Genomic DNA, 135487 nt, shown 5'->3' on the forward strand with positions numbered 1-135487 from the left:
AATCAACATTGATTTGAGGGAGAGAGACGGGGGAGGGAGGGAGATAAAGAGAGAGAGAAGGAGGGAGAGAGAGGGGGGGGAGGGAGGGAGGGAGATAAAGAGAGAGAGAAGGAGGGAGAGGGAGAGAGAGAGAGGGAGGGAGGGAGAGAGAGAGAGAGAAGGAGGGAGAGAGAGAGAGAGAGAGGGAGGGAGGGAGGCAGAGACAGAGGAGGAGGGGGAGAGAGAGAGAGAGGGAGGGAGGGAGGAAGAGAGAGAGAGGGAGGGAGGGAGGGAGGGAGAGAGAGAGAGAAGGAGGGAGAGAGAGAGAGGGAGGGAGGGAGGGAGAGAGAGAGAGAAGGAGGGAGAGAGAGAGAGAGGGAGGGAGGGAGGGAGGGAGAGAGAGAGACCATGAATTGAGTTACACAGCCTCTCCATGAATTTTTTGATCATCATGCCATTCTGAGAAAAAGAAATCTTCGTTCTTTTCTAGGCTGATGGATTGTTTTACATCTCTCTGCTGCAACTCCTTAATCATTTTGGTTACTACGGTATATTCTTCCCCTTTTCCAGTATTCGAGATACCATGACCAGACCTACCTGCTGAATTCAAAGCATAGTTACACCATTTTATTAAATAAGGACATTGTGATTCACCGAATGCCAATGGGAAGATGTTATATATGTTATGAATAAATTAATCAATGAGAAGAGAATGTCCTTTGCTTCCTGCCCAGTTAAAGATAAGCATAAAATTCATGCTACAGGGATCAAAGTATAATTTTGTTAACTCTAGCAATCAATCAGAATTGCACATGCTAGCAATTATCATTATTAACAAAAATATGAACTGCCCAGATTCAGATTGAGGAAAAGGGAGTTGCCAGAAGGGGGAAAGAAAGAGAGAAAGAGAGAGAATATTAAATTTTAACCATTCTTTCAATATAGACTTTAGAAAATCAACAAAGTCACCAACCTTCACTATTTCTCTTGGTTTCATTGCAAATGGCTGCTCTATATTTTTTCCTTTTATGTTTGGTATCAATCTTCAATCAAAAGACCTCAGTTTCTGCTTCCCAGAGGTATGTATTTATCTTTTAGTGAGAAAGATAGGAAATATTTCCAGAAAATAAGGACATATGCCCAAATAAATGGATGGAGAGATCAGAACTTTATTGTATATTGCCAAATTATTGTGGGGAGAAGAGTCATAATGAGAAGCTTGTAGCATAGATAAATTATAATGCCAATATATGAAACACAGTGAGACTAAACTCAAGACAGAGCAGAACTGTCTATTAACAAGTCAGTTTAGAATGTTTTTAAAAATTGCCACCTAAAATGAGGAAACAACACCTTTCTGATTGAAACAGAATATATTTTTAATTAAAAAACAATACTATATCCTGTCCCAAAGGTGCTTTTTTCAAGAGGCAACTGAACTTTCTTGTTTTTCTTTGAAGACATTTTGCTTCTCATCCAGCAAGCTTCTTCAGCTCTGACTGGATGGTGGATAATGGAAGGAAAGGTCTTCAAAGAAAAACAAGAAAGTCCAATCGCCTCTTAAAAAAGCATCTTTGGGACAACCATGACCTGGATGACTGAGAATCTCCATAGACAATACTAAATCCTCTTCTTTTTCTTCTCTCAAGCAATTAGGTTTCTGCTAACTTTTTATATAATTAACATGAGGGTAGTAATCCAAGTATTCAGTGATTTCTAACATTCAGGTCCCAAATCGTTGATAAATCGTTATATGGGACTTTCCCAAAGAAAATAAACTTTAATAAGTTAATAATAAACTTTATATCATAATAGGATATATTCTCTTCAATAGATTAAAAAATAAACAGGCAATTAGGTTTCTGCTAACTTTTTATATAATTAACATGAGGGTAGTAATCCAAGTATTCAGTGATTTCTAACATTCAGGTCCCAAATCGTTGATAAATCGTTATATGGGACTTTCCCAAAGAAAATAAACTTTAATAAGTTAATAATAAACTTTATATCATAATAGGATATATTCTCTTCAATAGATTAAAAAATAAACAGGCATCAAACTAAAATCCTCAAACTCATTTTATATGTGGATTTAAGAGTTATTACATGCACAATTTTTCCTTGGATGTTAAATCTTGTTTTTCCTCAAAACCATTGCTAATGGATTCTGTATGAGTGAATGCATTTTCTCTGTCTAACCCCTGCATTTTGTATGTTTATTCAGCGATGCGGCCTTAATCTTATCACTTAGGTCCTCTTCCTGTCCAAGTTTAGCTGATCCAGAAATCTCCCAAGAACAGACTGCATGACTGTTTTCTGAAAGATCATGTGAATCACATAATAGTGAGAAATGAGATATCAACAGTTTTAGAATCAGCTCATTGTTTTTAAACCAGGATAATCAATTCATCAGTGCAGTCTCCAATTTCTCCAGAAGTCGTCATTCCTTTTTTTCGTATGAATCTATACCAAGAAGTATACCAAATGATTTCTGAAAGTTGGAATATGACCAGGAAGGGATATTACTCGGCTCTGAGGTTCAGTGGCAAAATTTGTTCCATCAGCGGAACAATTTCAGTTATAGAAGTTTCCATTGTCTTTACAAAGTTATCCAACAGCCTCATATGAAATTCAAGCCAAATATCTAGCCAACCTGATGCCATATTGAGGACTTAGATTTTTGAGTCCACATACATTAGGATAATAAAATCAATAAAAATATTTTAAAATTAAATTTAACATAACATACTGAATCTCTACATTTTTGTAGATGTTAAATTGACTATATAGATGTTATAGGTTTTGGGATGCATGTCATCTCAACTCCAAGTAATCTGGGATGCAACTGATTAAATATCTTTCAATCTATTTATGATCAAGCACTTTGCCCAATTTTGGGATGAAAACAGTCTTGAACACCCTAGTGATGATATAAGTGAGAGCATGGAAAATGGGGGTTTCCATTTGGTTCTTCTGACTTCTTGGTGGCCTTCAGTACTTCCAACCATAATCAGAAGAGATAGTTCTCATTCTCTTCCTTCTCATTGGAAGAACCAGATATCCACAAGAGTTGCCATGAACTTGGAGCAAAAGAGGAGAGGTTATGAACCACAGTTCATGCCAACTTCTGCTTTATACTTCAGCTGAAGCCTAGAAGGACTTGCCAGACAGCCTCATTCAGCACTAGTCAAAACCTTGTCCCAGATTAACTGGTTTCACCACCCACCCTACTTCTGTTGGCAGAAAATGGTCTTCAGACAGCAAGCAGAGATTTGTTATAACAAGCCCAAAGCTAAAGCAACACCCAGCAATTCGGTTTCTTGACCTGAAACTCAAGCCTATTAGCTAGAGTTAACAAACAAGCTGATTTCCTTGGCAAGTTATCTTACAAATAAAAAATAAAAATAGAAGTGTTCATAACTATGTGGCTCCAGGCAGTAGAGTTGGGGATTAGGTACTTCCAGGAAAAGAAGCCAGAGACCACTCCTTTAACAAACAGGGTTTCGGTAACGAAGTTTCATATGGTTTCTGATTTCATACAAGTCATGGTTTTTAGCTAGTACTGACTCTTAATTTCACAACAAAGTAATTTATAAGTGGTAGGGATTTTTCATTTCAAATGAAAATGGCCATAGGAAATAAAACAGATCTAATGACCTATTTTGCAGGGCGGTATATTTAGCGGTATCCTCAAGATTATGTGGTTCCTTCAGACATTTCATTTGACTGTAGTGAGTTTCCAGTTTGATAGGCTTCTATATCTGTGTAGGGTCGCTGACATTAAGGACCCTTGAAAAAGGCACGCAGAGGCTTAAATCATTGCATGCAACCATACTGTGAGAAATCTACAATATTTTCCATGCAGGCTCCATTCCAGCTGATCAGTAGGACTGTCCCAGTCAACGTGGGCTATTCCAACACCTGTTACTGTGTTTCCCCGAAAGTAAGACCTACCCCAAAAATAAGCGTTAGCTTGATGTTTGGGATTAGGCCTATTATAAGCCCTACCCCAAAAATAAACCCTAGTTTTGGGGCGAGGCACACACCTAAAAATCAAGCTAGAGCGGAGGTGGGGGAGAATGGAGCTGCCCTACACACCTTGCACCCACTTACCTTGCAGCCAGGCCTCTCCTTCTGGCCCACTTCTTCTGTGGCGTCCCCAGGCCTGCATTTTGAGTCAGGCCTTTCCGGAAGACCTCTGCAACCGAAAACTGAGCTATGGTTTGAATCCGTTGCTCAGTTCTCAGCTGCAGAGGCCTTCTGGAAAGGCCTGACTGTCTGCAAAATACAGGCCCAAGTTCCATTTTGAGCTACAGAATAGTAGGCCAGATGGGCAGGGCTGTCAGTGCCGGAGGTGAGTGGAAAAGACACCCCCCAAAAAATAAGACCTGGTGCCTCTTTTGGAGGTTAAAAAAAAAGACCCGGTCTCATTTTCAGGGAAACACAGTAGATGGGCCAAAGCTCCTGGAATGGCTCCTTGGAACATTATTGGGAGTCTATGTACATTCATGGCTGCTCAGTCATTCAGAGAGGGGAAATTCATAATTTCTGTTCATGGTTTTTGCAGCTCAGATCTTTGCACTCTCATTCCTTCTTTTTCAGTGATCAGGTTTTGTGGGCTTTTCCAAAATCTGACAAAGAAGCAGACATTCTACGGAATCTGACCACTGCTTTTGAGGTAATAGCTTTTTGGCAAGCCATGAATATAGAACAGAAAGGCTGGGTTCTCACTTTGCATTGAACTAATGGGGTGAATTTACTTTTGGCTTAGTGTGATGTGAAATGAACCATGTTGGTTAATAAACAATTTAGCACAAATCCAGTTGGGGTTGATTAATAATCAACAGCTTAGGTTGATAGATAAACTTAGTCTGAATACACTATTCATTTAGGACCATTTAAAGTAGTACAAGTAGTCCTTGACTTACAACAGTTCATTTAGTGACTGTTCAAATTTACAAGGGACTGGAAAAAAAATGACTTATGACCATTTTACACACTTTTCACCCGTTGCAGCATTCATATGGTCACATGGTCAAAAATTCAGACACTTGGCAATTAACTTATGTTTATGACAGTTGCAGTGTCCCAGGGTTATGTTGTCACCTTTTGTGGCCCTCTGACAAGAAAATTGTGGTTGTAAGTAGAGGACTATCCGTATTTAGAATGGAGCTTAAGAAACAAAAATGGACAAGAAGGAAAGGAAAAAAGATGAAATGTAGGAGTGAAAGTAGAAAAAATGCAGAAAAGAAAGTTTATATAGGTTCCCTATAAATATATTGGGGGATAAATTAATCTCTCATTAAAATGCATAGTAAGTAGACTTAAAGTGGATGCAGAAATTGCTTGGAACAAAACAAAGAGTTATACTGTACATCCACTGGAATAGGCAGCTATATTAAATCTAAATTATCATCACATGGAAATACGTGGAGTTACACTAATGGCCTATAAGAGAAAATATGTTTGATATTTTGAGACAATATGTTTGCGAAAATTGATACAGAAGAGGGTGAAGAAAAGCATATAGAAAAGTAATTCCTGCAAAAAAGATTAAAAGATACGATGTGTACCGAGAAAAGAAGAGATTATGCAGAATATCCTGAAGGATCACAAGGAACAGACATTTTGTTTCTGAAATGGGCAAATGAGGCCAAAATAAGGAGCCTGCAGCAGAATGAATGAAATTAAAAATAAAATTTAAAAATGGGATGAAATTGAAACAGGGAATGCCAGAGAGTATTTTAGAGCTTTCTAAGGGAATGATAGAGATATATTGAAGAGTAGAATTGAAATGAACGCTACAATTGTTAGTGTCCAAGAAAATACTACTACTAAAATAATCGATGAGAAAGTTAAAAAGCAAGAAGACTATAGATATAGAGAGAGAAGCTGGAGGAATGATAATAGAATAGAATAGAATAGAATAGAATAGAATAGAATAGAATAGAATAGAATAGAATAGAATAGAATAGAATAGAATAGAATAGAATAGAATAGAATAGAATAGGAGAGGAGAGGAGAGGAGAGGAGAGGAGAGGGAGTTGGTTTGCTTATGGTTAAAAGGTGAAACTGGCTGTGCAACCTGCTTTACCTGTGTCAGATTTTCTCTACAGCAGTGAGTAGCCTCCTTTCTACAGTAAGTTGACACTTGCTGACACTTAAATAACTTTCTGGAAGCTATTTGCCTTTTAAAAAGTCCAGTTGCCTCATGAAAAAAAGCATCTTTGGGATAGCTTTATGGAAGGTACCACCAAGTCATACATGCTCAGAAGATAGAAGGGCACAGGAAAGAAACCCTGTATATGTATGTACCTCAGCCCTAGGAGTTAATCCTTTTTTTCCCTTGGTTCATTGTTTTGAACCAATGAATGCTAAGATTTGTTTCCCAGCCTCTAAGACTGGCACCTCTTCCATCTTAGCACAAGGGTTCTGCCTATCCTTATTTGTCACATTGCCATCTTCAGCCCTTACCAAAAGTATATGTGAAGATTGCATCTCTGTCTGGCAACTGGAAGAATGCTTTTATTGTTCCCCTGCACAAAGCTTAAGGTAGCAAAAGTATATGCAAAAACTGGGGGGAGTGTGTGTGTGGGAGTGGGAATTAATGAGTTAGGTGTGCCCAAGAAGCTCTTTTGCAGACGTTTGGTTGACAGATGGCAAGAGATGACAGCAAAATTCAGGAAAAGCCCTGCAGGTTTATGCCAGCGAGTCACTGAAAAGTGTTTGAATGTGAGAAAGATAAAATACATTTATTGATAGAAAAAAGTGTGTAATAAAATGAATAAGCTATAATTGTGGAAGATTTTGCATAAGTGTGGAGCTAAAATCTATTCCTAGACTGAGGTAGAACTGAAGCAAAAACATATTATTAGGTTAGCAATTTTGAGCAGGGACTAAGATAAAGATATGTGATGTCCCTTTAGTTAATGTATTTATAGGGATAGGCAAATGCGGAATAGTTATTGTTAAATAGTGGGTTCTTTGGCACAGGAATGAAGACACAAAGCTGAGTACAAGGTAACTCATAGTTTATTTCGTGCAGAAACTGTACTGGGGAAAAGGCTGCAACCAGCCGCAATATATAGTCTAGCCCCTAGGTGGCAGCCAATAGGCTTGAATCAACCAGTGCCGCCTGGAGATAGCCAATTGCAGCACAGGAGACTTGTAGTCTGGGTTGCTGGAGAGCAGTTAGCTGCTCCAGAAACCCACATGGTATTCCTTAAGAGCCCAGTACATAACAGTTATGATGATGGCAAGGGGAAAATCATTATTGCTTCTTCCAATTTATATTAAATAGATGGTATCACGCAATGAGAATTAGTGTGTAAATTGAAGTAGCAAAACCAAGGTAGATATGATGGGAAATTACCAGTTTTCTGCCATATTACTTTTAAGTTTAGTTCCAGAAACAGCAGAAAGGAAGCCCCCAACTACGTCTCTCAAAATATTTTGCATGAAAAGAGCATAACATAAAGGCTGCAAGATGAAACAGATTGCCATGAGAAAGTATAACAAGTAATTACCCCATTCTACATGTCACTCTCTTTCTTTTCAAAATAGATTGTGCTTTGGCAACCTGTTTCCCCTGAGAACATTGTAAAGAATAAGGAGGTACATTTTTACGTCAATGTTTCCGATGTAGATGACGTGAAAGCGGAGCTTAACCGATCTGCCATTTTATTCAGGTATGATACTTTCTGTCCTGCTCTCCATGCCTGCGAGTAGGATACTATCAAGCCATTTTTTTTTGTATGTTCGTGTCATCAAAGCTAAGGAACCTTTCTGCTCTTTCTTTTCAGAATTTCTCTGGAAGATGTTCAGAAAATTATTGACCTACAAGCTGTCAATGACAGTGTTACACCCCGCGCTTCTATTTCATTCTATGAACAATATCATTCTCTGAAAGTGGTAAGACTTGATGTATTTCATTTCTTTATTCCCAAAACTGTGGTGGATTCTCAAGGAGTTTCGAACCAAGGATTTCATAATGAAATAGTCATAAGGTCATTTAGGTCAACCAACCAACATCTTCACCAGATGCCATGAGCCAATAATTGCTCCATGCAGTTGACCAAACTGAATTGAAAGAAGACAGAGTAGCTATTTCTCAAGAGGCCGTCTGGCTGGCTGGAACTTAGTCCTGCAACTTGGGAGTTCTCCTGGATTCATGGAGGGAGAGTAAGACTAGGGGGACCTTTGGCCGCATTTGGTTGGTTTACCAGTTGGGGTCCTACTGGAGTGGGAAGTCCTGGCCATACAACTCTCACACCTTCATCACCGCTACCCTGGACTACTTTTTCAAAAGATTTAGTTTCAAGACTACTGTACTTGGACGCTGCAATTGGTATAAAATGCAGCTAAGAGGAAACTCTGACCCCCACCACCCAGCCTAAAATTGTAATGGCATCTTCCTTTGAGGTTTTTGGGAAGACTGTTGAGGTTTTTTTTTCCATAAGGCCTTTAAGGTAAATACATGGTGGTTTGCTAGAGAAAGATCCTATTATTTTCATTTTGTTCTTTATTTTTTATGCCGGATAGGCAAGTCAAATGTTATGCTTATTTTCATACACTAAGGATATCATGTAAAAGCTAAGACCTAACATATGTAGCAATCTTATGTATGCACCTTCAGAGTTTAGTCACGCAGTGTGAACTTTGCTTCTTAATAAATGTACATGAGCTTATAGTCTGAAAAACAAATACAAATGCACCAAGCATTATTAAAACATAAACATGATTTCCATTATGAGGAATAATATTTGGACTGGTTATTTCCATTTTCATTAGAATTTACTTAAGGAAAAAAAATCCCTAGGTGGTACCCATAAACCCTCATTTGCTGCCATCATTTTGTGACTGTCCTGAGTTTTGGAACCTATATCTTGTACCACTAATATAATGCTTTTAATCATCTCAAGAACCTTTTAACAACAATAAAAATGGTGTTTAAATAAGCAACAATATATCCATGTTTTATCTTTTTCAAATCATTACGTTAAACCTATAAAGTAAACTTGCTAGGTATTGTTGTAGCTATATTGCAGGAACAGAGTTGGGTCACACCAATTACTTTTTCCTGCCTCTATCATTATTTTTCTCTTTTAATTGTTGGAACACAAATTGCCTAAATGGCTGTTCTGACCTTCAGAAATACTTGTTGTATCCCAGCTTCATGGAACCTGGTATGGTCTGTGCTTTATATACAATCACCCTGGAAAAAATTAGGAAGGACATGAAAAATAGTTGGGATCCTATCTATGTCATCTGGAATTAACTGGTGGAATAATGGTAGGAAGTTGTTGCTTCAGAATTTAAAAATGCCTTGTCTCTGTTGAAAGAGCCATTTTATCTTTTAGATATATACATGGATGGATGAAATAGCTGCAAGATATCCTGCTATCATCCAAAAGATACATATTGGACATTCGTTTGATAAACGTCCGCTTTATGTTTTGAAGGTATGCTTGGCCAAACTTCAAAATTCCTTCAGAAAGTGAAACAGGGAATCAGGTAGAAATGGAATCAAGGCAATTTGAGAACCTCTCTGGAGATGCCAAGTGGGTATGCCCAATTGCAACTGAAATGACTTGATTCATTGAGAAAATGGACTCAAGAGAGCTGGAAACTCCCCTACTATTTTCTTTCACTGGATTTTGATTTTATTTTCAGGAGAGAAACCATTTTAATTTTTTGCTGGTTGCATTGATATCAAAACTTGAAAGTAACATGTTATTTTGAAAACTATTTTACAAGTAGTGTTGATTTAGGATAATAAGTATAATCAAGTAGCCATGCATGCTCTTGGGAACCTATGCCATTACATTCCCTTTTTATTAGCTTTCAAATAGAAACAGAACTCCCAAAAACGCCATCTGGATTGATTGTGGAATCCATGCAAGAGAATGGATTTCGCCAGCTTGTTGTCTCTGGTTTATAGGACACGTAAGTTGATGGATTTCTTTTTCTTTTTTTTAAGTATCTACTAAGTGACACATACATATCTACCTACCAAGGATACAAAAGAAAAAGGGTGGTGCTTTTCAGAATTCGATAAATAAACATGGGTTCTGGCTCCCAAGGAACTTGGGAGTCTTTTATTTATTTTAAAGAGAAGGTAGAAGGCTGAGACAAAAATAAAGGAAGATTCTGTAAATGAATTTAAACTTGCAACAAAATAGAATTAATTCAACTGGCCGTGCTTCTTATTTGGACGTGTTACCATGTAAGGCTGACATCAACCTTGAATATTTGAAAGTACACTTTTCCCCTGTCGCTTTACAGTCCAAGAAACTAGGGTCTCTTCTGAGATGGTTGACATGTTCCCATTCCTGTGGTGGGCTAAGTTGCCTCTTATCTGACCATATCTCTGGTTGCAGGTCTTCCTCATCTTCAGAGGTCATTCCCACATACCATCAAAAGAAAACAAAAAAGTCAGTAGGTCAACAATGAAGGTGTTCATGTGACACCCTGATGCATAAACTAGCCAACCATTTAAGCCTAGTGTGTGACAAGACATCAGGTCATGCACTTTATCATAGTATGCATATTCAGATAATGGATTAATTCCAGGCATTATGTTTTTTGCATAAATCAGTTTAAAAGGATAAAGTAGGGAACAGATTAAAAGCATACAAAACCAGTTCAGTCTATATTCTCTGGTAGAATTCCTCATTCTTCTTGGGATCCTACAGGATATAAGGTAAACCGTTAACCCAAGCAGTGAGAAGCAATGGCAATAACTACTAAGCAACTAGATCTCCTCATCTTTAAACTTCGCCCTTGGAGTGTGACTCTGAGGCACAGTGGGAAATTTTTATGGCAAGTAAATAATTCAGAGCCTTATAAAAGGCCTTTTTAAAAGGCAAGCTTTCTCCTTCTTCAGGGGAGGTGTGGTGGCTGATTGGTTGAGAGGCTGGGCTCGTTGGCTGGAAAGCTGGCAGCCCAGCCACATGACAGGAGGAGCTCCTATCCTGCCAACATAGCAGTTTGAAAGCATGCAACTGAAAGTAGAAAACTAGCTACTACTTACTTCGGTGGGAAGGTTGACAGCACTCCATGACATCATGCTGGCCACCTGACCATGAAAAGGTCTTCAGACAACGTTGGCGCAATGGCCTTGAAACAGAGATGAACACTGCCTCCTACAGCCAACTAGCGGGGTAAAATATGACAACTAGCGGAGTAAAATCCGCAGAGACTCCACCTTCTTCAGTTTGTGGCACTCTCCTTCTGTTAAATCCCTTATCATCCATTGACTTAGTATAGTGGGAGTTGTAATCCAACATATCTGACTTCGCACTACGTTGAGAAGAAGTCTGTCCTGAGTTCTGAAAACAGGACAAAAAGTGATAGGATGAAGTTATACTTTCTTCTCACTTATAAATTCTTTCCAGTCCTAGTTATGCTATGTAGGAGCTCTTGGAGGAAAAAGGAGAAGAAAATTCCAACGAGTGGAGTGCAGGAGAAATTTCTCCATAATTATTTAATAACAGGATCAGACACATGCTGTTGGTGAAGCATAATTGTTTACCAGAGGCAGCAAAAGACAACCTAAAAATGAGTGGGTTGCAACCCCTTTACATAGAATTATGCAAATTAGAATGTAGCTATGATCAAATATTAAAAAGGTAAAGATTCCCCCACACATGCGTGCTAGTCGTTTCCAACTCTAGGGGCCGGTGCTCATCTCTGTTTCAAAGCCGAAGAGCCAGCGCTTGTCCGAGGGCGTCTCCGTGGTCATGTGGCCGGCATGACTAGACGCCAAAGGCGCACGGAACGCTGTTACCTTCCCACCGTAGTGGTCCCTATTTTTCTACTTGCATTTTTACCTGCTTTCGAACTGCTAGGTTGGCAGAAGCTGAGACGAGTAACAGGAGCTCACTCTGTTACATGGCACTCAGGATTCGACCCGTCAAACTGCCGACCTTCTGATCGACATGCCTTAATAATTGATTGGACATAGCAATCCATCCAGCAGTTTCCATTAAATCTTATTTTTGCATCCACTTCTAGGTTACACAATTTCTAAACAGGGATGTAACAATGGCAGGTCTCCTACAGAACCTTGATTTCTATGTGATGCCAATAATGAATGTGGATGGTTATGAGTATACATGGACTACTGTAAGTATAAAACTTTTCTAGATATATTATGAAATTTGATCTGGAAAGTCCAAATAATCTACACTGAGATGACTTTTTACAATGCCGCATTATGTTATGCATCATAGCACAGTATTCAAATCGATAAGGTTTGTGCTGCAGGATTGCCTCTTTTCTTTTAAATGTTGCTGGAAGAGGGAATGCAAATTTCCTACTAAATCACATACAAAAAAATTAACTCCTAATTTCAGATTCATTCTTTGACCTTATTTTCCGGGAATTAGATGCTGGTTCTAATAAATAAGTATGCTCACAATATTTATTTATTAAATGTATTTTTATAAGTATACTTACAAAAAAGAATACTTTTTATAAATGTATTCCTTGTCTAAATTTGTGCTTGATGCTGGAACAATTTATTTCCAAATTTGGTGCAGGTTTCAAACTTAGCCATGAGCTTCACTTTTGGCTTTCTTTCACTGGGGCTCCATCTCAACAAAATCCTGCACCTCGTGAAAGCAGGGAAAATCTAGGAATTCATCTTGGCCCACAGATGAATGACAGGAACCTTGCCTGATAGTGTACTGTACATCCAAAGAGAAAGATAAGGCAAGATAATTCTACTTTCCAATAGGTTGCTGATACTCATTTGGATCTGCAAGATGGGTTTAGCAATAGCTGAGTGTTTAGTTTTAAGCTACCTTGATTTATATCTTCACTTCACATTAGATGAACTTGATAACCTATACATTCTGGTTTGGTTCAGAAACCTGGTAAACTCTAATGCGGCTAGTTCTTAGCTTAGCCCATGGTGAACCCTTACCACAGTGGTTGTACACATGGTTACAGTTTTCTCTAACTCTAAACCCTTGTGCCGATGTTTAACACGATGTGTGACTTTAGAATCTCAGTCCCATCTCAGTCCCAGATTGTCGCAGGGAAGAAAAAGGTGAAAAGCAACTCTCCTGAACACATTAGGAAAATATATGGGGTAGATGGACAGAGAGAGGTACGTTGGTCCCAAGTTCTCCTTGGCCTAATTACTGTAATGTGAAACAGGCACGTTCACCGACGTTTAACTTTAACCAGAAAGATGCTTCTGCTCAATAGGCATGGATTTCTTACTACAGTCATCTATTTTTCAAACTTGGGACTGCCAACAGCACTGTCTTGGAGCATTAATGGCCTTAGTACTAGATTCGAGATTTCATGCTCTTACAAATGCTTCCTCTTTTTGTTTGCAATGTGTATTACTTTGGCTCCGGTGCCCGCAATCAAAACAAATACTGTAGCAGTTTTGACTCATTTACGCACACATTTACTTGCTTCTGCGGATCAACCTTAGGATTTGCAATAGCGCACTTTGCCAGCTCAGAAAACACTGCAATATCAACAGGTGGTTCTTTTGGAAGCCTTGTTTCCAAGGTGCAGTTAGTTATGTGCTATGTTTTGGGTTACAAATTATGTATTGGTGATCTTAACATTAAAATACTGACATACTTGGGGACTGGTGTGTGTGTGTGTGTTACCTACAGAATCGAATGTGGAGAAAAAGCCGCTCCCAGCATGGCAACAACAAGTGCATTGGGACAGATATGAATCGCAATTTCGATGCAGGCTGGTGTGGTAAGATGTTTGCAGTGCTTTTTTTTGTAAAAGAAAAAGGTGCCGGAACTCACACATGTCATACAACCCGCCTTGCCTACCCTACAAGGTTCCATCCAAAAAAGGTGCCGGAACTCCGTTCTGAGCGTTCTATGAGAAAAAAAGCCCTGGATGTTTGTATGTACATACACACAGGCACTATGCAGTATGAAATATTTATTGCAGTAATAAAGTATAAACTGATCTACATATACTTGGGGAAAACAAGTCTCATACTCCACTTGATATATAAAATGCTCTCCAAGCCTATCCTATGTTAAACACCACTGAATTCCATTTTATTTTCCTATACATAGGCATAGAATTACTCATATAACATTCCACAAGACTGTGTTGAACTACACATACAATCATCAGTCCATATGGTCAGGGTCAGGGGTACCATCACAACAGTTCTGGTGTACATTTGACTGGAGAAGGCTGAAGTAGATCTCAATAGCTTGGAAAAATGTACAAGAATAAAAAAAATGTGGGTCCATATATTACATCAGAAAAGCTTCTAGATTCACCCAGTGATGAAGGTTTTCCAGTAGCTTCAGTTAGTTGCAAGGTGGAGGAGGCAGATGGTACCCTGTTTTCATCCTCAAGTGAAGCTGTCTTTTTTCTTAAAGTGAAGCTCAGGAGCAAAATGTCACATACAAAACAGCCACAGTATACCAAAGAGACACCAACTACTTCCCTGCACCATTATTTTTGTGAAAATACCCAATACTGAAAATACTGCAGAGGCCATTCATGCCCTTCCATGTTTGTCCTCAAGTTGCAATTTTTAAGGAGTCAGGAAGGAAATTGTTTAAATAATGCAGGGAAGTTAAGAAAAAATTAAATAACAGCCCCAAATATTAATTACAGTTAAAAATTAAAACTTTTAAAAACCCATCATCAATCCAGGTCAGCCTGATGGAAAAGGAACATTTTGAGGTCGCGGCGAAAGGACCGGAGGTCCGGGGCCACCCGAAGCTCAAGGGGGAGTTGGTTCCAAAGGGCTGGCGCTCCCACAGAGAAGGCCCTCCCCCTGGGGGTCACCAGCCGACATTGTCTGGCCGACGGCACCCTGAGGAGGCCCTCTCTGTGTGAGCGCACTGGGCGATGGGAAGTCGTCCCTGGCAGCAGACGGTCCCGCAGATAATACAGGATTAGCAGTAGCAGAGTGAGATTTGAGGACCCCTTTGCACCAACAACCTATAAGAACTTCACTCAGTTTCAGGCTCTAGCATAAATAAATAAATACATCATGTTTTCCATTTATTGCCCCTGGATCCCATAAATTTAAGCTAATTAAAGCTTTTATTTTTTTTTCTTAAATAAAGGAAAAGGTGCATCTAGAGATGACTGTCAAGAGACTTACTGTGGACCTTACCCAGAATCTGAACCAGAAGTAAAAGCCGTGGCCAATTTTCTCAGAAAGCACAAGGATCGTATTAAAGCATACCTAACAATGCACTCTTACTCCCAGATGGTTCTGTTTCCATATTCATATACTAAAAATAAATCTAAAGATCACGATGAGCTGGTAAGAACCCGTCTTTTTCAGTCTTGAGTTGAAGAGGGCCTTTGCAATTATTTTTGGACTGGGATTTTTATTTCCTGAAAGAAAGAATACAAAGGGCACTTCTTCCTTAAAAGAAGTGGCTAACTGCCGAGTCGCTAAGTACCTGCCCATGTCAACAAGAAGTTGTGGCTGGTCATATTGTTATAAAAGCAAGTAGCAATGGCACCTTAGCTAGGTTTTCATGCTTCTTCCTCTTCCACTTCTTTCATTTGAATACAGCAAGCCATTGTTTACAAAACAGAATCATACGGTCTGAAAATACAGCATGCTTTCTATATAAAATACTTTGCTACAGTCAGCTGAAATGGAAAATTGCCATAAGCTACAATCAAGTTTCTAACTTCTTCCCCTGTGTGATTATTCTCACAACAAGCAACTATCTATCCCCATATCCTAACTGAATCATAACACAGCTGCCTTATTTTTTGGCTTTTATGAATTTACCAAGAAAACAGACTTTTGCAGCCGTATCCATGCATCCACTATATTAATCATTTCGAAGGATGCTTCAGGTTTGAGAGGAATATAGAATATTCAGAACAAGTGTATAAAATACACATTCTTGTAAGACACCATTCGTAGCGCATTTGCACTTTTCATATCTAAGTACAGGGGAATTACACTGAAATTTATAGCACAATAGCAGCTAGGCGACATGACACTACATAGTACAGAAGCAAATTTGTATGATGGATGCATGTCAATCAGGTCCAAACAAGAACACATGTGTTGAGTATTTCTCCTGAGACGAATGTTTGTAAGCCAGGCTTTATCCAACATCCACGCCAGGGAATCTACCCCACTAGAATGGATCAAGAACTGAAACCATGGTTGTTGCAAGTTTGTGACTGATTACAACATATAACAGAAATAATATATTAAAACAGATAACTATTTTAATACATTATATTAAACTAGTATAATGGAGAAAGAAGTGAGTACGCTGTTTGTCATGAAGTATTACTTTTTAATTACTACAAATAATGAAAAAGTTAAGGAACTAAAATGCCAAACAATGTTGAAGTCAAAGAGAGTAAGTGATTAAGTAAGTAAACAAATCTTTATTTTTTATAAAGAAAAGTAAATAATCAAATGGCAAACACATCAGACTTAGGACTGCAATTAATTGCTCTCGGCAATGATAGCATCTTTTAAGGATGCAGAACTTTGTTATTAGAGTCTACACACAGAGATTGTCTGGCTTTACTGACAAAAGAATTTTGCTTTTTCCTGTACTCTTCAAGAGTTGTCACTGTGTAATTCTGAAAGCTCACTGCATTTAGAACGGTGTATCTCAAACATCACGTTTGGACTTTAGCTCCCAGAATTCCCCAGCCAGCATTTTTCAGAGGTGAACTCATTTGTGAGAGTTGAAGTCCACACATCTTAAAAGTTTGCAAGTTTGAGATTGGAATGTAATGTTTTCTCCATGGCTGCTGGCATTCAATAAAATAAAGGGCTGCTCCACAAGGACAATGTTCTTCTTTTGCTCTTCTCCTCCTGTAATCTCACAATCTGTTGCAGAGGCTCAGCTTTGGGAAACCCAAAAGTTTGTCTGTCAACAGCATCTGTTCTACTATCAGACCAATATTAACTACTATATTCAAAATTAAATTTATTTCTGCAGTCACATTTTATGCTGGTTTTGATAAATAAAAGACAATGTTGTCTTGCACATTTTAGATTCCCCCCTACCCACCCACCCCAGAAAACAATGTCAGCCATAATGCAAAAAAAGAGATTTCAGACCACGAACCAAAGCAAGCAGACATAACAGAACTTGCGAAAAGGACACAAAAGCAAAGGGCAAAGTTCAAAAGCATGCAATCGTTGGAAATAGGGAGATGAATAAAAAGCCACGGGCACACAATAGCCTAGTTTTTATTTACATCAAGGTAAACCACAGTTTGGATTTTAATCTCAAGCGCGCTAAGTCTAGGACTGACATCTTTTCTGCTTACTCGCCGCTTTAGCTTTTATGTTTTCTATAAAAATGTACAACTTTTAATTTTGTTGTGAAGAATTCAAAATCTCTGGGCCATCGTTGGGAACTTTAATGTAAAAGGCAGCTCACGAACATCCAGAACAAGACCAGTCTTTTTTTGGGACAACTCTCTCTTTTTGCAATCAGACTGAAACATAAACTCTCAATGATGATTGAATTAACCAATTCTCTACTTTTCAGCAACTGGTGGCAAACCAAGTGACTAATGCGATTAGAAACACATACCACAACCGCTACGTGGCAGGCTCCGGTGCACAAACCATCTGTAAGTACAGTAAAAACATGAACTACCTCCTTTTATCAACAGGCCTTTGCTGAGCTTGGGCCATTAATACTTCTGGTTTCCTTCACAGATTTAGCTCCGGGCGGTTCAGATGATTGGGCTTACGACCATGGTATTAAGTATTCTTTTACTTTTGAGCTTCGGGACAGGGGAAGATATGGATTCTTACTTCCTCAGCATCTCATTAAGCCGACCTGCTATGAAGCGATCACCGGAATCAAAACTATAGCTTCACACGTGAATAAAAATATGTAAAACATGTAATTCCATTTTAGCATTATATACCACAGCATTGTACACAAGACCACCCGATACATGTTGGTTACTATTTTAATTTCAAATAAAGCTTATTTTTCATGTTATTTATGATTAATAGTATGGGTGATGAGGCTCTTCAAACCTGATTCTGAAGAATGGCTTTCCAGCTCACGTGAACATAGCTCACGTTCAACTCTGTTAAAGAAGTTGCAGCTTTTCCCCCCATATAAACCTGAAGAAAGATGTGACTGCTTTAAAGGGTCAATTGGGAATCTTAAGGTAGCTGCATTTTTTTTGGGGGGGGGGGGAATTGCTAAGCTGGAAGCCTAAAAAGACTTGTGGCTGCTTTAATGAATAGCAAAATAGTGCTATCTTTGTGCAAGGTTTAAAATTTTCTTTTAGATCATTTCTGAAGTACAACAGTGCTATTAGAAATAATTGATTTCCATGTAAGTACATTCAAAGGCAAACGGCCAAATTTTTAGGCCTTTTTCTAGAAAGGAAGAACGCAGCCTTAACAGTGCACTATGTCAAAATGTCACAGAACCTGCAAGCAGAGGATCAAACATGCATGAAAATGAGGCTTTACAGTGGTACTTATTCCCAACTGAGGAGGAATATAAAATACTTTTTCTTCATAATTTGGCAACCGTGTGGTGCTGAGACACTCTGTCAGTGCTTCAGCCAGCAACATTAAGCAATTTTGACAAGAGCCAATAAACAAAACCATCTTAACATTTTATAATTACGGTATAATGATCTTAATAGCACAAATAGATCACACTTGCAACTGGATCTTTTGTCCATTATAGGCAACGAGAATATTTACATCGTCCATCTTCTTTATGATACAAGCCTCCTATGTTCGTTAAAGAACAGCCTAAATTACACCACCTCTGGGCAAGAGATTATTATAATCTAAGACTGCAGATGGTAGAACAAATCTTAAGAAAAAGACCAAAGGGGGAAAATATTCCCCGAGTTATCCAATGGCACAGAACACGGATAAACTGAAAGAAAAGCACCAATAACGGAGTGGAGTATTTAAGAGAAAGAAAACAAAGGAAAAGGCAGAAATAAAACAAGCAAACAGAATCACCTCATTTTCACTCTGAAGCTCTGGTCACAGTCTGAAGACCATCTGTGGATGGTCTTGGGTGAAGCCAAATTGAAATGCACACTGAAGAAACATCTCACCCAAAACTAAACTTGCCGACCGGTCTATGTCTTTTGGAACGCAAGTGCCTCTTACTGGCTGATCATAGAAAGCATCCTTGGTTGGAGAGGCAATTGTAGTCAGGTAAAAACAAGTGGGCCTTAGAAAAGCTGAGCAACAACAAAGCTAGTGGAGGTGACAGTATTCCAGCTCAGCTATTCAAAATCTTAAAAGACGATGCAGTAAAAGTGCTACACTCAATTTGCCAGCAAATTTGGAAAACACAACAGTGGCCACAGGATTGGAAAAGATCAGTTTACATTCCAATTCCAAAGAAAGGCAGTGCCAAAGAATGTTCAAACTATCGCACCATTGCACTCATTTCTCATGCTAGTAAAGTTATGCTTAAAATCCTACAAGCTAGACTCCAGCAGTATGTGGATCGAGAACTACCAGAAGTACAGGCAGGATTTCGAAGAGGCAGAGGAACTAGAGATCAAATTGCTAACATACGCTGGATCATGGAGAAAGCTAGAGAGTTCCAGAAAAACATCTACTTCTGTTTCATTGACTATGCTAAAGCCTTTGATTGTGTGGATCATAACAAACTGTGGCAAGTCCTCAAAGAGATGGGCATACCAGACCATCTTATTTGTATCTTGAGAAACCTATATGCGGGCCAAGAAGCAACAGTGAGAACTGGACATGGAACCACTGATTGGTTCAAAATTGGGAAAGGAGTCCGGCAAGGCTGTATACTGTCGCCTTGCCTATTTAACTTATATGCAGAGCACATCATGAGAAAGGCAGGGCTAGATGAATCAAAAGTTGGAATTAAGATTGCCGGAAGAAACATCAACAACCTAAGATATGCAGATGATACCACTCTAATGGCAGAAAGTGAAGAGGAACTAAAGAGCCTCTTGTTGCGAGTGCAGAAGGAGAGTGCAAAACTTGGGTTGAAACTAAACATTAAGAAAACCAAGATCATGGCATCCGGCCCTCTCAATTCCTGGCAAATAGATGGGGAAGAAATGGAGGTAGTGACAGATTTTATTTTCCTGGGCTCCAAGATCACTGCAGATGGGGACTGTAGCCAAGAAATTAAGACGCTTGCTCCTTGGGAGGAAAGCCATGGCAAATCTAGACAGCACACTAAAAAGCAGAGACATCACCCTGTCAACAAAAGTGCGTATAGTCAAGGCTATGGTCTTCCCAGTTGCAATGTATGGCAGTGAAAGCTGGACCATATGAAAGGCTGAGCGCCAAAGAATTGAAGCCTTTGAACTATGGTGCTGGAGAAGACTCCTGCGAGTCCCTTGGACTGCAAGGCGATCAAACCGGTCAGTCCTAGAGGAGATCAACCCTGACTGCTCTTTAGAAGGCCAGATCCTGAAGCTAAAACTCAAATACTTTGGCCACCTAATGAGAAGGAAGGACTCACTGGAGAAGAGCCTAATGCTGGGAAAGATTGAGGGCAATAGAAGAAGGGGACGACAGAGAATGAGGTGGCTGGATGGAGTCACTGAAGCAGTAGGCATGAGCTTAAATGGACTCCAGAAGATGGTAGAGGACAGGAAAGCCTGGAGGAACGTTGTCCATAGGGTCGCGATGGGTCGGACACGACTTCGCAACTAACAACAACAAAAAAACAAGCAGCTAAATAACAAAGTCAGCATGTTCAAATAAACAACAACAATATATACAACAATATTAGCATCTGCAGTTTTAGATTATGAAATGGTACACTTCAAGAACCTTTGGTGAGAATGTCTAGATATATTACAAATGGAATCTTTTTTCTAATAAGCACGTTAACCACAAACTAAATGCCAAGAGTCAGTTTCACATCTAGCCCTTCTGGGATCTAATGAAGACCTGACCTGGATCACGAACTGGGAAAAATAAGAAGAATTGGGAAAAATGATACTCTTTCCTGTAGCATCTGAGGAATTCCACTGAGCATGCCTCTGGATTTAACTCATCTTCATAATTAAAAATAATCAACTTTATGTAGATAACATGCATTGCATTTGTCATGATTGTTTTTGGATGGTAGAGATTACCAGCTTACTGATCTTACCGAATAGTAATCTTACAAAGAGAATGTTACGGAAAGGAGAAAAAAGGAATTGGGGAAAAAAATCAGAACTGTTTTCTTTTTAAAAATTTAATAGGTGATAAAACAGATATCCCAAAATGGACATTTTTACATACTTAAATTCGAGTGATTTTTTAAATAAAATCCATGGTTAGAACTCAATGTTGTAAAACATGCAGCAAAACCAGATAAAGTGGTCTTTGTTTTTTTGTACTAAACACTTTTCCTTGTCATTCTCAGAATCCACACAAGTACTCTTTTAGAGTATTTTTGTTCTTGTGGCAACATCACAGTGAAAGGAAATAAGAATGAAAACATCAACATTATCAAACAGTGAAACAACACAACCACAGGGGCCAGGAGACTCTGGCTCAGGACAGGCACATTTCCGGAACATATGGTTGTGAAAGTTTAGTGTCCTCTGTCTTATCTGCTCCAGACCCTTGCTGCACAGTCTTGCGTCTAAACAATCGTAGGCTCAGTCGTAGCAACTCATTGTCCACCACTGGAGGATTTGTGTAGGTTTGTTTTGTGGTGCCCTGTTGGACAGAATATGACTGTATATTAGCAATTAGCTAATAGGCAATATCATACATTAGCATGATAGGTGTATATAATTACTAACATTTTGGGAGCAGCATATATTATTTCCTGTAAAAATGCATACACCATTCAGATTATTGAGGCATAGCACCAAAAGTTCTAGATCAGACATGTCAAACTCGCGACGTCACGTGACGTCGCACAACGTATCGGGACAGTTTTGCTGAGGTGGGTGCAGCTTCCGAATGATGCATCCGGCCCACGGGCTCGGGGTTTGACACCCCTGTTCTAGATGGAAGATGTCTAAAAGAATCATACGCCTTCTGCAGACAGTTAAGCCGAAGAAGAAGACAAAGCGGGAAACTCCAAATATTAAGAATCAGGTATCTTTTCCACAAGATTAAATGTAAATCCATTAAAAAAAACCCTCCAGAAAAAGCTTCGTAGTAATTTTTTTTTACTGAGTACTACTAAACTGGAGATTTACAGCACATCCTCATTTGACCAATGAAAATGTTGAACAATTTAAAGACAGCTATTTTCTCTCAGTCCAAGCTAACTTTTTGGGTTGCTGTTGGGAGAAATAACATTTGGGCTGAGTTCACATATATCACTGAGCTTATTTTTTTATTGTTGTTGTTTAGATTTTTATGCTGCCCATCTCCCCTACAAGGTGATTCTAGGCAGCTTTAACTACACTGGCAGGATTATTATAGTTCAGTATCATGCAGCTAGCAGTCAATATAACAGAACTGCTAATTTTCACCAATAAATATGGCAGGGACGTTTGAGGGCTGCATCATTAGCTTGAGGGGACCACATATTTCCAGTCCGGCTTCACAGTCCTGGGGATTCTGGGAGAACACAGTCGTGCTTTGGTGAGATGGATGGCCATATAAATATGACACATAAAAACAAATAAATAAGTAGATATATACATACATTTTGCAGATTATGCTTGCTAGTATATTTTAAAAAGCTAAATACCATGGATTTCCCAGAAAGACTCTGCGTATTATTTCAGTGGAACAGTGGCAGCTCAACAAAGTGACAATCCCATTTTTTAGAACTTTCATTAACTTCCTGTTGCTTTCACAAAGATGAGGGGGGAAAAAGGCTTTAAAAATAAGTGAGCAAAATATCTCTGCTATGAAACTGGATGACTACATGGACCAGGGGTTCTGCATCAAGGGGTTAACTAAGTGTTAAGGTACGTTCCAGGTACTTGCCTTTTCGTTTTTCACAAGCTGCTTGCGGATTGCAGAATCCCTCCTAAAGCAAAGAGCTTTACAACAAGGACCCAGGTTGCACAGCAGTCCAGCTCTCTCTTCTTTCCGCAGCAGAGCAGCCATATTCAGAGCCCCAAAGTCATGTTCAAAAAGGCTCTCAGCATCTACAAAGAGGCAGTGTAACAACGAGAACTGAAGTCTTCTAAAATGGGGATTCAGATTTCCAATATCAGCAAAGACGTTGTCCATCTTTCAGAAAGTAATGCGAAGTCACTACTTCCTCTCCCAATAGCCAGTTCCCTGAGTCTAGCCCAGGGGTAGGCAACCTCGGCTCTTTTATGACTCGTGGACTTCAACTCCCAGAATTCCTGAGTCAGACTCAGGAATTCTGGGAGTTGAAGTCCACGAGTCATAAAAGAGCTGAGGTTGCCTTCTCCTGGTCTTGCCCAACCTCTACAGCCCCCAGAGCACCTCCCTTCTCCATGGCCAAGAAGAGGAACAGATTACCCGATTTCCTCTGGAGGAAAGGGGGTTTTAATACATGCAGAGCAAAACTGCTTCAACAGAACAACAGAATGCGACATCCCGGTGAACAAGTTACTCTGATTTATAAACGGACCTTGCACAATTAGTAGCGGTCTTTTCAGAGTGACAAAGAACGCTCAAAAACCAAAAAATTAATATGGGCTTTTAAGGTTTTCCAACTTCCCTCCACGATCTGCTGGGAATCAATTACCTTTAGGTTTCTCCAAAGATCTCTGGCAAGTCTCTTTGATCTTTGTGAAGAGCTGAGGGCCAGCCAGCTGTTTGGAAATGCCAACTCTTAACATAACAGCAGCTGGAGTAAATTTTAAAAGAGCAGCTCCAGGTTCTCGGGGCTCTTTTGGTTGCTTGGGCATCAAGCTAGACCAATCTACATCGATGACATCCACCGGATCTGCAAACGCATACAAATAAATAAATAAACAAACAAAGTCTGAAGATTTTTTCATCTATCATTTCAGTCCTTTTCCAAATAAACAGCCAGAAAACGTGAGCGTACAGTAACAAAAGCAAATGAGTAAAAGCCAAGGGGGGGGGGGGACAGAAACTGTAGAGTAAGACAAACGCCAATGTTTACTCTTGAATAACCTTCTCTCTTAAAAGATACCAAAGTACCCATTAGGCTGGCACAGAGATTGTTGCGACTGTTTCCTGGCTGCAAGCAGGGAAGATCAGTTGTAAATCTCACTCTGAGGCAATCGCTATCCTTCTGCTCAAAGAGGAAAAACAAAGCAGGATGAGACCCACTTTGAATTGGCTTAGGACACGTGTAGGCAGTGCTTTTTTTGTAAAAGAAAAAGGTGCCGGAACTCACACACGTCATACAACCCGCCTTGCCTACCCTACAAGGTTCCATCCCAAAAAGGTGCCGGAACTCCGTTCTGAGCGTTCTGTGACAAAAAAAAAGCCCTGCGTGTAGGAAACTTGCTTTCCCCTGTTTTAGGGCACGACTGTTTCTGTTCTTTCACATCTGTTTCCTGGGGCAGATCCAGGAAACAAAGTAGACTCCGACCTGTTTCCAACCATGGCAGAGGCAAAAGGAAAGTAACCTTATGGAAGAAACGAGAGGTGCTCGTTTCTTAGCCCACCAACACTCAGCCTTCTTCAGTTAAGAAAAGACCAGGCCTGTCTCCCGTTTTTAAAAAAATGTTCATCTAAAAATGCAAGATGCGTGGATTCGTGCATCATAGCCTAATCCAGGGGTAGGCAACCTCGGCTCTTTTATGACTCATGGACTTCAACTCCCAGAATTCCTGAGCCAGCATAGCTGGCTCAGGAATTCTGGGACTTGAAGTCCATGAGTCATAAAAGAGCCGAGGTTGCCTACCCCTGGCCTAATCCAAACAAAACTGATCGGAGAATCTGGACAACTGTGCACCACATTTGGCCTGCCTCTTATTTACTTGGCTATGGTACTAATCTTACTTAAACTGTGCCACAGCTTTCCATACTCCCTTTTTTCTCATGACCAGCCGAATTGGAACAGCATAACTTTACCAAACCAAGACTGTTCGTTTTCCTTTCATGCATAGTTTGTGCAGGCTTCAGGCTCTTTAAGTCAAAAAGAGTAATTTTGGAGCAATGGTGTGACTTTCTACTACCTAGGCCACTGATTTAAACGCTTTTGCTGAGCTTACCTGGCATCTTCTCCTCGTCTTGCTGATCGTCTCTTTTTTCAGCATCACCTGCCAAAATCTCATCCAATTCATCGTCACTGATTGGCTCATATTCTCCAGCGCCAGATTCCATTGACTGCATATCATCTATTTTTGTTTCATCGTCTCCACCTATATAAAAAGAAAGAAAGGTTGCGACATGCACTTATTCTGTCAAACTCTACACATCCAACAGGAATGGCGTGACAAATTGAGATTGATGCAAAAGACCTAATTAGCTTTGCCTGTTGTTCGTGTCTGGAGCCAGATCAGAGAAATCGCACTCTATGTTTAATCTTTTCTATTCATTTCCTTTCTACGCAGTATATAATCCCATCAAAACTGCAATTATCTGGAGAAGGGTGGATGGGAGGCAGCTATGTGTATGGCCTGATTCTGTCTCTTTTTTTCTTGTCTCTCTTCCACCATCCTCAGTTTTCACCAAGAGCAAAAATATAATGCGTATTGGGAAAAGTTGTGAAAGTAATCTACTGTAAAAGGTAAAGGTTCCCCCGCACATGCGTGCTAGTCGTTTCCAACTCTAGGGGCCGGTGCTCATCTCTGTTTCAAAGCCGAAGAGCCAGCGCTTGTCCAAGGACGTCTCCGTGGTCATGTGGCCGGCATGACTAGACGCCAAAGGTGCATGGAACGCTGTTACCTTCCCACCGTAGTGGTCCCTATTTTTCTACTTGCATTTTTACGCGCTTTCGAACTGCTAGGTTGGCAGAAGCTGGGACAAGTAACAGGTGCTCACTCTGTTACGCGGCACTCGGGATTCGACCCGCCAAACTGCCGACCTTCTGATCGACAAGCTCAGCGTCCTAACCCACTGAGCCATCCACTGTACAATCTTCTAAAGAAGAACCTGCTTCATTTAGAGTCTACCAGCAACTATGTTGCTCAAAAACTGTATGAGGAAACCTGAAATTCACAATGTTCAAGTAAGATGATTTATTAAACGAAACCATATACCGGTAGGTTTGTTTAAAAACAGAAAAACTGCCAGCATTGTATTTTCAGAATGACTTACCTTCTAGGGTTTCCACTTTCTCTCCTTCGATTCCATCTTCAAATCCTTGCAAAGAACCTAGGTCTTTATCCTGCCGTTCCTTCTCCTGGGAAGAAGAGTCCAGAGAGGTGGCCTCAAAAGCCTGATGATCTTTACTTGGTTTTGTCTCACTGTGTTTGGATATTTCTGCTTGAGTGGAAGTGCTGACACCTCTCTCTCTTTCCAGATTTTCAGAGAGCGGGCGTTCTTTTTCACGGTCCAGGTCTCTTCGTTTTTCTCGTTGTCTCTCTCGTTCCCGAATCCTATCCCGGTCTCTGCTCCTCAACCAATCAGATTTAACTGCATCTCGGTCCCAATCTCTCTGCCTCCCGTCCCGCCTCTCTCTTTCCCGTTCACGATCATGGTCATGTCGGTCTCTGTCTTGCACTCTTTCTCTGCTATCGAAGGACCCAGATCTGGAATGGCCTTGGCGATCCGATTCAGGAGAACTTCGCCTTGAACTGTGACTCCTTGAATCTTGTCGATCTAGAATACGCCATTAATTCCATCAAAACAAGATGATCAGACTTTCGTTTAGAAAAAAATCAAAGCAAGGTTTAGAAAGACAACAAATCCAGACACTACACCAGATTGTATAACCTTGGATTAATAAACCTGCAAACCTGAAAACAAATCCTTTGGCCTTCCCCTGTTTTCCTTGTAACTTCTACCTTGCAAGAAAACTGCCAGGGATGATACCATCGGTAGAAAGAGCTGAAGCCAACAGTATCGATGTCTAGTTTTTCCTGTTTCACCTTCCTCGTGCATCCATTCCACAAATGCTTTCATGTTTCCTCTCTCGTCTGAGTCATACTCATCCCCAAAATAAAATTTAGAAAGTTTCAAGTGATCCCAAGTACAGCTTTTTAAGAGCCCAATGACCCTTGCCAAGGAAGCAAAGCATATTGGAGAAATTAACTTTTCTTTTCTTTTCCAATTCCCTGACTTAAAGTAGATCCATTAAGACTACTAATTAGGTTTTTTTTTGCAAACTCTTACCAGTAGCAAATGAACTTCTAAACAGGCTAATTGTAGGATATGCAGAAGGAAAGGCAGGCCGAAGGTTACCAAGCTCTGCTTGTACGACATTATCCCCGAACAAGTTATTACTAACCCCTTTAAAGCAATTTATCAGGTTAGCCATTGTACACCGGCAACAAAGGCAAATCCCTCCTCACAGTTAGCTCCTCGAATCTCTGTCCTACCCCTGTCCCAAACTGTGGCCCTCCCAAGGACTGAGTCTCAGGAAAGCCCAGGGATACGGCGCAGGAGCAAACAAAAGCAACACAACTGAAATTACCAGAAGAGGTGCTACGGCTGGCAACCCCTCGTTTCAGCTGATCGATTCTCGACTTCCGCTCGCCGGCAATCTCAAGGCATCTCCTGTCTCTGTCGCTGGAACTGCTGTGCAGGATCTTCTTAACTGCAGCCTGGTCATCTCCGCTGCGATGCGCAGAATCATTAGAGGGTGATCGGAGTCTACTTGAAGTACGGCTCCTGTTGCTACAGAGGCTGCTGCTCCGCTTCTGCTCCGCAGGGCGGAGGCGAGAGGTTTCTTCGACCCCACGAGAAACCACCTCCATGGTTTCACCTCGCGTGCGGTGGCCAGTTCTATGGGGCTCCTCAGAAGTCCTTTCTAGAACTGTTTCCCCACGCTCTGGAACGTCTTCGTCGGACCAGTCGCTAAATGTCGTGTCCTCCCTCTTGGGAACCACTTCTGCTACTGCAGATTTCTCGGGCGCCGCTTCTACCACTTCTTCTTTCACAGTTACGGGTGGTGTCCTGGGACCTTTTTTCTTCTTCTGATGGGGGCCACTGTCTTCCTCAGAAGCCTCAGAATCTCCCTTGGATCTCTTGCGTTTCTTTTCACCATTTTTCTTTTTCTGACCTTTCTTGGGAGAAAACACTTGAGTTTTCTCTGCCGGGGGTTCACCGATATAGCGCTCTAACCCACCGTCATCGTCTTTCTTCTTCTTTGCCGTTTTTTTCTGCATTTTAGCTTTCTTCTTGTCCTCGTGCAGGCGATCTACTGCCTCGTGCTCTTCAGGATCCCGTTTACTGACGTTATCTTGGATTCTGCTCCTCGAACTCTCATTTCCCTCTCGCTGCTCTCGCTGCTTGTCCCCAGAGGTAACCCGTTCTTTGTAATCGCTTTCTTCATAATGTCTCAGGCTTTCCTTTCGCTCTGGTTTTCTGTCACTCTCTTTCCACCGGCTCTGCTTCTCTTCCAAAAGGTGTGAAGGACTAAGTGAACGTGATTCTTGAGGACGCACAACCTGACTCAATAGACGCCGTTTTTCATCTACAAAAAAGAAAATGCGTCATGGCACATCATTTTGGAGCAAACCCTTATAATCTAGGAATATTCTTTAACTTACAGCAAACAAGAAAATATTCCGGCTGTACTTTTTTGTTATGAGAAGATTACATTATTATGTACGAATGGAGGCTTGACATGAAAGTTACTTGTAGGAAAATCATCAGCAGGTATACACATTCCTCTTCTCCTAAAAATACATCCCTCCTCTCCAAAGCCCAATGAATTTTTAAAAATCGGTTCTAAAGTCAGACTGTTAAAACACTACTGATTCATAGAAGGCACTTTGGCCGCCTTAACAATGGCAATATCAAAAAATTACTCTATTCCACAATGTAATTAAAAGGGACAGACAAACAATAAAGCAAGAGTGACCTGGATTATTATTATTATTTACATTGGATTGTGAGAAAAGACAAAGAAGAAATGAAATCAAGTTCTACAACATTACATGAATAGACTAAACATTAAGATTGTCAGAGGTAAAAAGAAGGAAGTAAGCCATAGTTGCAGCCATCACAGCATTCCCACAAACATGTCATTGTAATTTGGGCACTCGGCAAACAGCTCACAATTATGATGTGGTCATGTGATCTCCATTTGCGATGTTCACTGCCAACTTTGGAGAAGCAAAGTCAAGGGGGAAGCGTGCAGGAGACCGAAAATGGTGATCATCTGACTTTGGGATGGGGAACACGTAGAATTCACCTAATAATGGCAATGGCAATTGGGACTGCCATTGTTAAGTCAAAGCAGCCATGTGACATTGTGCCTTACAACCATGTTGCTTAGTGATGGAGTTCCTGGTCCCAATTACCATTGGTGAGGACTACTTGTAAATACTTCTATATATAAAGAGTTTAACTGCTCAGTTTAGCTTAATTTCCTCAGATGCAGATGCCACTGATGTCACATGACGGTCTAGGTACCAAAATAAGGGACCAACAAATAAATAAATAAATGGATGGCCAAAATCTTGCCAAATCTCAAGCAAGGACAAAAAGCTTGTAAATTAGGAAAGGCTGCAGTCTCACAAATTTGGAAGGTTGGCAGACACTATCTTAGAACAGAGTGGGTGTTGTGTTCATAGGAACCGTGTGGCCTGACTCCTGCTATTAAGAACACGCTTTCTTTCACTCACTCTGATCCTCTCCACTATTGTAGGCATCGCTATCAGGTGAATGTTCACGGCGGCGTTTAGGAGATTTCCGAGGGCTGGGGCTACTTTCGTTTCTGTGACGCTTTCTGCATTTAGATAAAAAGAAAACGTAAGTCATTAAACTCCAGGTACTCAAGTTCTAAGGAATACCATCCATTTCTACCGTAAATACAAATAGGACTGTTATACGCCAACTTTTAAAATTTAAATTGAATGTCAAAAATCCTCTTTTCAAAAACTTTTACAGGAAGACATATGAACTGTCAATGTTTGGATAATGTTGTCTACAGCTCATTCGTTCCATTTTTACTGTCTCATGCTGCACGCTTATTTTCTTTTTTTTTAAAAAAAAATCCCCAACTCACTTTGATTTTCTCTCTTCACGACTATCTCGCGTGATCCTTTCTTCACGGACATCTTCTCTCTTGTCCCGGCGTTCTTCTCTTCCTCTGTCTTTGTCATCCCACTCTCTCTGTCGTTCCCTTTCTTTATCTCTTTCCCGGCCGCGCTCTCTTTCCCTTTCCCTTTCTCGTTCTCTTTCTCTTTCCCGCTCTCTTTCTCGCTCCCTTTCCCGTTCCCGTTCTCGGTCATGGTCTCTTTCCCGTTCCCGTTCCCTGTCCTTATCTCTTTCTCTCTCGCGTTCTCGCTCACGGACCCGATCACGTTCTGCTTCCCTCTCTCTTTCCCTCTCCCTTTCTCGCTCCCTAGTTCTTTCATCCCTCCTGTCTTCATTCCTCTCTACTCTTCGTTCTTCTAATCTTTCATCACGATCGATATCGTCGTTTCTTCCCTGGTGTCGCATGGGTGAGCTTTGCCTCTGATCTGTAATGATAAACAGGTTTTAATTCCAATTTATAATCATCTAATTCAGTTTCCAATATTCGTGTACACTAATGTTTTGGTGTTAAATCTAGTGACACAGTTTGAAAATAATTAATTCTGAAGATGTTATTTAGGCTGGGTATCCACAACGATAAAAATCTGTAGAGATGGAAAGCTGAGGGGAAAATGACAGCTCCAGTGTAGAGCAAAAAAAAAAAACAACCCCTGCATCTAATATTTCTTTAGGAAATTTGCCCAGTAAACAATACTGTGCTAAATGAGCTGGCTAATTAGTAGTGCCTGTAATTAAAGTTCATGAAGTCAGTGTTGTCTCCTGCAACCAAGATCACTGACAGTGAAAGATCATGGTTCACGAGTAACTGAAACAATTTTAACTTGGTTAATCCAAAGCCTAAATCATGGATTAGTCTGCTATCAAAATACAATGAAAAGATTATTGGTAAAGCTGCCATACCTATTAATGATGGTTGAATCTTTTTTTTATCCTTTCCTAGAACATTACAATATTATTCTCTGACAATCTATCTGACACAATTTTTTAAAATAAATTTAAATTTATTTAAATACAAATAAATCCTCTCTCACTTTGGGCAATTCCCTTTAAATGTCCCGTACTAAGGGTCTCATGGGAAGAAATAAAAGATGCAGTCAAAGAAATTATGAGGCATTATCTGTTTAGATTACTCTTGTTTTATACAGTTTTAAATTAGTAGCAAACTACTATAAGCTACTTGTGAAGACCAATAAAAACCAGGATACAACGTGGCAACTTGTGGCCCTCCAGATGCTATTAAATTCAATGCCTAGTATCCCCAGTATTAGCCCTACATTAATTTATAAGAACAATATTCATCAACAGAAAAGCAGTGACAACCATATACCTTCTTAATGACACATGTGCATTTTGGAGAACCAATTTTAGACAATGAAATATTTGAAATGGAACTTCTTCAGTGCCATCCCAATCTGGCACATTAATTGCAATACAGGTAGTCCTCGAGTTATGACCACAACTGAGCCCAAAATTTATGTTGCTAAGTGAAACATTTGTTAAGTGAGTTTGCCCCATTTTACGACTTTTGCCACACTTGTGAGGTGAATCATTGTATTTGTTAAGTTAGTAAGGTGGAATTCCCCACTGACTTTGCTCGGCAGAAGGTCACAAAAGCCGATCATATGACCCTGGGACACGGCAAACCGTCCTAAGTGTGAACCAGTGGCTAAGCCTCTGAATTCTGAACATGTGACCACGGGGATACTGCAATGGTTGTGTGAGAAAAGGTCATTAAGTCACTTTTTCCAGTGCTGTTCTAACTTTGAACGGTCACTAAATTGACTGTTTTAAGTTGAGGACTATCCGTATCATTTATCCCACAACAGAGCCTTTTGCCATTCTTCCGACAGAGAAGGACAAGGCTTTATTGGCCTTTATCAGCCCCAGTCTGCTTCTTTGCTCACAGTTCTACTCTGTGTTTCGCTACCTTGATCACGCAAGAGTGGCATGTGTGAGCCCTAGCTTTCACAGCTACATTCATCTTTAATGCTATTCTACTATTACGTCCTTTTTTGTTGTTAGCTGCGAAGTCGTGTCCGACCCATCGCGACCCTATGGACAACGTTCCTCCAAGCCTTCCTGTCCTCTACCATCTTCTGGAGTCCATTTAAGCTCACGCCTACTGCTTCAGTGACTCCATCCAGCCACCTCATTCTCTGTCGTCCCCTTCTTCTATTGCCCTCAACCTTTCCCAGCGTTAGGCTCTTCTCCAGTGAGTCCTTCCTTCTCATTAGGTGGCCAAAGTATTTGAGTTTCAACTTCAGGATCTGGCCTTCTAAAGAGCAGTCAGGGTTGATCTCCTCTAGGACTGACCGGTTTGATCGCCTTGCAGTCCAAGGGACTCGCAGGAGTCTTCTCCAGCACCATAGTTCAAAGGCCTCAATTCTTTGGCGCTCAGCCTTTTTTTATGGTCCAACTTTCACTGCCATACATTGCAACTGGGAAGACCATAGCCTTGACTATACGCACTTTTGTTGACAGGGTGATGTCTCTGCTTTTTAGTGTGCTGTCTAGATTTGCCATGGCTTTCCTCCCGAGGAGCAAGCGTCTTTTAGTTTCTTGGCTACAGTCCCCATCTGCAGTGATCTTGGAGCCCAGGAAAATAAAATCTGTCACTACTTCCATTTCTTCCCCATCTCTTCCCCTTCCTTTTAGAAAGACTCAATTAAGTTAATGGTTAAAAAACCAACCAACCCGGAAGAGTACTTACCTCTTTCTCTATTGTCACGCTTATCCCTTTCTCCGTGTCTTCTTTCAAAAGAAGAATCTCTTGCATGTTCACGGCTTTCATAGCGATCCCTTTCAGGGTAACTGCTCCGTGATTCCCAGCTCTCGTGGTAGCTACTACTAGCATTATGGCTATCAACTTGAGAGCCTCTGGTTCCTCGATTGCCTGTTGGAAACAGATACAGGAAAACATGGGAGGAATCCCTGTTGCCAGAATTGGCTGCCACAGAATTATGACGTACGAGAACTGCCCAAATCTAGACAAGGGGAGGGCCTTCTCTGGGCAATTGTTTAATTCTCTTTTAATTTTTGTATTTCTATTTATATATGCCCTGTTCACCGCCCTAAGTCCTTCGGGAGAAGGGCGGTATATAAATTTAATAAAATAAAATAAATAAATAAATAAAATATACACTCAGGCAAGATAAAATGTAATTCCTGATCTAGGATGATACATTTGTGGGATACATTTGCCATAAAAAGGCTAACCGATAAGGAAGTTTTGCTTAAAAGCCCTGTGCTTTTCAATTCATATAAATTTCAAACTGCAGAAATCTAAGCAACTTAAAGAGCTGTGAGCTTGCAACTCTTCAACTGAGCCTGGATCAAACTCTGTGGTGAATTAAAAAGAATTCAGGTTCAGAAAACTAATAGTGAAGGGGGGGGGAGAGGAAATCACAGGCCGAAACAAAAACCAGTACTATGAAAAGGGAAGCCTTGTTTGACCACAACAGAAAAGTTTAAAATCATCTGGCAAACAATCCTTCCCAAGCAAAAGCTAATCTTTAGATTAATTTTCAACAGTTTTGCTTGAGCAAAGAAATCTGCATTCACTCAGTCTCCTAAATTGTCATTTCAAGAGCCAATTCATTTCATATCAGTGAATTAAAGAAGATGACCTCCTCAACAGCAGCGTGTGACTAAAGTTAACTAATCCCCCTTTAAAATAAATAGGGCAATTTTCTTATTAAAAGGAGAAATCCATGTGATAATTACTGCCACCCATTCCAAATCGTTTAATAAGTTTTAAGAAATACATGCAGGATCCAGTTGCATTATGGATAATGGTAACTAAATTTGGTGGTCATAAAAAAAAATTAGCTGTAGATTAGTTTATTTCTACCCTACTGATTAAACAGATACTTGTGTAAACGAATAGTGTAACACTCCGATTATTTCATGTATTATATACCCTTGTCTGTTAACTCAGGACCTCTCCCTCTACTTCTTCCAGATGTTCTGGATTCATTTCTTGTTTCACTTCTTGAGTCCGTCCGAGTTTCAGCACGAGAACTATCTTCTCTGCCGTGGGCTCTTCCATAGCTACGCGATTCCTCCAAATACTGCTCCTCTTTCTTATGTTCCCGACACTCTCTGTCTCTGTAGTCATGTGAATCGCGTGTAGAACGTAGGTCCCTCTGATCCCGACTTTCTTTATTGTCTCTACTGCAATCCCTCGCGTCCCTCGCGTCCCGCGAGTCCCGAGATTCTCTTGGATCTCTGCGTTCTCTGTTATCTCTGGTTTCCCTCCGATCCCGTCCATCCCGGGATTCTCGATCATCTCTGTGGTCTCTGGGGGTGCTTTGCTCTTGGTCATAGTCACGTTCATCCCTATTGTCTCTTTCTCTTCCCCTTTTTCCTCTCATTTCTGGAAGTAAAATAAGTGCACATGTGGACATACGATCAACTTCACAGTATTAAAAAGCATGGGGAAAACATGAAAAGCATTTCAAAGGATTTTTTTGTGGGTAGTTAACACATCTTTATGTTTAATGCTAATTAAGCCTAATTCTTATTCCACCGGCTGCTGGTCTTAAGACCTTTCTATTCGCTAATCCCAGAAGTTCTAAAAAGTCCTACTTCCCCACTTTGAAAGCCTGCAGAATATTTTATTTAATGTCCACATTCAGAATAAAGGTAGAAAAATGGTTCTGAAAAACCCTTTTGAAAGCAGATGCCCCATGGGTCTAGCAGTGCCTTTTCAAACTAACCAATTTTATTAAAAGGCATAAACAAGAGAAGAGTGGGCTCATTGGAAAAGACCCCGATGTTGGGAAAGACTGAAGGCAAAAGGAGAAGGGGACGGCAAAGGATGGGACGGTTAGAGAGGGTCACTGATGCAGTGGGCAGACTTCTGAGGACAGTGGAGGACAGGGGGTCCTGGCGTGCTACGGTCCATGGGATTGTGAAGAGTTGGACAAGACTTAGTGACTGAACAGCTGTAACAATAAACTTTCATAAACCACAATTCAAATCACCAGGTGCATGGAGTAGTTCCACTGATATATGATTCAAACAGGGATGAGGCAGGGGAAAGTAGCTTTTCTGGAGACCCTGAAAATCCTAAAGATCTTGGAAAAGAGAATCTATTTGGAAGGCAAGGAAAGGGTCCACTGCAAATAATAAATCTACAAGAGCCCAGAAAGAGCAGCAGTTGGCACTGTGTACATAACTGCTGAGTTTATTCTGGGTGTTTTCCAGATTCTTCATACAATGCAGGTTAAAAATACAATGCAGGTTAAGAATAGTATACTATGTATCTACTGTACGTAAAACTACAGTATTGTTGAAAGAGCATATTTTGATTTCTTTAAAAAGAAACATTTTAATGATATTCTTTATCTAGCTGTAATAATATAATTACACCAACAGCAGAACGTAGAATTAAGGCTCTCCGGGATCTCTGTTCAGAAACTGTGAATTCAAATTAATGAGGTCTACAAATGTTCATTTGTTCATACTATACCATTCTGACATACTATTTCTTACATATTTTGCACAAGATGTTTTTGAAAAGCTGCTCACAAATTCTCCAACTTATTTAATTCATTTCTATCACTTTAACTGGTTACTGATCAATGGGCACCGTGCCTTCATCACTGATCAGTTGCTTATTGCCAGATCAAAGAATTATAGCTGGGCAATGCCATTACATGCTATTCTTTTCCAGCAAACATCTTTTACAGGTAGTCCTTGAGTTACGAGTGTAATGGAGCCTGCCCATTCCACTTGTAACTCAAAAACTAGGGGGGGGGGAAGTGGGCGGGTTTGGGGTGGGGGGGATTTGGGGATATATTGTAAAATCTTGTTTTTGTAAAACTCTTTAATAAAAAAAACACAAACTCACAGAGTGAATCTCGTACCTCAAATGAGACCACTCCCTTGCTTGTTAAAACGCATGTGGCTCATTAAGTGAACATGAGGTATCTCAGGGTGAGAAAGGTCATGGAGGGCCTAGTGATGAAACACGGACCCAAGGCCTCCCCGGACCCTCCGTGGCCTGATCCAGGCTCCGGAGGCCTTTTCCAGGCGGCGGCTGCCCGGATCCGAGGCCAGGGAACGCTTCTGCGCCCTCCCCCCCGCCCCGATCCAGGCTCCGGAGCCCTTTTCCAGGCCACTGCCGCCCAGATTTGAGGCCGGGGAACGCTTCTGCAGCCCCCCCCCCGTCTGATCGAGTCTGGAAAATGCCTCTGGAGCCCTGATCAGACTGCGGTGTGTGTGTGCGGAAGTGTTCCCCAGCCTTAGATATGGGCAGCAGCAGCCTGCAAAACACCTCTGGAGCCCAGATCGGGCCGCCCGGGGGGTGGGGGGGAGGGCACGGAAGCATCCCCCGGCCTTCAGATCCAGACTGCAGTGGCCTGGAAAAGGCCTCTGGAGCCCCAATCCAGCCTCTGGAAGCACATGGAAGCATCCCCCAGCTTCGGTTCCGTTCTCTGTTGTAGAGAACAGAGGCCTAAAGTACCATGTGATCACGCGAGATCGCCCCACTGATCTCACGTGATCTTGCGTTACTTTAGGCCTCCATTCTCTACGAATGCACCGAAGGCCTGGAGCAGCCGTGAAAGTGAAGGATCTCGATCTTCGCAGGGTGAGTATTGAAGGCCTGGTGCCTAGGGAGACCCGGGCCAGGGGTGGGGAGGGAGGGAAGAACCAGGGTGAACGTTGCTGAGCCACTGTGGTCACTCGTAAAGGCAAACAACTGCCTTGGTGCTGCAATATTGATAACTTCGGGACTTGCTTGTAAGCACTAGGGGGCGCTTATCATGTAACTTTGAACGAGCATTAAGTGAATGCTCCTGACTCAGGGATTACCTGTATTATATACGTTTTAACAATGGCTTCCTACAAAACATGGAACCTGACATGATGTTTTGCAGACATGCAGGGAAAGTCTGAGTTTGATCAATGTCCATTATTCTCAAGATTTGGTGAAGAAACTGACAACGTGATAGTGGCATTCTGTGTTCTGACTAAATGCTGCTGCTTATAATTTTATACCTGCTGATTTCTAGGAAAAGCAGAAACAAACATTCCCCCCCCCCCATTTTTACAGAATAAATCAAGCTTGCCAATCCCTGGATTATGTAAAACTCAATTTAGATAAATTCATATTTAAATAAACGTCTTCAGATCGCGCCCGATCTTCGCTCCTTTCGCCGCGATCTGAAGAAGTTTTTGTTTGTACAAGCCGGCCTGGCCTGATGGGGGATTGGTGGGGTTTTATTCTTGTATTTTTATTGTAGTATTTTGGGGTTTTTTATAAATGTAGTATATTAATTGTTTTAACGGGCAACTAATTTAATCTTCTTTTAATATTTGTAACTTTGTATTTTATTCTTGCCCTGTGAACCGCCCTGAGTCCTTCGGGAGAAGGGCGGTATAGAAATATTAATAAAATTAAAATTTAAAATTAAATTAAATGTATGCTACATTTTTAGTCGAGTATATAACATTTATATTACCAGGGTTTGGTTTCGTTTTTCAAAAGAATTACATTAATTGCACAGGAAGCCCTCTTATTGGCAAGACTGGTTTACGTGAGGCTTTCTAGAAGAGAATGGTTCCATTAAATGGGGACTGTCTTTATGGTTACTCGTACCATCTCTTCTGTCATGGTGACGATCATGTGACTGTGAAATCCGCTCGTGATCATGCCGGCTTCTCTCTCTAACGGGTGAACGGCGCCTGGAAGACGCCTGTTTTTGCTGTGGAGAAGGCGATGCTCGGTGAGGATAAGGAGAGGAAGATCGACCTACAGGTGGGGAAGTTGTTCTTTTGTAAGAGGGGGAAGGAGTCCTTTTGTGACGTGGCGATGGGGAACGTCTTTGAATAGAAGAACCCGACTGAGATGAAGAGGAGTGATGCCTCGACGACACAGGAGAATGATGCTGTGTTGGTGGTGAAGCAGACCTGCAGACACAAAACCGTATACACATCTTGGCGCTACATACATTTTGAGCACTATCACGTGTTACCTTGACAATTCTCTCTTGCTAAAATTGCATTACAGGTCGGTTCCATAAGTACAGCAGACGCTCTGTAGCCAAGCTGGTTCCTATCCCTGTGCACAGTTTTCCTTGCTAGTCATTGGCTTTCATGAATATCTGAACAGTATGTTTGGCTTCGGGTGGTTTAAAAAAAAGAAATATTCAAATCATTTTTAAATATCCATATACTGCATGCCAAAACAACAGATGTTCCCTGGGCAAATTCTGTTAGATTAAAGGTCAATTTTCATCTTCTTACCTATAGCATTTCTCAAAGCTCATGCCTGCAGAACACCCTATATATAGAATTCCTTCTTCTATGACCAGTATGGGATGATTATTTCTCACCTGCCTCAGGCAACCATGAAAGCCTTGCATCCCAACTATGAGAGGGGTTACTATCCAAAACAGGAGGGGGCATCCCTTACTATGGGGAAATCTGCAAAATTTTCTCCAATAAGCACACACATACTCTTGTCTCCCACATAGGAATTAGGCTTTAGAATAAAAATTGAGGAAGAACCAGCTTTTAAAGAAGATCTTAGGACCTGATAAGAGGATGGTTAGCCCTTCTTCCCCAGCACTGATTTCCCTTCAAAAATGTTCTCCCAAAACCCAAGAATTTTAAATACACCCACACCCAAACACACACACTTTCAGGTTAATGAAAGTTGTTCCAAAAGCTCCCTACAGTGGGAAAGATTCTTTATTGGGAGCTGGTGCGTGCAGGTGAAGAATATACCTTCCTTCCCCAGCCGTCACTCCCCAACAAAATCTGTTTCATGTAGCAATGAAACTTTGCAGTAGCTGTCAGTGGTAACAATACAAGGCCCTAGTAAAACCTGAAGTGTAAAAAAAAAATCAGCTGCTGAAATGAAACGTGGTTTGTTTTGTTTTTTAAAGAGGCGAGGGGGGGGATAGGAGAGTATCAAGTCTCAGAATATAAAAAGGGGAAGAGGAAGGAATGAATACTACTTTGGGGACTTTAATGAGTTGTGTGTAGGACAGAAGTTACCCGTGCTTGCTATGATTCAATTGCGCTTGTTTTCAGCCCTTCCTAACGTTCGAAATTTTATGTTTTATTACATAAATATAAAATATGGGGTGTTTTGTTTTTTTTACATTTTACCTTTCAGGTGCAGAGAGCGAGCAATTACACTGCAAAAAAACAAGCAGACCCTACAACAGGGGTGTCAAACTCAATTTCATTGAGGGCTGCATCAGCATTGCGGTTGCCCTCAGGGGGCCGGGTGGGTATGGCCAGGCTGGGCGTGGCCTACTGGGTGGGCGTGGCTAGAGTGCGTGCGGCCTACTGGGTGGGCGTGGCCAGCTCTACATCGTTCGCATCAAGGCTGCCTATGGGGGCCCGGGCAGGAGTGGGGACAGATCTGAGGGTCTCTGGCAGAAAGAGGGTCTCTGGGCCAGGGCCAAGGCAGTGGGGGCCATTCCCTCACTGTTTCCAGGATGGCTTCACGGGCCACATGAAACCACTTCGCGGGCCGCATCCGGCCCCCGGGCCTTGTGTTTGACATTTCTGCCCTACAACCATGTGGGACAAACAAGAGAACGAGAGGCAGATATTTTTTTTCATCATTTTACAAAGAGAACCAAAGCCAGATGGTGACCTTGGGCTAACCACTCTCAGCCCAGCCCGTCTCACAGGGCTTTTGTTATGGGAAAAATAAAAGAGGAGAAAGGAGTACTGTGTAAGTCTTGCTACCTTGAGTTATTTATAAAAAAGGTAATAAAGGTGGGATAACAATGTAATAATAAAATTTAGCTTTCACACTGGAGCAACGTCTCGTGAATAAACGAAGTCTAAAACACATACACATAAAATAACAACACGTGAACACTTTTTTTTTTTTAAATCCTACCTGCGGGGGGATGAAAATGAATGCTTATGGCTGCTGGACTTAGCTGGAGCCCAAGACGTCTGCCTCCTCCTTGTGGCGGGAGAATACTCTCGTGAAGAAGAATTGCTACCAGAATGGTCTTCCGGACTAGGTGAACGTCTCTGTCTGTGGGAACTTTCAGAGGGATCCCTGAGGAATATTCATACAGCCAACATATAGGGCACTGTCATTAAGAGCAGCATGGATACTGTAATTTATACACCCTAGGCAGCATGTCTCCACTTAATGGCCTGATGGGGGATGGGGGGGTTATTGTTATTTTAATATTTGTATTTACTGTTTTTAGTGGGCATATATTTAATCCTTTTTAACTTTTGTATCTCTGTATTTTTATGCTTGCCCTGTTCACCGCCCTGAGTCCTCCGGGAGAAGGGCGGTATATAAATAAAATTATTATTATTATTATTATTATTATTATTATTATTATTATTATTATTATTATTATTATTATTATTATTATCATCATCATCATTATCATTATTATATTATATTATTATTATTATTATTATTATTATTATTATTATTATTATTATTATTATTATTATTGGAGAAACATGCTCCTTGCTAAAAAAAACACCCATACTATAACTGCCCATTTGGCGTAACTTATTCTCCAAAGTACCAGAAGGGAGGACAAGAAATAAAGGGTGGAAGCTTGTTAAAAAGAGATCCAACTTAGATATATATATATTTTTTCTGATAGTGAAAGCAATTAATCAATAAAATAGCTTGCATCTTGCAGTTGTTGATGCGCCATCACTGGAGGTTTTCAAAAATAGACCGGACAACCACTGAACCAAGATGTGGGGCATTGTCTTACCTGAACGCCTTTTCTCAGCGGGACGATGGAGAATATAAGGTTCCCTGCTTTGAGCAGGGGATTGGATATAAGACCCCTGAGGTCCCTTCCAGCCCTATGATTCTATGTTCTATGATTAAGGTGGTGGCCTAGAAACCAGGAGAGGGTAAGTTGCAGCCTCACTTGAGTATGAAAACTGCTGGGTGAGAGTCACTCTCTCTCTCTCAACTCAACCCACATTATAGGATTGTTGTTGTGGGGAAAAGAGGAGGAGGAGGAAGGAATATTGGTATGTTGGTTGTATTAAGTTACTTGTAAATAATTCATTTCATTTCATTTCATTTCATTTCATTTCTTATATTTGTATACCGCCCTTCTCCCGAAGGACTCAGGGCGGTGAACAGGGCACATAAAAAATACAGAATACAAAAATTAAAAAAAGAATTAAATAAGAGCCCGAGCTAAAAACAGTAGAATAATAAAAATCCCCAATAAAAACCCCAGCACATCCCCCATCAGGCCAGGCCGGCTTGCTCAAATAGGTAGGTCTTCAGACCGCGTCGGAAGGAGCGAAGGTCAGGTGCCATCCGGAGCTCAACCGGCAGGTGGGATAAAAAAAATCTAAAAAAAATTTGTCAGGGCCCTAAAGATGGAAATAACTGATTGCTATCTATTCCCACAAATAAAAAAAAAGACAAGCCACCCAGGGCTTGGTGCCAGCAAGACATTTGCATGTCAGGAGGAGTCACGCTCAACTCTCTTTAAGCACCAAATCATCAAAGGGATATTTCCACTGAGGAAGTGATTTCCTTTCCCATTTTCTCACACACAAAGCCCATTTGTCTTACATTTGTTTTGGAAGATGGAGGGATTCTTTGAAGCACATTTTGGGAATGCATGAGGAATGAGAGAGAGAGAAAGAGGATCACAAAATTGGGTTGAGCAAGACCATTGCTGCTTGTTGAATATTACGTTTTGCTCTAGCCTAGGGGATAGGTAACCTTGGCTCTTTTATGACTCGTGGACTTCAACTCCCAGAATTCCTGAGCCAGCCGTGCTGAGGGGAAAGGGAGAGATTTCCAAGCTGAGCCATGGTGGCTCAGGAATTCTGGGAGTTGAAGTCCACGAGTCATAAAAGAGCCAAGGTTGCCTACCCTTGCACTAGCCCTTTAGGACTAACCTGAAGATGTCTGAACAAAATGATAATACCAAAAAAACATAAACAAACTGTATTTACCTTTGCTTCTCTTTTTTTTCTTTATTATGTCTTTCAAAATCACGTCCTCTTTCTTTTATCTCCTTTGGCTTTTCTTCTACCCTCTCTTTAGCTTTATATTTTTCCTTATGTTTTTTCCCTTGGGTAGAGTCTTCTTGCACTGGAGGTGGTGGGCTAGGCGTGCGAGGACCTCTCTTTTTACTGTGGCTATTTTTTGAATTTCTAAAAGCCAATACACAAACCAGTATTTTAACAAGTTAAATCAGATTGTATTATAACAATACCTGAGTGCCCGTGCAGCATTTTCTAACACCTAAAGTAGAAAAGTGATCTAACTGCTGAGCACACAAAAATTACATTAAACGTCCACCAGAGGCCTCCCACAGTCATTCAAATGAACAATTGTGGCCCTTGATGGGGTTGCCATGGATAAATCTTCTGCACGTGCCCCTGCCTAAGAACTGGTTACATATGCCTACCTGCCACACAAACTTCCATTTGGCAAAACTGTACACATAAAGAGTGAAATCCAATCACCCAGGGGAAAAGAAATTAACCTTCCCATTTACATCCCAAAGGTGTTTTTCAGGAGGCAACTGGACTTAGTTTTTCTTTGAAGCCGCACTACTCAGGTGACTTTGAGGACACGGGTAAACCCCCAAATGGCTTCAATGACTCTTTAAAAGAATGCAAATGACCAGCTGTCTGCAAGGATTATAAATCTTTCCATTCCCCACCATCCAGTCAGAGCTGAAGAAGTGTTGTGATTCAGGGTCAGCCTGTGGGTTCGGCAGTTGGGTCGGACGACTCAGAGGAGGAGGAGGGGGGTGTTGAAGAGCTTGCTGAGAATAATATTGAGGCTCCACAGAGCCCTCAGCCAGGCCCCTCCCACCTGGTCACGACGGAGACCCAGCTGTGTGAGCCTGACAGCGTGGATGAAGATGACCCACAGCTGGCCCTGTTCAAGGACGCCCGACGCAGGAGGCAGTCAGTCAGGAGTAAACAGAGGAAGGCAATGGGGCACCTCGGAAGGAGGCACAGAGAGGCCACGCCCTGAACTGTATTTAAGGGGAATGTGTGGGAGGGCTGGTTTGCTGAAGGCAACCGCTTGGATTGTTCCTGCTTCTTAGCTCGTGTTTTATGGTTGGTGTCTTGTCTTGCTCTGTTTTATGTGAATAAATTTGGCAGGCTTTATTCCAGCCTCTTGCTGTTTGTAAAGGGGTTGTCCCTGCTTTTGCTGCGGGGCCAGTAGCAGGCTGGTAAAGAACAAGAAGCTTCTTGGATGAGAAGTGAAACGTCTTCAAAGAAAAAGAAGGAAGTCCAGTTGCCTCCTGAAAAAAAGCACCTTTGGGACAACCAGGACCTGGATGACTGAGAAACTCCATAGACATTTCCCGTATGCATCCTCAGAACTCGCTCCAGATTATATTGCCAAAGCAGATCTGAAGGGAACTGCATCGAGGGAAAAGCGGAGGAGAAACCCTTGTCACGTAAGCGGTCTTCACCTAAAAACCAGGTCTAGAATCAATACCAGGCCTTTAGCATTTTACAAGTTTCGTAGATGTCTCCTCACAAAAATCCTACTCCATATAAAACACCTTAGCCTGCCAATCCTGCTGGTCATCTCCACGTTGGGAAGACACCCCCCCCACAGGGCCAGAAGACTGCTTGGCAAACAAAAGCACAAACCCACAACAACAATCATGATAAGCGATAACCATTTTATTACAAAATATGCCAATCTGCCCACCTCTGTTGCTCCAGGAGTGGGGAAGATACCACTGAAACCTTCTTCTCCCTCTTCGTGGCGGTGGAGGAGGATTTAGGGCTTGTCCTTAGTTTTGGAGATTTACTTGATTTTCTTGGTGAAGGCGAGGATGATAATTTTGATCTAACCGCCTCAGGAGAAATCTTAAAAAGGAAACAATTAGTATTTTATAAAATCTATAACGATCTTGCCATAGATAAGAAACAAGTATCAATGAAGTTGTTCCATAGCACATGCCTATATAGCCTCTAAGAACCACTGAAGTACAAAAATTCAGTAAATTTAAAATTGCAAGAAAACAAATTGATATAGGCGTTCATCAGACATTTTAAAATGTAGTCTAAAATATCAATACACGTCCTCAGCTTTCCATTCTGGTAGGTGTCATGTTCAGATTCAGAACTACAGCGAGGGTATGTATATGTGTGTATAGTATCTATATGGCATTAATAACAATTCTTTCACACACACACACGTGTGTGTATATAATTAACAGGAAATATTACCCTGAAGATTTGTTAATTACACTGTTCAATAATGTCCACTCATTTAGTTATTTATGACTATGCAGTGATTCTTTTCAAGATACAAACCTCTTTTTTAATCACTATTTCTTCTCTTCTGTCCATGTTTTCTTCTTCAAGCTTCATTAACTCTCTCTGGATCTTCTGGCGCTTCATTTCCAAAGACAATTCATGGTCATAATCATAATTAACATCTCCGTTATCAGAATCTTAAGTTATGAAAGAGAAGGCAGGAAGGGAAAAGGGAACAAAATTGGTTAGTGAACCCTTTCTTTATACAAATACACTTTAAAAAGTAGCCATAATTCAATATATATCATTTCACATGATTCATTTAAGACTAATTCCAATTATGCAGCGGACATGGTTTTTGAATGTTATTCAGTGATGGCAGTAGTGTAAGCAGATTCGAAAGAGAATATGTGTTTTCTCCATTTAATTCTTGAAGCAATCTGTATTCTCATAGTCTAACCATAAACTGACTTAAATGCAAATCTAAATTTTCTTTCCAAAGGGAAAAGAAATAAAAAATATTTATAACAGGAAGAGAGGAACAGAAACAGGTCCCTTTGCTATTGCTTCTGTACTCCCAAATTGGCTCTTTTAGCCCTAAAGAGGCCATTAGCGTATTAATCAGAATCAGTAACCTCTGCAATTAAATCCCTCAGTCTTGTCCTCTTCTTCATACATGAACGTAGTCCCCTCCCAGGTCCTCCTTTTGCCCTCTTTTCTGCTGCTTTTGCTTTCCTGAATTAAGTAGCAATTGCATACAAGAGTTTGCTCTTCTAGAAATTTGCATACTAAGGACATCTCAAACAAGGCAAGACCAGGAGTGCATTCTACTGGCTTCAAGGGTTGTCATTAAATAAATCTATAAATGAATGGTACCACGCAGAGGTAATCCTCGTTTACCGACTATTTGTTCAGCAAAGTTACAATGGTACCGAAAGAACAACTTTATGATCATTTACAATCATCACCACAGTCCCTCAGTCACATGATTGCTATTACAGTCAGCATGTGTTATCCTGTGCCTGAACTGCGTTCCCTCCCCCCCTCACACACACACACATTGCAGAGCAGATGGACTGTAGAGAAGAGACTGCAAACAAGCAAACGGTTGGCTCTTCTACACACTGAAAACAATGCAACCATGCCAGCAGTCTAGGACTGGGAGCTGTGGGTGCACTATGCAAAAACAGTTTGCACTACTCACTTGAAATCTCTTTTCTCTCCGATCTCTGTGCTCTGTGGCGTGATGGGGAGTGATTTCTGTAGGCTACATAAATTAGCTTATAGTATTATTTTGAAATCCAAAACGGACCACTCTGTGGGATAAAGAAAAGTAGAGAAATGGGAGAGGAAGAGAATAATCTGTTTGCTCTTCCATGCATCAAAAGCAATGCAATCACACTGGCAACTGGGGATAAGAGTCTTCTCCCATTTCTCCACTCTACATGGGTAGGGGAGAGATAAGAAAAATCAAGCGATTTTTCTGTAGGCAATCTATCTTTTGTCTGACCTTTACAAAAGGTCCAGAATGGCAAGTCAAAATACATGTTAATTTGTTTGCAAGGTTTAACGGCGTATTCTATTTACCGTCTCTATTTGTTTCCCAGTCAGGATTGTCTTCTTCACTTTCTGGTGTCCTTTCTTTAGTAATTTTAATATCTTCTTTTCCCCTGTGCCTCCCTCTCGTAGACTCTTTCTACAGAACAGAAAAAAATTAAAAAGTTACTTAGCATTTTTCAAAACAGAACATGAAATCCATTTTAATTTCATCTGTTGGGGGTGTCAGTTCACAGCCGACTTCACAACTCAGTCTCTTAACTTTCAAAAACTGAAATATTAAAATTGATAAAATACCCTGATACATTGAATAATATATATTAAGCAAGCTACTCAGAAGAGAGTATAACTTCAGACCAAAGGCTAAACTTTCATTTAGAATTCCAGAAGATAAGCAGAAGCAAGCCCCTTTGGCTTTAAAGTCCTTGGATATCAATGTGAAACTGAATGCTAATACTGTTTATGCTTTGGACAAAGCTCTCAGCTCATGGGTAATTCCAAAAAAATTTCCTACGCTCATTCCCTTCATGCAAGTTTAAACTCTGGACATTGCAGCTAATCCAAATTCTCTATAATGTGTGGAATAAAAGCTGTAGCAAACAGCATTTAAAAAAGAAATCACAATTTGGAAGCCATTTTTTAAAGAGGCTTTAGGATTGTTCCTTCATGATCTGCTCCCATTAAGGGAAATACAAGACGACAGCAATGGGGCAACCTAGATATGCAAAAGACTTCTTTAAACTCTTAAAATTAGATCCCTCAGAGTAGGGCTGTATTTTACTGAAGGCACACTCTGTTCACAAATCAAAAATTGGAATTATAATTGAATGCTACATTTTGTAAGCCATGAATTTCTATATAATTTAAAATAGAAGTTTTTAGAAGGATAAACCAAGTGGGAAAGTATTCAAAACCCCAAAATTCATGGTTGCATGTTCTTTTAAACTAAGACAGGGTTTAATACATTTCTAAAATAACTTTTGTTCTGGCTGATGTCAACTTTTAGCGACCACATGGACAGATTTTTCTCTAAAATGACCAATCCCCAACCTGGTTCTGCAAGTCTTCCAATGATACCTTTTGATTTACAGGCTTCTAACACTGAAATATATAAAACATGCACAAAATATGTATTTTAAAACAACTACACAATGCTCTTTCCCAATGTTGTTACCTTCTGTTGGTGGTTCTGATAAACTTCCCTACATCTCTACAGTTGCATGAAAAGTAATCCCTGGTCAAATGATATTTTCTACTGAACCTCTAAGTCAGACATGTCAAACCCGCGATGTCACGTGACATCGCGCAACGTATCGGGTCAGTTTAACCATTGCCAGCAATGGGGTGGGTGCGGCTTCCACGTGACGCATCTGGCCTGCGGGCCGGCAGTTTGACAACCCTGCTCTAAGTGAAAAGAAGCTAACAGCTCTACATAATAGCGAAGTTTACTTTGTAAACAATATAGTTCAGCAAATCTGAATGCATATATATGTTATTTATAAATTCAACAATTTAAAAAGAGAGTATGGCAGGTAAAAAGGTTTGGACACCCTTCCAGTTCATACAGTAATATTTTTTTAAAATGTAGTTGTTAGTAAGGCTCCAAAAAGGTAACTGATTCTACAATTAGCCAGGTAAGCCCACTTCCACAGCTGAATAAATACTGAAACTTCTATCCTCTCTGATTGTGATTATTCTTCTGTCTACTTTCAACAACTATGGGAACATCTAAGCAGCTGTCTGAGCATTTGAAAACAAAGATAATTCACTCTTATCAAGTAAAGGAAGGCTGTAACAATATCTAGTAAGTTTAACAATGAGCAACATGTTTAAGAAATGGAAATTTCTTGAAACTGTTGAGATTAGGGTAAGATCTGTAAAAATTCTGCTGGAAAAATGGTCAAATCTTTAAAACAGAACTCACAGATCATTGCTACCGACATGTTGAAAAGCTAAAACCAAAATACTGGAATATTCATCTACAGGTTCATAGTGCAACACTGTTTATACAATGATGAGCCTGAGAAAATTATCAGAAAAAGTACTCTGATCTCATCACAAAAATCATATACTGATGTAAGCCTTGGCAAACCTAAAATGTTTTTGAAATGAAGTGCTTTGGACAGAAAAACTAAAAAATTTAACTGTTTGCCCACAACTTCAAGATATATTTGGAGAAAAAAAGACAAAACATTTGAAAAAACAAACACTTTCTTAATTATTTTGCATAGCGGTGGCTCTATTATGATTTGAGGTTATGCAGGAGCCAGTGCCACAATATACTGTCTATTCTACAGAGAAGGAAGAATGGCATCCTATCAACATAACCTAGAAGCTAATACCTCACAGCTGATGAAGAAACTGAAGCTGAAGATATTTCAGGAAGACAATCAAACATACCTCCCAATCCAACACGGCATACAAGCCACCCAGAGTTGCCCTAATCCATAAGATGGGTGGAATGAATGAATGAATGAATGAATGAATACTGCCTTGCTTAGCAACAGAAAATTCTGGTCCCAATTATGGCCTTAAATTGAGGACTATCTATAAAGCATAAGTGTTCAAAAAGAGGATAAAATTATAAGAAATCATAATTAAACAAGGAACTTTAGTTAATTTTTTACAGTGTGCAGATAATGCTCTCATTGAACACATTATGGAAACTACTATTCTATTACATCTGAAAGGAATTTAAAAAATCTTATTATTCAGTTCTAAACAAAATCCTATGATTCAATCTCTCAATCACTAACACAAGATTAACAAGATACAAAATGTTTAAATTTTCAGTTACTTTGTAAGCAGGGCAGTACAATATGATTATCACTGTTATGTCAGCAATAATCACATTAAATTAACAAGTTAAACAAGTATTTAAATATAAAACAAAGTGTATCTCCTCAAATACAGATTCTTAATGACAATTTCCCCAGATGAATCAACCAAAAATAACAAGACTTCCATACTTTGATTTAATTTAGAACTTTCTCACAAATAATGCAATCTAACATTGGTGATTACTCCAACTTCCTGCAACGATTTAAAGATATAAGCTGTTATTTTATTATTTATTTATTTTTATGCCGCCCATCTCTCTGCCACATGACTCTGAAAAACTATGGAGTCATATATATGTGTGTGAAAAACTCAGGCAAAGACACTTCACTTGAGTAAAACCTATTTGAAAAGACTTAGAAATTGAAGTGACCATAAGCATGAGCCCTACATGGCCAAATTAAAACTATTCAGTCATTCAATAAATTAGGTATTTACAGTGAGATTCTTCTCTTTGTATAACAACTCATAGCAATGTTTCCACAAACTCTTACAGGCAGTCCTCGCTGAACAACCACTTGTTCAGTAACTGTTCAAGCTTGAAACAGCACTAAATGAGTGGTACTTACGGGCAGTCCTTGAAGTGCTGGCCATCACAGCATTCCCATGGTCACATGATCGCAATCTGAGTGCTCCATGCCTGGCTCATAATTACAACATCACAGCAGGTCACGGTCACCATTTGCAACCTTCTTTGCTGGCTTCTGACAAGCAGTCGTTGGGGAAGATGGCCGTGGGGGGGGGTTTACAAGTGATCACCATGTGATGTTCTTGCTTAATGACCATGGTGATTCATTTAACACCAGTGAGAGGGGGTGCTAGAATTGCCATCGTGTTTTACAACATCATGCTTTATGACTGCGGGGCTCAGCGATGGCAATTCCAGTCCCAATTGCTGTGGTTAATCAAGAACTGCCTGTAAAGAAATCCTTTTCAGTCCCAAAGGAAGAGTGGCAGAGAGTACAGGTAGTCCTCAACATATGACTGTAATAAAGCTTGCCCGGTACGTATGTCATATTGGTCATAAAAGGGTCAATTTTATAACTTTTTCTGCAGTGGCTGTTAAGCTTATTGCCATGGTCATTAAACAAAATCAATGGCTTGCTATGGGTCCAGTTTTGTTTAAAAAAACACACAAGTAACTAGTCATTTTCAGTAAAATTGTTGTAAAATGTGGTTACTTGACTGCAGGAAGCTGCAAATCCGTCTGGCCAAGTGCCCAAAGTTTGGTCACATGACCATGGAGGGAGCCCGACCATCGTAAGTTTGAATCCAGGTCATATGTTCTCTGTTTTGAATTGGTTATAACATTGACTGGCCACTAAGGGAACAGTTGTAAGTTCAGGGCTAATTGTATACGAAGAAAGAGGAGAGAGGCTGTCTTGAAAAATGTACATCTAAAGCTTATTTCGGCATCCAGAAATGCAAAAGAGATGATATTACTTAGTTTGGTAATGAAACATCTGCAAGAAAACAACCAAGCTCAGAGAGCACCAAGGACTCTACACTTCCCCAATTTAGCAGCTTTTCAGGTACTGAATAGGAAATTTGGGGAGCCGCTCCCATATAACTGTGGTTCACTTATTACACTTAAGTAATTGGTGCTAAAAATCAACACTGGGCAGGAGCGCATGAAAACCTGACAGTATGCCAAACCAAAGATTGTAAATTTGCAAATCCCTGCTTCATGAGGAACTGCTCTGGGTAGTTTTTGTGAAAAGCAGTACCAAGGGATACAGGAACTCTGGGGGACTGGTGAAAATCACACCATCCATTAGATCAGCAGTGATCCTCTTGATTCCCTCTACAAAACTAAGAAGCTCATCAAGACACAAACCTGGATCCAACCTATTACGCCCAGTTATATTTTACTGGACATACTTTTCTGTTTCTTATACTACTGTAGTAATCCTGGAGATATATGCATCCTACCCTAACAGGAGAAGGCTGCTCTTCTGTATTATGTTTCTGTGATTCACTTTCAATGTCTTGTCGCTTATTCTTCATTCTTTCCCGAAGATCCCCTGTAGGCCTTTCTGGTGACCTGTACAATGAAGACAGAAAACACAGCTGCTTCTATAGGAATGTATTATTTGAGAAAAATAGTTTAGCTATAGCTTTAGGTTCTGTAGTTCAGCTTCATTTCCCAACCTTTCTATTTCTTGTTTATTTAATACAGTTCCTGTCATGTTAAAGCATAGAAATCGCAACTAATCTTGCCCAAGGGGAAGGGAATTTGTCTGATCATTTCAATAAAGCTAAATTATGATTAACAATGGTAGAGAAAATTCAGAGAAACTGCAAAAATGATTGGGCATATTCTCAAAGACTGTAATTCATTTCCCCAAGGAAAAGGAAAAGTTACACAAATAGACATTTGATTATATCCCACAATTGCTATTTAACCAAATCAGACAAAACTGTGAACTGAACAAATATGTAAGTTATCAAATCTTAATGTGAACCCAAATCTCAATCTTTTAAACCTTTTAGTTGAATCATTTTCATTAATTTTCCAATAAATATTAAAGATTTCCCCTTCTAACCAGTGGCCAATACAAAATGCATAAACAAGGGTATTATGAATTAGACCATGATAGACTTTATTAAGATTTAGAGCTGGAGCTAATCAAAGACTAAACTAACTTAATCAATGGGATTTAAAATAATCAAACTAACAAAGCCAGTTAATGTCAATCAACTGTCTCCAACAGCATCCAATTCCTGACCAGGCTTCACTTCTTTTTTGACTATTCTCAAAAATGGTTGAGGGCATGAGAAATATAAATCAATTTATTTAAATAAATAAAAAATAATCTAAACTGTTTACATTTATTATTAAAAAATAATTCCACATCTTTCTTACGTTGGTATAAATGTCACCAAGGTAGTAATAAATTAAAAGTCTATGGAAAAAAACCAATCTGAACATTTAAAAATATTAAGCCAGTCTTTAAAATTAATTTAAACGTAATTAAATAAATTTGTTCTGCCATCTTTTAAAAAGCCTGAAGAATGAGAACTAATTTTAATTCAGGAGAGTTTCCCGCTGCTGAAAATGATACATAAAGTCTTCTCATATGATACATAAAGTCTTCTCAAAGTGGGCCTTCTATGTCTGTTAATAAATTTTAACATCTGGATAAAGTCAAAATAGGATAGGCTCAAATATTTGAGTTAAGCCCAGAAAAATAATTAGCAATTGGTGCCACATTTTTAAATATTGCAGTGATATGGACACCATTAATGGCAAATAATAAATTATAAACAATTTGAAAACTGCAGTAATCGAAACATGAAAGAACAATAACCAAGAGAGGGATAACTATACTGAATGACGAGTACATTCCCCTTCATATTAATACTCTGTGATAAATTCTGGTTTATTTAAACATGGTATTTATTTTATTTTAGCCTGATAAAAATGGGTCTGTCTAGCCTGTCAACTCTTGCATCTTAAAAATCTCAGCTTTGAAGTTCTAGATGTGAAGAAGCTGACCAGATAGGACTGTTGTAACTCTGTGCTTATGTGGAACTGCCTGGGAGAAGAAAGACACAGCAGTTAGTTAATTCAGCAACAACACAGCAAAGGATGGTGAGAGGCAAAACAAACAGTGGAGTAGTGTTGTTAATTCCACTGTTATCTGTCATAGGTAGCAAACATGACACAGATAGCAACTATTACTCTCATTATAGTAACTTTTTCTCATGTGTGACAATATATTTGCTCTACCTGGGGGCTATCCTTGAGGAATATTCGGAAGCTACAACTGGTACAGAAGGCAGCAGCACAGACAGTTCTGGAAGCCCCTTGGGTGGTCCATGTGACCTTGCTCCTATATGAGCGACAAGAGTTTCAGTTTGCTTCTGGATCCAGTTCAAGGTGTTGGTGATCACCTTCAAAGCCCTTTATGGCATGGGTCCAGGATATCTGGGGAACTGCCTTACCCCGATGGAATCTGTCCTTCTCATTCCAACAGGAAGGGCCTACTTCAGATTCCATTGGCTGAAGAATTTCAGCTGGCGGGGTCCAAAAGAAGAGCCTTTTCTGCTGGGGCCCCCACCCTCTGGAATATTTTGTTGAGATGAGGTCTGCCCCCACACTCCTGGCTTCTACAAGAGCCTAAAAACGTGGCTCTGCTGCTTGGCCTGTGGACCCAGCAAGGGCCTGCTATGTTTGGAGTGGCTGACCAAGCAGAGAAGATTATTATTATTATTATTAATTTTATTTGTATACCGCCCTTCTCCCGAAGGACTCAGGGCGGTGAACAGGGCAATACATGTTAAAAAGACAGAATACAAAAATTAAAAAAGTTAAAAAAATTAAAATCCCCACTGCCAGACCACCCATCATCTTGGTTTTTAACTTTTTAAACTTTTTTATTCAATTTTTCCAATTTTGTTGTTAGTACTTTTCATTATATTGTAAGTCACCCAGAATTACTGTATCAGTTAGATGGGTGGCACAGAAATTTAATAAATAAATATATTCAACCACTGGTTCACATCTAACATTGGTTAGAGGGAATCCTGATCTCATTTGACTTCTCCCTAATTTTTGAATTTGCCACATATCAACTTTCTGCGCAACAGACTGTCCCATCTGGGAAAGCAATGCAATTACAAGATGATTTAGGGGCTGCCAAAGACTACATAAGTTATCTACTACAAACTCTTAAGATACTGTCATTCATTTCTAACAATCTGCCTTCAATTGCACACAATACTTTGGTATGAAGAGACAATATGTAAACTCCCTAAAAAGGTACATACAGTATATCAATTAGAACTAAGGCAAAGATTAGAAGTAGGTAGTTTACAAATTTGTTACTTATTTCAACAAGAATTATTTTTTTCAAATATTTGAAATTACAGAATACTTGAATAATACAGAAAGTAGTTTTACGTTTAAGTACCTAATGTTTACAAATAATCAGTCGCACTGAAAATAACTGGCTTGGGGGATGCCTACAGTAACTAGTCACCTAAATAACCTCGAACAATTAGTATCTTTCTTTTTCTACATCTTTAAATCTGAAGAAGACTGTCAAGTTCAAACCTGAGTACTCAATGTCACTTCATTCTACGCTAACTACTGAAAATTCAGTAGATAACCAGTTTCAAACACATACGGATATTGTAGCTATGCAACAAAGACAAACACATGAAATTTGATCCATATCCCAAAATCACAAAGCATCTGCAACTTGCATGTTTTTCCTATAAGGCTTGATTAACTGAGCTTAATTAAACTGTAATAACGATTAACAATATGGGTGTTTCCTACAGGTGAAAAGAGAATGCAACATGCACCATATCTATTTTTCCTGAAAGCAGATATTGGCAATCTAAAGACTTCAAACGTTAAACAAATAACGGTTAGGAACATCTGCCTTAAGAAAAAACCACCACATACAAATGGGTTGCCTATTATGGATAGTGTTCTCCTTCCTCAAGCTAATGAGCAACTGAAACCACGCAATCCTTTCGGGAAGCTGCGCGCTTTTAATACATAGCCTGTTTTCAGCAGTTCTTGAAAGTATTGCACAGCTTTAGAGGTTGGTCGGCTTGACGAAGGGGAACACTGTCCACCATTTTTTTGTTAACAGGCAATTCCTTTGTAAGTATCAGTTCCAACTCACATACAACTTTCAAGTTAAAGACAGAGTTAGGAACATAACTTGCTCTTTACCCCGGGACCGCCTATAGAAATACTTCCAATTTATCACTCAGTGGCACATCCTAGTTTGCTACCATCCTCATTTTGTTCCTGTGTGATATTCAAAATATTTGTTCCTAGTTTTAAAAATGTACCAGAATCCTTTTTTTCCAACAACAAAAAAATATAGTTAGTTTAAGTTCTTTATGGTGAAAAATTTAACACAAAGGAAGCCAATGTGAAATTTACAAATTCTCCTTATTGTTGTAGGAGACAGTATCCCTATCTTACGCTTCAAAGAATATCTATTTTACATTTTAGGATGAATTATTAGAGTAATGCACATAAATATGAAATATAAATGCTTATTATTTTGATATTCAGATTTAGTTCAACCCAAGGTAAGACAAATGTTACACTGGAAGAGGGCAAGTATTTAAATGAAGCAGAAAATCCAAGATGGTTAGAAGTTTAAAATGGATGTAAATATTCACTATGTCCAGATGTTTAAAGAAGATATATCTTTAGAAAATTAAATAATGGTGCTATTTAATGCTATTGTTTTAGATAAGGATTCTCTTTATAATTTAAATGATATGAAATTAAAGTAGTTAAAAATATTAAAATGGATCCCCATCAACTTGCTAATTTTATCTTCTCAATAAGTTAGTAAGCAACCATCTTATCTGTGGGAAAGAGCTGCTAAAGGAGTGAAAATAATTGGAAACATTGAAGTAGGAAAACTAGGCTATTCTAAACACAAAACACTTCTCAAAACAGTTGGGACAGGGGTTTTAAACTTAAAACATTTCAATTTTTTTGCACACAGCTAGTCAAGATTACTCTCCCATCATTATATTCTTTTTCAGAATAATTATTTCCATGTAATAGCCGGAAGAACACAACAATCTTGGTCAAGCTCACTGGGAAAGGAGGCAGAAAAGAAAAAGATTGTAATTTTCCTTGACAGATTCATTCCACTTTTCACAGCCTGTCAAACAGATATACTGGCAGAGTGTGCAGAGCACAATCTCTGCCTCTTTGAAGGAAAAGAGATCTGCTTTTTACCCCAGCATGGGTAGCGTCTCAGGTCCAGCTTTTTCTCACTTTTCCTACCTGTCCTGTTTTCAAAGGCCTATTTATTCCCCAATTGAACTGAGTCTCCATTCCCAACAGGAAAAACAGAAAGACGTTACCTAGAGTTATCCCCACACATCGGACCCTCAAACGAGTATATTAAAATAAATAAATAAAAGGAAAGTGCATATTCTTGGGAAATTGAGATACAGATGAAAACAAAATGTTAAATATACATTTTTACTTAACGGTTAAGTTAGTTACATATAGCTTAATGCGGTCCACACACACGAATTATGAGTCTATAATTACCCAATTATATAATTTCATGGATAATACATTTATTTTATTTTGATACTAAAGAAACGTTTCTTATTTATTCTATTTATATCTGGTCCAAATGCTATGTGCCCTCGGAATGGTTTACAGACAAACAAAAACAAACTACATGTAAGAGCCAAAACAATAAAAATGCTGTTATAAATATTAAAAACCAGTATTAATACAAAAATATTAATGAAAATTAAGGGCTGCTGAAAAAGGTCTTAGCCAGGCGTTCCTGAATAATTTTCCCATCTGGAGTACTGTCTTATAATAAAGTGTATAGATATATAGTTGTGTATGTATAGTGTTTGCTTCTGCCAGTATATATGCACACACATACACTCATGTCTATATAATATATATTAGTAATATAACATTTAATATACACGATTGTTTAATTAACAGGATTAACATTTGATTTTTCCAAACATTTTGAGAGAAATGATTTCCTTCTAGATTTTACTAGATTAAAATTCTTATCATCTCTATTAACTTTATGGACAGAAGATAAAATTGGAGTCTCAATAACTGGAGGGCCACAAGATTCCCATCCATAGTCTACTTTCTACATTCATTTTATATCCATAAATAACAGGGCTATAGAACTTTTCCTGTGCTCCCAATCTATATTGTAAAGGGAAAGAAAATAGGACAGAAATCACATTGGGAGGAGGCTAAAACAATTCACGTCCTCTCCCAAACATTTAATGATTATTTAACATTTGATGATTTAATGATTATTCAAAGAGCTCAAGAGAGTTACATGCTTGCAGAGAAAAAAAATCAGAAATCCATTGATTTCAAAATCTTGCCTTTCTCCAATCTAGAAAATGTACTTCTTCATGAAATGCATTAATTACCATACGGCAAAAACTATGTGTACTCAGAAGAACTGTGGATCACAAGAACTGTGGATATTAGATGAGATATATTTTAAATCATTTCTTCCTCACAGTCTTCAATAATTTCATTTACTGATCTGAACTGCTTTATTTTAAAATCAATTCACTGTGATCAGTCATCAATCTAGGCTTTGTAGCACAAATTCCAAAAGTGTAACTGAGGATCCATATTTCTACAATATCTATTTAACATATACTATGCAATAAGAACAGTGATTAGTACTGAATATTTTTATTAACTATTCTATGAGCAAGTATAAAAGCATAACATATTGTGATTATACACAACCATACATAATTATATATATTATGCATGTTTTCTTTTTTTGGTTGTATTTTTGCACTTTTAAAGAGCACTTTTTGTGTCTTTTTTCTTTGACAACGTATACATTTTTGTCTTTATACTTTGTCATTATTTTAAAAAACAATAAAACAATAATTTAAATATATATATAAAATCAAGCTTGTTTTTTGAATTAAGTGTGCAATCTCTGATTTTTCAGAAAGATTGTGTGATAAATTGTGTGCAATTTAGATGACAGATTAATGTCTATTCACCAACTTTAATGTCACATTCCTGTTGTAAACATCTGCTTCCTGTTTTTGCGCCCATCCTGTCCAACACTTATCTGCTGGAGTGCCCTTCCTCTTTTCTTGATCTCCTTCTAAGGTGATTTTGATTTCCCCACCACTGAGGAACTATTCTAGTTTAACTAACTAGAGACTTAATTGAAGAGCCTAACTTCAAAAACAATCTTTACTAGTTCTTTTCTTTTTTAACTCATGTACTCTTTTTATTTTTGAGGGAAAAGTGGTTATTATCTGAGCATATATCCCATCTTATTGATTTGAAGCCCTACCTCAGCCATCTTACATTTGTGGCATGCAAGGCCTAAATTCTCCTTTAATATGGTTTGCTATTTACACTGTAGCACCATCGTGCTTCTCTGAAACTAAAGAAAGAATCATTGATTTGACAATGATAATTTGCTATAAATAGTGGTTCCTAATATATTGATAAAATACCCATATAATGATTGTTTGCTGGTTAATACATTTTGTAATCCAAATGAATTTAAAGCATACTGTAATTTATAAAACAGAAGTTCACAACTGTAATTCCATGTTCCAATGAAAATCAGAAATAAAATGTTTTAACACTCCACAATAATTGAAGCTCCTTTCCTGTATTTTTTTTAAAATAAAGATAATTCCCTAAAGAATCATGAGCCATACCTAGCATTTCTCAGCAAAAATTGGCAGTGCGATCCCACACATTTCAGAAGCCCCTCGAATGCAATGTGACTTATTTGCAGATAATTGTTTATAGGATTACAGTCTAGCTCTTTTATAAACTACTTTTCCATACCTCAAAATCTGTTTTCCAATCCCTGTTCCCATGAATAAATTTAGGAAGTACATGGAAAAATATAGGAGACAGCAATAATTAACTATTGTTCCGTCTCACCCGATGCAAATCTGTTAGTGGAAGAAATTAATTGGATTCCAAGCTGCCTACCATACATTTTAGCTAAACAAAACATGACCTACTGTGAATACACATAAAACCAAAGCTCTTCGTGGTTTACTAATGAAAATAAACTTCTCATGTATATCATTTTTGTTTTATACTGACAACTAGAAAAATAATTTTGTCATAAAAGTGTGAAAACATAGTTATTTACTGATCACACTGCCAGGTGTAAAATTTTATAAAAAGAGATTGAGACTTTTGGTGTTGTCTTAATCACCTTCTAGAGAAAATTTGAGCAAAACAAAACTGCAATAATTTCATTTTTACTTCTGATTATCATTGGTAAATTTATTAAAGCAGAAATTAACTTGTAACAAAAACATTTTGATTTTCAGAATCTATACTCAAAAAGTCAGGGCATATCAATATTTCCAGAATAACCATGTTCTTTATAAGCCAAATCATTGCACTGTATATCTTTTTTTTAAGATGACAAGAGAACAGCTTGAAAAAGCATTTATTTGAATATGAAGCTGAGTTCTTCATTTACCTTCGGTAACTGCTGCTAAAGCCTTTACCTCGTGGTGAAGGGCCATGTATGAATCTACATGTGTTCCCATAGAGGCAGTTGCCAGTCTTCAGCCAGTTACGGCACTGTGTCTAAGAGACAGACATTACTGGGTGAATTTCAAACTAACGTTGGAATATTGCTTCATGAAAAGACACAGAACACATAATTCCACATATCAGCATTCTAACCTAACAATTAAGAGCAAAGTCTGACAGTGCTCATCATCAGATGTTGGATAACAGAAGGCATTTCAAGGTATATTGAGCTGAGTTAAGATCTCTTCTCACCTATAAATAAAATATAGGTTGTTTTATGACCATGAGCAAGACATGCATCACCAAAAATGTGATGTATGCATTCAAATGTTGGAATTTGTCCTGGTTTTTCCCCTAACCTCTAGCTAAACAATTCATCCATCCACATACTTCATTCTGCAGAATATGGGTGGATTTAGGCCTAGAGAATCAAGAGTTCGAAATGGATAATATCCAAATGCAGCATTCTAAGCCAGATTGAACAAGTTAAACATGGTGCACTGCATCAAAGAAAGGTATCCTGACGGCTTCAAATATTAAGAAACCCATTACATTAGAAGCACAACAACAACAACAGAAACAAGCTAACACAGTCACTGCCTCAAGAGGGGAATTTCCCCCCCCCAAATCAAATGTTTAGACTATGAACACAAACATTTATTAAAACAGGAACAAGTACTAGACAAAGATGTTCCTCCTCATCTCATCCCATTTGAAACAATGCAAGAGTTCATAATATACCAGTCTAAGATAAGAAAGTCTTTACAGGTTTATTGCATTCCCATTAAACCAATACGGTGACTTACTCTGCTAGAAAAAAAAGAGAAAAGCATTCCCTGCCATAATCTCTGGCTTATGAGAGTGTCACATTAAGAACAAAGAATACTTTTTGACTCACCTCTGCAGAACTTCCGGTGCTGGGTCCCAGTCTTTCAAACACACTAGGTCTTCTCGATGTGCTATCAGATATGGTCTTGGTATTTTCCACTGTGACCTTCCTTCTAATTTTTGACATTTTGTACTACTTCAACCAAAAAAAAAGCAACACTGTAAAATTCTCAAGTTGAACTATGCAACTGAACTCATAGGAAAAAAAATAGTTACACTATTAATCGTCAGAAATTTCTGTAGAAATTAATCAAGTAGCAAATGCAGAGTTGTATTTCAAAGGAATTTACTTTAATTCATTCATTAGGAAACATTCCAAGATGAGGAATCCGTCTCAATACCTTCTTTTAGCTACCTTAACCATCTCTGGTTATTATCTGAAATAATATATCCATGAGGTCCTAAAAACAAATGGGGAAGGGGAGGGTCCTGTAAAAGAATGCTTTATTTGCAGCAGAAAATAGAAGTTCTACAAAAAAAAAACCAACAACCCAAATATCCTTATAAATGGTATACAGTGTAATCAATTCAATAGTTACACAACTTGAAGATAGCTCACAGGGAAAGGCAGTCCATGCAAACAATCATTTTCTTTTCTCCTTTTTTTCCTCTAACTCATTGTATTGTCCCCAAAATTTCTCATGACAGATAATGAGGACAGAACAATATTGGGCACATTGTACAAGATGTCAGTGACATGTACGTGTACGTAGGATGAATAAACTGTTCTAAATCTAGTAAAAACGAGGAATTTCTCCAAGTTCACTTGTTCAGTTTTGAGCAATTCCACCATTATTGAATGTCCTTCACTCTCTGGGTTTTTACAAGACACAAAGAAAAGAGGAGGGGGAAGAATGGTGCAAATGCTTTCCTCCCGAGTAGTCATTATAACCCATGCTCTTTAAAACTTCAATGAATTTTTGAATCATAATATAAATCAACGTCAACTGGAAATCAGAGCTACTACGCTGTTGAAATAAACTAGGAAATTTCTTTAAGTTAAGTTTTAAAGTATATGATCATTCTACCAACGTTACAGGATAAATACAAAGAATCACTGCTAAATCTCAGACCAAAGAATAAATGAGAAATCCAGTAAAAAATGTGTTCAGGTATATTCTATAAACACTGTGTGAAAACCATCTAAAAGCCTCCTGTGCTCTGAACCTTCCTCGTTTTAAGCTGTTTTTTTAATTTTGTATTATTATTAAAGGTGAGCAGCATTTCTCATTCAAGGAATTACCTTGATCAGTAGCTAAAGTAATGCTCTAAATCTGTTGCCTGCAAAGTGTTGGACTATAAGAACTTTAGCCAAACTCGGTACACAGCAATTAGGCATTTTAGGAACTGTTATTCAATATGCCTAAAGGCATGAAAGTGAGAAGCACTGAGCTACAAAATTAAGAGATCTGAAAGATGTCCAAAACTCTAAACTATTTTAAATTGTGATCATACATTAAGGTAAAGGTAAAGGTTCCCCCACACATGCGTGCTAGTCGTTTCTGACTCTAGGGGCCGGTGCTCATCTCCGTTTCAAAGCCGAAGAGCCAGTGCTTGTCCGAGGACGTCTCCGTGGTCGTGTGGCCGGCATGACCAGACGCCAAAGGCGCACGGAACGCTGTTACCTTCCCACCGTAGTGGTCCCTATTTTTCTACTTGCGTTTTTACGTGCTCTCGAACTGCTAGGTTGGCAGAAGCTGGGACGAGTAAGTAATCCCTAAAATTAACTAGTTTTAAAAAGATATTTAGATTTATCTTGCCTTACTTTGCATATAATATGATTTGAAAAATCGAATTAGAGAACCTGTACATTTTTGCAAACCAAAACTACCTACGGGAGCACCTTCTGCCAATGTCAGCACCCCACCGTCCTGTGCGCTCCCACAGAGAGGGCCTCCTCAGGGTGCCACCGCTCAAGGAATGTCGGCTGGTGGCCCCCAGGGGGAGGGCATTCTCAGTGGGGGCGCCAGCCCTCTGGAACAGCTTACCAACCGAAATCCGGATGGCCCCCGACCTCCGCACCTTCCGGCGCGACTTAAAAACTTACCTGTTCCAGCAGTCCAGCCTGACCTGATAGCTCTAATTGGGGTCCCAGTTTGTATTTTACTATTGTTTTTTTTCACTATTGTTCATTCTGTATGCCTACCTTATTCTGTACACCGCCCCGAGTCCCTCGGGAGAAGGGCGGTTTATAAAAACAAACAAATAAATAAATAAATAAATAAATATGCCTCAATTTGAAGGTATTTCTAACATTGGCAGAATAAATATACACCAATACACACCTTGAAGGGAAAGAATATTCCATTATCACAATAACCATTTGACTCAATTACTGTAATACATAACAAGTGGAATTAGTACAAAATTTAGTTATAAAGTAGATTTTCTAGTTTAAAAATTTGTCATATTGCAATAAACAGAGATTGAGGCCCAATTCAATACAACACTTTAGAAACAAGTACATCTCTTATTCTATTCTGAAGCCCCTAAAGATTTTGGGGTAAAAAGGGGTACAGCAGGAAAGAGATGACATTATATCTACACAGGTCATCACCATATATAATTTAATTCTATTATTTTCAAGTGCCTTTGTGTAGAGGAGAAGAGGAAAAAATTTGAACTGTGCTTTACTTGGTCACATTTTGTACCATGACTGAGGCAAAGGCCCAAATAAATTAGAAAGATTTTAAGAAAGCTTACTTTAAAAGTTATATAATCCACCCACCCTGCCCCCAAGGACTGAACTTATTTTCAAAATACAAGCAAAATATCCAGTATTCAAGGGGCATATCACACTGGCCATACTCAGATGTTTATCACTTGGTTTATTTATGGGACGTGCAAATTGCAGATACTTTGCATATACAGCATTAGTGTAAAAAGAAGCAGCATGACTATTTAGAAGTTTAAAACTATCTCACTCAAAGTAATACACATTTTCGTAGGTTCATGGAAATTTCATCCCATTGTTTATACTAAAAAGTATTACAGGCAGCCCTCAAGTTATGACCATTCAAAATTATGGTGGCACTGGACAAAAGGATTTATGACAGTCCCTGAAGTTACGGCAGTTGCAGTGGCTACATGATCAAAATTTGGGCAGTTGGTAGCCCATTTATGACATCATTTCAACTCCCTTCATGTATTTTATTTTATTTTTATTTTTATTATTACATTTATATCCCGCCCTTCTCCGAAGACTCAGGGCGGCTTACAAGCTTAGCCTTACAAGCTGCCCTTTTGGCCCCCGCAGTTCATGTTCCCTGCAACCTTAGCTGATCTTTGCAGTCTTCTTGCTCCCGCTGCTGATCAAGCTTGCCTGGCCTGGCAGTTGCTGGCCAATGAGGCTTTCTTCCCGAGGTTGCACACAGTGGTTTCCTAGCAAGATTTAAGAAAGATGATCTTAAGATGATCAGCAGTTGCCTTGCAAAGGGTCAGGCTGGGCATAACTCATCAGCAACAAGAGTAAGAAGATACTGAATGGAGTGGTGGAAAGCAGGATGGCAGGGGCTTCAGAATGGGGGGGGGGGTTAGGGCAACTGCAGCTGGGACTCGGTTGGGATGGCTGAGTTTCCCGGGAAGCTGTGTGCTCTGTTGCTAGGGCTTCCCGGGACGGCTGCAGCATTATGACATACTGCTGGGGCTTTCTGGGACAACTGCAGCTTTGCACTGCACTACTGGGACTTCCTGGTATGGCTGCGGCTTCACACACATCGCACAGCTGCGTCAGGCTGGGATAGCAGTGTGCTGTGGTTCAGGGGCTTCTTGTAGCCCCAGAGCTGCGACACACCAAGAAGCCCATGAACCGCATCATGACACGCAACATCAGAATAGTGTGATCTTGGGGCTGCTTGTCACCCCGCAAGGCAGAATGCAGGGTGGCCAAAAGGACGCAGATGGGGAGGGGGACAATTGGTGGGAATTGAAGGGGAGGCAGTCCTTTTTTACCTTGGAAGAACTGAGGTATGAGGGTGGGAGGGATCAAGACTGGAAACGTTTGAATTGGGGTGGGTCCTTAAGTAATAGCCAATGGAATTCAGGTAACGATGAGGAATGTCGGGATTGCTGTCACTGTGTAGTATAGTCATGTGAAATCATGTTTTACCATCGCATCACTTAGCAATGGAAAATTCCACTTCCATTTACCATCGTAACTAGAGAAATTTACATGAGACCCTAGGAGTTAAGTATGTAATTTGGGGGTAAACTGAAGCATCTACCCTTATTTAGCATGTGATTTATCAAAAGGACTGGTAAGACGTTCTTCTCATGAAAGTTAAAATATGAACTACTATATTGCAGGCAATCATGGGTTCATAGCAAACTGGACAATGGAAAAAGTATTTTAAGAGGGAGCAGCACTATTCCTTGACAATATTTCAAGAAATCCAACAGGATTATCAAACTATTCACATGTTCAAAAATCATTAGCTTATGAATAAAAGAATTCTCAATGACATCAGAGTGAAGAATTAATTGGATACTTAATATATCATTATTATATTCAGAAATAATACTGGAACAATAGAAGAGAGAGGCAACTAACTTAACATCTCATCTGGATGCTTAAGATGAATTTCAGTAAACAATTCCTTCCCTATTTCTTACTTTCACCTCAATAAGCAAGCCAACTCAGACCAACACAAATTTTATCTATGTAAAACACTAAAGCCTGCCTATTAACAGCACTGCAAAATCAGACATTCTTGTTCTCCCTTAAATTGTTAAGTGATCTGCTGTATGTTTGCTTTAAATTTAGTGAACAATATGAAACACATATACCAATTTCATGAACTGCATAATAACTAAAAAAGCCTAAATAAACTAAATTAATTCCACTGAAATATTTGATTAGGTAAGTATAATTGTGCTGCCACCACGTGGCTGTTTTGGGAAATTATACATTATGCTAATTTTGGTCAGCCAAACCCCTCCTACCCTATGACATATTTCCTCCTTCTCCTGATCATGTGCATTACACTCCGCCCCTTTCTGGGATGGATTTCCTCCTTCTTCTCCCTGGGGACTCTCCTCCTCCATAACCAGCAGACACACGTGCTCCTCCATGACCAGCAGACACACGTGCAGACACTGAGTCGATTCTGACTTTTGACTATTCTGGATCAAACTGCTGTATTGTGATTGATCCCTTTGTTAAGACCCCTGTGCTGGTCTGTATAAGCACATGTCATCACTATTAACAATTCTTTCCAGATAGCAGAACTCAGGAAATACCTTGATCATCCAGAAATACCTTTATTTGCATGCAGATGAGATTACAGCAGACAAGGTATAGACAGATGATGTATGGACAGTATTCCAAGGTCAAAAGACAGTATCGACTCAGTGTCTGCACGTGTGTCTGCTGGTCATGGAGGAGCACGTGTGTCTGCCGGTTATGGAGGAGGAAAGTCCCCAGGGAGAAGAAGGAAGTCCATCCCAGAAAGGGGCGGGATGTAAGGCACATGATCAGGAGAAGGAGGAAATATGTCATAGGGTTGGAGGGGTTTGGCTGACCAAAATTAGCATAATGTATAATTTCCCAAAACAGCCACGTGGTGGCAGCACAATAATAGAAAATAGAACTATCAGTTTCATTTACAACTACCTCTATAAAAAGTTACCATTTTACTATATACTACGGTAATAATGCTTGCTTCCTTAGGTTTTTATTTAAGCAAAAAGCACAGAGATAGTGATACACATTTGCTAGTCACCCAAAGCAAAATTACACCTTGGCTAGCGCACATATATTCTTGCTGTTCAATTTGAGTTAAATTGTTTTCATTTTTCTAAAGGTGTTACTTATGCATCCAACAGGACTATATAATTTACATATTCCTATTACACATTGCGTATCCTTTACATAAATCCTGATACATTTTAAAAGATGAGTATTTTTTGTGTAAGAACTAAAGTCTTATGGACAGTGCAGAGATGGGGAATCAAAGAGCACAATAATATTTGGTCATGTAAGTAGCATCTGTCAGGAACATCTTACATCTTAATCCACATATGTCTCACATCATGGCCAGTTACAAAGACAGCTGCATGAACCCAAGAGGGAAAAAATACATATAGCTACCCTAATGAACTCCTATCATACACAGCCCACGTACACCCCAAAATACAACTTACATTACAAATTTGGGTCTCTGTACACCCTTAAAAGTCATACAATTTCTCATATACACTTTGTGCTTTGCTTATCCAGTAGGTGAGTTTTTCTTAGAATCTTTCCAAACACAGCAATTGACTTGATTGTCAGAGTTACATATGAATAGAAATAGTTCAAATATTTGCCACACAGAGAAATAATCGATATTACTTCTTGCTTGCTGATATTTTTATTCTGATGACTGAATATATGTAACAAACTGATCATGGAGAGGATGCAATCATTTTCTTCTACTTAGAAGACCTATTTCATCAAAAACATTGCCTACAAATTTTGAAATTAGAAGAAAAAGATAAAGGCTATTCCTTTAAAAGACACTTTTTGGGGGTTAAACATAAAAAATGTAAAACTATGAGATATAATTTTCCTAATGCACTGGAAAGAATCCTCTTTGGCATTCTTAAAAATAGCCATATAAATTATTCAGGATTTATATCTCCCATTCTACTTTCAAAACACAAATAAAGTTTTGTATTTTTATTTGTAACTAGGACTTACATAATTCAAAAAGCATGCTTTTTAAGTTGAGGAGAAATTAACTGCTCTGAATTCAAAAGATAGCAGTTAGCTAAATCTGTACTAACCTGCTTTGTAAGAACAAGTTCATGTGAAACTACATGAATCTAATTATTATTTTAGTTTTGTATTGGTCCAAAATCAGATTTTATTTCTGTATAAATATTTTACATAATCTATGTTAATAAAGTAACTGAATTATCTTGATTTCAAAATTGATTGGCTACATATATATTCCTAAATACTTACCTGAAACAGAATTTTCTAACATTTTGGATATCATGTGAATGCAGGTTAACGAACCTTTTTAATTAACCATTAAGCCTTTATACTATGAATATAACCAAATACATCAGCATCATTAATTTTTAAGAATTCAGCTACTCCTATTTTCTCCACTTTCCAACAACACAATCACTATCACTCCTATATTGTATGCTTGAAACTGAAAACTATAACTGCCCTAAAGGATGCACTTTCATACGATCGACCATAAATGATATTAGTTTTCAAGCATCCTTTTCATGTAGCAAAGAATACTACTAAGTACTCTCAGCTTGCCTACAATACTATCAAAATGTGAACAATGGTAAATAGTTGCATTTCAGGCAGTGTGCTAATTTTATATTTTAGGAATCTTCAGAATTCATAGAAACTCTGTTCAAATATCAGTATTCTTCACCCTCCTATTGAGGAGTTCCGTCTCAGAAGTGACGCAGATGCCACAATCCCCATATGTTTCAACAGTTAAACTACATTAATCAGGTCACACTATATATTTAAAGTTAAACTTCACAGTCTGCACTTCATTCATGGCAATGAAGCAGACAGGAACACAGACTAAATGCTTTTTGTTGTAATATTCTGTAGATAGTAAATTTCTCTTTTAACATGCTTAGACAGATATTCAGTAATAACAACTTAGTTATTATTCCAACTTAAATACTGCAGCAAATAACTGAAACCTGATATTAAAAAACAACATTTGTAATAATACAATAATGGCATTTAATTATTGTAGTAATTATAATACAAGCCCAAAATACTTTTTTTCAGAATAAATCACAACCTTAAAAACAAAAATCAGTAGGCTAAAACATGGTTGACTTTGTAAGGGAAGTGGCACAAAATAGACCAAAGTCAGTGGCAAAAACACACTGGTTAAAAGCACGCCTACACTGTATGGTTGAAGAATATGGTCAACTGGTTTAGGCTACAATCCATGCAATTATTTGAAAGAAAGTCTCATTTAGTGAAGCAAAGCTTACATGCACAGAATAAACTATAACCCTACATTTTTTTTTGCAATCTTTGTAGAAATGTTCTTCTAAGGAGCCATAGATTAGTCAGATCTGAATAAATGGCTCTAATAAAAGTGAACAGTATCTCATTTGCTGCATAAACATGCCAGATTCCACCCAGTCTTTCTAAAATAGGAACATCACAACTGTATAAGCAAGAAGAAATGATGGCTGGTAGAATTAAAAACAGTACAGTGACATCACTTTCCAGAACATTAAACCTGAGAAATATCCCACTGAAATCAGCTGCGCTCCCTTCCAAACTCAATAAGCTAAAAGTGCAAGCTTTTAGTGATCTGATATCCTTTGTAACAAAAATGTTGTACATCAAATAATATGAAAATAGCGTACAGGTTTTTTTTTTAAAAAAAGCTATCTTCTTCATACCTAATTCTCACACTGCCAACCTAACAAATACGATGGCCTTGACCATTAACCCAACGTAGCTCTTCACATTTGTAAAAACCAATTATACAGAAATATATTGAAAAACAGCTTCAACAAACTAAAAAAAAAAAGGCTGCCAGATCCGAATTACTCCGGCCCAATTTGTTGTATTCCACCTTTCACTGCACCCAAGGGGATACAAAATCAGAAACCCCCTCATCCAAAACACTTGACACGCCTCTGGCAAACAGGCACCGTGAGATTTATTTATTTTATTTTTTTAATTTTAATCCCATTTATATCCTGCCTTTCTCCGAAGACTCAGGGCGGCTTACAATTTAAAGCACAAATCAATGTGCTTAGCAATAGCCTTCATATATGCCTGCTTATTAGGGCTTTCGCCCCCCCACCCCCAAGCGGCATTATTACAAAGTCAGCTTAATTGCCCCCAACAATCTGGGTCCTCATTTTACGTACTTCGGAAGGATGGAAGGCTGAGTCAACCTTGAGCCTGGTGGGACGCGAACCTGCACTAATTGCAGGCAGCTTTAGGACGGAACCACTTTGTAAAGAGTTTTTTTTTTTAAATCACAGGAAAAGGAGGGGGGGGAAAGAAGAAAGAAAGAAAGAAAGAAAGAAAGAAAGAAAGAAAGAAAGAAAGAAAGAAAGAGAAAGAAAAAGAGAAAGAAAGAAAGAAAGAAAGAAAGAAAGAAAAAGAAAGAGAAAGAAAGAAAGAAAGAGAAAAAGAAAGAAAGAAAGAAACAAAGAAAGAGAAAGAAAAAGAGAAAGAAAGAAAGAAAGAAAGAAAGAAAGAAAGAGAAAGAGAAAGAAAGAAAGAAAGAGAAAGAAAAAGAAAGAGAAAGAAAGAAAGAAAAAGAAAAAGAAAGAAACAAAGAAAGAGAAAGAAAAAGAAAGAGAAAGAAAGAAAGAAAGAAAGAAAGAAAGAAAGAAAGAAAAGTTGCAGCGCACGTTCCCAGATACTTCAGTCTTAATAAGGGCGAGGGAGACGGCAAAACTGAAAGGGGAGAGAGCTTTTCCCCTCCCCTCCCCTCCCCTCCTAGCACATCTCTCCCACCCAGTCCCAGGTGAGGAGAAGGAAGGATATCGCGGAGGTTTTATTCCTCCCCCACTGCCACGGGGTTTACCTCCTGAGGCGCGGACTGACGGAGCAAAGCCTCCCTCCCTTTCCCCCTTCCCGGGCGCCGCGACTCACCTGCTCTCTGCGCACCCGGCCTGCTCCTCCCCGCCGTCGCTTCTTCCGCCGCCGCCGCCGCCCTGGGCGGAGAGGGGGGGAGAGGGCGAGGGGGGAGTCCGTCCTCCCGGGCCTAAAAGTCGAGCCACACAGGGAGGAAAAGGAGGAGCGCGGCTCGCTCCGAGAGCGGAGACCATCCGACGGCGCCCGACCGCTACTCCTGTTCGCCCCGGAGGCCAACCGGAGGGGCGGGGGCCGGGGGGGGGAGGGGCAGAAGAGCCGGCGCAAACTGCGGCGACTGCGCCTGCGCGACCGACCCTCTCCCTCTCCTACTTCCGGTCCACGGCGAAGCGCCGGAAGCCGCAGGCGGAGGCTTCTGACGTACCATGGCAATCAATAAAGCAGGGGGTCTTCAAACTTGGCCCTTTTATGACTTGTGGACTTCAACTCCCAGAATTCCTCAGCCAGCAAAGCTGGCTGAGGAATTCTGGGAGTTGAAGTCCACAAGTCATAAAAGGGCCAAGTTTGAAGACCCCTGCAATAAAGAGTTATATTTGTAGCTTCAGGCTTGACGCCAGGGGCCTTTGGCGCTGTCCCAGCTGGCTTCTTTTTCTTGCAGACGTGTCAATATCCAAACTAGGTAACATCGTTATGATTAGCACTGATGATGTTTCCTGCTTTGGGTAATGAAACGTCTGCAAGAAAACAAACCAGCTCAGAGAGCGTCAAGCAACCCTCAATATAATGTCAATGTCAAACGTGAAGGCATTTTAAAGTACGCCATGGCGGTGTTTCTGGCCGAATCGTTGGGCGAATTTCATCTCCTGGTTTTCTTTAGTACGAAAAAGTCGCCCGGAGGACTTTCGCCATAAAGGTGACCCAGACCGTGTCACATCTTCGGTCGCGGCCATTGCAAGCCGTAGCCAGGCCTGAATCTTTTGTCTACTTTGTGGAATATAAAAAGCCCTCACGCTTCTCCGTGCATGAACCGCAATAAGAGAAAAAGAGCTCCCTCCACGCGGCGGAACTGACCCACAAATGATAACATGCTTGCGTTTTCCCTTATTCTCCCTTCGGATGTTGAAGCAATGGGCATTCTTCACGATTCTTCTCTATGGGCGTCAAAAGGGGTGCCGCTCTAGCTCTCTATCTCAATGGTTAAAAGCGTCGCATGGTTCGATTTAGAAACTCCGGAGTGGGGGAAAAAAAAAATCACGCTCATTGTCTGAAGAGACGCGCTTTTTGCAAGCTACACACGGAGCGCGCGAGCCGCCTGGAGTTCGCGAGGCTTTTGCACACCTGGGAGGGGCGGGGCAGCTGCCGAACACGGGAGGACTACATTACCCGGCCTGCACTGGGCTCGCATTCTCGTGACCCTCCCGGCTGCTTGCTGGATCCTTACTAGCCAGATGGAAAATGGCAGGACTGAGCCCCGGGGATCGCTGGGCCGAAGGTACCGGTAACCCTCCGCGCCTATGACGCGGCCAGAGCTGGGAGAAACAGCCGGATTGGGGATTTAAATCTTCTTAGAGGAGGGTTGGTGATCCAAGAGCTCAGGTTATCAGAGAAGAGAGCCTTGTCATACATCACAGACTGACCGACCTACTATGGCTCCGGCTTTCAATCAGAGGGATAGGAGGAGGACACTTTTCAGACGAGAAATGCAAGTGGGGAAAATGGAATTGATAGTGCTTTAGGAATGCAATGATTCTCTTGACAGATAAATTGTATAAAAAAATACTGAATTTGCAAAGTTTGTGAGTTTGCGTAAAAAGCTATAAATGTCTTCCTCTGGTCTGCGTGGTCTTTGCAGTTTTTCTTAGTTCAGATATAGGTGTGGGTGTGTTTATTTACCAATGAAGGACAATCGTTCATGCATGTGGATTGCGTCAATTTTGTGCTGCTCTTTAAAGATAAATCGCCTTTGAAGTGCATTTTTCTTGCAGCAGATAAATATAGCTAGCTGCATGTTGATAGGTGTGTGTCGGATGACGGAAGATTTGAGAGGAGCGAAATAATGCAGCTGGGTAAAAACGGGAAGTGTTGCTTGGATGAGATTTGAGAATGAAAGTTGCCTTTAGTTCTGGGGAACCAAGGAAAGATTTGTAAAATGCAAAACAGTGACGGAAGGAAAGAAAAGGAAATGACGTTTTGAACTTTGGGAGGATTTTACCTACTGTGAATTTGGGCCAAGAGCATATACCCAAGAAGTTGCAGTTCATGCAACTACATAAAACTTTAAGGAAAAACTTTCACATAATATAGTACACTGGCTGAACATATAGGGTGACTAGAAATAGAGCATAAAAATAAAATTGTATTTTTTAATCCACGTTACTAATTAAAATCTTTGGTTGGCATGCATTGCTGTTGGACCATATATTAGAAATGAATTGAAATTTACTTTCAGTTGTCCTTCTGTACCATAAGAAGAACTTAGGTTTCCAACAAAATTCACACACTGACAGACGTGTGAACTTGTTCCAAAGATCCAAATCTTATGTGATGGTTCCTTGGGAACTGCTGAATTGCCATCCTTTCATATTATCTTTTCAAAATGTATTTTTTAAATATTCTTTGTAGTAAACTTTCTTGAAAAAAAGAAAAAATAATTATCACCAATTTTTAGAATTTAAGCAAAAGAAGATATGGAGAGATGGGTGTATCATGATTTTAGGGGACTTCCGGTTTTCTTATCCATTTCTGTATGTGGTAAGTTAATGGCTCACAATAAAATAGAAAATATATATCGCTGTGCAGGGACATTTTAAAGTATGTCATTTGTGATCCACTTTGGCAAATATACATACATAGGAAGGCTGTCATTGTTTCAGCATTAATTGATGAGCTGAGAAGAAATCCATGTCCATTGGAGGAACTAAGAAACAATTTTGATTGCTGTGGCTGTAGTGACTGTATGAGAATGAAAAAGGAACGTATGTGTGATAATGGAAGAAGCCAGTCAACATTTGGGGAAGGCAGCATGACCTACACCAAGGAACAGTTACTTGGAGTTCAAAGGTAAATAGGAACTTGCCTAACTAGAGTATATTCATACTTGTTAGGCCTGCAGACTGTTTAATTAATAAATTTATAAAACTAATCTCTATATTCTCCAATCTGGTGCCCACCAAACAGCTTGAGCTGTGTATCTTATTATCTGGGAATTGTTTAATTAAATCTAGGAATTATGAAAATTGTGGAGCAAGATATTTGGAGAGCTCCTGATTTGGGAAGTTCTGTTCACTCTGAGCATGTTAGCTTGTACACACAAAATTTAAGTTAAACCAATTCCATTGCATTATTGACTCCAGATAATGGCTTAACAAAGAAATTAACTCTTCTGTTTCATTTGGTATGGAGTCATCCATATCTTATATACTGTATTGTACAGCAGTTATGCCAGTTTTGAATAACATGGGATAGCATACAATACTACATAGTCTCAGAAGAATAGTAGTTGCCCAGTTCTGAACATGAGATTACAATTGGCTTAGTGTATTGCTTGACTATAGAAATAGATCTTGGTTAGCAAAAGTTGATAGATGATCTAGGAAGCATAAGACAAAGGGTTCTCACTGAGGCATCTGTACATCAATTATAAAAGCAGTCTTGTGACCCAATCTCCGCCCCTTACATTTGTGACAATGCATGTCAAAAAGCACTGGAACTGGCACCACAAAAATGCAATACAGGTTTTGTCTTGTGAAACCCCACCTCCTTTCTCTCTATGGGTGCTCACGTTTTAAATGCTCGAGATATAACTTTAACTTGGACTGCACTTGATGCCCACGAGCAGCTGAAAACCTTTCTATCAGTGAAGCAGATCTGCAGTGTGTAACAAAATTAGAAAAGCACCTTATTAGGTTGGAAGGTATGCTTCAGTATTAATAAGAATTTGTAAGCTGTATTTGGGGAAAAGTAAAAAAAAATAAAGAATTGTGCTTATTTTGTAGAATAAAGGAGAGTAAGAATTACTATGAAATTCTAGGCGTAGGAAGAGATGCAAAAGATGAAGAGCTAAAGAAAGCTTACCGAAAACTTGCCCTTAAATTTCATCCTGACAAGAATTGTGCTCCAGGAGCAACGGATGCATTCAAAGGTAGGTGAAACAGCTTGAAAGGAACCACAGCAAACTCTGAAGATCTTACAATGAACGCTATGTTGGCGAACAGGAAGAGATTTTTAGAATATGTTCCTACATACAGTTGTAGTATTGCATAATTCTAAGTGAAACACTAAGAAAGATTCTAACATTGTCAACTCTTAGGAAATAGTTGTTATCTGCATATTCCTCACATTCGCTTCTTTGTAAATATTCGACATCAGTGATTCATGTAACTTGTCAGTCTGAATTATAATCTAGATCATATGATTTGAAATTCCATATTTGTGTTGCCATTGAATACAAAAGGTGACTATGTGATGGCAGACCATGCGTAATTAAGAGAACAGTAAGGCAAGCACTATTGGGATCTCATTGCAAGGAAAATGTGCATCAAGTACAATAATAATTACCAGCAGGAAGGATGTGAAATGAATGCAATCTGTCTCATTTGAAAGTTATTCCAGTATGGGAGGTGATATAATTTTTTAATGTACCGTAATTGGCTTGTAAAGCCTCTGGTCTATTCCCAATTGTGTTTGTTCGGTATTCTGCTGAAAACCATTTTTCCTTCAGAAAGAGTTAATTTTCTATTTTCTAGCATCAGACTGGAAATAATACTTGGATGTTAATATCAGTAGGCCTAGCCTATAGAGGAGTTATGTCATGCTAGGATACAATCTTCATGAGAACTAGAGAGGGTCATATCTGAGACACTTTCTCAAATTACATTTCTGCTCACGACTCAGATTTCTTTTATCTAATCACTGAGTTGGTTATATTCCTCCTGTTCTTCCAGGTTATTTTTTCTACCATTACAGTTTCCCAATATTCAAATAATAGAATACACATATTAGACATTTCTGCTGGATATGGAACAAAAAGGTTGTTTGGTTGGAATTACTTCTATAGTATGGTTATGTATTTCATCAGACTTCGTTTCTTTTTTCATTGGTTTTCTTTATTTTCTTTTCCACTCTTCAGCAATAGGCACAGCTTTTGCAGTTTTGAGCAACCCTGAAAAGAGATCACAGTATGATCAGTTTGGAGATAAGGAAGATACTTTTTATACCAATGTGCCCAACCGCTATAACTATTACAGAGAATTTGAAGCGGATATAACACCGGAAGAAATATTTAATATGTTTTTTGGAGGGAATTTCCCAACAGGTATCTTTTTTTTTAAGCTGTGCTTTAAGGTACAACGAAAGCTGCTGTTCAGACATCTGCAAAAGCCCTTGCTTCATGTGGCCTTTAATTGCTAATGAAGCTACAGATACTGTTTTGATGACTATCTGAAGTTTCCAAAGAACTTCAGAAACTAGTTAGCTACATTTTCTTTAAAAGTGCTGCATATATGGCCACTCAATAGGATATGATGCTATTTCAACTACTAGACCATTCATAAAATAGCTTTTCTCAGTTGGCAATAGGCTGTTCCTATTCTTAATAGTGCTGTATTGGGTTTACAGTTAAAATTCTCATTTTTCCCAACTGGTATTAAAGAATTGTGGAATGTAATCAATATATTTGCAGGCATATATTTGTTCGTTTGTTTGTTAAATTTCTATGGCACCCATCTTAGTCAATTACTCCGGATGGCTTACATATGTTTGAGAACGCTGTTCTGCTTTATATGAAAGCTATTAAACAGACTCATACTGTAGCTGTGAGAAATCTAGTTTATGACAAGATCAAACAGCGTAGGAGACCTATAAAACAATATGGCCGTTACCGCTTTACTTTTACCGGTTTACTCTTTCAATTTTGGCATTATGCAGATGCTATTACATCAGTTGTGATAATCTCGACCCTTTGTGATATCACCAGAAACAGCAAAAATCATGCATTTCTACAATAGCACTGTATTCCTTTTTTTTTTTGCTTAGTAAGGCAAGTACTACAGATGCATGTTTAATCCCAAGTTCCACATGTAGAATTCTGCTCATTAGATGTTCCCACTACTAAAACATGCAGCTTCTTGAAAATCCACTCAGGGCAATGAGAACAGCAGAGGAAGTGTCTTCTTTTTAATGAACCGAAAGAGCTCTTGCATTTATAAAAAAAACAAGCCATGTTTGAAATTAGCTTTTTAAAAATGAATTGAAATCTTAGTTTCTTATGACACAAGCTAAACATCGTACAGGATAAAAACTGCACCTTCGTTCTACTGCTATCTCAACAGGAAATATACATATGTTTTCCAATTCTTCAATGGACCCCCCATGTTATCCACAGCGGAACAGACATGAGAGGACATGGACCCAGGATGAAGAGGAGGAAGAAATTAGACCACAGGTAGGTGGAGAAGGGACGAAGGCTCACCATCAGTCAGTTGCAAAAGGCAGCTTTACTTGGAACACTTTGCATCCTGCAATGATACATTTAATATTATTAAATAACAATATCTGCCTATCCCAGGTTTTTGGGAATGACTCCATAGTTGGACAAAAATGCCAAATCTAATCTAAACATCTGGCTGACTGTACAACCAGCCACAATAAAACTTATACACTGTCCAACTCTTAATGACTCTATAGATAATATTTCATCTACCGGTATTTATCATTGTCAAAAACCTAGAATCAAGACTGATCTCAGCAAATTAACTTGCATCCATAAACAAAACAAGCCTTCCAAAGTAAGAAACTATGAGAGATTTTGGCATTAGATTTATTTATTAATTTTTTATTACATTTTTGCCAGTACTGACTTTTGTTCAAAATTAAAATATAACTCCCTATCTGGGATGATTGAGTTACCATTGTGGTTTCCATTTTTGCCATATATTTCTTATTTGCTTTACTAACCGTAGTGTTTTCATTTTCAGAATACATACTCAGCATTTATCCAGTTACTACCAGTCTTTATTATAATAGCTGTATCAATAGTAACTCAGCTAATGGCTACTAATCCACCCTACAGCCTCTTCTTTAAATCGTAAGTCTAGATCAGTTTCTTTGTGTTGTTGGGATAATAGAGGTTACTTCTTGACACTAACTTTCCAACAACAGGTTTAATCGGTGCTCAAAGAGGCCTCTACTTTGTTATATATAAATAGTTAATTTGAAAAGCTTTTTATCTTGGAAAAGGCATACCCGTAGCTATACATTCCAAGCCAAAAACTTTTTTGAAGAGAGAACTTAACTTCTGTGCTGCAAATTATTTGAAGGATGGGACATTAAACCTATAAACTACTTTGACTTATTGCTCTATAGAAAGCAATATTGTTTTCATTAAAATGTGAGCATTATCTGAATACATTGCATTAAGATCCACAATTTTTATTTATTTATTTTAATTCCATTTATATCCCGCCCTTTTCCGAAGACTCAGGGCGGCTTACAAGCTTAGCAGTAGCCTTCATTCTATGTATATGCCTGCTTATTAGGGCTTTCACACACACCCCAAGCGGCATTATTACAAAGTCAGCTTATTGCCCCCAACAATCTGGGTCCTCATTTTACCTACCTCGGAAGGATGGAAGGCTGAGTCAACCTTGAGCCTGGTGGGACTCGAACCTGCACTAATTGCAGGCAGCTGGTGGTACTTAAGGAGGCATTAGCCCACTGCTCCACCAAGGCTCTTCATAGAAATCCATTTTCATATTAAACATTTTGATGCCAAAGAATGGATAGGAAATAATTAAACCATCTCCTCTGGGTTTTGTGCCTGCTAATTTTAAATAAAAACTAATCGGGAAAAATGCCGGTCTTACTTTATAAGTAGCCACTTTAAGTAGAATGTTAAAAAAAGAGTAAAAGCAAGATTATATGCCATTGCCATAATATGCCAACCTAGGAATTTTGGGAGTTGTAATCTTGATATATCGCAAGGACCCTGCTTTGTGGAAGGTTGGTTTATTGCATGTAAAATATGGTTAGCTACTATAAGCTACATTTAAAGCAGATAAAAAGAGCACTAAATAGAGGCTGGATATTTACTATTCTATAATATTAACATATGTAAATGATACTGGTCCAGAAAACCTGTAGAAATGCTTCCTTCCATGTGGTCCTGCAGTCTTCCTTCCCTGTAGAGATAGTCCTCAACTTACAACTCTAATTCACCCTTGAATTACAGTTGTAAATCATGCCAGTTGTTAGATGGATCACCACATGACTGTGCCAATTTTACGACCTTTTTTACAGCAGTCATTGAATGCAGTGCTCATTAAGCAAATCCATTGTCTGTAATAGTATTATTTCTTATTTTTGCCAGAAACTGGAAGCAAATACCGGGTTTTGGCCCCAAAAGAGTTGTAAATTGTAATCATGTAACTGCAGGATGATGCAGACAGTTTTAACTGTGGGCCAATTACTGAGTGCCCAAAATACAATTACATGACTGTGGGGGAGGGGAGGGGAGGACAAGGTGGCCGTTAGAATTCTGAATCCAGGTTGTAAATAGTCCTAGGGAGGTCTGTCACAACTTCAGACAGTCACTAAGCAACTGGTCATATGTCAAGGACTACCTGTGTCTTGTTTAAAACAGAGGCAGAATTAATGGTAACAAGTTTTAGAATCTTCTAAGTAGTTGCCCCAATACTGTAGAATCCCTTTCCCCATTTTTTTAGTAAGTTTTATGATGGTAGGATTTAAAAGTATTGTATGCCATTCTGTACTGGGCATGAAGCCAGTATAGATTATTTTTAAAGATATTACAAATAAAATCGATATCAAAGAGGTTTATCATGCTAAATTACATTAGTACTCTTCCAAAAGCATAATGTTGCATCTTCTCACAATTAGTTTTCATGTTCTACATCAGGGGTGTCAAACTGACGGCCCGTGGGCCGGATGCATCACGTGCAGGCCACACCCATCCCGGTTCCGCAAAGGCAAAAAAGTTACAATACATCATGATATGTCACGTGACGTGATCGAGTTTTTATGCCCTTGCTCTAGATCAGGGGTGTCAAACTCAATTTCACTGAGGGCCGCATCAGCATTGCGGTTGCCCTCAGGGGGCTGGGTGGGTGTGGCCTGGGTGGGCATGGCCTACTGGGTGGGTGTGGTTAATGTGCGTATGGCCTACTGGGTGGGCGTGGCCAGCTCTACATCGTTCGCATCAAGGGTGCCTATGGGGGCCTGGGCGGGAGTGGGACAGATCTGAGGGTCTCTGGCAGGAGGAGGGTCTCTGGGCCAGGGCCAGTGGGGCCGTTCCCTCCCCCACTGGGGAGGCCGTTCCCTCACTGTTTCCAGGATGGCTTCGGGGGCTGCATGAAACCACTTCGCAGGTCTGATCCGGCCCCCGGGCCTTGTGTTTGACATGTCTGCTCTAGATTGTGGTCCTGAGCCTTTCAGAAATGAGAGATGAAGTAAAACAAAAACTCATGATAGTTAACTACTGAAAAAAAATCAAAAACCTGTAATTCTTTTGGATAGTATTCAAAAGCCTTTATGTGTAGGTTATGATATATGGGGAAGAGTCTGACCTTTATAGGATTATATAAATGGATTAAAACAAAGAAATACATTTTATTGTGATAACAGAGTCAAAGCTTCCCCCGTTCACTGAGGTGATGCAGCTGCAGGTCAACCACTCCTGCTTTATCTTCAAGTTGCTTTATGTAAATACAGTACAGTAGCTTCCTCTGGTCCAAAAAATGTTTTGAGATAAAACAGTTTGTTTTAAGGAGTTGATTATTTTTCTTTCTGGCTATTTAATGCTTGATGTATCATTCCTGATCACTTTACAGGACACAGCTGTTTTAAAATAAACCAGAAAAAAGATGTTTTATAGGTGGCACTGCTTGGAAGACAGGATATTGGGCCTGGTCATAATCAGCCACCCTTTGCCTCTACTAGGGCATGTCAACGATTCCCTGGATTGCTTTCAGAGAGCAGGAAATGTTAAACAGAAATATTAATTGGAAAAAAATAATATTTATGGTTTGTAAAGAAGGTATTAATCTATTTCCTTCTTATTTCATACCACAGGTCTCTAGGGCACACTGTTATTAGAGAAACACAAAATCTGCAGGTGCCTTATTATGTGGATAAAAACTTTGAAAATAATTATCATGGAGAAGAACTTGAAGAACTTGAGAAACATATTGAGAAAGATTATATTGATTATGTCCAAACTAGTTGTAGGAAAGAAAAACAACAAAGTAAGTTTTTGTTCTTTGCATTGTTTCCAAATTTAGGTTAAAAAAACCTCACCAAGAATCAGATATAACAAGCTCAGCTGCCAAGAAAACTGTTGTTTAGAAGTGATATATATAACAAAAATACAGATAGTTCACTCTGCTGTTGCCTACTGACAACATGAAATCTATGTGTTGGATGTTAAGGATTTGTTTAAATATAGTTGTGTATGGTTCTGATACCTCAGCTGTATCAAACGATTCCTCTAATCACTCGGTTTTACAGCACCCACGGATGCTCTTCTGCCAGTTGTATCTAAGAATTATATTCATGCCTAACTTTCTGTGTATAAGTAGCTTTTCATTTTGACCAAGCCAACTCTGAAATTAATATAAAACATTATTAAATATTTTTTTCCCCGCAAAGCATCACTGAAGTATATAATTCATCTTTCAGAATCAGAGTTATCTAATTTGGCCAAGCTCTACCGAGATGAGCGACTGAAACAGAAAGCCGAATCCATAAAACTTGACAACTGTGAAAAGCTCTCCAACCTTATAGGGCTTCAAAGGAGTCGCCAGTTGGCAGAGGCGTGAGAGAACAACGCTGTCTGTTCTGTTGGCAGGAATTTCCATTAGACACTCTTTTATAATGAAGAGGAAAGGCAGAGAGAGAGAGAGAGAAAAGCATCCCATACGAACCACACACAGAGAATCATTATATTCGTGGAAACTGTATATGGACCGAGACATAGAAGCAGCACTTGCTGTAGTGTATACAGTACATTTCGTTTCAGGGTCCAGTAGTTTTTCAGTGTTAGTGACTCTTCGTCTAACCTTCATTTTGTTATGCTCTTCCTGTGATACTTTGCCACTGTTTAAGTGCCAAGTAGGTGCTTTGCAGGATCACAGCCATCATGCTTACTGAGCCTATGGTTTCTCAACTTTTACCTTGCAAGACATCATAGAAGAGGAAAAAAGATGGGATTTCATTTATGTCTGTATAAAGACATGCACAGTGCGAATATATATGCTGTACAGACGTGCAGTTCAGTTTCAGGAGAACTTTACAGACCAGTGTCTTAAGGATATACTGAGGTTGCAATACATAAAGCACTTGGAAAGCCTGAAGTCCTGCATGGAGATTCATCATCTAAAAACAATATGAAAAAAATGGGGAGAGAAGACAAAGCAGGAACCGGAGCAATAATTCCTTATCTGGCCAATGGATGAGGATGGATTGGGATTCCTGTTGCCAGATGAGATTGTACACAAAGAAAGAAAACAGTCTTAGTTAGGTCTCTATAGAGCATGATGTAATGTACTCTGAGAAGCCAAACCAGGTGGCCTCACAGATGTCAGAATGTGAGCGAGGTTCCAACCTTTGGCCTATTTATTTATTTATTTATTTTATTTTATTGCATTTATATACCGCCCTTTCCCTGAGGACTCAGGGCGGTTTGCAGGGAGTTAAAAATCAACCATACAAAAGTTAAAACCCAATTTAAAAAATATTAAATCAACCCTGTACTATTAAAAACCCCAATTAAAATGAATGTCTCTTCAGCCTGGGCCCGAGAGCTCAAAGAGCCAGGTCTTCAGGCCCCGGCGGAATGATCGGAGGTCGGGAGCAGTCCTCAGCCCCACCGGCAGCTGGTTCCAGAGGGCAGGCGCTCCCACTGAGAAGGCCCTATCCCTGGGTGGCCTAGACTAGAGGAAGGTTCTAGGCCAGGGGTAGGCAACCTTGGCTCTTTTATGACTCGTGGACTTCAACTCCCAGAATTCCTGAGTCAGCTATGCTGACTCAGGAATTCTGTGAGTTGAAGTCCACGAGTCATAAAAGAGCCGAGGTTGCCTACCCCTGGCCTAGAGGAAGGTTCTAGGCCAGGGGTAGGCAACCTTGGCTGGCTCATGAATTCTGGGAGTTGAAGTCCACGAGTCATAAAAGAGCCAAGGTTGCCTACCGCTGTTCTAGGCAGACAGGTGGAATTTATTTCCATGTAAGTAATATAGCATTGTGACCTAAGTTACATTTCTATAAGCCTAAGTAAGCTTTGCTATCACAGCAACTTAGTCTGGTTCTTTCCAGGTGTGTTGAGATTGGAACACATTATTTGTTTCCCAAACTCTGAATGTGTGTGGAGGTGCCATCTAAGGAATATGTTACCATAGTATGGTCCTGGCATCATCTGTGCTGAATGTTTTGTTTGGAAGGGCCTACTAAGATCCAATACACAAATCTGGGTGAATTTGTTTGCAAAGGCCTTTTCACTTATTGCATACATAAGCAAAATGGCTGTAGCTATGGCTAGCTTTCAAATGAGGGTTCCAGCTGAAGTTTTATGTTCCCTCAGTGAATATTGCCTGATTACAAAGTCGAGAGATAAAATCCATACCTTTTTAGGGTCTGTTGGCAGGAAACATTTGGCATAACTTTATTCTACAAATATTAATGGGTAGCCTTTTCCATTGGGCTATGATAGAACAGCAGCTACAGTGTTTGCTTCTTGTTCCTCTTGTAAAGCTTTTGAACACAGGGTGGTAAATAATTCCCAACCAAAAGAAAATGTATAATAATCCTATGAAATATGATAGCTTTGAAAAAATAGCATTATATCAGCCCATCATGAGATTAAAGATTTTTTTATTGAAAAGTTTTATCATACATTTTATTTAACAATCCCCCCTCCCCCTCCCCTATCCCTCCCTCCCTCCCCCTCTCCCCCTCCCCTCCCCCCCCCCGACTTCCCAGAGCTAAGTACAAGGTATAAAAAACAAAAAAACAATCATAAACATCCATATGCTAACAACCATAAACTCTAAAATCTCTCTCTCTCTAGCTCATATAGGATAACTACAAACACTATTAATATAAAATATATAAAAAAAGAGAAAAGAAAGGAAGACTTATTCAAATGCTACATGAAACTTTTTAGTCCCATATTTATTCTGGATATACTCGATCCATTTTCTCCACTCCATAATATAACGTTCTTGCGAGTGATCTTTCAAATAAGCCGATATCTTTGCCATCTCTGCCAGGTCAGAAACCTTTAAGGTCCATTCTTCTATAGTCGGCAGTTCCTCCTTCTTCCAATACTGACCTATTAAGAGTCTTGCTGCCGTAATTAAATTCAGCATCAACTTAGTGTCCACAACTGTAACATCTGTAATTATTCCCAACAAAAAAAGTTGCGGACAAAACTTTATCCTTTGCTTAAAAATCTTCTGCATATTCCACCAAATTTTTATCCAAAAAGCCTTAACCTTTTTACAAGTCCACCATATATGAAAATATGTTGCATCTTCTTCACCACACCTCCAGCATTTAGGCTGATAGTTCGGATACATACTTGCAAGCTTTTTAGGATCTAAATGCCATCTGTAAAACATTTTATAAAAGTTCTCTCTTAAATTTTGAGCTTGTGTGAATTTTACGTTCCTCACCCAAATCCTTTCCCACGTGTCCATTGTAATAACTTCTTGGATGTTTTGGGCCCATTTAATCATACAATCTTTAACAAGTTCTGTTTCTGAGTCAATTTCTATCAAAGCAAGATATATCCGTTTAATATGTGCTGGACCCTGATTTCTGATTTGCTTTATCAGATTTTCATCAGTCATTGTAAAACCAGTTTTCTGATCTTCTTTCCACCTGGCCCGTAGCTGAATATATTGAAACCAAGTTTGGACAATCTTCTCATCTCGCAAGAGGCTGTATGGTTTCAGACACCAGACATTTCTTTCCAAACTTAAAATCTCCTTATACGTAGTCACATCATGTTTAAAACCAACATTTATATTTTCTATTGCGTGTTTTGGGATTGCCCACAATGGTATCTTGCAATCTAACTTATGTCTGTACTTCTTCCAAACTCTCAGCAATGCCTGTCTTAAAATATGCACTCTAAACACATTGTCTACCTTCTTATCATACAACAAATATGCATGCCAGCCAAACAACAAATCATGGCCCTCAAGATTTAATAATCTCTCTTGTGTCAAATTAATCCAATCACTTATTCCTACTAATGCAGCAGCTTCATAATATAGTTTAAGATTGGGCATTTTAAGCCCACCTCTCTCACGAGTATCCTGCATAATCTTAAGTTTAACTCGTGGCTTTTTCCCTGCCCACACAAATTTATTGATACCTCGCTGCCATTCCTCCAAATTAGAATCTTTCTTAAGAATTGGTATCATTTGAAATAAAAATTTAGGCAGGACATTCATTTTCACTGCTGCGATTCGCCCCAACAAAGACAGTTGCAATTTTTCCCAACTCTCCATTTCTTTTTGAATTTTCCCCCATAATTTTTCATAGTTGTTTTTATATAACTTTGTATTAGAGGGCGACAGAAGCACCCCCAAATATTTGACCCTTTTAACAATCTCGAATCCAGTTAATCCTTCTAAGAGAGCCTTTTGCGAAGCTGTCATATTTTTGGCCAGAATTTTAGTTTTTTGTATATTAACTTTAAATCCAGAAACCTTCCCATATTGCATTATTATCTCCATCAGGTCCACAACAGAGTTCTCCGGCTGGGTCACTGTAACAACCAGGTCATCTGCGAACGCTCTCAATCTATAATCCTGATCTCTAATTTGTATACCCTTAATTTTTTCCGAATTCCGTATTTTAACCAATAATATCTCCAATGTTAACACAAATAACAAGGGCGATAACGGACACCCTTGCCTTGTGCCCTTCTCAATATTACATGCTTCTGTCAGGCTATTATTAACTATAATTCAGGCAGTTTGTTTTTGATATAATGCCCTAATCGGTTGCAAAAAATTTTCCCCAAAATTCATTTTATCTAGAACTTTCATCAAAAATTGCCAATTCAATTGATCAAAAGCTTTTTCAGCATCTAAAAAGATTAGCGCCGCAGGGATCTGGTTGTTCCTCTCCAAAAACTCTAACACATCAACTATATGCCTCACATTATTTTTCATTTGCCTACCACTAATAAACCCCGTTTGGTCCCCATGAATCACCTGTTGCAGAACCCTCATCAGTCTATTAGCCAACACCTTAGCAAATATCTTATAGTCTGTATTTAAAAGTGATATCGGTCTGTAATTTTTAACTTGAGTAGCATCTTGGTCTTCCTTCGGAATCAAAGAAATAAAAGCAGTTTTCCAAGACGGAGGCACCTTTCCCCCCTTCTGAATTTTCTGGAACAGTTCCTTTAACGGTTTTATCATCTCTAATTGTAAATTTTTGTAATAAGCCGCAGTCAAACCATCCGTACCTGGCGCTTTATCCACCTTCAATTCCTTAATTGCTATAAGAATTTCTTCTTCTGTTATCAATTGGTTAATCCCGTCTTTTTGTACTTGCGTAAGGACCGGGATGCTAGCATTCTCCAAATATACATCAATATCTTTTTCATTAATCTTCTCCTTAGCATATAATTTAGAATAAAAATCCACAAAAGCTTCCTTAATAAGATCCTGTTGAAACACAACCCTTCCCTTATGCTCAATTTTATCTATATTAGAAGCCCTTTGCTTTTTCCTCAGTCTATAAGCTAGCCATCTACCTGGCTTATTAGCATTGCAAAAGGTGTTGTGCCTGGCAAACCGCAGATTGGTTGCCACTTGGTCAGCCATTAATTTATCAAATTGTCCTCTTAATAGCTTAATAACCTCCTTAATCTTCACATCCGCTGGATTCAAAATCAAAGCCTTTTCTTTTTCCTTAATTTCATTCTCCAATTCTTTCCTCCTGGCTTCCAAAGTACGTCTGTGTTTATTATTCATATATATCAACACCCCTCTCATATAGGCCTTGCTAGCATCCCAAACCATGTCCATAGAAGTATCCTTATTCATATTAATTTCAAAAAAGTCCTTCATCCGCTGTTTACATTCTTCCACATTTCTCTGATTTCTAAACAAATTCTCATTTACGCGCCACGAGCGCCTATCTCTATTCTCCTTATTAATCTCTAGCCAAACTGGGCTGTGATCAGAAATAGTTCTTGCACATATCTTCACCTTCTTAATCCTAGAAAAAAAGTCATTAGTCAGCAAAATAAAATCGATCCTGGAAAAAGATTGATGTCTGTCAGAAAAAAAAGTATAATCCTTTTCATGCAAATGTATATCACGCCAAATATCTCGCAGTTCCAAATCATCCTTCATTTCAAAAAAGGATTTAGGCAGTCTAGCATGACTTGGAACGCGCTTAAAAGAGCCAGCCTTGTCCATCTGTACATCCAAAACACCATTCCAGTCCCCCATAAAAATAAACAATTTATAATCCAACTGAGTAAGCTTTGTGTGAAGTAAACTAAAAAAATCAGCTTGTTGTTGATTAGGAGCATATAATCCAACTAAAAGCAACTCTATCATAACGTATCTGCCATGCTTATCTGCTTCAATTAAGTCCGCTGTTAAAGCACTTTTAACATAAACAACCACTCCATTTTTCTTATTCATTGCAGAAGCAACAAATTGCGTGCCCAACCTTGAGTTCGATAAATACTTTTGATCCATAACCCTAATATGCGTTTCTTGCAAACATATAACATCTATCTTTAAAGATTTTAATTATTAGATGAAAGGAGATAAATGTGGCCTAATCCTGTGCTACGTTGTAACACGATGAATAATCATAGTTAATAGGTATGCTTAAAGAATTTGTTCTATCACATTGAAATCCATTGTTTATCTTTAGTGTTCCTCTCACAGTTCACTTGACCCCGCACATCCCAGTGTTGCATCCTTGCTGAAAGGTGCAGGCTTATACAAGGAAATATTCTTAAGACGCCTTTCAGGGCTAAACAGTTCTCATAGATGATATCTGATATTAAAATTTATTTTGAAAGACTTCCTCAACTGCGTTTTACAAACATACTGCAAATTGCAGGAAAACCAAGCTTCTGGATTTTGATAGCCAAAATTAACTATTTTGTCATCAGCCCATTTGGCAATAGGTCAATCTATAGCAGATTTTTGCATAAACTGGTTCAGCCTTTGTGAAATAGTTTCTTTTTAAATGTTCCTCAGACATGCATGAGTTCTGAAAAAATTCTCATTTACTTTCACCTCAATTTTTTTTTATTTATTTAAATGTTTAAGTTATTGGTGATATTTATTTCTCTGAATGTACATATATATTGGCAAAATGGTAATTACATGATAGCATTGAATCATTACTGTATAGTTCACTTTTTTGAGAAAATATTTAGATGTGTAACATTCCAGAGGATTAATAAATAAGATGCTTTCCTTATATAAAGAAAAACATTGTCAGAGCAATTTGTGAGTTTGAAGTAAACAGTTCTCTATTAATTTGACCACACTCTTCAATAATTTCAGTGCATCTTGCTGTTGAAGATTTCACCCTTGGATTGAGAAACAAAATTTTGTGTGTTTATGGTGTGTTTTATACACAAATCATTAAATGTAATGCTTTAAAAAGAAACCTAGTGGCTGTATTGTATGAAAATTTTAAAAAATGAAATAAAAAATATGAATATAAAAACTCCCAGATTTGTTGCATTTTCAAGGAGGGGGGGGGCTGGATCATTGGCTATCTCTAAAATCATTGGCTATCTCTAACAGAGCAAAATAGCGCCATCAAGCGGATGCTGTTAGAAGCCAAAATAAAGCGCATTTTCTGAATCCAAAAGATAATTCTGTTCGCCACAAACTAGGCAACTGCACTTTCTTGAAAAGCAACGTAGCTAGTTTACGGTTGTGTTTCAGTGCAACTGTTCTAGGACTGCGTAATAAAGCCATGCTTCCTCAGGTAGGCCCAGGTGGTGAAGAGCAGAAAGGCGCAGCGTTCTTTGATGTTGATCGAAGAATTTTTGGAGAATGAGAAAGTAAAGCCGGAGAAAGAAATAGCAGGCCAGACCAGAAATGAAATAGAGGCTTCCCAGCAAGGAAAGGAAACAACCCGATTTTGAATTTCTTTCTTCTTTTTTTTTTGCCTTCCAAATCCCGACGTAGCATCAAGGTTGCAGCGCGTTGCGCGAACCGAGGCACTCGGATTTATTAGAAAGAATTCGGCCTAGAGAGGGCCGTCCTCCGACCGCCAGGCAGGCAGGCAAGCGCCACGGGAAGGCAAACCGCGACAGCGCTCGACTAAACGCTACTAAATAGCAGGGGACATGGCTTGTATATTAGCTTAGCCAGGAGTCTTCAAACTTGGCTCTTTTATGACTCGTGGACTTCAACTCCCAGAATTCCTGAGCCAGAAGAGCCAAGGTTGCCTATCCCCGGTTTACCTAAGCCAGGGGTAAGCAACCTCGGCTCTTTTAGGACTCATGGACTTCAACTCCCAGAATTGAATGAAGCAGTGGGAAAGTTTGAGATGATGCTCTCCCCTCAGCAAATAAATAAATAAATAAAAATCCAATATCTGTGTATAGTGCAGGGGTAGGCAACCTTGGCTCTTTTAGGACTCGTGGACTTCAACTCCCAGAATTCCTGAGTCAGCATAGCTGACTCAGGAATTCTGGGAGTTGAAGTCCATGAGTCCTAAAAGAGCCGAGGTTGCCCCTGACCTAAGCAAAGCGGTACACTACACTTAGCTCAAACTCGGCCCCTCCCTTTAGATCCCGAAGAGTTCCATTTTCGAACGGAGGGGAGGAGTTTCGTGCCTTCAGCCAATAGCGGCTCCCTCGTGAGTATTCAAAACGAGGAGCCGCCGCATCTCTCCCGCTTATTTGGGAGAGGTTTTTTTTTTTTTGGACAGCGGGAGAGGGGAGCGTCGCAGAGGGTTGGTTGTCTTTAGGGACATCTCTTAAGACTGAGGCGCTGGGGCCGAGTGGGCGGAGGAGGAACCCGGCGCTCAATGGCCTCGTCCGCGGCAGTCCAACAGTTGAGAGATCTGATCGAGATCCAGGAGGCTTTACTGGACAAACTGAGACGAAAGGTTGGGCGGGAGTTTGGGGCGGAGTGGGGGGGGGGGCGCAACGAGGAGAGCTACTCTTCGTGTTTTACACTACACACTTTATTGTCGCTTTAAATCCGGGGTCTTCAAACTTGGCCCTTTGATGACTTGTGGACTTCAACTCCCAGAATTCCTCAGCCAGCGTGCCTGGCTGAGGAATTCTGGGAGTTGAAGTCCACAAGTCATCAAAGGGCCAAGTTTGAAGACCCCTGCTTTAAATGTACGTTCATCGGCGTACATTAAAACGATAGTTCGCTGCATACAGCTCTCAAAAGGGTCGCCGACCTCCAGCGTACACTGCGCGTGACAAAAAAAAATTGTATATATACCAACATGTGTTCTGTGACGCAGAGAAACAACAGAGTCTCGTTCAGATGTACACGCGTATGTGCGAGAAAGACGAACCTTGCGAGTTTACCAGACGGATGGCACAGGGAACAAAGCTGTTACCAGAAGCTGGTAGTCCTGCTGGAACTACTTCGAAACCTCCTCCCAGAGGGGAGCAACAGTAAAGTGTGTGTGTGTGGGGGTCTCTAACAATGCTTCAAGCATTGGGTTGGGCAGCTTCCCTCAAATCTCTCGCGCTTCCAGATGTGTTGGACTGTGAGAGAAAGCTGAATTCAGAAGTTTGGGACTTTTTAGTCCCTGCATACTTGGAAATCTGGGCCAAGCAGCAGCCTGGAAGTCACTTGGGTCTGGCCAGGAAAGGGGCAGGAAGCCCTGTAGCTACCTGACACAGTAGCACTATACCAGGGGTAGGCAACCTCGGCTCTTTTATGACTCATGGACTTCAGCATAGCTGACTCAGGAATTCTGGGAGTTGAAGTCCATGAGTCATAAAAGAGCCAAGGTTGCCTACCCCTGCACTATACACAGATATTGGATTTTTATTTATTTATTTGCTGAGGGGAGAGCATCATCTCAAACTTTCCCACTGCTTCATTCAATTGGCTGCATTGGTTGCGCTTGCCAATGAAGTCGGGTGAGAGCGGGATGGGGATAGTGCATCCATCCTTGGCCTTCTTGACCTCTTGGTGGCTTTTGCCACTCCATGATATCCTTTTAAACAAGCTGCAGGATTTGAGACAGGGCAGTGTTGCACTGGTTCAGTTCTTTTCTCTGTGGCTGGTTCCAATCAGTGTTGATAAACGATAAGAGGTCCAACTCATGGCACTCCTTTGTGGGGCGCCACAGGGCTTGATTCTCTCATCGCTCCTTTTTTGACATCTACGTGAAACCGCTGGCTGATCACGGGATGAAATATCATCAAAGCATCTCCCTCCCTAGTGACTCAAGTGATGCTGTAGCTGCCCTCTTGCGGTGCCTGGAGGCCGTAAGGGCTCTGAATTGTGAGGCCCTGTCCTCAGTCACTCTTGCCCTGGTCATTTTCCATTTGGATCATTGCAACGTGCTCTACACGAGGCGACCCTTAAAGAATATCTGGAAGCTACAATTGGTCCACAATGCAGCAGTGTGGACAGTTTTGGAGGCCACTAGGGTGGCATGTGCTATACCACTGTTACGCAAACTACGCTGACTGCAGATCTGCTTCTGGGTTCAATTATCTGTAAAGCCCTCTGTGGCATGGGTCCAGGATATCTGAGGAGCTGCCTTGCTTCAATAAGATTTGCCCTCCCCTCCCCACTCATGCTGGCAGAAGAGGCCAATTGCAAACCCCATCAGCCAAGGAATTGCAGCTAGTGGGATCCAGAAGAGCCTTTTCTTTCATGGCCCCTGCCCTTTGGAACATCTTGCGGTGGGAGGTGAGATCCACTCCACTTTTCTGGCCTTCAGGAAAAGCCTTAAAACTTAGCACAGGGCCCTGAAAGAGAAGCTGTTGGCTGAGGTGGTTGATGCCGTAACAGAGAAGGCACCACCACTTCTCCGCTCGAAACCTGTGATTTTTTTTACAGGTGGCCCTCAAGTCACCACAACTCATTGAGTGACCGTTTGAAGTGACTTATGGCCATTTTTCACACTTAATGAGTGTTGCAGCATTTCCATGGTCATGAGATTTACATTCAGATGCTTGTCAACTGACCCATATTTATGACGGTTGCAGTGTCTCAGGGTCATGTGATCATCTTTTGTGACCTTCTGACAAGCAAAGTCAACGGGGAAGCCAGATTCACTTAACAACTGTGTTGCTAATTTAACAACTGCAATGATTCACTTAACAAAGGTGGCAAGGAAAGTTGTAAAATGGGCAAAACTCAACCAATTTCTCACTTAGAAATTTCTCACATAAATTCTGGGCTCAACTGTGGTCGTAATTCGAGGTTTACCTGTAGCTTGTTTTAACCTTTTGTCATTTTAATTGTTTTTATAATGATTTTTATGTTCATATGTTTTATTATGTTGTAAGCCTTTTCTGAAAACTCAAGCCTGGGTGTAGACCACTTCAGCAGGAAATATTTTTAATGCTAGTTATTGGGGAAAAACTGAAAAATCCAATGGGTAGGCAATAGAATTAAGTCTTCCAAAAGGGATGCTAAATATGAGTCTTTCACTCTGCATTTTGTTAAAAGAGTCCAGTATATAATCGATTACAAGTCACAATAAATAATAGAATAGTTGCATTCAGAGACTGTGACCTATCCTTCAACTTGTTGCCAAAGATGATTGATGACTGTGAATTCTGTCTCACGCATAAAGGATGACAGAGTGGGAAAAGGCCAGAGTATGATAGCCATTGCTAGAAACAGACCTCTGGAAACAGTGATCATTTCAGCAAGTTTTGTCATTCTTACAACCTCGCAATAGCCTGTAGGACACATTTAGACTCTATCCTAGATACCTAAGATGAACTGGTCACTCAGACGAATTGCAGGTGGTGTGTGTGTGTGTGTGTGTACGTGCTAATGAAAATAAAATTAAAAACATAATGCAGCTTCCTTTGCACATACTGTCAGAGTTAAAAGGCCATGAGGACAACTGAGAGAAACATCCCAAGTCATGCACTTCCAACCAGACAGTTAATTCCCTGGAGTAACAGGTTCCTAAGCAGCCATGTTGTGCTAACATAGCTGTAGTAATTTAAAATAGATAACAATTTTTGAAATAGATTGATTTTATATTTCGATGTGCTTAAATATACTCGGCTAAAGAGATCTAACTGCATAAAGTTGAGAGCTGATCTAATTATAAGATTCTTATATACAAATAATTATTTACAAGATGTAACATTTTTATAGATAAACATACAGAAAGAGAACTCAGTAAATAAGGAGGAATATGACGCGGTTGTGAAGAAACTAGAGGTGCGTAAGCTTTCAGTTACTAATCTGTGACCTTTCTTTTCTTGTGTAAATAAGACAGAGATAAGAAAAAATTCTCTGATTCTGAAAGAGCTGTATCCTAGAGGTCAGGTAAACTTTCCATGCATTGTTACTGTTTCGGATGGTAAGAATTACACTGTAAGATTATAATGGTTTCAGAGTTGCCTGATTACTTGAAAGTTGGTGAAAACAAATGTGATACATGCTGGTTAACATTTACCAGTCTATACCAGAGGTAGGCAACCTTGGCTCTTTTATGACTCATGGACTTCAACTCCCATAGCTGACTCAGGAATTCTGGGAGTTGAAGTCCATGAGTCATAAAAGAGCCAAGGTTGCCTACCCCTGGTCTATACCACCAATTCTTCCGTTGTACTTTAATTTACAGAAAGAAGAGAAAGAACATGAAGAGACAAAGAATACCTTAGCTATAACATCTGAACGCCTGGAGTTTGCCTTAGGAGAGATTGATATTTTGTCGAAACAACTTGATTGGCAGAAACAAGCATTTGACAAGGCGTAAGCTTGTAATGGAGTAGGGGAAACCCTATGTTTGGAATTGGTTTTATAGTTTTTATTTTACCCTCCTTAAATGATTTTTTATTTTACCTTCCTTATTTAACCCTCCTTAAATTACATACCCGTAATCTGTCTTTATAGGAGCCAGCCCTTGCCCTTCTCTCACCTTCTGATTTTGCTGGCAGCAGCTACGATCATCTGAATGCTGGGAAAAACAAAACCTGAAGATATGCAAAGTTAGGGCCACTTCAGTCACTGGTTTCAATAAACCTGAGCATAGTTAATTGCATTAAATCAGATGCTATTTATTTTTGGAAAAATTACCAAGCAGATTTGAAACTTATAACAAAGTTCGGGAATGTGGAATGTGGTTGGCTAATATTGAGGTTAGACTAGCCCCCAAACTCTTCAACTCACCAACCCTTTCATGATGTATCAGATTGTTCATCGACACTCTCCCAAAATATTTATTGTATGAAAATAATTTAATAAATGCTACCTTAAATAATATTTCTGTCAATAATAATAATCACACAGTAAGGAATAGTCCCTATTTATTAAACCAAACCTGTTGACAATCTCTTTCTGGATGCTGCCATTGGGCAACACCCAAATTAGGAGTCGCATATTAGAAGAATTAACTTATTACAACTATGTACAACAACACTCAATTCTACAAAGAACTCCATGTGAATTTGAATCGCTACAATGTGACATTGCACATATGAAATACACATTGCACCGCCCTGAGTCCTTCGGGAGAAGGGCGGTATAGAAATTCAATTAATAAATATAAAATGAATGGCAGAAGCTTAAAGGGAGTCCAGGGCCAGGAGGACTGAGAGAGGCCCTGCTCACAATAACTTCTGCCCTTGTAACTTCCACATTAGGCTACTGTAACATGCTGTACATGGGGCTGCCCCTGAAGACCATTCAGAAACTCCCAACTGGTGCCGAATGGGGTCGTGCGAGTAGTAAAAGGTGCCAGATACACAGCACATGTAACACCATTCCTGCATGAGCTGCACTCATTAACAGTGTGTTTCCAGGTGCAGCTCATGGTGCTGGTGGTTACTTTTCAAGCCCTACATGGCTTGGGACCAAATTACCTGAGGGATTCCCTTTTTTCAAGCATATCCATCCAACCAGGTTAGACAGAATAGGCATGCTATAGATCTTGTCAGCCAAAGAATGCTGGCTGATGGAGACCAGAAGATGAGCTTTTTTCCACAGTGGGCCCTGCTCTATGGAACATCCTCTCTTCAGAGATTAGAACAGAGGTCTTCAAACTTGGGCCTTTTATGACGTGGACTTCAACTCCCAGAATTCCTCAGCCAGGCACACTGGCTGAGGAATTCTGGGAGTTGAAGTCCACAAGTCCTAGATTAGAATGACCCCAACCCTGTTAGCCTTTCACAAGGCTCAAAATCTTGGCTATGTTCCTGAGGCTGAGGTGCTGCTGGATGTGTCAAAGGCTCTGCTTCCTGCTATACTGCTAAGTAGCCAAGCATCTCCTATGTATGTTTAATTTGTATGTTTTGAGTGGTTTTATTGGGTTTTACCATTTTATTTCAAAATGTTTTTAATATTTTTAAGGTAATATACATTTTTTTCAATTGTAACCCACCCAGCATCATTGAAATGGGCAGCCATAGAAATTGAACAAACAAATATTGGGTCAGTCCCATGATGACCCACTTAAACAACCAGCATGACTTAAGACCATGATTCCAGGGTTCAAATAGGATTGTAAATTGAGGATTAACTGTAACTCACATTGCTCTGCAGGTCAGACAATTCGATAGTTTCAGACATGAATCTGGTAGATTCTAAGTGATATGAGTTACAATTCATGTTACCCAAAATATGAATGCTTGGAGTCCCTCTTTCTACAAAAGTTAATAATGCTACTCAGTGCATCAAATATATAAATAAAACTGATCCATTGTTACTTGTCTTGTAGACTTTCTCAAATAAACAGTAAAGTGCTAAAACAATCACTTCAGAAAGACAAACTTATAAGCAAATGTACAGGTAAGTTTAACAGAAATTTGAAAGGTTTGAAGGGCACATTGATCTTTTTTTTTTAGGAAAACACCTCTAAATGCAAGCTTTCAAATAACATCTATATTGCAATATGATCGGTCTGCTTAATTTTTTAGGTACACAACTCTTAAATTTTGCTATGTAAGGTTGGGATTCTAAGGGCACATTGAGTGTTAGGAGTTGAAAGAGATCTCATTGAAACCCATAAATGGATCTTGAGACTTAGGAAGAGGAAAACTAAATGACTCCCAACTTCCCTTTGTAGAAATTGAAGCCCATATTCAGAAGCAGGAAAATATTCTGAGCTGCAAAGAAAACGAAATCAAGGAATTGCATTGCTTCGTCAACAAGCAAAAGCAAATCTTAAAGTAGGTACCTCAAGCTGGGATTTCTTTCTCTTATTCATTGTTAACTTCAGCAGGAGACAAATAACTTTGAAATACTTTAGCAAATTCAGTGAAATTGCATTTATTTATTTATTTAAAATATTTATATGGCTGCCCATCTTAGAACATATCTGACTAGCGGGATGGGCAGATAGCCACGGAGAGAGGCAGCCTCATAAATAATCTGGCTTTATGCCATGTGGGGCCTTAAAGGTTGAATTGCAGCTGGAAAGAAGCTGGGAGCCAGTGCAGTTCATCTTACAACAATATGGCAAACTGAGGGATGTCTAGCATTGTGTAGGCTGCAGCATGTTAGACCTGTTGTAACTTCTGAGTGGTGTTCAGGGGCAGCCCCATATAGAGCAGATTGTAGTAATCCAAACAGGATGACTGTGAGCAAAGCTTCCCAGTCCAGGAATAGGCATAAATGGCTCACAAGATGGGCAAAGATTCCTCCCAACCACACTTTCTGCTTGTTCCATCTCAGTTCCTATAGGTAGCATAGTTAAATTTTCCTCTTGATATAATCAATTTCTTTCAATATTAATCCTTGTTATATGTATATTGTTTGATTTCAGATTGTCCTCTGTTAGTTCCTTAGGTCTGAATAGGTAAACCGAAGAAAAAGCAGATGTAATATTTAATGGATCATAATATTCCTGCTTCCTGGGTGTATCTGATTTATATCCATGGTTGGTTTCCTAACTAAGTTTCCTGCTTTTCATTTGTTTCACTTCATTTCTATCTGCCTTTCTTTTGACAACTTCCAGTTTGTTTTCAGAGGTTCTAGGCCTGTTTTGATATTACATGGTTTTAACAAGTATGCTCTTCCCCTTTCTTTGGTATAGCCATGAGGTAATATTTAATTCAAAATTGCCATACGTTATGAAGTTATACTTTAACACTTTACTTTACTTTACTTTACTTTACTTTACTTTACTTTACTTTACTTTAATTTAATTTAATTTAAATTAAATTAAACATAGTTCATCTGGTTTCCTCAGACACTACAGTTGAACAAAATCAATAGAAAAGGGTGAGCCTCTTAGCAGTCATATCAAAGCAAGGGAAAATATGATGTATGAAGCCCAGGAGTTGAAGGATTGCTGTAATTCCTTCCTTCCTTCCTTCCTTCCTTCCTTCCTTCCTTCCTTCCTTCCTTCCTTCCTTCCTTCCTTCCTTCCTCCCTCCCTCCCTCCCTCCCTCCCTTCCTTCCTTTCCCAATAATGTATGATTATTATGACATCTAAACCAGCTCTATTACTGGCAAAGCACCCATATATCGTTTCTCTGAAGTAGAAGTGGTAATTAATCTTTTCAACTATATGTATATTGGGCAGGACTTTGTATGGGTATATTCATCCATTTATTTCTTTGACTTATTCAACACATCATACTCAGTCTGGATACTGATCTGATCTGACACCAGCAGATGTGGTAGGGGCTCTTGCCATATTGTTAATGGTTATGTATTATTTTTGTTGTTTTGCAGGAAACAAGCATCTGAATTCAAGATACAGATGCAACAAGAAAGTTACATAGCAAATGTGCTTGGAAAAAGGCACAAGAAAAAAATTAAGTAACTACAGAAGCATTTCCTTAAATTACTAGTTTAGGACTGCTTTTCTACTCTAAAGGATTTCCCAGGTTTTCTCACTGAAAAATTCACAAAATATCAACTTTTTATTTCTCATTCTTTTTATTGGGCCAAAATTGGATATCCTTCATTTATGTATTTGTCTAAAACAGTGGGAATAAAACACAGCTATTCTGAAATGACCTGCTATTGTTTGAATATTCTATTTGATTCCTATCAAGGACCATAATTAATGGTGGGAAGGGCAATAAACCAATAAGACTATCCTATCCCAATTCATTATGTTGTGTGAAATATATGAGTAATTAAATTAGAAGTGTTGCACTAAGAAATGAGCTTCTGAATTTTTCATTACCTCTAGAAAAAGACTTGAAAAATTCTGCAAATTTGAAAAGTTCTGTAGATGAGGAAGAATCAACTAGGCAAATATTAAGAGTTAATTATGAGAAGGCAGACCTCTAATAAGAGCACTCAGTGGGTTAGGATGCTTAGCTTGTCTACCAGAAGGTCGGCAGTTTGGCGGGTCGAATCCCGAGTGCTGCGTAACAGAGTGAGCGCCTGTTACTCGTCCCAGCTTCTGCCAACCTAGCAGTTCGAAAGCAGGTAAACGTTCGAAAGTTGGAAACGACTAGCACACATGTGCAGGGGAACCTTTACCTTTAACTATTTAATATAATACTTCACAGATTATCACAAATACTTTCTAATTTTCTCTGTGTTGGAAAAGAGGTTCTTTTGATTAAGGTAATCAGCCATGTCCAGATTACATCTGGAGATATACCCTATTTTGAAGACACCATACATTGGAGAAGTAATATATTTTGGCTTAAGCTACCTCATTTACCAAACCCTATAATGTATCGGTTATAGATAGGTAACAGGGAGACAACAGAAAGTGAAAGACTATTTCTGCTCCAAACAAATAGTGAATTTCAGTTTAGTCTCCCCTGGCTCTTTTCCCAGTAAATGTCCACCACCTGGCATTTATTCCAAATTTGATCCCCATAAGTTGGTCCTCCCAGCTTACTTAGACCTTACATCCCAGATTTATATGAATAGCTGAATTGTTACGGGCGTTGAGAACAATTCTGCGTAACATTTTGGATGCTGGTTCTTGGCAATGCAGCTTCAAAACCTCAGTTAGTATATTGTGTTTGCCTTAAATTGTGGTGAGATTTACACATATACATAAACATATACATACATGCATACATACATACATACATCCCCAAGACTAAATTTAGCTCCATTAGTGAACTGATCTGACCCAGAGTATCAGTAGCATGGATTAGCACCTGCTGCTGTTCCTTTGCTGCCCCTTTAAAAAAATAAATAACATACTTTACTATAGATTCCACAAAGTGCAGCCTGTTGTGTTGCATTCCATGTGTTGTAAATTCATACACACATAAATATATTTATCTGCTGGTTGGTTTGAAGAGAAAGGAAAAAAAATCTATTTTTGTGGATATTGAATGTAAGGGATATATTATATAAGGCTTGAAAGCCATCTTTTAGCTCAAGCTGAAATCTTTCTGGTCCCCTCTTTAGGAACAAACAGATTGGATCTCCCCACTGTGAATTAACCATTTCAATCAGTGTCAGGTAAACTTCAGTAAATTATTTTGGCTACGTTTCAGTCCTGAAGTGATGTTTGGAGAATTGGCTCAATAAAGCCACATGACATTTACATGCTGAAACATTTACAAGAACTCACATTGTACTAGTAGTCCGAGTACCTTCAGTGATAATATTAAACATATTAATTTAGCAGCCACTTATTAATAGAGTTTTCGTTCTGGCACAGTTTGGAATAAACATTCAACTTTGCCACTGAGAAACATCTTTGGGGCTTGTAAATGAAAAATTAATCCATCACAGTGACAAAGCATAACAGGAGAAATTAAACAGAAGATAACGTGGAAAGTAAGTAGGAATGCTTGAAATTTCCTCAGTCCAGGTGAATAAAATTTAACCTAAGGTAATCCAAAGGGATTTTTTTAAAGCTATTTTATGAGCGTTCAAAATAGTATTAATATTGTATGCACTGTTTCCATTATTTAAAAAAGGCAAAGACTCCATCTAGTTTCAGCCAGAAAGAAGTGGCTTGCCCCTGCCTTCCAATATATACAGTATTTGTTCTTCTCAGTCTGGTTCATAGAACTGGGATTTCCACAGTCTCCCTTCCAAATGCTATTCATCTTTAGCTCCTACAGCAGGGGTGTCAAACTCAATTTCACTGAGGGCCGCATCAGCATTGCGGTTGCCCTCAGGGGGCCGGGTGGGTATGGCCAGGGTGGGCATGGCCTACTGGGTGGGCATGGCCAGCTCTACATCGTTCGCATCAAGGGTGCCTATGGGGGCCTGGGCAGGAGTGGGACAGATCTGAGGGTCTCTGGGCCAGGGCCAAGGCAGTGGGGGCCATTCCCTCAGTGTTTCCAGGATGGCTTCGCGGGCCACATGAAACCACTTCGCGGGCCGCATCCGGCCCCCAGGCCTTGTGTTTGACATGTCTGTCCTACAGCATGTCAAGGTCAGCAAGTTCTCATTACATGCTGAGATATTTACTGTAGAAAAAAGTCATTTTAAAACTTACCAAATCTATGATCAGAAAAGTGTATACAGTAATAAACAGAGATGTCACATTTTATGAAACATCTCGTTTTGACAGCACACTCCATAATTGACGTGGAGTAGCCTAAAGTGTTCAGAAATTCAGCAGCTCGCAAAGGTGCAGCCAGATTATCAATTTGTAAGCCATAGCACTGGTGACAGCAGCTATGCTTTCATGCTGAGCCATTTTTCATAACGTATCCCAGGATAAACCAGAAGGTTTTTAGAATTACAGAACCAGATTTCAAAAATGCATCTGTGTTTGCCCCAATGGGGATGTATTAAATTTCCCATTTAGGGGGGGGGGGGCAGAAAGAGCTTCACACTTTCAGCCTTTCTTTGAATGAGATAAATTTTCCTTTTTGCCATATATAAGTCAAATCCAGTACAATGAAGAGCTCTGTTAGCGAATTGGACATTTGCACTTTCAGAGCCTTTGTAGACTAAAGGAGCACAGCTTGTATGGCCTCTTCCTGCCCCACCCCATACTAGATGAATCCAATCCTCCAAGTGACAACTGTCAGGTTGAACTTGCTCTCTCAGCTGTCACAGTAGGAACATTTCCAAATGCTGTACATAGGTAAGTGGCAATTTGTTACTATTCCTATTGTTTTGCCTGGCACGAAAACCGCATGGCATCCAGGGATGAGAGTTGTTCTTAATGACCTATGATTTTCCCAGTTCAAACAATAAATCAGCTTAAATATCCACCATTGGGCTCTGAGAAAATAATAGAAGTGCAAAAACACAATAAAGGGGCAAGTAGCCAGACCAAGCTATGCCCGTTCTTTCCGTAACCAACTGTGCCAGGTTTCTCCCCTGTTCCACTGACTTGATCTGAAATTATAACGTGATTTAATTAGAGAAGATAATAGCGCCAGAAAACTCCTCACTCCATATGGAGTGTGGTTCATCTGCAGTGTTGCGGTACTCCTAAGTAGGTGATAAAAACTTTATGAGAGAGGGTCCCTGTGAAAAATGGCAGGACTTTGATGACTAGAGGTAATGCGGGGTTCCACTCTCTTGGCTTTTTGGAAATATCTGAAGACCTGGCTCTGTAGTTTTGCTTGAGGCTTGCAGAAGGCACATAAACTTGGGATTTGGTTAGGGCCTTGAAGGGCCCTCCCCCTTTTGCATCTTTAATGTTAATTATAGTATTCTACCATGTTTCCCTGAAAGTAAGGCCTAGCCCAAAAATAAGCCCTACCTTGATTTTTGGGGATAGAGCTAATATAAGTCCTACCCCAAAAATAAGCACTAGTTTGGGGGCAAGGCACATGCCTAAACAAGCTAGAGTGGGGGTGGGGGGGTGGAGCTGCCCCACCTGCCATGCACCACTTACCTTCCAGCCAGGCCTATCTTTGCCGGCCCACTTCTTCTGAGGCCTCTTCTGCAGCCAGGGCATTTCTCAGTCACAGGGCTTTTCAGAAGGCCTGTGCAGCCAAGAACTGAGCTATGGATTCAATCCGTAGCTCAGTTCTGCAAGACCTCAGCAGCTAAGCACCAAGCTATGGATTGAATCCATAGCTCGGTACTCGGCTGCTTAGGCCTTCTGGAAAGGCTTGACTGCAAAATACAGGCCGGAATGCAGCTGCAGAACTTCGGCCCCAGAAGAAGTGGACCGGCTAGTTGGGGCTGTTGGTGTTCTGTTCCAGCCTACGACCGGCCCTGTTTGAATGTCAGGGACAACCCCTTTTTATAATCAACAGGCTGGAAAAAACCCAACCAAATTTATTTACAAAGAGTTCAAACAAAAGTTAAACGAAAAGTTCAAACAAGACTTAAACCAAAAGGTTAAACGAGTTAAACAAGAATAACAGACCAGGACTCTAGCAGAAGATCTTCAAATGGTTGCCTTCAGCAACCAGCACCTCCCACACATTCCCCTTTTATCAGCAGTCCCAAGACATGGCTTCTCATTGCCTTTTCCCGAGTTGCCTCATTCCTTTCCTCTGTTCTGCTCTGCTAGATTGCCTCCTGCTCCTAGCGTCCCTGAACAGAGCCAGCTGTGGATCGTCTTCTTCCAATCCCTCATGCTCACACAGCTGAGTCTGAGGAGGAACAAGACGGGAGGGGCCTGGCTGAGAGTTCTGCAGTGCATCAGAACCTTCCTCTGACACCAAAGGCTCTCCAATCCCCCCCTCCTCTTCAGAATCGTCAGACTCAGCTGCCAAAACCACAGGCTGACGCTGAATCACAACATTCGGTGCCGGAGGTTAGTTAAGTCCTACCCCGAGACCTGGTGCCTCTTTTGGAGACAAAAAAAAGACCCTGTCTTATTTTGGGGGAAACACAGTATTTCTGTTTTAGCTGCCTCCTATTGGAATATAGTTTTTTAATACTAGCATTAATTGCAATATTCTATTTCTGTTTTAACTGCCTCCTTTTGAAACATAGTATTTATATGTTTTTTATGTTTTTAACTGTGCACTGCCCAGAGTTGCTCTGTGAGTGAGATGGGCAGCCTCTAAGTTTGACATATACGCGAAATAAATAAATAAATAAAGTGGCATGCTCTGCTTGTGACCAGATAATTGTTGAACTAGTACTGAAAAGAGCTCAATGATCATTGTTGGCTCAAGCCCTCTGTAATAATGAGGGCCAGAGGGGAGAGGAAACAATGTTTATAAGCTTATTCAACCATGCTGACTAAAGTTAATGATAATGTTCATGATAATGATGATAAAGTTAATGATAATGATAAGAAAATTTGTAAGCCGCCCTGAGTCTTCGGAGAAGGGCGGGATATAAATGGAATTTTAAAAAAAATCAGGGAGTGAAAAAGAGCATCACTTCCTTCCCTTCATAACTACATTTCTAGCCTCTGTCCAACTTGCTTGCCTTGACACATATTTCTTCTGCAAGTGGGTGTTTATGGACACTTGCTTGGTATTGCATACATCCTTCCTGCTATGCTGCTATGGGGGGGGGGCGGACAAGACTGTTCTTAGAAACTATTAACAAATACACCAAGAGACACATCAAAGGTTTTTCTGCTGGTCGGCTCTGCTGAGCAAAAGTGGCATCCCAGCAGCATTTGAATCAAGGGCTTTCCCCCAAAAGCAGCAATCACAATGGCACGTTTCTAAGATGGACTCAATTAACAATAGCTAGGAAGAGTGAATTGGGGGGTGGGGAGATTAGCAAGCAGTTTTCCAGTAGAAAAACAAATGCCTAACAGGCTGAATGGATTTGTGGGAACATAAATTTCATGCCTCTTGAAGCAATCTGATCTTCTGGCAGCAGCTCTTCAAACTTTCAGACAGACATTTTTTCAATCCTATCTGGAGACACCAGAAAGTGAGCGGGGTCTTCTCTATGCAAAGCATTTGGCCTGCTATGAAATGGAACGGAGAGGGCAGGAGTGTTCTAGCAGCAAGTGGTCACAGTGTCAACTTTCCGTCCTGACTGGAGACCAGGAATAAGGGCTAAGCGGGAGGGGATGGCTTCCAAAACTGCCTTAGTAACAAGTCAGAAGTCCCAATTTGGACATCTCACTAAACACCCTCTGAAAAGAGCTGCTGCTCTCAGGAGAAACCCAACGGGAGAGACTGAGAAGCAGAATATCAGAATACTGCATACATGTTCTTTGTTTGAACATGGGCCTCGGGGGGGAAAAATAGAAATAGAAAAAAAAAATAACCTGGAGAGTCAAAGTAGTCCAAAGACCCTTGTACAGGAGTAGGTAACCTTGGCTCTTTATGACTCGTGGACTTCAACTCCCAGAATTCCTGAGCCAGCCATGGCTCAGGAATTCTGGGAGTTGAAGTCCACAAGTCATAAAAGAGCCAAGGTTGCCTATCCCTGCCATTGCAGGATACTGGTGGACCAAATGAAGAGACCGCTTCATTTTGTGCCTACTTAATCTATGTGCTTGCCAGCTTCGGTATTTTTTTTTTTGTTTGCATTACGTCGTAGGCCATTATGGATGTTAGTATTTTGCTTCTGTGAATGTTTTCCTACGTCACTTCTTTGAAATGGGTATTTGTGCAATGCATGGGAATCGTGATTTGGATTTGAGGGCTCTGAATCGTTAATTGAGTTTGATGAGGTTTCATCAAATTGCTTTTTGTAGTGTGAATACTGGAGCAGGAATTCTCCAATTAAGGCCTCAGCTTTTCCTAGTAATTGATCTAGCTCTTTTGCCAAGCTACTTCCTCTTTTGCATTGCTACTTTATATTTTATCTTGTGACTGACCACTTCCATAATTTTGTGAATTGGAAAGCCAAATTTCCCACTATCCCAATAACAATTTTGTGACAATGCTCACAATGTGCTCTTATAATTTTGCTTGCCCTCCAAAAGTTGTTGATTTATTTGAAGTCATTCTAGTTTAGCTTGAAAATTCGTCACCAGATAATTGCAATAGCACTTAGACTTATATACCGCTTCATAATGCTTTACAGCCCTCTCTAAACGGTTTACAGAGTCAGCCTATTGCCCCCAACAATCTAGGTCCTCATTTTACAGACCTTGGAACGATGGAGGGCTGAGTCAACCTTGAGCCCCGTCAGGATTGAACTCCTGGCTGTGGGCAGCCTGCAATACTGCATTCTAACCACTGCACTACCAGACTTATTATAATAATATAATAATAGTAATGCCACCCACAGCTACACTCTAGGCACTTTACAATTTTTAAAACATTTGCAAACAAAATATAAGATAAAAACAGCCATACTCCAACCATCTACTGTCTGAGTTTAAGATTTAGTCCATCATTAGATTTTTATATATTTTTCAATCCACCTTTATTATTAACTCAATATGGCAAACATACCTAATATTCCTTCCTCCTTCGATTTACCCCACAACAACAACCCTGTGAGGAGTTGAAAGAGAAAAGGGAAGACTGGCCCCAAATCACCCACCCTCCTTTCATGTTTAAGTTGGGACTAGAACTTAGTTGCCTGGTTTCGAGATCTGCAACTTAATCATTATATTGAACTGGCTCACGCAGTGATTTTTTCTCTTCTGCTTTTGCTGCAGAACAAAGGCTTGGTACTTATATGGCTATTAACAGCAAAGCAATGGAAACCCAATTTCCTCATTTCCTTTTACCGGTACATTTCTTTCTCCTCATGGTTCACAGATGGAAGCCCATCTGACCTAAAGCTCCCTTTCACCAGCACACAATCATGTAAATAACAAAGAATAACCCAAATGTCTTCTAGGTAATCTTGCTAGAAAAAAAATAGGCCTTTTAATGTTTTCCTTTCGATGTGTAACAGGAGAGAGAAGGGACATTTCTTGATTTCACAGAGCCCTCAGAAACAAGGCTAAAGTCAACATTGGCAGTGTAAGAGGAGGAGAAGAGGCTGGAGGTGCATGAAGTAGCTTCTGCAAGCTCATTGCCATGCAGAATCACCAGATGGAGAAGACACAGTGGGGAAAATTATGCCCTGGGCTTCAGGTATAGCAAAATAACAGTGTTGGAAGGGACCTAGGAGGTCTAGACCAAAGGTCTCCAATCTTTCTGGGCTTGCGGCCCGGAGGGAAGGAGAGCAGCTTCCAAATTGGTGCACGCGCACGCACACACACAAACAGGGCCACGCGCACTGGGGCAGCACTAGTGGCCCTGTTCACGCATCTGGCATGTGCTGGCACTGTGCGCATGCACGAATGGCCACGCACCCCTGTGGCAGCTAGCGGCCCCATTCGCGCATGCGCAAACAGGGCCCACACACCTACCCGGGGCTAGCAGCCCCGTTTGCACCCGTGTGCATGCGCAAATGGGGCTGGAGGCACTAGCACGGGTGCGGAGGAGTGCATTCTCACACATGTGTGCACCATTTCCGCATCCTGCTGGCCAAAAGCCACGGCCCATAGGCTGGGGACCTCTGGTCTAGTCCAACCCCTTGCTCAAGCAGGCCACTATACCATTCCCAACAAGTGGCTGTCCAATCTCTTTTTAAAGAGCCTTGGTGGAGCAGTGGGCTAATGCCTCCTTAAGTAACACCAGCTGCCTGCAATTAGTGCAGGTTCGCATCCCACCAGGCTCAAGGTTGATTCAGCCTTCCATCCTTCCGAGGTAGGTAAAATGAGGACCCAGATTGTTGGGGGCAATTAAGCTGACTTTGTAATAATGCCGCTTGGGGTGTGTGTGAAAGCCCTAATAAGCAGGCATATACATAGAATGAAGGCTACTGCTAAGCTTGTAAACCGCCCTGAGTCTTCGCAGAAGGGCGGGATATAAATGGAATTAAAATAAATAAATAAATAAATAAATACTTCCAGTGATGAAGTATCTACAGCTTCTGAAGGCAAGCTGTTCCACTGGTTAATTGTTCTCAGTGTTAGAAAGTTTCTTCTTAATTGCAGGTTGCTTCTCTTATTGATTAGTTTCCATCCATCCATTGTTTCTTGTCTTGCCTTCTGGAGCTTTGGAAAATAGGTTAACAGAATATAGGTAGTCCTCGACTTGCAACAGTTCATTTAGTGACTCTTCAGTTACAACGGCACTGAAAAAAGTGTCTTATGACCATATTTCGCAGTTACAACCTTTGCAGCCTCTCCACGATCATGTGATCAAAATTCATATTTGGTTCGTATTTATGATGGTTGTAGTAGCCCGGGGTCATGTGATCCCCTTTTGCGACCTTCTGACAAGCAAAGTCAAGGGGGAAGCCAGATCCACTTAACAGCCGGGTTACTAACTTATCAACTGCAGTGATTCACTTAACAACTGAGGCAAGAAAGATCGTAAAATGAGGCAAGACTCACTTAACAAATGTCTCACCTAACAACAGAAATTTGGGGCTCAATCGTGGTCGTAAGTTGAGGATTACCCATAACAGAATAACAGAGTTGGAAGAGACCTTGGAGGTCTTCTAGTCCAACCCCCTGTTCAGGCAGGAATCCTTATACCATTTCAGACAAGTGGTTGTCCAATTTTTTATTAAAAGCTTCCAGTGTTGGAGCACCCATAATGACTGAGGGCAAGCCATTTCACTGGTTAATTTTTCTCGCTGTTAGGAAATTTCTCCTTAGTTCTAGGTTTGTTCTCTTCTTGGTTAGTTTCCACTCATTGTTTCTTGTCTTGCTTCTGGTGCTTTGGAAAATAAGTTGACCCCTCTCTTCTTTATGGCAACCCCTTAGATATTGGAACACTGCTATCCTGTCACCCCTAGTCCTTCTTTTCACTAGACTAGCCAGACTGTTCATCTTCAGGATGACTTGCTAATAGAGTGGATGATGTGCAGTGGAATTCCTTGACTCACTTTACTCACAGCCATAACCTTATTCATGGACATTTCAGATATTTAAGGACAGAGCTGGCAGGGACTTTTTAAACTATCCCATGACAACATACTTGCAGACACTTACCCCTTTGTTCTCACACTACTATTTTATGCAACTGTATGCATATGAAATTAACACCATTCAAAAGCTAACATTTCTTATAACGTTTAATGGGTTGCAAGCCTAAGATTCTGGCAGTTACCGTAATTTTACGTTAACTCATTAAATTATGGGTAGCAGATGTTCTGCAAAGTGTTCACTTTTCAGAATAGGTTGCATTTTGAAACCAGCCTTTACATTTTGACATGTGTGATGTTGTGCATTCCTCTCTCTCTCTCTCTCTCTCTCTCTCTCTCTCTCTCTCTCTCTCTCTCTCTCTCCCTCTCCCTCTCCCTCTCCCTCTCCCTCTCCCTCTCCCTCCCCCAAGCAATCAGATGCTAGCGCTGACATTTCTGTTTGTGTGCTGTTTTTATAGCACACTGTTTAGCTGTGTGTGCTTGTGTGTCTATGTGTTTCTATTTTCTCAGCACGGTTTGAAAAGCCACATGACCCAGGCAAGGATTTGGCCTTTCTTCTCATGACAGGATTAAAGACAGGGGGAGTGGAGGTGGGACCTGGGCTTCAATTAGAAGATCAGGTTCTCAGGCTTGAGTGGGAAGAGTTCCAGATGCACTCAGGATGAAAAAAGGACCCAATCTTCTATTGTCTCATTACAGACTCGTATGGTCTCCACAGCACCAAAGATGTTCTCCTCTTTGACAAGTAAGAGCCCACTTTCTTTCCAGCCTGAGGGACTTAATGAAGAAAAGCTTAGCAACTACAGCGGCAGAGTCTACTCAGCCCTGGAGAAAGAAGAGAGCCATGTTGTTTCTGGCCATTGCACCTCCGACACCTCTAGCTCTTATCGTTCAGCACCGAGCTCAGAAGAGGCCGAGAGTTTTAAGGACTGCATTGAATACTTGGAAGAAGCTGGAGGGGACCGAACCATGCCATGCACTTACTGTGACGCGGAATATGAACAAGCATTGTTGATCCTCTCTGCAGATCAGACAAAACTTGCTGGCAAAAGCAGAAGCTCCACAGCTGTTGCCAGACAACCCCACAAGACTTCGAATGATTTCGGCAACTCTTACCAAAGGAAAGGAAATAGTTCTTCGGCAACTTCTGGAGACATTCAGGTTCATTTCCCCCCAAATAAGAGCAAGACTTTAGGAGGCTCAGTGCCAGTCCAAGGGGCGAGAGTGCAGGCAGACCTCCCTAATGCTATAAAAGATCGAAACTGGAGAGACAAACTCTGTTCCAGTGGTAAGGAAAGCCAACAGGTTCAAATGTCAATCAAAGCTAATAATAGCTCAGATCCAGTATGCGGTAGAGGAATGGGTCTAGTCACTTCAAGGCTGCAGTCAGGAGACAGCAGCAGATCTAAACACTTGGATCATCCTGCACAATTCAGTGCTGATAAATCCAAGGAAATGCCCAGTGCTCGCAAGCTGAAGAAGAGCAGCCTTGGCAGTCGACCTCACGGTCCTGTAAGTAGCCAACCGGCATGCCCCAGATATTTTTTTGAAAATTCAAGTGTTTTGAGTGATTCCGAGGAGGCTGATAACGAAGTGGAAAAGCTCACCGCCGGGTCTTTCCAGAGCCTCTCGTGTCCCCAAGGCAGTTACCTAGATATGTATAGTTCTAGTAATGGGACGTCATCCAGCCTGTCCAATTCCTTGCCAGAAGACTGGAATGGAATGAACAGGTGGCCGGCGTGCAGTGATCCGAGGAAAACAATGGTGGTTGGTCACAGCAAAGGAAACTGGCCATTCCCACTGCCAGGCAAAGCCCCAGAAACAGAACTGCTCAGTGGGGTCCTGGGGAAGGAACATTTTGAGTGCACTGATCTCAGACAAGAGAATGCAGATGGCAAAAAAAGCCTGTCTAAAAAGAGAATGGTACCCAAACGCCAGATCCAGTTGAGACGTAAGGACAAGGAGACAGGCTTTTGCGCTCCCGGGGAGCCTGCGTCCATGCAGTCATTCACACAGCCAAGGAAAGACTCGTCTGCAAAGGGGAGGAATATTAGTGATGAGTTTCGGATAAATTATAAGCAGTTTCTAAAAGCAGCTTCTCTAGGCAATGCTTATAGCAAGACTAGGCTGGCTTCAGATCTGGTGAAAAATGTCTTAGCTAAAAAATTGCAATATGAGCAAAGGATTAAAATGGAACAAGTGTCCATCCAGGACAGCTCACCCTCCTCGGTCCCTTCCTCCATCAGTACCGATCTCCAGGGGGATAGCTTAGAAGGCAAGTCAAGTTCTTTGTCCAAATCCGATTGCAGTTTCTCAACTGAGGATGTGCAGAGCCATTCCACCCCGAGTGAGCGGTCTGAATCTATTGCTATCAGTGAGGACAGCAGAAATGCCTTAAGGCCAACCAAGGGAGTTGTGCTTAACAAGCAGCTGAGAGAGAATGTCTACAAGCTGAAGAATACATTTAATGAGCTGAATGAGAGAATGAAGTACAGAGAAGACACTCCGTTGAACAGACTCCCTGTCTTGGCTGAAGATGGGGTGAACGTGCTAGAATCGAGCAACGTCGGAAAACAGGCCTCTGGGGAAAGACAGGAATATTGGAGAGCCCGAGCTGTGTTTGAGGCCATGCAGGATGACCCCAAAACCTTGCCTCTGGTTCCCAAATTTGCAAAGTCACAAAAGCCATGGCCAAATCTGAAGCAGCGAGCTATCCAGCAAAAGAGGACCCTGTATTCCAAAGAAGATACCTTTCCTTCAAGCCTTGCAGTACCAAAAGATACCTCTAGGAACACCTTCATATCCAAAACTAAAGAAATGAAACTCATCCCACAGATGAAGCAGAGTGTTCCCAATGCCTTCCGTCCCACGACTTGGGACAGAGGTTTCACCACCAAGAGGATGCCTACATTTCAGAGCATGAAACTGTCCTCAATCATTGTTCCAGCTTCTGGCAAATTCCACAACACTGGAAGACTCGATTGTCCTAAGGCATCTTTCACCGAGGGAAGGAGTCGTATGCCAGACAAAGGGAACGTAAGGACACATCAATCCAGAGACGTAAGAAAAATAGTGAAAGAGACTTCCAACCTGGGCTTTAAATCCACCGATGATTCCAGTGCTGACCAGAGTTCTTGTGCAGAAAAACCCGAAAACGACAACTTAACTGGGTTTCCAAAGGAATCCACTGCCATCTCTCCTCTCTTCATACACTGCACCTCAATATGTAGGAAAGACTATGTACCGGCAGGAAGTCACACGCAGGAGATAAAGCAAGATCAAACCGAAGGCTTGGATATGTCAACACTTTCTCTCCAGGAGGCCAGGACAAAGGAGTCCAGTGACAATTCTCATCCCATAGTATCAAACAAATGCTCAGCAATAGGTGACTCTGGGATGCATATTACTACAATTCAGTCCAAGAAGTTAGCTGTCAAAAATAAAGAATTTCAGCCCCTTATTGACAAGAAACCAGTACTTTGCCAGAGGAGCGAGTTAAATGTCAGACCTGCTTCCACACCCACCAAGAAAGAATCTCAGCTTAATATTAAAGTGAACAGTTCTATCTCCAAGCCACCGCACACCACAGCAACTGGTTATTTCCCCTGTGTGGGTTATTCTACGGTCGATGATAGGACAAACAAAAAAAACCAGCCCCAGTTTCATCACAGCCTCTTAAGGGAAAATAAAGCTGTTGCTTCATCGGAGATCATTGTGATTCCACCATCTGCCTATGTCCAGGAAATCTCAATGAGGGAGAATAATTGTTCAACCAGAAGTCGTATGCTGGACCCTTGCAAAGGACAAGAAGCTGAATCGTCCTATCAGAAACATCGATCCTGTGAAACCCTTTCGGTGGGTCCCAAAGATGGCAAAGGTTACTCTGTCCTTTCTAAAGAAGAAAATATATTTTCCGACTCTCTGCCATCCTGTGTAAATTATAGGCACTCACAAGCTACCCGAGCTCCAGGCATAAATACTCCAAACTTGCAGATGCAAACTCCGGCAAATAATCAATATGTTGATAGAATATATGAAACAACAGCATTGGAAGACAGAAAACCCTCAGACAGCCACCACAGAATACATTCAGAAAGTATAATTTCAGATAATCCATTAACAGCAAGAGAGTATATGGAGGGAATCAAGCTTGTGTCGAATTCAGTGTTTACCCCAAAATCCTCTGGTGAAAAGGTCCACGACTCTGGATGTGATTATTTTAATAACAGCCATCAGGCAACAAATGAACAGTATTTTTCTACCACCCAAGCTGACAACACAAATTACTTAACTATTCCTGTGAAAACACATCCATCTGAGCCAGACCCTAAGCAGTTGCCACCTTTGCACATGGATAACACTTCATTCACCTCCAACATTTCTTTCCAGCCAGGAATAGACCTATCCGGAAATAAAATGAGCAATGAATTTTTCCCACCAAAACAAATGGAGAGGAAAACTCCCTCTGATAATTTGTTATACAGTGCCCCGTGCCTTGAGCAACTCCCCCTAAGACATGACGAGTCCCCCAGTTTCACAAGAAGAAATGAAAGAGTTTCACCTTTGGGTAAAAGTGCTCCAAGCCCCACAAGACATTTTGCTGCCCCTCTACAGGCACCTCGAAAAATGCTGGTTGATCCCGAGAGTGGAAAATGCTATTATGTAGAATCCCCAAGACAACCTCAGTTGAAGATGCTTTATGACCCAGAGACAGGGCAATACATTGAAGTGTTAATACCACCAACTCCTCTGCCCTCACACAGTGGACTTTACCAGCCGCCTTTTCCATCAATGGTCGTGAATCCAGGAATTTATGGTCAACCTTACATGACATATTCTGGATGTCCAGGTTTCCCCCCTCCACCTGCACCACCTGGCCCTCTGGATCTCCAAGACCAACCACCTGTTCAAGAAAACGCAAACTTTAGTGATGGTTTTAGCCATTTTGCAAAGCATGAAGCTCCTTCAGCTTCTGATGGCAACTATATGGAAAGTTTATATTATATTCCCACTGGGATGAATTCGAGTCCTAATCCTAGCCAAGCTTTATATTCTCCTACAAGTTCTGCTCCCTTGCCTAGGATGTGATATGCAATGAAACAAACATTTCTGCCAAAAACTGGTTTGGTTTCCCCCCGCCCCCGATCCTCCTTCTCCTCCTTCTCCTAAATGTCAAGCCAAATCTCTCTGCCTGACTCTTGGAAAAGAATGTGGCAGGAAAGTTGGTTGCCTTTGGTTCAGTTTATTAATTTGTTGGGTTCTGAAGAATTCAAGAGGTAATGGGAAACCGTGCCGCATTACGCACACTTCACTTCCTTGATAAATGTATTTTGTCAATAATAGGCCACATTCTGGTGCTGACTGAACCCAATGGGAGTTTTGGCTTTTCCAACAGAAGGATCAGGATTAGCCTGCAAGGTTTTCATTTACAACACTCAGTTTGCTTCTTGAGGTGTGTTATAACAGTGTAGTATTCTAAATGTCAATCCTGCTCCTGAGGAATCCAGTTGTTCACAACCTTTGACTCTTCTGTAGAAATTAGATGTTCATTCAGTCAATATTATGGACAAATCACCAATAGTTACAGGCATCATTGTTTCTGACCGGTATTCCATTTCAGCCATTAGAGTTCAGTCAATTAGTAAAGCTTTGTTATGAGGACCGCAAGACCATCTGGGTTGGACCACCTGAGAGAAAGCATGGATCCTCCCCTGAGCTTCATCTTTGCCAGAACTCTGTATGAGAAAGACAGATCTGGTGACTTCACCCTTGGTAAGTAGCACAATAGAAATAGTATATAAAAAGGGGGGGGCTATTTGTAGGGAGATGGCAAAAGGCATCATGTATGACATCACATGTGCAAGGATATCACACAAATAATATCAGTTAAGAAATTTGTGTCATTTTTACGATGACATCGTATTTCATGAGACCTCCTCATGGCTAGTACTGAAGGACTAAGTGAGAAATGCCAGTACTAGTATACCAGAAGGGAGACTAATCCTTGCCAATAGACAGGAGAGAGTTTGTTTATTGTGTGATTAACAGAGCAGGTAAACATCTGACTTCACACATCATGGTTTGGTTTTGCCTTAACATAATTTAAAAGCAAGTTATAGCTTATGAAGCCAATGTAAGAAAGATGACTAACACAGGATAACCAAGCACAAAGGCAGAAAAAATGCTTGCTCCTTTAATAATTACTGTATGTAGGACAAACAAAAATTGCACATGTACAGTTCATATCTCTATTTCTACAGCATTATGAAGCTACCATATTGCTGTTTGATTACCAGATGTTGTGAAACCTCTGGGAATAAGGAGGTAAGGAGGGTTATCACTTGTGGTCTATAAACATCTAGATGTCAGCAAAGAGACACATAAAACCCTCTTTGCTGCAATCTCATGATCATCCAGAGTTTTCAGATCAGATCTGATAGGTCTCCGATTAAAGGCCATCTAGTCTGTCTATGGATTAGAGAATAGCTCCTCTTCACCTTGTCAGCCTATCTCAGTAGCCCTGATAACAACTGATTTCGAAAAGCAAAATACTGTTGCCAATGAAAAGTGTAAGTAAAGCCAACCTGTTGTTGCTGCCTATTACTTTGATCCATTCTATCGAAGGCTAGGATGCCAAACTAGAATAAGAAGCTCGTGATAAGTTTCTTTACTGGCTCTGGGACAAAACTCACTGTCTCCTTTTTTTTTTTTGCTGCCCTTTGTTCCTAAGTTATTGTAATTCTCAGCTTTTTGGTATTTATTTTATTATTTTTTTATTTTAATTCCATTTATATCCCGCCCTTCTCCGAAGACTCAGGGCGGCTTACAAGCTTAGCAGTAGCCTTCATTCTATGTATATGCCTGCTTATTAGGGCTTTCACACACACCCCAAGCGGCATTATTACAAAGTCAGCTTACTGCCCCCAACAATCTGGGTCCTCATTTTACCTACCTCGGAAGGATGGAAGGCTGAGTCAACCTTGAGCCTGGTGGGATGCGAACCTGCACTAATTGCAGGCAGCTGGTGTTACTTAAGGAGGCATTAGCCCACTGCTCCACCAAGGCTCTTATAATAACATAGAAGCCAGACTTCCACGAGGTTAGTTTTTCTCACCATAAAACTGTAATAAGAGAAACTATGCAAGACATTTCCCAATATTTGTCATTTCAAAGGAACCTCAGTCCTCTACTCCTGCTTTAGGCTTCCCAAGCCCCATTAGCTATACTCTTCCATTTAATGCCTCATGTGAGCCACAAAACCCCCACAGTGATATAATCTTTACTAGTTCAGCCTTTGCTGATGATTCTGCCTTTTTGTTTTCCTTCGTAGAAATGTATAGCTATATACAAAGTTATATGATGGGCAGAAACATGTCGGTGATAAGGGATATGTAATGATTCTGAAATTGTAAAGCTTTTAAATCCTGCCAGAATCAAATAAAAGATTAAGGATGAAGATGAAGGGAGAGAATCAACTACAACATTTACAAATATAACCTCTAGCTCATTCTTTTGATTTGGAATCCTAAATTCTATTTTTTTCCACAGTTGTCTAGATAAAATCTAGGAAGTTGTCAAGCATATTTGATCCCTGTCATTTTGGAAATATAGTTTATTCAGTGCTAGTTTTCTCTCCATAAAGTGTGGCATCGCTGAAAAAGCTGCTTCTGATGTGGAAATTTGTCTGTCCCATTGACTGAGCACAGGAAGGGGTTAATGTTTTCTCTCTGCACTATGATGATCCTGCCAGTTTTTACCCATCAATTGACTGACACAGGAACTAAGATAGACCAGAGAGGATTTTGTTTTCTTTTAGTTTTTCTGCAAACAGGCAACTCAAGAAGGGAGGCCCAGCTTGTGCCAGGGCTTCGTAACTTCCAAAGAGACAACACTCAGAAATGCTCAGAATGTGATGCTTTGCATAGTTATGCAAACTGTTCTGACCAGATTTCTCCAAGCTTGGTCTCTAAGATGTGCATCTAGAACTCCCATCATCCCTGACCACAAGCCTTGATCTGGAATCCACTAAGCTGGCAAAATGATTCAGGCACTGAGAAATCTGATAAATTCAATCAGAGCAGTGTCTCTGTTAGACTAGTCCAGGGGTAGTCAACCTTGGCTCTTTTATGACTCGTGGACTTCAACTCCCAGAATTCCTGAGCCAGCATGGCTCAACTTGGAAACTCTCCCTTTCCCCTCAGCATGGCTGGCTCAGGAATTCTGGGAGTTGAAGTCCACGAGTCATAAAAGAGCCAAGGTTGCCTACCCCTGGACTAGTTCAAGGTCACGAGCGTTTACTGATTGTGTTTGCACAACACACTGAACTTCAAACTAGTCAACCTCATACCACAGTAATGGTTCCACTATAATATTACTAAGAAAACAACAACACGTGGTTGCACAGTTGTCAGCATGCTATTCTTTCACAATCAGATGGCAAAAGATTTTTTTAAAAAGCAGCAGTGCCTTGTTGATTTTGCAGCTCTCCCTTTACAGAAACTGTTCAGACTTTTCGTGGATGCCTAGAAAATTGCACACAATATACGCTGGGATGACCACTGGCAATTTATTTTACATCTTTTTTTTTAGAATAATGTGGAGAATGCAAGAATCTTTGCTGCTCCAGCAAAAGTGGTGGAGAGGAGGGGGTTCTACTTTTCTGCTGGTTGGCTGGAAGGATCGCAGTGATTTGCTCATGCTGCTCTCTGCATTTCAGATAAGGGGGAAATGAAGAAAAATGCAGTGCTTTTCGAATTGGTGGAAAGACTCTGGTGTGAACGTGTTCCTAGTTAGCTGCAGACCTGAAGTCTTTCCTTCATTATTGACTATCAATCTCTCTCTTTTTCTCCTCTCTGTCTGTTTCTGAGCAGATCAGGCTACCCATGGATCACATCACTGCTGGAAAGGGAAATTTTAAGCTCCTTCTCCAATGTGAGAGAGTATCTTTGGCATCTGGTTGTCATAAGCAAGTCGGTACAAGTAATAAGTCAGAGTTTGATCTTCTTGTTCAGCTGTCCTGAAGCCAGCTCACGCCTCAGTTCTCAAATGTTCATGTACTTGTAAAAAAAAAATGGTGATACTGTAGCTATTGCATGTAGCATAATTTCTTGTTAGGTTACATTGATTTACTATTACTCTGGTCCAATATGATGGTGAATCTTTTTCTATATTCTAAACCAAGAGGAAGACTTTTGCTTTGGCCTTGTTCGAAGAGAGAAGACAGTTTTGTTTATAAATGAGAGGATTCTCGAAGCAACCAAAACTTAAATTTGGGTCCATCACTGCCTCTGCTTCACTTGACATCTCTGAGTACATCTTTTAATCACTATTTGCACAACTGAATGGGTTGTAGTGAGGCAGGGACCAACAGCTTTTATGTGATCATATCTCAGCCACTTCCCTTAGGCATCATGCTGCCTGCCAGGTTTCAGTTCATTTAGATGGTTGAGAGGAAGAAGCCTAGATTCTGGAACTTCATTGTAAACTCTCCAACCTCTTTTGCACTTCAAAGCGCACTGACTTTTTTGCACTTCCATGCACTTTTGCAGGGGTCTTCAAACTTGGCCCTTTTACAACTTGTGGACTTCAACTCCCAGAATTCCTCAGCCAGGCATGCTCAGCCAGGCAACAAGTCATAAAAGGACCAAGTTTGAAGACCCCTGCACTGTTGTGTTTGAAGCTTCATTCTTGTCTCTGATAAAGATTCTAATCTAGATGAGTCGTGTCTCCTGCTAAGTCTAACCTAAACGTCTGGAAGTATGTACGGTAATTCACTACTAAGGCAGGCTACCAAGCTTAATACGGTCCATATGGTTAAATAACAATTCTATCTGCTTAGTCTTTCTTTTCTAGAAAAGCTGCTGCATATAGTGAACTAGCCTAGCATAGTGTAATTGACACAAATTGGTAGCACCTCATCAGAACTTCAAGCTGATTTTTTCCTCCCTCATCTCTAGTTGGAGATTCAGCCTGGGATCTTCTGCATACAAACTATGTGCTCCAGCTGAGCAAAAGCTCTCTTTTCTATATTGCACTATGTGATATTAAACTATATCTCTGAGTAATCTCTGAGAGCCTTCAATACTTTTTTTATTTAAACAGTAATAACTTTCAGAGGCTTAGTTTGTAGACTAAGACTTCAAGCTGTAAATCATCTTAGACTTACAGACAACTTAATAAAATAACAAGCCCATAAGAATTTGTTGTGCTGCAATCAGATTATATAGAACAATCACAAATCTTATTTCCTTAGACTGGAAACGATATAAAAACTCATGTTTTGTTTCTTTGTTGTGGAGCTGACTTTCTTTTCTGATGTTAAAAAAAGACATGCAGGTGGAAAACAAAACAGTTAATTTGGATAAGGAAGAAGATGGGATAGGGAATCCTTCGCAAACAAAGAGGGATTACTAGTAAGGAGATTGAGGTTAATTGAGCAGTTTTAGATGAAAGGTCTACTCTAGATGTTGTTAGCCAGTTGTATGTTTCCCTACTCTTTCTCCAAATTTTTTCTTTACCCCACAAAAGTATCTCAAATACGAAAAGGTGGAATAGCTGCAGAATGACTTTTGAAGCCTACAGACTGGACTATAAATTCATGAACAGAATGAGATGACACCCTTCCTGGTATACAGGTAGTCCTCAACTTAAAACCATTCATTTAGTGACCGTTCAAAGTTACAATAGCACTGAAAAAGTGACTTATGACCATTTCTCACACTAATGACTGTTGCAGTGTCCCCATGGCCACATGATCAAAATTTATATGCCTGATAATTGATATGTATTTATGACAGTTGCAGTATCCCGGGGTCGTGTGATCAGGTCCATAGTGGCGCAGTGGCTAGAGTGCAGTATTGCAGGCTAATTCTACCCACTGCTTGAAGCTTGATCCTGACAGGCTCGAGGTGGGCTCGAGGTTGACTCAGCTTTCCATCTTTCTGAGTTGATGAGATGAGGAGCCAAATTGTGGAGTCAATATGCTAATTTTGGAAAACGCTTAGAGAGGGCTGTAAAGCACTACGAAGCGGTACATAAATCTAAATGTTATTTCTATTGCTATCACCTTTTGCAACCTCCTGACAAGCAAAGTGAAAGGGGAAGCCAGATTCACTTAATAACTTAACTGCAGTGATTCACTTAACAACTATGGCAAGAAAGGTTGTAAAATGGGACAGAATTCACTTAATAAGTATCTTGTTTAGCAACTTAAATTTTGGGCTCAGTTGTTGTTGTTAAGTTGAGGACTACTTGTATTCTCCTGATACTCCTACCCCAAGGCTTGTGCAACAATGCTAGCTTCAAATGCTCAATTTTAAATTAATGGGTGTACATCTCTCTCTCTCTCAAATAAACATCTGAATCCTGAAAATCCTGAAAAGTTCTTCTATTTTTAATTTAATGTGAAAGGTGAATTTTAAGTAGGTTCACTACAGTAACAGAGCAAACCTAATCAAGAACCCAGGCACCACTGGATTCCCCCCCCCTTATTTTAGAACCCTAAGTGTTTTAAGACCAATATTTTGCAAAAGACTAGGAAAGGGAGTTTTAAGTGAAACCCATCAGCACATAGGAGTCTCACTGTGTAAGCTCCACAGGCAGACAAACAACAACACTCTCACATTTCATACACCATAGTACCTTATATTGGCAGCCAGGCATGAAAGGATGTTGGGAACAGGATTTGTCTGCATGCCCGCAGCACAAAGCCAAAGTAGGTTACTTTGAAGAGCAGGTGAATATCTGTATAGAACTGTTATTTTTTGAAGCGTGTAAACTGTTAAGACTCCTTTCTCACAATCTCTGAGAGCAATCTGCACAATGCATTTGCCAAAAGAAGATTCATTTGATGCATCTCAGTTGGACACTGATCCACAAAAGCATAGAATACCACAATCCGTCTGCTAATCTCATACGTGATATAAGATTCTTGTTTGTGCTTTCCTTACTGTGAATGTTATATTAATACTTGGGTTGTGGTGCAAAATACTTTTTTAATGATTAAAACACAAATAGAACTTCTAAATTAGCTTTTGAATGAAGTCTGTACTTGGTGGAATGAATGTAAGAGATTAGCTTGGAAACATTTTGTAGTATTTACTGTATATGTTTTGCTTGGAGGGCTTCTAATGATAACTTCTAATGAAAAAATGGTTCTTCTTAAATACCCCACGGCTGAGTAACTGTTGGTTGTTTTACAGTACTGGGATATACTTGAACAAGCTTAATGTCTGGAAGGATGACCTATCTGTGATATGTAAAGAGAAATTCTTGCAATACTGACATCATGCGATGTTTATAATATTTTTTAAGTTTCTACAATTTGCTATTTATCCTTAATAATGGTCATGAGATAAAAATGCACCAGGTATGTAACCAAGTATAACATTTTAAAACTAAAATGAATATTGTAATTTAATAATAAAGTCTTTATATAAGTAAAGAGTTATTGCCAGAAGTATTATACATTTCTTTATCATTGTTGTGGAGCATATCAACTACTAGGCTATATCAAATGCACACCTGTTTTGATTCTCAAGTTAAAAAAATAGAAAAAACATTTTTCACCATATTTACTAAGATCTAGTATGTTATGCTCTGCATAATGGGTGTCTTTTGCTTAAGGTCATTATTTATGTAAATATGGTCAGTCAGGTTTCATGGCTTAGTATGCTGTAAGAATCTGATCTAAATCAGAAGGCTACAACATGTGTGCTTACTGAAATGCTGGGTAAGTCCTGGAAGGTTCACTGAGTTATTTATGGGTAGACGTTTTATAGGACGCCCCTCTGTTGATGACCGTTCCTACCTAACATCTTTCCATGAAGTCCGTTCCCTGGTAGGTGAAGAGAAGAACCATAATTTTACCTTTCTTCCAATTACTTGTGCTAAGAGGGATAATTGACAGAGCCAGTCACAAAAGAAGAGTGGGGAGAAGAAGGAGAACATCTACTGTTCATTGGTCCACCAGTAAACCTGTTTTTTTAAGTGTTACTGATAGAAAAGAAGTAAAGCTTTTGACCATATATTGCCTGTTTGACACACCAGCTGCACAAATGGATAAGAACTAGCAAACTGAGCAAATCTATTGTAAATATATAAATAATCCATATAATATATCTGAGACCTGCCTCATAGAGCACAGAGGAGTGCAGAATTTATATGCCCATGTTCTTTTCCTTAGAGACATAACATCTCCTAAATCAGGGGTGTCAAACTCAATTTCATTGAGGGCCGCATCAGTATTGCGGGTGCCCTCAAGGGGCCGGGTGGGTATGGCCAGGGTGGGCGTGGCCTACTGGGTGGGCATGGCTAGAGTGCATTTGGCCTACTGGGTGGGCATGGCCAGCTCTACAACGTTCGCATCAAGGGTGCCTATGGGGGCCTGAGCAGGAGTAGGACAGATCTGAGGGTCTCTGGCAGAAGGAGGATCTCTGGGCCAGGGCCAAGGCAGTGGGGGCCGTTCCCTCACTGTTTCCAGGATAGCTTTGCGGGCCACATGAAACCACTTCGCGGGCCGCATCTGGCCCCCGGGCCTTGTGTTTGACATGTCTGTCCTAAATGGACATGCAGGGCAGCAGCCAGTCACCAGAGGAAAGGGAGGCATGCCAGCAGCTCCATACAGCAACCAAGAGGAATGGAAATTGTCAGGGCTTTTTTTCTCATAGAACGCTCAGAACGGAGTTCCGGCACCTTTTTTGGATAGAACCTTGTAGGGTAGGCAAGGCGGGTTGTATGACATGTGTGTGTTCCGGCACCTTTTTCTTTTACAAAAAAAGCACTGGAAATTGTAAAATGTAAAATGTGGCTAAGATCAAATTAAACTGTGGAAACCATAAGCCTGGTTTCACACTGGTATAAGTTGGAAAACACCAGTTTTGAAGCGGAGTAGAAAAGCATGATTGTAGCTGCCTCTACACCACAAAAGGATAAGCTGAGGGTGACATTGTCCATTGAAGGCATTTCAGTGGAATGGTTAAAGCATTGCTAGTGGAAGAGCCCCTTCACTTATAAACTGCATTCACAAATCATAGGTCATGGTTTCTTTAACCACAGTTTATGAGGGGAAAACACCCATTTAGCTAGGTTTTCCCAACAGGCAGAGCCATATGCAAACAGCTCATAAACTATAGTTCTTGCATCCATATCATTATCACTAATAGAGCAGATTTGGGGACAACTCCAGAGTTGTAGGGATGTTCCACATTTATAGCCTCACCCACTACATGTCCTGGATTAACTACTGAATAGCTTTAAAGAGCAGCTGGCATCCCACATTTATCTCATTTTTCTATTTATACAATAGTTTACACGCTTCCTCTTAATCCAAAGGTGCTTTTTCAAAAGGCAACTGGATTTTCTTCGTTCTTTCTTTGAAGACTTTTCGCTTCCCATCCAAGAAGCTACTTCGTGACAGTGGGGAATTCAGTAAGATTCCCCACCATTCAGTCAGAACTGAAGCTTCGTGGGATAAGCAAAACATCTTTTTTTAAAAAAACAAAGTTCAATTGCCTTTTGAACAAGCACCTTTAGGACCACCATGGCTTGGATGACTGAGAATCTCCATAGACACCTCCTCTTAAGTGCTTGGATGGCCCACAATCCTCAATTTCTGGGCTGCAAGAGATCTACAGTGTGTGAATCCGTTCCCTTTTACCGATTATATGGATACTTCCTTTCTGATTCTTTGTAGAATGGAATGGTCATTTATTCCCTTAGCCAATCACAAAGATCCTTCCGTCATATTGTTCCTTTGTCTCCCAGAATGTTGGGTACACCTTGCCAGTCTTTGAGTGCAGCAGAGCATGGCTCCCAGCTTACAATTGGAAGGTAAAAATTCACTAGACAACGTGGCACATCATTATTTCCTCCATTTCTTGAGAAGAGCTAAAAGGGTTAGATCACATGGGACTGAAAAACACTTTCTTTTCCACAACTAATTTCGGAAGTCAGCATTGCAAAAGGCTTTTGGGTCTCTGATCCACCACCTGACTAAAGAAAACTGTTTAGATGCAACCCGAATACAGCTGAAATAAATATTTTGATCCTTTTTAACAGGTGCTTCTGATCTTTATAGACCTTCTGAATAGACAGCTGGCAGATGACAAGAGGGATTTATATTCACAGTTTGAGAGTTACATCTTAGTGTTTCTTCTACAGAAACGGGACAAAATTGTCTCCAGGCAGCTTTTGTTTAATCAGATCTTCTGGGCCAGGAAATTTCAAGGCTGAGTGGAATACTAATATAAAACATGCCATAGATCTGAATCAACTTTCAGGATCTATATGAAACTTACTGATGAATGTGCCTGTTTGCATGTACCTGTAGATGCAGTTGTTAATGGCTACATAATTTTAGGTAAAAGTTCTCCCCAATCTTTTTTTGATAGTAATCTATATTACTTTGATGGGGCCAAACCATCAGCCTGCCCTTTGGCACTTGGAGATTCCCTGCCCATTCAGAGGCTAAATTCCTGTTCTGCCTTTCTGGTCACTTTCCTGCACTTAAGCCGGTGATGGCAAAGCTTTTGGCCTCGGCATGTCAAAAGTTTGGAAATTGTCTAATTTGACTCTGCTGCTGTGTTACACTTCCACACCTGAACAAAATAGGAACAATTTTCTCTCTTCTCCCATCTAGGCCACCCTGAATGGTAGTACACAGTGGCAGTGCCAAGGCTGGGCCTGAAGTAGAAACCTTGGCCAGCTTCATCTTCAGTCCTAGTGTTTCAGTTTCAGTTTTATTAAATTTTTATACCGCCCTTCTCCCTAGGGACTCAGGGCGGTGAACAGGGCAAATGATAAAAGTACAAAAGTACAAAAGTTAAAAAAGAATTAAATTAATGCCCAAGATAAAACAGTAAGAATATACAAATAATTAAAACCCTAAGTTGACTCCCCATCAGGCCAGGCCAGCTTGTTCGAATAAGTGGGTCTTTAACCCGCGCCGGAAGGAGCAGAGATCTGGTGCCATCCGGAGCTCAACCGGCAGTTGATTCCACAGAGCCGGGGCGCCCACAGAGAAGGCCCTCCCCCTGGGGGCCACCAGCCGGCATTCTCTGACCGGAGGCACCCTGAGGAGGCCCTCTCTGTGGGAACGCACAGGGCGGAGGGGGGTAGACGCCGGCAGCAGGTGGTCCCCGAGGTATTCCGGACCCATGCCATGTGTCACCACTGCTACTCAAAAAGGCTGCCTCAGGCCATTTCCCCCAAAGTGTGCAAGCCTTGAGGAACGGCACGATTTCCCTCAAAGTCCAATGATTCCCAGGATCTGCCATGTGACGCTTACCTTCAGACAGTCGACAGGCACCCGCAGCCTTACTCAAAACTGCTCCAGATTGCACAAGGCCCTTGTTCTTAAAACAGCTTTCGAGAATGTTCTTCCACAGCTTCTGAAAACTGTAATAGCATGCCCCATTCTTGTGTGAAGCCCAGCGGCTTTGCAAGAGCACACTGTATTCAAGTGCAGTCTCTGCAGCATCCAAAAATTGTATGAGAATAGCGCATGGTGTCTAGAACAGTTGTTGATCGGTATTGGTAAACACTATTTTGCCACCCAATGTCACCTTTGAGACAAGTATCATATATTCACCATAACTAACTTAGACCTTTTATAAAATCTAATGGTCTTCAGTTAATGCAGACAACTGTAGCAATACCGGTATCTTGATATTTGTTGTCTGATCTTTGTTTTTATAAAGGTCTAAGGAGAAAGATTTTTTTCCAAGCAATTTGTTTAACATTTTTTTTTAAATTGGAAATTTTATTTGTTTATAATTTTCTATTTTTTCTGGTGCTTCCTTTAATGTTCTTTCAGATTGTTAGTTATTTTGATTTATTTTTAAATTTTCTTTATCGCTATATTATCTCTTGACATACTACAGATTTAACAAGCATAAGACCATGTCTCAGCTTCAGTTGCTCCGGAGACCTTTGTCTCCAAAGATGGAACCTGAACCATATATTCCAAAGAAAAAATGCACTAAAGGTAAGGTAGTCTTGTTCAAGGTTTCCCTATGTATAGCATTACTCTTTATTGTATTGCTTTTCCAAAAGCTGGTGTATAAATCAGGTATGGGCACACAGTGTTGACTGTGCCTGACACTGTGCTATGACAGGTAGATGATGATTTATGACTCAGTGGCAGTGGTGGGATTCAAATATGTGAATAACCGGTTCTCTGTGTGGATGCCACTTCCAGAAGTCCGTTCTGGGCCTGGGCAACAAAAAATTAGCTACTGGTTCTGCCGAAGTGGTGCAAACTGGCTGCATCCTACCACTGCTCAATGGTTTCCTTAAAAGAAAATCTTGTTTGTAGTGATCATAGTCAGAACTTTTCCTCAACACTCCATTCTCCTTCAGTGTAAGTAGTTTTTTGCAGAAAGGCCTTAATATGCCAAAGAAATTAAAGGGGGAAGGTTAAAAAAACAGAAACAGAATTTAATCTAGTTTCACTGACAGCATTCTGAATCTCTCTATTTCTTTCCAGGCTTACAAATCATTCTTTTTTCTGCTGGATCCGTACATTGCTTTATATACTGAATTCTATTCTGTAAATTTTCTTCTTGAAATCTGATCAACACCACCCAGCCATCAACTTTTTTTTTCTTGTCTTCCCCTTTGGCATATACTGTATTTGACTTAGAATTCAATCCCCATTCATTATACTATCACAAACATAATATTTTGGAACTGGTCCTTCATCCTATATTCCTTCTCGGTTGTACAGCATTTTACCAACATGCACTTCCTATGTGCCCCGTTCCCATTGCATTCAACTTATTTTTAGGTCTCTCTTGACATATCTTGCTCTGACTTGCATATAACAAAGTGAGTTACATTTGTACACATCACCATTTTCACACTGTTCAGCAAAAACTCATTCTTTGCAACTAATCGTGAGCTATCTACTCTTTTTTTACTAGCATTTCCAGATTTTCTGATATATCCATTTATTCTCTCTTCTTTAGTAAATATTCTGCTGAGTTATATGAATTTATCATCTTTCTCTACTTTTTCATCATATATCTGTAGTCCCAAAGATGCTTTTTCACGAGTCCACATTTTGGACAGAGAGGACCGCTGGTTTGAAAGAGGGATCAAAGAGGCCATCTATGTCAAAACTGAATAGCCCTCTCCCAACAGAGGGGGAGGGATACGACATCATCCATCTTCAGTCTACAACACAGTCCTTTCAGCAGTTCCAAGAAGGCTCCACACCTCCACGCACTACTCAGGTGACCCTGACGACATATATAAGCCTCCAGGTGGCCTCAACGACTCTCTAAAAGAATGCAAATGACCAGGCTGTCTGCAAGGAGTATTAATCCTTCCAGTCCCCACCATCCAATCAGAGCTGAAGAAGCTTCTTGGATGAGAAGTGAAACGTCTTCGAAGAAAAATAAGAAAGTCCAGTTGCCTCATGAAAAAGCATGTTTGGGATAACTATGACCTGGATGACTGAGAATCTCCATAGACATTTATCTGTAGGTTGTCATCATTTTCCATGTTTAACTCAATGGTCTTGTCTCTCATAATTAATTTTTGAATCCATCTGCTCTTTGTATCATATTTTCTAACATTCTCTGCAAGTCTTTGTGTTCTTGGTAAATAAGGTAACATTATCTAAAAAGATACATATATTCACATCCTCAAACTATACATCTCTGACATCATCACAATCATACATTTATTCATGAATAAATTAAATGACCAAGAGAACTTCACACATCCTTGTCTCTGTTGAATCTTTCACTAAGCATTCAATTTATTCTCATGCATGCTTTATTTCCATATACAGTATATCACTCTTAACACACCAATACTGGGGTGAAACATTGCATACTTATTTGATTTATTAAGTTTCATAATGAAAATCATTGGATATGAGATGGGTGGCAAATAAATTTCATAAATAGAATTTCATAAATAATTGTATTATACGCTATCTCTAAATCAATAAACATGCAACAGTTTTTTTCCTCATACTTATCCATATCAAATATTTGCTAAAGAACAAAAATCTGGTTTATACACAGATCTGCCAGCTGTGTCTGTGGAGGTAGAAGAAGGGTGGGATCTGGCCCTTTACACAAAAAGCTTGTAAAGCTTGTAAAGTAAATTTAATTTAATAATTTGATTTCTATACCGCCCTTCTCCCGAAGGACTCAGGGCGGTGAACAGGGCAATACATAATAAAAATCAGATACAAAAATTAAAAAACTATTAAAAAACCATTAAACATCATGCCCATAAAATCAATACATATTAAGTTAAAAACTAATTTTAAAAACCCAACCCCATCCCGTCAGACCAGGCCAGCTTGTTCGGAAAAAAATGTTTTAAGATCGCGCCGGAAGGAGCGAAGGTCGGGGGCCGTCCGGAGCTCAACCGGTAAGCTGTTCCACAGGTCAGGCGCGCCCACAGAGAACGCTCTCCCCCTGGGGGTCACCAATCGGCATTCTTTGATCGGCGGCACCCTGAGGAGGCCCTCTCTGTGGGAGCGCACTGGACGGAGGGAAGTTGACGCCGGTCGCAGGTGTTGCCGTAGGTAATCCGGACCCATGCCATGAAGGGCTTTGTACGTCATAACTAACACCTTGAGCAGCCTTTCTTAACTTTTTTTCTCACGACCCTTTCCTACTTTTAAAAATTATGGAGGACTCCCAAAGACTTTTTGCTTCAATGATTTATATTTATTCCCACCCATCTTTTAATCATAATGCTGTACTTTTACTGTTGTTTTAATGTTTCATTGTTTTATTATTAATATTTACATTTTTATAATATTGTCATTTTAGTGTTGTAAGCCACCCAAATGGGAAGATGGGTGGCAAATATATTTAATAAATAATTAAATTTATCAATATTTCCCAGATTAAAATTTGAAATTGACACATTTGTAGAATATTTATTTATTGAATTGTGTAAAAATAACAAATCCATTATACATCAAGATAAGTAAGATACTTTTCATGAAATTATCTATTTTAACAGGTATGACACTGTTTTACATTTCTGCAAATGTCTTCAATATGTGGCAAATAATTTTGATTTTGTGAACCTCTCAGAGAGTCTTGGGGGCCCCCAGGGGTCATTGGCTCATCACACTTTTAGAAATGTAGAGCATTTCCTGCAAACAACAAAGTTGGTATTGTTTGGTTAACATGCCAGAAGATCAACAAAGCCCAGCTTTACCCTCAACCTCTTCACATTATTCTCTTCAGGCTAAAATCTCTAATCTAGAGTCTACCAGGCAAGGCAACATAAGGGGTGGGGAGGAGGTATTTACAGTGTACTGATTCACCACTATCCTGGTTTCAGGAATGTTTCAACCCACATCAGAGCATGGGAGTGGATATTTTTGTGATGCAGTGTGATGCAATTCTGAAAGTGATGAATACAAATTATAAACAGTTGTTAAGTGAATCACGGCAGTTGTTAAGTTAGCAACCTGGTCCTTAAGTGAATCTGGCTTCCCCATTGACTTTGCTTGTCAGAAGGCCACAAAAGGTGATCCCTGGAACACTGCAACCATCATAAATATGAACCAGTTGCCAAGTGTCCGAATTATGATCATGTGACCATGGTGATGCTGCAATGGTCGTAAGTATGAAAAATGGTCATAAGTCACTTGTTTCACTGCTGTTGTAACATTGAAGAGTCACTAAACAAATGGTTATAAGTTGAGGACTTCCTGGACTGCCCCATTACTTCTGCTTCAGGAACAATTGCCAATGGACTGTTCTTTATGATTTTTTACTGGATGCTGGTGTGAGAATATGTATATGTGAATATAATGAGCGGAGCCAGGTGTTTTCTTCTGCATAATTCATGTCTAAACAATACATTTTTATTTTAGTTATAAAGTTTATAGATACATAGCAAATATACATTCAGTTTATAGTTGTCTAATTCTGATGTTTATTTTTGTCATCTGTCATATTTATTTCTACAAAACAGGTGCTGGTGAAAAAGAGAAAGAACCAGTAAAAGTGCTTGGAGATGTCGACAGCCAGCCTTCTCTGCCTGAAAAGAGCCAACCCATTTCTTTGTGCTTTCCAGATGATGATGTTGGTGTCCAGGTTCCAGGCCCTGTCAAGAGGAACTTTGTTATCCCTGTCCATTTGACTGGTCCCCCTAGTTTCCCAATGCAAAACCGTCGTATCCCTTTTCGGTTACAGCTCCCTACAGTCAGAGAGTACCCATTTCAGTTATCACCAGATTTTGTGGTGAGCGGTGTGACTATGGTAACCTCTCCTCTCCGTTCTGTAATCCAGAAACCTGTCCCTAAAAAGCCATTCATTTCTCATTATAACTGTGAAGCCTTCAGTAAACAGCTGATTGCTAAAGAGATGAAAGGTCCAGAGAAAGTTGCCACCATATACTTAAAACTGAGCAAGTCTGATAGAAAACTGGAAAGTCAAGGTACTGGTTCCATTTCCCAAGTTTGGGTTTGTTTTAGAGGAGAAAGGGGAGGGGGAGGAGGAGGAGGGTCTCTCTTCATTTTATCCGTTCAGAAGCAGCCCTATGAAGTAGGCTTGGTTGAATGACTGGCTCAAAGTCAACCAAGGAATTTCTATGAGTGGGAAGAGAATAGAACTCGATTTTTGGATTCTAAGAATATTCTTGGGTGAACTCTGAGCTATCACGGTGCAAAGTGGGTGGATGAAAGGCTGAAGACATTAGGAGAAATTCTTTTTTTTTCTCAGTTCAAATATATATATGGAATCTTGCTCTACTCCTATTACAGGCCACCAATGTAATATGGCATTTCGTTGTAAATCCTCATCTGTAAAACACATGGGATATACTACTTCCTAAAATGGTAAAAATACAGTATGATACATTCAAGAACTAATTAAATGAAATATATCCCAGCCTTCCTGGGCTGCATGACTTCTGTTGAGTTATAAATAAACCATGTTTAAATTGGCTGCAGCAAACACTAACTAAGCATAACAGTTATCTCTCAGATGCCAATATAAAATATTTGTTTCTTTCTTGATAATTTGAAGCAAGCAGTTCCAAACATAGGAGTATACCACACAGCAATACATTCCCTGAATGCATCTTGCATTAGCAAACCTATTTTTAAATTCCTTATACTCACTCACTTGGGATTGTACTGTAAATGGCAGATACACATTCAATGGCAGATAAATGGCTACAAGGATTTCTCTTCTTTATGAATGAACCAACCGTAGTTAGACTGATAATATTTTTTTTCAGAAAAAAGTCAAAGGATCAAAAAAGGTCAAAAGACTATGTGGGATGAAGAACAGATTGTGCAGGATGAGGAACAGATCATGCTGGATATGGAGAATAGAATGAAAAAACAGAGCATGCTCTATGAAGGTATAACTTGTTTTTATAGTTTGTGGTGGTAGTGACTTGGAAGGGTGTACTAACCAGCCAGATCCATGATCCATGGATCCATGATTAAACCCTCTCTTTCATACCATTAAACATAAGCACATTGGCTGATTTATACATTGCATTACGCAATTACTTGATTGTAGCCATGGCTTATTGAATGAGCCATAATTCCCTAGATTTATAACTTGCAAAATCATAAAACATCATGCACAAACCACCACAGCTACTTTCACCAGGTATGCTAAAAGTAAATAAATCACACCAAGGTCCTATCACAGGATGGAAACTACTTCTTTGAATTAACAATACATTGAATTCAGGACAATTTGCACGGCTGTCCCCTTAGTCTCAGAATGGTTTACAAACGCTTTTCTCTTTCATATCATACATTATATTTTGTACGACAAAGAAATGTCCCAAAAGAGAAGTATGTGTAGCACTGTTGAGGGAATAAATAGGATTGTTTCTGGCCCATTTCTGCTGTTTGTATTGCCATATCTTTTTCTTTTTTTTGGAACAGCCCAGCATGCATTCTCCCATCTGCTCCCATTCCAAATGCAATGCAAAGTCCCCATTTCATTCTGTTTTCCCTGCTCTGCTTCTCTAAAGAAAGCAAAGGGACACAGTTCATACTGTCATGGATATTGCTAAACTCTTCCTGCCTGAATAAACAGTTTGATGTCCCTTTAACAAATTAAGTCATTTACAAATGCAAAGGCCTAAAAAATTTTTTATTTACTATGGCGGTCTATTAGCAAGCCTTGTGAAGCCACAGCATAGGGTTACCTGGGACAGTTGCAAGGGAGGGTATATTTATAAAACTATCAGCTTATAGAAGCCTGTAAAACCTTCTCTTTACCACGAATGCTATGCCATCGTGAGTTCTGTTCAAAGACTGGACTGGATTGAAACGTGACCTGGAGAGAGTGGCAAATAATTTGTCCAGTGAGCAAGAAAATGCTTACAAATCCAGGATGATGTTGCTTCAGGAGTGCATCATCAACAATATCAGCAGCTCATGTTTTGCAAGAGCTGATGATTTATTATGTGCCATCAAGTCGGTCAGTGTCAACTCTTAGCAATCCAATACATAGATTTTCTCCAGGGTTCCTTGTCCTTAACCTGGTCCTTCATGTTGTGATTCAGCGTCAGCCTGTGGATTCGGCAGCTGAGTCGGACAATTCTGAAGAGGAGGAGGAGGAGGAGGGGTTTGGAGAGCCTTTGGTGTCAGAGGAAGGTTCTGATGCACCACAGAACTCTCAGCCAGGCCCCTCCCGTCTTGTTCCTCCTCAGACCCAGCTGTGTGAGCCTGAAAGATTGGAAGAAGATGATCCACAGCTGGCTCTGATCAGGGACGCTAGAAGCAGGAGGCAATCCAGCAGAACTGAGCAAAGGAAAGCAATGAGGCAACTCGGGAGAAGGCAATGAGAAGCCACACCTTGAGACTGCTGTTTAAAAGGGGAATGTGTGGGAGGTGCTGGTTGATGAAGACAACCGTTTGAAGAGCTTCTGATAAAGTCTTGGTCTGTATTTGTTTAACTTTTGTTTGAACTTTTTTGTTTAGCTTTTGCGAATAAATTTGGTTGGATTAGTTCCAGCCTATTGTTTATAAAAAGGGGCTCTCCCTGACATTCCAACAGGGCCGGTCATAGGCTGGAACAGAACACTTCAGATCTTCCAACAATGCATCCAATTGCCACCATAACTGACTTCATCAACCTTGCTGCTGGTCATCCTCTGTTTCTTTCTATCTTTCCCAGCATTATAGACAGTGGTGTGGGGTACACATTTAAGAATCAGTCTGCTGGCTCCATTGCCACTGCTGTGTGGCACTGCTAACTGCAGAACAGCTGATCAATATGCCAGGTAGAGCTGCTCAACTTTGCTCTCAACCAGCTTGCAAAATTCTGGAAAAATTAATCTTTGGCTCTCTTTAGAGAGGCCTCCTTTCTTTTGAAGTCAGACTGAGCCCCTTCCAAATTGAGATGACTATCACAAGCCCTACTAGCTATCCAGTTATGAATGTGTGTATGTGTATGTGTATATTGCCTAATACCCTTTATTATGTTTATTGCAGAATTAAAAGAAGAAGTGCATTTTATTAAATCCTTTGTTTCTGGAGCTGGATATCAGACTGAATTAAGTGACATAGAAAAGGACAATGAATTGCTAGACAAGGCTGAAATGACGGTCCTGTTCTGCATCATGCATAGAAAAACTGCACTTAGTCTTAAGGTATAGTCCCCAAACAGATAAGTGTTTCTCTCTTGAAAAATGTATTTTCTATACTAGTTTTATGATTTGGTAATAATTGGAATCATAATCACTTGCTTTTCCAGAAATCACCAGGTCATGTCTAGAATTGCTGGTTTAGAATTTCTGGTTTAGAAGAAACATAGAAAAGATTTTGCATAATAAATAAATAAATACTCTTATTTTGTAAGGCCATATGTTAACTTTTATACAATATAATCCTATTACCGTTTTTCTGCCCATTTTCACAAGACACAAAGTAATGTTTTCTGATGAAATTTCCATTTATCACCTCAAAAATCTTCATAGAAAGTTAAGCTGCACAGGATCACCCTCTGATCTTAATAGATCGGCAAGGATTGAACTTTGGACTCTCTTATTAAAAATTCAACACTATCATGTACAACACAACGGCTTTATTTACATAACACAATTGTTGTTGTTGTTAGCTGCAAAGTCATGTCCGACCCATCTCGACCCCATGGACAATGTTCCTCCAGGCCTTCCTGTCCTCTACCATCTTCTGGAGTCCATTTAAGCTCACGCCTACTGCTTCAGTGACTCCATCCAGCCACCTCCTTCTCTGTTGTCCCTTTCTTCTCTTGCCCTCAATCTTTCCCAGCATTAGGCTCTTCTCCAGTGAGTCCTTCCTTCTCATTAGGTGGCCAAAGTATTTGAGTTTCAACTTCAGGATCTGGCCTTCTAAAGAGCAGTCAGGGTTGATCTCCTCTAGTTAGACTGCAAGACGGTTTGATCGTCTTGCAGTCCAAGGGACTCGCAGGAGTCTTCCCCAGTACCATAGTACAATTCATAGTTCAAAGGCCTCAATTCTTTGATGCTCAGCCTTTCTTATGGTCCAACTTTCACTGTCATACATTGCAACTGGGAAGACCATAGCCTTGACTATACACACTTTTGTTGACAGCGTGATGTCTCTGCTTTTTAGTGTGCTGTCTAGATTTGCCATGGCTTTCCTCCCGAGGAGCAAACGTCTTTTAATTTCTTGGCTAGAGTCCCCATCTGCAGTGATCTTGGAGCCCAGGAAAATAAAATCTGTCACTACCTCCATTTCTTCCCCATCTATTTGCCAGGAATTGAGAGGGCCAGATGCCATGATCTTGGTTTTCTTAATGTTAAGTTTCAACCCAACTTTTGCACTCTCCTTCTTCACCTGCAACAAGAGGCTCATAACACAATAAGCCATAGTAAAGATGATCTCTATCTATCTATCTATCTATCTATCTATCTATCTATCTATCTATCTGTCTGTCTGTCTGTCTGTCTGTCTGTCTGTCTGTCTGTCTATCTATCTATCTATCTATCTATCTATCTATCTATCTATCTATCTATCATAGAGTGGAGTGGAGTGGAGTGGAATGGAATGGAATGGAATGGAATAGAATAGAATAGAATAGAATAGAATAGAATAGAATAGAATAGAATAGAATAGAATAGAATAGAATAGAATAGAATAGAATAGAATAGAATAGAACAGTTATTGACTAAGTGTGATAAGCACACAAGTAATTTGTCTCCAGTGCATAAGCTCACAGTATGCATATAAACAGCAAGTAATGTCACAAGTCATAATAATCATTAATCATAAATTACAAATAATTGATAAATCATAAGAAACCAATAGGAGAAGATAGTAGGAAAGATGAGAAGATGAGAAAAGATGAGAAATGAGACAGAGCTGTGGAAATTAAGTGTTCATCCGAGTGACGTCATGGGGAAAAATGTCACCTATCTATTAGAAAGAGTTGACAGTCATAGATGCTATTATCTACTTCCTTTTTGTCATCCTTGGCTTGTTAACCATATGTGGAGGCTTGCTGAGATATAATGTGTAGTTTCCAGGCCCTAACTGGATTTGAATTTGTGGAAACCAGAATTTAAAACCAAGGTGGTTTTCTACTCTGGCTTCTACAGTTCCAAAATAGTGTCCGTCTAGTTCAGAAGAAGTACTAAGCCTCAAGCAAGCATCTGGCAGGTTTTGTGGGAGATGACTTATAACACATATACATTTTACAGGTAGTCCTCACTTAATGACCACAATTGATCCTGCAATTTTGGTTGAGCGTTGTTGCAGTCATTAAGCAGGTCATCGTGTGACCTAATTTGATTTCACAACATTTTTACAATAACAAGTCACTGTGGTTGTTAAGTAAATCACATTGGTGTTAAAAAAACACATGGTTATTAAGTAAATCCATTCTCCCAAATGGGCATTTCTTTGTTGGAAAGTGACAAAAAAAATCACTAGAAACTGGCAAAAAATGTTGCAAATTGCAGTCACAGGAGCACAGGATGTTGCAGTGCGGTCACATAAAGAAAGGGTGTGTGCGGCAAGCAATCTCTTTTTCCCCCTTCAAACCACAATACATTGAACAAATCATAGGGCCCGATTTATATATGGCATAAAACCATAATGATAGGGGGACCATATCTGGTCTGCAAAAAGCCAGGTGATCATTACATGGAAGGAGCGAGGTATGCAAAATTTGTATTTTTATAAGTAATATATAATGTATCCCTTTCTCTCAAACATGCACGCCATTCACAGTCCTTTTATTATTAGCGTCTGGTTCATTAATTTTAGGAGAGAGAGAAAATGAGGAAATAATTTTTCTCCAATAACCATTTTATTGTTTAGACTAGAGTATTATAGTATCAAGGGGCTGTTAAACAAAAAGTGGGGTGGGAGGTGATTATAATTCCAGATATCACACACATTTAGCTTTAGTACAAAACAAGTTTGATGCAGTGGTTAAGGTACCAGATTAGAAAACGGGTCACTGTGAGTTCCAGGCCCACCTTAGACACAGAAACGAGCTGAGTGATCTTGAACCAGTCACTCTCTTTCAGCCCTAGGAAGAAAACAATGGCAAACCACTTCTAAAATCTTGCCGAGTAGTTACCAGGAGTCAAGACTGACTCAAAGAAACATACACTCAAAATTCATTGGGACTGGTAACCAGCAAATCCCTTGAAACTCCACCATCTAATTTAAAAAAACAGGTTCTATTGATGCATCTTTATATGGATATGTTCAAATCTTGAAGTGTAAACTCTGACAAGTCCCTATTCATCTTAAAAATAAACATTAATTTGATTTTTTTTGCTTGATAATCTTTAGGCACATTTTCTCTCTCAGCTTCCTGACCTCTTGCCTTTGTCTGATTTCTTGTTGTACCTAAACTTGTCATATAATAATTTGGATTGTTTTCCATCAGAGGTGAGTGTAATATGTGCTTTTTAAAATGTATATTAGATAAGCTTTTGTTACATAACCCATAAACATAACTGTGACTTTACATAAAGACCCACAGCCCTTGTGATATATTCCTCACTGATTTGCTAGATGTTTAGAAATTACTATTCTTTGGTTTGAATTGATCATAACCACACGTTGAAAAATTATTTCATTGTATATTTTTTAATGTGAGCTTTCCTCTATGAACATAAATGGTATATATGGAATTTCCCCCTCACTTTATTTTCTCACTCTGTGAGATAGAAGGAGCTGTCAATGATACACTTCAGAGTGAGTGTGCACTGTGGTGATGGAAGATTTGAACTTGGGTATTTACAGTTCCACTCTCATGTCTTTACTGCTGCATCTTCTTAACTTTCTGATAAGGCATAACTATGTACAAGTGTAGCTTTCCCAGCCTGGTGCCCTCCAGCCATGTCAGGTGGCTGAGGAAAGGTCATTGTGAGCAAGCCATCTTCTGCCCTGAGGAAGAAGACGAACTACAAAATCTCTAACGTCCTTTTCAGTATTGTGCTTCCATATTGTTTCCTCATACAGAAACTGTATGTCCTCAGAGGCCTAGCGATGCAAGGCAAAGAGAATGGTCTTTGCTTTCCTAGTATGTGGGTGACAAGGTAAAGAAGTAGAGGAACTGTGGACTGGTAGACCATATCTAGATGCCAGATCAAGTGCCGAAGATTAAAATCCAGAGAGTAATTTCTAGCACTAACTTTATTGCACAGGAGACAAACAACTTAAGCTCATCGTGCAGCGTTTTCAGCCTATGCTTTTAGGACTGTCTGGGTTCAAATCTTTTCTCCTTCTGCATAGTATTCTGACATATATGCTTTTCAAAATATACTGCCTGATAGTCTTCCTTAGCTACACTTAGCTGTTCTTCCTGACACCTATATTTCTACTCCACACATATATCATAACTCTCCAACAATATGTGCTTCTCACAGGTTTTTTTTTCATATATTTTCCATATGTCCTCTTTTTGTTGTCAGAAATCTGTATGCTATGGCTTCCTTTTTCTTAGATCCAGTTTTGACCCAAGACACCTCACTGTTTGAGGTGGCAAAAGGCCCAGGGCATTCAATCATATATGCAGAACCTGAAGTCCAGAGCTGCATAAACAAACTCTAGACACTTCCAAACATTGTTATATTTTAATTTGACTGAAGAAGTATATTTAATTACTTTTAAATGTAAACGAAACAAAACTTATAAAACAGTTTTGGTCCCATCCTTTAATTTGCGGAATGTAGTTTAAGCATGGCCCTCAGCTCAGAGAAAGTTGTATGCCTGCCATCTGTAGCATATGGTGAATTTATGGAGCATATTAAGGGCTGATCCTCCCTAAAACAGTGTTTTTTAAAAATCAATTCTTTACATTTGAATGCCAGCTCCATTCTATCCCCATTGCCTCTAAGACAGATTTCAATCCAGTCACCATCATCAATTGGGGAACCTTGGACAATATCCAGAAAAGCTGGAAGGGATCAGGTTGAGGAAAAGTGATCTATTTCCTTGACTCATAATTATCCTTGCTCAGGATTTCTTATCTGTGCTATCCAAACTTTTCATCACTTGCCAATTCTTTCCATGATTGCTCTTAAGGTATATGTCAATCACTTTGCCACCTACTCTGTTGAGTAGCTCACAA

The 135487-nt window shown here is 39.9% G+C and overlaps 5 protein-coding genes and 1 long non-coding RNA gene across 9 annotated transcripts; 4 read left to right on the top strand and 2 right to left on the bottom strand.

Annotated features, from left to right (window-relative positions):
- Window positions 1-981: 981 nt before the first annotated feature.
- Window positions 982-19148, top strand: CPB2 (carboxypeptidase B2; the record flags this gene model as incomplete). The annotated part of the gene is made up of 11 exons (XM_083349146.1): window positions 982-1058; window positions 4582-4657; window positions 7543-7667; window positions 7782-7890; window positions 9339-9440; window positions 9820-9924; window positions 11995-12105; window positions 13620-13710; window positions 15060-15262; window positions 17487-17571; window positions 17660-19148. The coding sequence occupies 11 exons, from the start codon at window positions 982-984 to the stop codon at window positions 17842-17844; spliced, it is 1269 nt and encodes a 422-aa protein (XP_083205272.1). The 3' UTR covers window positions 17845-19148.
- LOC310632152 lies at window positions 9963-12699 on the bottom strand. The gene is made up of 3 exons (XR_014490795.1): window positions 12439-12699; window positions 11012-11309; window positions 9963-10667 (listed from the first exon to the last, which is right to left on the bottom strand). It is a non-coding gene; the product is annotated as an uncharacterized lncRNA (long non-coding RNA).
- A 2007-nt stretch (window positions 19149-21155) lies between the features above and the next one.
- ZC3H13 (zinc finger CCCH-type containing 13) lies at window positions 21156-69337 on the bottom strand. Its single transcript, XM_083349140.1, has 20 exons — window positions 69148-69337; window positions 59560-59682; window positions 58606-58715; window positions 50552-50663; window positions 45812-45920; window positions 44282-44421; window positions 43671-43831; window positions 41942-42142; window positions 39867-40034; window positions 37602-37912; window positions 33915-34370; window positions 32706-32888; window positions 29964-30420; window positions 29581-29684; window positions 27423-28424; window positions 26105-26608; window positions 25057-25206; window positions 23613-23813; window positions 22877-23040; window positions 21156-21643 (listed from the first exon to the last, which is right to left on the bottom strand). Exons 2-20 carry the CDS (start codon window positions 59674-59676, stop codon window positions 21476-21478), a joined length of 4818 nt encoding a protein of 1605 aa, XP_083205266.1. The 5' UTR covers window positions 59677-59682; window positions 69148-69337; the 3' UTR covers window positions 21156-21475.
- Window positions 69338-70517: 1180 nt separating this feature from the next.
- On the top strand, window positions 70518-81959 carry DNAJC18 (DnaJ heat shock protein family (Hsp40) member C18). Of its 4 annotated transcripts, XR_014493654.1 has the most exons (9): window positions 70518-70579; window positions 71961-72147; window positions 73083-73228; window positions 74216-74401; window positions 75417-75529; window positions 76062-76171; window positions 79174-79346; window positions 79780-80696; window positions 81278-81959. XR_014493654.1 is itself a non-coding variant. In XM_083372516.1 (8 exons), the coding sequence occupies exons 1-8, from the start codon at window positions 70543-70545 to the stop codon at window positions 79917-79919; spliced, it is 1092 nt and encodes a 363-aa protein (XP_083228642.1). In that variant the 5' UTR covers window positions 70518-70542; the 3' UTR covers window positions 79920-80703. The 4 variants fall into 4 exon arrangements, 3 of the variants coding, with proteins under 3 accessions (XP_083228642.1, XP_083228643.1, XP_083228644.1); XM_083372516.1 differs by lacking the exon at window positions 81278-81959 and having other exon boundaries at window positions 79780-80703; XM_083372517.1 differs by lacking the exon at window positions 81278-81959 and having other exon boundaries at window positions 70537-70793; window positions 79780-80703.
- A 6022-nt stretch (window positions 81960-87981) lies between these two features.
- On the top strand, window positions 87982-96244 carry SPATA24 (spermatogenesis associated 24). Its single transcript, XM_083349147.1, has 6 exons — window positions 87982-88218; window positions 91431-91496; window positions 91903-92033; window positions 93997-94067; window positions 94345-94447; window positions 95958-96244. Exons 1-6 carry the CDS (start codon window positions 88138-88140, stop codon window positions 96046-96048), a joined length of 543 nt encoding a protein of 180 aa, XP_083205273.1. The 5' UTR covers window positions 87982-88137; the 3' UTR covers window positions 96049-96244.
- A 10396-nt stretch (window positions 96245-106640) lies between these two features.
- Window positions 106641-111023, top strand: PROB1 (proline rich basic protein 1; the record flags this gene model as incomplete). Its single annotated transcript, XM_083370800.1, has 1 exon — window positions 106641-111023. The coding sequence occupies one exon, from the start codon at window positions 106641-106643 to the stop codon at window positions 111021-111023; it is 4383 nt and encodes a 1460-aa protein (XP_083226926.1).
- Between the last annotated feature and the right edge of the window lie 24464 nt (window positions 111024-135487).

The sequence above is a fragment of the Vipera ursinii genome (assembly GCF_947247035.1).
Source record: "Vipera ursinii genome assembly, chromosome: 1".
In the NCBI taxonomy this organism is placed as follows: domain Eukaryota; kingdom Metazoa; phylum Chordata; class Lepidosauria; order Squamata; family Viperidae; genus Vipera; species Vipera ursinii.

Coding starts and splice junctions, on each gene's coding strand:
- ZC3H13 (XM_083349140.1), bottom strand. CDS start 59,676: ATGTCAAAAATTAGAAGGAAGGTCACAGTGGAAAATACCAAGACCATA. Junction 40,035..41,941: donor GAAAAAAAAGAGAAGCAAAG/GTAAATACAGTT, acceptor AATATTCCTCAG/GGATCCCTCTGAAAGTTCCC. Junction 23,814..25,056: donor AGACGAGGAGAAGATGCCAG/GTAAGCTCAGCA, acceptor ATGCGTTTGCAG/ATCCGGTGGATGTCATCGAT.
- DNAJC18 (XM_083372516.1), top strand. CDS start 70,543: ATGGCAGGACTGAGCCCCGGGGATCGCTGGGCCGAAG. Junction 70,580..71,960: donor CGGGGATCGCTGGGCCGAAG/GTACCGGTAACC, acceptor TCATTGTTTCAG/CATTAATTGATGAGCTGAGA. Junction 73,229..74,215: donor AGCAACGGATGCATTCAAAG/GTAGGTGAAACA, acceptor TCCACTCTTCAG/CAATAGGCACAGCTTTTGCA.
- SPATA24 (XM_083349147.1), top strand. CDS start 88,138: ATGGCCTCGTCCGCGGCAGTCCAACAGTTGAGAGATCTGATCGAGATC. Junction 88,219..91,430: donor TGGACAAACTGAGACGAAAG/GTTGGGCGGGAG, acceptor ACATTTTTATAG/ATAAACATACAGAAAGAGAA. Junction 92,034..93,996: donor AAACAAGCATTTGACAAGGC/GTAAGCTTGTAA, acceptor CTTGTCTTGTAG/ACTTTCTCAAATAAACAGTA.